General features: G+C 46.1%; 1 protein-coding gene across 1 annotated transcript; it reads left to right on the forward strand.

Annotated features, from left to right (window-relative positions):
• Positions 1–60,472: 60,472 nt before the first annotated feature.
• LOC147663180 (uncharacterized) lies at positions 60,473–119,246 on the forward strand. The gene is made up of 4 exons (XM_086950613.1): positions 60,473–60,586; positions 79,453–79,569; positions 109,229–109,415; positions 118,579–119,246. Exons 2-4 carry the CDS (start codon positions 79,458–79,460, stop codon positions 118,727–118,729), a joined length of 450 nt encoding a protein of 149 aa, XP_086806739.1. The 5' UTR covers positions 60,473–60,586; positions 79,453–79,457; the 3' UTR covers positions 118,730–119,246.
• Positions 119,247–144,179: the final 24,933 nt, after the last annotated feature.

Consider the following 144,179-nt stretch of genomic DNA (forward strand, 5'->3'; position numbering starts at 1 on the left):
AGCAAAACTGAGATAATGCAATGCAAAGTGGGAAGAATAGCCAGAAACCTGCCTGTTGGCTTTTGGCCTCTAGACTCATGTGAGCCACTGGCACCAGTAAAAACAGTGCGGAATCTGGGGGTTAGTCTCAATGACAACCTGAGTCTGGAGACCAACGTCAACAGACAGGTGAGCAGCTGCTTCGCCCTAATGCGGGGCCTTCGAAAGCTGCTGCCTTTACTTCCAGCACACACCAGAGCAACCGTGGTCAGAAGTACCATCCTCAGCCGCCTGGATTACTGCAACGCTCTGTTACTGGAATCTCCTGCCTATCTGATTTCCAGACTCCAGAGCATCCAGGCGGCAGCTGCAAAGATGGTGCTTTCTCGAGGACGTCGGTCCTCCACCTCCCTTGCTCTAGCTGAGTTGCACTGGCTGCCCGTTCATCAGAGGATCCGGTTCAAATCCCTGTGCACCGTTTTCAAGGCAGCGCATGGTTTGGGTCCTAAGCCCCTTCAGGCCAAATTCAAGTGGTATGAACCCACACGGACCCTCCGCTCCTCATCCACTAACCTCCTCAGTGTACCTAGGATTAGGAAAGCTACTCATGGTGGCAGAGCTTTTAGCATAGCTGCAGCTCATCTCTGGAATAGCCTTCCCTTGGCAATGAGGAAAACCAACGAACTGTTGCTTTTTCGCAAAAGGATAAAGGCTTGGCTTTTCCCCAAAATTACACTTCCCTAGAGCTGCCCAACTCACTTGTCCCTTTGCTGTTCAGTTTCTTTAGTTGCACTTTTTTCAGCGCCAGGATGCCCGTAGGGTTGCAGCGCGCTTTAGAAATGACATAAATAAATAAATAAATAATAAATGTTGGTGACCAGAAGACACCCTGTCCAATGCCTGCCTGGCGGATGCTGAATTGCGGCTTGCTAATGTGAAGCCTGACTTCATCCTTTTTTTCCCATTGCATAGGCTGAAACCCGGTCTGTAATTATTGATGGAAAAACAGGAAGTGATATTAGAACATTACTGACAAATAAATAAAAGGTATGTACGCTGTGTAGTGCAAAAAGTCACACTTTGAGTTTCCTAATAGACAGTACAATATTTTTGAAAGTGCGTACTCTGCCTGAGTCTCCTTTTGAAGGATAAATAAGTATGGGCGAATTAATTTAGCAGATCTTTCCCCTCAAGCTAGGTGTACTGTAAACTGTGTTTTAGAACAAAATTAGACCTTCCCAGCAGTGCTCCCAGACCCTTACTAAACCCAGTCGCAAAAATGTAGAAGACCCCCATCAGATCTCCAAAAAAGAGGCCTAGTAGAAAATGGTGACAAAACGTACTTTGAAAGTAAAGTAGGCCCAAATCCCCCCTTACCCACCATGGATTGTAATCAAACCACTTGCAAGCAAGCAAAGGTATCCATACCCAGCATTGCTCCAAGACTCGCAAACCCCCCCACAAACACCAGGAACCCCCACAAACAGCCCCCCGAAAACGGAAGAGTGAGCGAAATCTCAGAAAATGCAAAAACTTTTTCCCCATGGATTGTCTCCAAAACACTTTCTTTCGGGTATTAGACCTTCCCAGCAATTGCCCCAGAACTGTCAACCCGGGCGAAAACAAGTTTAACCCCCCCCCAACAAGCCAAAAGGCAAAAACCCGGGAAAATCCACACTTAGAAAACTTTGGGCCTACCTGGAATTCAGTCCAAATGCGCTCTGCAGCTAGGCCCCAACTCCCCTTTTCCATCATGGATTTCCTGAAAAACAAATGCAATCAACATTAAACTGTGCCAGCAGTGCTCCCAGACCCCAAACCCCACCCACAAAAAACCCCCAAACAGCACCCCAAAGACAGGCAAGTGAGCAAAAATGCAAAAACTTTTCCACCATGGATTTGGTCCAAAACACTTGATTCCAATATTACACCTTCCGAGCTATGCCCCCAGACCCCTGCAGCCACCCGATAAAAGCAGAACACCCCCAAACAGGCAAAAAGCAACAATGGGCCTACCTTCAATTCAGTCCAAATACGCTGTGCAGCTAGGCCCTAACTCCCCTTTTCCACCATGGATTTCCTGAAAAACAAATGCAATCAACATTAGACTGTGCCAGCAGTGCTCCCAGACCCCAAAACCCACCCCCAACAACCTAAAGGCCCGCCAAACAGCACCCCAAAGACAGGCAAGTGATCAAAAGCGCAAAATCTTTTTCTGCTCCGATTTTCTTCAAACAACTTTTATCCGGTATTAGACCTTCACAGCAATGCCCCAGACCTGTCAACTCACCCGCAAAGAAGTAGAACACGCCCACAAGTGCAGAGTATTTCTTCAATTGGGTGTGATCCAGCCATCTACTTTGAGGGAAATAGGAGTCTGGAGGAGGAGGATAGAGGAGCATGTTCTTGTAAACTTGTGAACCTGAGGAATGCAGACCGTGGCACCTTCAAATCAATAAGCAAATAAGTGAAGACAGTTCTGCTGATGGGCTTGTTTTTGTGATTAGGTGATTAAAGTTTTTTATATAGATTTTGCAAAACAAAGAAAGACACACACAGGTATAAAAGTGAATAAGGACGAAAATGAAAGTTAGTGATTCATTGACTCATTTTCAGGGCTCGGTGTCAGGGAAGAAGACCTCGTCCTCAAACTCTGCGAATTCAGACGGGATTAGGTCAGTTAACAGAGAAGAACGTCCCTCATCTAAGTTGGTATCCTCCTCGTCTTCTTCCTGCGTGCATTCTCGTATTTTGTAATCTGGTGGTATGAGGTGCTGATTCATCTTGATCATTGTTAACCTCTCCACATTTTTGGGCGAGAGGCGGGTCCTTTTGGAAGTTACAATGCCACCAGCAGCACTGAAAACACATTCAGAAGACACACTTGCGAGTTGGCAAGACAAGTAATTTATAGCCAGGTTGGTGATCTCTGGCCACACATCTCTTTTCCCATGCCAATACGCCAATGGGTCATCATTAACATAGACCTCTGTTGAGTCATTCAGATAGTCCTGCACCATCGACTCAAGGTTCTCCAGGGCTCCTCCACTTTGCTTACTTTTTTCTGGGACCTTTTGAGAAGCAAACCCAAGCTGAGTTAGCCAATCCTCTTCTTCACACAATGTTACTGTTGTGTCTGGTGCAGATGATAATGTTGCTGGTGTCTTTAACGGCTGATAGGGAAAATCACTCACTTCTGCCACAGCCACAGATGCAGAAGTGGATTTTTTTGACTCCGGATGAGTTGCTGATGCTGATGTACTGCCTTTTCCTTCAATTTCCTGCCGTTCTCTTTCAAACCGACTGGCTGACACAGCTAGCCAATGTTTGTACTTTGTAACATCTGTGTCATCAAAAGGAAAGAATACTCTGCCTACCACTGCCTTTTTGTACCATGGATCCAGAACGGTAGCGCAAATGTAATGCTGTTCTCTGTGGATCTTTTGAAGACGTTCATCGCAAAGTAGGCGCTGTAATAACTTTTCCGCCAACTCAAAAGCTTCTTGCTTTCCATCTTTTTGAAACGTAGATGACACCGCCTTCAGTTGGTGCTCTAGCATGCGCAACAATGGGATAGCTTTCCCAAATTACAGTCCTCCCTGCTGACTGCACGCGTGAAGACCTCAAAAGGACGAAGCATTTCTGTCACGCTTTTAACTAGCTGCCATTTCTCCACCTGTATCCTCAGGCCAATCATAGGTGTACCCAGTGAAAAGAAATACTGATCGACTACCGCATACTGCTCATACAGACGCTCAAGCATGTAGAAGGTTGAGTTCCAACGTGTTACCACCTCCTGGATGAGTGCTTTCACTGGCAGTTTACGTTCATGTTACAGGCACCTCAGCTGCTTCCGGGCCTTAAAAGAATGGTTGAAATGTGCGCACATTCTTCGGCAGGTGGTCAGTAACTCGCACACTGGACTTTCTTCACTCAATAATTTTTTAACAACCAGGTTTATACAGTGCGCCAAACACAGCACTCTAAAATAGTTACCCTTATCCATGGCCTTAACTACATTGGCGCCATTATCCGTGGAAACATAACCAATCATGCGTTTTCTTGGGGACAGCCATTGAAAGACCTTTGTGTTAAACTCATGCAAAATGTTTTCTCCTGTATGATTTTTCTCTATGGCAAACAAGGCTAGTGTTGCATGTTTCCGAGCAGCTTTAAAAACTTTGTCCGGGTCAACACCTGCGTTTAGCTTTGCTTTAACCCCTAAAAAAGAGACCCAGTGTGCAGTGATGCACATGTAATCAACAGCTTGGCAACTGGTCCACATGTCTGTTGTCAGATGTATAGTGTGAACAGCACTCTTCTGCAAAGCTGCCCCAATCACCTCCAGCACATCTTTATGTGGTGCTGGAACCGCAACTCTGGCAAAATAGTACCGGCTAGGAACCTTCCATTTAGGGCAGAGCGTTGCCACTAATTCAAGAAAACCCACCCCTTCCACAAAAGAAAAAGGGAGAAGGTCCAGCGCTAGCATTTTAGCCAGCTTAGTGTTATACAGACGCGCCGTTGGGTGGTTGCGTTCAAATGGCGCATCTGAAAACAACATGCTTCTAATGGTGGGCTGGACCATTTTACGGGATGATGATGACTTCTTCGACCCAGTTACGCTTGGTGATGATGAACTTTTTCGCATTGGTGTCTCACTCTCTCCCACACTCTTAGTGTGGCTCATATATCTTGCAGGGGGTGTGCAGCTGACAGGGGTACTGAGTGTAAGTGAAGAAATGTTTGACGCTTCTTCCTCCTCGTCATCATCAGATGAAACATCAACGGATACAATTTGTTGACTTGCAGTTCGGGCTGCCTTGACCTCCTTTAGGTGTGCATGCCATTTGACAGTGTGCTGTCTCTCAAGATGACCTCTCTGGCCTCCGGTACCATAGTTGGTACCAAGCTTACCACGACTAACTCGAAGCTTACAAGTGGTACAAATGGCTATGTTTTCCCTTGTTGGGCTAACACTAAAGAAGTCCCAAACTCCGGACTGCAAATGTCTGTGGGGGGCGGAGGAGGCGATACTGGGAATGCTAATGCCAGATGAAGTGGAGGATGTGTGTTGCTGAAATTTACTACGTTGTGCACTTGCAGCACCACTAATTGAGGAAATGGAGGTCGAGGTGGATGGAGGTCCCTTCTGGCGAGAAAATATGGAAGCGGTAGGTGGTGGTGTACTAGTTAACTGCATTGGTGGTGGTCCCATTGCCACGTCGCCAACATCACGCTCAGCAGCATTTCGGGATAGGGTAAAAATGTCTGTTTGCTGCATGCCCGCTGAGGCTGGAGTGACGTGTATGATGACTGCGTCGTCGTCGTGAGAGTCTTCATCAGCAGGAGTATACGCCACTTCTTGTTCAGTGTCATCATCACACTCCATAACTATGAGACTTTCGGGGACCTTCCTTTTACGCTTAGCTACCTTTTTCAGATCATGGTGTACCTCACTCTCAGACGGCCGTGGTGGTTCCCAATTTTCATCCATATCATCAGAAGGAAGGGGGCTTGAAGAAGATGTAGACACCATCCTTGATCTTTTCCTTGCTAGGGATCTGGAAGACAATGAATGATCAGGAGAAGTGGCTTCCTCAAATGGTACCTCGGCTTGAATGTTGATTTCCTGATGTGCCCCTACTTCGGGAGGAACAACTATTGTGGGCACTTGTGCCGCTCCATGCACCTCTGCTTGCGCATCTCCTTGCGCCGCCTCTCCTTCCACATGTACTTGGACTTGTACTTGCACATGTGGTTGTTGTTGCGGCTGTGGTTGTTAAACACTCGTCAGATGAGTTACAACAACCTGTGTTGATTGAGGGATGCTGCTACTTTCTTGCGATGAGCCAACATCACTGGCCGATGGTGATTGAACAACTATACTGGCTGCCTCTGCAGCACTCAAGGGCTTGGACTTAAGTTGGCATGGTGGTGGTGGCACTGAGCCCAATGGAGCGGAGGTGCTGGAGGTGCTGCTCCCAGCTTGGTCCCCAGCAGACCCCGCTGCTGCTGCAGGCGTACTTTTTTTTCCCAAGAAATGCGGCGGTCGGCACACCAGTCTTCTTGGTAAGTGGCGCCACTTGCTTCTTCTGCTCCTTACTGGCAACTTTCTTGCTAGAGGAGCTACGGGCAACTTTTTTTGGGGCCATCTTCTTCAGATGTCAGAACAGCAGGCCGCAGTTGCACAAGTTGCAGAGTTGTCTGTGGCCACACGTGACGTTGTGCTGCACACACCGCAGCAGGACTTGTTCCTGGCACTGATGAGGAACAATGAGGCTGATGATTCGTCTTTCTGCACCTAAAAGCAAACAAAGCCATAGGAACATCAGTTAAATAAATGTTGCATATGTAGCGCTTCAATTAATAGTTTGCAAGTAAGCATTTTTATTATACCCACCCCCCAAAATGGAAAGACCATACTCCTCGGCTAATTTCTGAATTCGAGCAATTACTGTGTCTGGTTCTGTTGTTATTATTGCCAGATCATCAGCATATGCCAATATGTTTGTCTCATGACCGTTACGCTGTACTGGGATGATAGTCTGATCTTGAAGAATTTGCTCTATGAAGATATCAATATATATATAGCAAAGAGCATTGGCGAGCAGGGACACCCCTGTTTCGTCCCCCTCTCAATCGTTATGGAAGCAGATTCTTTCCCCATAATATTCAATTTAGCATATGGCCGAAAATACATGGCTTGTATAGCTGTTAAAATACCAGGACCAAAACCCCTTTGTACCATAGTTGTCCATAGGAACTGCCATGCAACACGGTCAAAAGCTTTCTCCACGTCTAGGAGGATCATAGCCATCTTCTCCCCAGTTGCCTCTGTGACGTCTAATAAGGCTATCGCACGCCTAATCTGATCTGTGGTGCCTCTTTTCGGTATAAAACCGTGTTGCCAAGGAGAAACAAGATGAGCTATGATCCTTCCTAAGCGGGTAGCTAGAATGTTTTAATATAATTTCTTATCTGTGTTCATGAGAGCTATAGGCCTATATGAGGCAGGGTTATTGGCAGATTTCCCCTTTTTTTAAAATGCAACTATATCCGCCCTTTGCCAAGATTCCGGAGGGACCCCATTATATTGTACCCCCAAGAACAGATCTAATATCATAGGAGTTACTTCTTTTTTAATCACTTTATATAGCTCAAGGGGAATCCTGTCGGGACCTGCCGCCTTTTCTGTGGCCATAGCTTGTAAAGCACCGAGTACCTCTGCTTCAGTTAAAGTCTTTGTCCAGCTCTTTTTGCATTTCTTCATTGAGCCTACGTTGACTACCTAAGGTACGCTCAGTATCGCTATCTAGCATAGCATCTGTATTCCCTTGATTATATAGGTCTTGATAGAATTTCTCGAACATTTTGATAATATGCTTTTTTACTGTATAAGAAACCCCATCATTGCCCTTAATTTCTGTTATATTATTTTTTGTGGCTTTTTTTTAAATTTTTTTTTAAAGTTTTTGAAAACCTTTATTGAGACCAGAACACACAGCTATTCAGCCTGACATCCCGGAGGCAAGGCAGCACGTGTAAAGGAGACCAGTAGTGTCAAACAATCGAGACAGAATCATCAAAGGTTAATTTTATGATATAAAAACAACAACAGGCGCCCGCGGGCGCGAAAGTGGCATTGTAGAAAGTGTGATGCTAGGTGTCAGGGATGGGTAGGGAATAAGGCAGAAAACACTAAAGGAAATCAGATTGCAGGATAAGAAGGAGGGGGGCGGGGGAGGTATCAGGAGGTAGTAATAACATCAATGCTCAGTTGGCGTTACAGGTCAGGGAAAGCGATATCATGTTGATCAATTGGCTCGGGCGGTTGACACACATTTCCCCTATATTCATTCCATGCTCCCCAAATTTTCGTCCAAGTCCGGGGTTTCCCTCTGGCCACATAGACTGTCTTTTCCCCAAACATACACCAGTCCATGTTGGCCTTCCACTGCACCAATAAAGGGGCCTCAGTCGCACCCCATCTCTGGGCTATGTCCCTCTTCGCCACCATGTTCCCAAGGGTGACCCACCTAGTCTGTGCAACGTTGTGGTCGGACGGCTCCCACACATTCAAGAGGCATCGACGGGCCTCCGCCTGGGATGCCACGCCAGTAACCTCCGACATCACCCGGGGAACCCTTCTCCAGTAGGAGGCTATCACCGCGCATTCCCAGAGGATATGTAGGAAAGTGGCAGGAGCCCCACAGCCCCTGCGGCAGAGACCGTCAGGTGAGAAACCCATACGCATCAATCGGGGCCCTGTCACATACACCCGATGCAGGACCTTAAACTGTACGAGGCGAAGACGGGAAGAAATGGCAACCTCCTTGGGAGAGGAAACCGCACTCTGCCAATCCTCGTCGTCCAATTCAAGGCCATCCGCCCCCCACTGATCTCTCAAGCCAAGGAGGAGGTCTGTGCGTGTATTGATCAACTTCTTGTACGAGAGGGAAATTGCACTGTCAGGCATATGCCCATCAAGGATTCTATCTTCCAGCGGGGAACTTTCGGGAATGACGCCGTCCGGCGGAGAGGCCGAAAGCAGCGCATGTCTCAGCTGCGCATAACGAAAGAACTCCGTCGCGCCCAGCTGGTATTCAGCTTGCAGCTGGGGGAAGGTCTTAATCAAACCCCTAGAGAGCATGTCCTCAACCCTGCTAATGCCAATGAGGTCCCACTTATCAAAACCCTTGGTGTGCCACAGCCTACCCAGGATGTCGGAGTCAAAGAGGGGAGTGAACCTCGTGAGCCTGTTCTGCCATCCCTGCGCCTTGGTAACCGCCTTCCAGGTGCGGACTGCCGTCCGGGTGGGACCCGTTAACTTGCGGTCGAGGGATTTGGAATAAAGGGCACGGTAGTAATTACCGCCGCCCATCAACCACCTATCCATGGCGTATCCGGGGTTCACCACTGGGCCGTAAAACCCATGGTTCAGGGCAGTTAGTTGCGACGACCAATAATAACGGCGCACATCGGGGAGGGCAATGCCCCCATCATACCAAGGGAGCGTGAGCTTGTGGAGGGCGACGCGGGGGCGACCCTCCCAGAGGAGAGTACGAAGGAGGCCTTCAATCTCACGGAAGTAGCGGGCCGGGACAGGGTCCTGCGTGTTTTGTAGTGCGTACAGGAATCTGGGCAGGGCCATCATCTTGAAGAGGGCGGCACGTCCAAGGAGGGAGAGTGGTAAATGGCGCCAACTGTCGACATCACGTCGCAATCGCTGAAGGGGAGGGAGCAGGTTGTGGTCATACCGGAGCTTGGCATTACCGGATATGTATATACCCAAGTATTTGAAACCGCGCGAGGCAATCTGAATACCGCAGCCCCTAGGGAGGCGCGGGGTATCCCCTTTGAGGACATACAGAGAGGACTTGGCCCAGTTGATAACCAGGCCAGAGTACCGCCCAAAGAGTTTGATGGCGTCACAGGCCACAATGAGGGACCTGCAAGGCGAAGACATGTATAGCAAAATGTCGTCAGCATACAAGGAGACCCTGTCCTCAAAGCCAGGGGCCCATTCGATACCCTTCAAGTCGGGATGTGAGCGCAACAGAGCCGCAAGGGGTTCGAGGGCTAAGGCAAACAATAGGGGGGACAGGGGGCAGCCCTGTCTGGTACCACGTCGTAGGGGGAACGGCGCCGATAGGCGGCCGTTGACTGTAACATTGGCCATCGGGTCAGCATACAGGAGCTTCACCCAGCTAACAAATACCGGTCCAAACCCGAGTCTGGCCAGAACCGCCCACAAGTAAGGCCATTCAATCGAGTCAAAGGCCATAGTGGCATCCAGGGACGCCAACACAGCCGGCTCTTCAAGAGTGTGGGCCCGGGCCATAACCCCATGAAGGCGGCGCAAGTTCAGGGCAGTGTTACGGTGGGGGATGAACCCAGACTGATCGGGGTGAACAAGATCACCAATGACCCCAATCAAACGATTAGCCAAGAGTTTGGCAAGGACCTTGGGCTCCGCATTAAGGAGGGAAATAGGACGGTAAGAACGACAAATGTCCCGTGGTTTGCCCTCCTTGTGGATGACCACGATGGTGGCCAGTCGTTGGTCCAGGGGGAGAGAGCCCCTCTCAAAGGATTCCAGAAACATCTTACGGAGATGCGGGGAGACGGCGTCCGAGCGAATTTTATATAATTCCACTGGTATGCCGTTAGGCCCGGAGGCCTTGCCGGAATTAAGTGAGCGGATCGCCAGATCAATCTCGTCCGCGGTGATGTCCCTATCCAGGTCCTCCCTTTCTTCCGCAGAAAGACTGGGCAGATCGATATCAGAAAGGAAGGCCATCGAGTCCGCCTCCGAGCAGTCCGAGGCAGACTCATAGACCCCCCGAAAGTAGTCTGCGAAAGAATCCACGATGGCGCTGGGATCCGTGAGGATCGCACCATCGTCACCAAGAAGCTCCGGCACCACCCGACTGGCCATATCTCTTCTGTCGAGCCAAGCCAACAGCTTCCCGGCCTTGTCGCCCACATCGTAGATGCGACCCTGCTGTTCCTTGGCCAGGACAAGAGCGGCATTAGTGGCCAGGGCGTGGTACTCCGCTTGTTTCAGTGAGAGATTGTGGAGGACCAAGGGGTCCGGTACGGATCCCAGTTGGGCCTCGAGGCGTAGCACTTCCTGCTCAATAACCAGCATAGCTGAGTCTCTGTCACGACGGGTAGCAGCAATTAGTGCCTGGGCCTCACCACGGAGCACCGTCTTAAAAGCTTCCCACAGTGTAACGGCCGACTCCACCGAGCCCACATTCTCAGAGAAGTACAAGTCAATAGATTTGGCCAGAAGGGAGCGGGTCTTAAAATCACGGAAATACCATGGATTAACTGCGGCCGGGCGCTCCGGCAGAGTCACTCCAAAGTCAAAGGAGACCCATAGCGGGGAGTGGTCTGAGACGCCCCGAGCAAGAAAGCGGGCCTCGGACACGGCAAGCGCGTCCGAAGCCAGCGTAAGGACATAATCAATACGCGAGAGGCTCCCGTGCGCGCCCGACAGGAATGAAAACTGACGGAGCGTGGGGTGCAAAAGCCGCCACACGTCCACCAGTCCAGTAGACTCAAGGAAGGACGGCAGCCACATCCGGGGCCCACGTAGATCGCGAGGTGGCTGACGATCAAGGAGACCAGAGCAAACTGAGTTAAAATCACCCCCCACAATCAAACGACCAGCCGGCATAGACAAGATGGCACCACCAAGGTCCTGAAAAGTACTAGACTGGAGCCCCGGGGGGACGTACACAGACAACAACGTGAGGGAACGCCCTTCCCATCTCCCAGCCACAGCGGCGTACCTCCCCCTATCATCAATCACGGTGGTGTCTATCTCTAGGGGAAGGGATGCACGCACAAGAATGCCCGCCCCCCTGGAGCCGGAAGAGAACCCCGAATGCGCCACCATTTTGTATCCCTTGCGATTCAGGGCTTTACAGGCATTGCCCACCAAGTGCGTCTCCTGAAGAAGTACAACGTCCGGCATATGCCGTTTCACCAGTTGTATAACCACCCCTCTCTTGATGCGATCACCCAACCCGTTAACATTCCAACTAAGAATCTTCAACGCTCTACCCCTCATCCCTCCACTGCCCGCCCCACCCATCCCCCAAAGACACGTGCATCAATAAAAGTCCAGGATCGCCATTGTCCATTTGCCACAAAAGAGAAAGAGAGAGAAACACAAAACAAAACAAAACTGTACCCAACCAACCCCCCACCCTGCACCCCTGCATTAGACTAAAAAGCCCCCCCAACCAGCAGTGTGCCTGTCGCCCCATAAACTACTCTACCGAAGACCCAGAGGAGTAAGGACTCTCCGTGAAATCGTCCCGCCACCCACCATGAAACATAGGAGAGATTAAGTACACCAAAAACACCATATCAGCGGTCCTGCGAGGCAGGGGTAGCTCCGGCTCCCAGTTCAATCTTGCCGCTCCGCCCCGCCCGAGGCGCTTCCGACATCTTCCTCATGCTCAGTCCGCTCCGGTGTCACAGTGTCCAGCCACTCGCTCACATTCTCCGGAAAGTCAAAAAAGTAGGCACGGCCCTTGAATTCCACACGGAGCTTCGCCGGGAATTGCATCGAGTACTTGAGACCCATGTCCCTGAGGCGTCTCTTGACTCCCGCGTAGCTCAACCGTTGGCGTTGTACCAGCCTGGTGAAATCCGGGTAGAAATGCACCTCCGCATTCTGATATTGTAGTGGCCCGTGCGACCTGGATGCCTGGAGGATCGCATCATGATCTCTGAAATTGAGAAGGCGCGCCACAATAGGCCGCGGCGTCGCCCCAGTTTTAGGTGGACCCCCTGGCACACGGTGGGCACGTTCCACTGAAAAGAAGTTACTCAGTCCAGAGGGCGCCAGATGTGTTTTGACCAATTCTTCCACAAACAGGTCCGCTGCGCCATTCTCGGACCCTTCCGGAACTCCCACTATACGAACGTTCTGCCGCCTGGCTCGCCCCTCAAAATCCTCCAGCCGCTTTGAGAAAAGATCGGCAGTCGATCGCAAGTTACGGACCTCAGTTTGCAATTCAGAGACATCCGAGGTCAGACTAGTGGTCTTGATGTCAAGCGCTCTTACACGGTCATTCGTCTTGCCCAAGTCAGTCCTGATCAAGGAAATATCAATGGCCATGGAGTCCACTTTATGGGACAGAGTCTCATGCTGCTGCTGCATGTCGGCACGGAGGCTGGTGATGGCACCCATGATGTCCACGAGGGTAGGATCCGAGTCGTCCGGCGGGCCAGACACTGGGGCCCCTTTAGAGACGGCTCCCGATGTAGGTGGCGACTTAAGATTCACATACCGCTCCATGCGGTTGGTCTGTGTCTGTGGTTTGCCCCGACCACCTTTATTTGATGTCCTGTCCGGGTCTCCTCTGCCCGCCATGATGGGTTCCCAAGGACAAAGGACAGGCGGCAGCAGGTTAGGGTCCGCAGCCGAGAGGCGGTCGGATCAAAAAGTCACAATCAGGTCGACGAGGGCAAGACAAGCGCGCAGTGTCTGCACCAAGGAGATGGCAGGAAGGGTCCGTGTAGTCAGGTCGAGCGAAGTGGCGGAGTGACGGAATCCGGATGAACAATGGCACCGTCACGGAGCGGAGTTCAGCTCGACGTAACTTTGCTCAGGAGTCACCGATTTGGAAGCCGATTGCATTCCCCGCCTCAGTAGGCCGTCAGCATTACAGTGCCACCAACGTGGACCAGGATTTCAGGCAGGATAGGTGCGGTGGATCGGACGGTCCACGGAGCTCCGAGCTTACGCGGCCATCTTGGTCGCCCGCGAAGCTCCTCCCTTTTTGTGGCTTTTTGTTTGGTTCGAAGAGCAAGGACTTTACCAAAAGATTCCCCGTACTCATATCCTTCTAACTTATGTGTTTGATAGATAGCTGCTCCCTTCATATAATGGTTGTTTATTTCATAATTAATAATTGCTATATTATGATGTATTGTACTTTCTTCACTCTCTTGTTTTCGTCTAACTGCCCCTGTATATTCTTTTTCCAGCTCTCCCAATTTAAATATCAGCGTATTCATTTCATGCTTTTATTGTTTCCTGGTTTTCCCCTACAAAACTAATTGTCTCCCCCCGGAGCCCAGCTTTGAAGCTATTCCAGACTATGTTACGTGAGGAGCTATATTGATTCATCTCATAATAATCAATAGCCCATTTTTAATATGTGTTATGTAACTTTCATTGTGCAATAGTGATCTATCAAATGTCCATTTCATATTCGGATGTTGTAAATTTGGGAGTATCAGACCCATAATTAAGGGGTTATGGTTTGAGAGTACTTTCGGGAGTTTCTTTACTTCAGCACACGAAATAAGAGAGGACGATACAAAGAAAAATCAAGCCTATAAAATTTTTTGTGGGGGTTTCAGTAATATGTGTACCCAGAATCTGATGGGTGTTTTGCTCCCCAGACATCGCTCAGATCGTAACTAATTTGTAGAGCAGAGAGAGCATGATGAACTCGGGGTTTTCTCTCTTGATATCTTTGGGTGCTGTTGAACCACTTTTCATAATGAATGTTAAAATCCCCACAGAATATAAACTGGCCAGGCCATGATACTGCCTTAATTTCCAAATTGTTAAACATTTGGGGATTGTCCTCATTTGACCCGTATACTGTACATATGGTGATTCCCATAGGGAGCTGAGCCATTGCCCATCTTCCTGATTTGTCCCCCTATGTCCATATGGCCGACCCAAACTGACTCTTCATATGAATCGCTTTTCCTCTAATAGTTGAGGTCTGGGTAGAGCATATCACAAGATTATATTCTCTTATAGCCAATATGTCCGGGCTCCCCATGGGATGTGCGTTTCCTGCTAGCATATAATGTCTGCATTAAGGTTTCTTAACATCTCTGCAACACTGCTGCGTTTATGTCTATTATTGGGATTCCCTACGTTCAATGAGCAAATAGTAATTTTAGCCATTTGGTCTACTCGACTCTCTCTGCTTTAATCGCCTTTGTTTTCTAATACATGTTTTATATACATTTTTGCACATATCCTCTCCATTTTCCCCCTTTTCTCCCTGCCCCCCACCCCCACTCCCAATTCCACCACCCCCCATTCCCCACCCTAAATCCGTGCCCCTTGCCTGACCCTTAGCACACCCTCGATTCCCACCCCCCCACCCTTCCCTTACAAAAAGGCATTAAGACTACAAGTAGTCTGCTGCGATGGTCACTCCCCTCCGACCGAAAAAAAAAGAACTAAGCCAAAAGTCAGCAAAGAAGTAGATAAGATTCAGAAACTAATGCTATGCAGATCTGAGAAGGAAAAGAAACACATTGGAAAGATATACCCATAAACCCTAAGTTAATCTTGACCTTCATCCTAGACGTTCACTCAGTTCATAAGTTTGAGTCCATTTCTCTTGATATTCTTGTACTTTAATTTCTGAAGTGAAAAAACTGACATGTTCTCCCTTAATTACCTTCAGTTGGGCAGGATGCAGGAGGAATACCTGCCCCCCACGATCCTGTACTGGTTTAATCATTTGTCGAAGGCGCCAGCGTCTTTCAACAGTGAAGTGACAATAATCGGCTGCACAAAAAAGGTATAGTCCCCCCCACTGCGCTTTGTTGTATGTTTTGCTTTGTCATAAACTGCCTGGCGAAGTATGTAAGATCCGCTCGGGGTTTAGAATCGGGCTTAGGAGGCGACTTGAGATTAAAAGGAACACGATGCGTCCTTTGAATTACCTGTTCCCAATTCCATTCCTCAAGCTCTGAGAATGCTTTAGACAGGACATCAACCATGTATCTCCGAGTGTCCCCTCCTTCCTTTCCCTCCGGGACCCCTAGAACACGTAGATTATTGTGACGCAATCTATTTTCAAAATCCTCGATTTTCCATTGTATACTGACGAGCTGCCCCTCATGTGCCACCATAGCTGTACGTGTGGTAGTAACATCAGTCTTCAATGTTTCAGTCCGGGCCTCAAGAGCTGCAAGTCGTTCGTTGATTACCACACATGATTTTGCAACTTTTCTAACTGCCCCTTGGATTTTGAGCATTGTTGTCTGTGCTCGTTTGCTATCTTGTCGTGTCTCTTCTCGATGAGAGAGAATACATTGGATAACAGTGTCCGAAGTTGGGGGTGTAGATTCACCATTGACGGTGCATTTGTGTTACTTGTGCTGAATAGCTCTGCTCCCAGATAATCCCACCTTAGGTCTTTTTTCTACGGGCTAGGTTGAGTTGTTCTTTTTGTTGTTTTGCGGATTGTGGCAGGCATGTCTTTCTTCCCAGTTTCCGAGTTCTCATCACTAGAGTCTTCCTGAGACTCAGAGGGGGAGCCAGATACTGACCAGCTACCGTCTGAAAATGAGTAAAAATCTTGTTCGCAGTGGTTACAAGATGCGACGTAATTTTCCGTCACTGCCATTGAACCCCCTAAGGTATTGATTAGATTGATAGACCTTTGTTTAGCAGAAGTTTCTGCAGGCCTTGTAATAGCTTTTGTGTCTCCATTGCTAAGAGTTTGTATCCCTGTCTGCAGGCAGGGGGTGTTTTTGCAAGAACAGGAGATTTAGTATTTTGTATTGGCTGATAAGATACGGTGGTTGCACTATCAGTGGCTATGCTGTTGTTTGCGGTCAGGGTTATATCTATAGCTGGCAAGTTTAATACATCCTTTCCCCCAGCCTCCTTTCCTTTGTCCATACTCCCCCCATACTACTGATTACCTGATCCTTCCAGTACACCTTATACTACACCTTCGTTCTGTGTCTTGAGCTGTGGGGTTGCTCGCAGCATCTTCAGGACAGTTGGCTCAGCACTCTGTGGCATTCCATGCCGGTTTTTCCTTTCCTCCAGTTCAGCTTGGGGATTTGATGCCTGCTTCTTGGGTCCCGGTTTGTTTTGGGAGTCCACGGCTGTATTTGCGGCTGCATTCGCTACGATATTAACTTTGGGAGACAGCCCGACGCCCAAACCTGAACACGTCTTTGTTTTTACCCCCACAGCAATGGGAATTTTCGGGGCCATAATCACCAAATGCTCCCGACGAGGCAGAGAGCGCTGCAGGCAGTGATCCCTTTCTGCTTTATGCGGTTAAACAGAGACCCCCTGAATAGAATACATTTCCTGGGTCAGGGCAAAGCAGTTTATGGCAAAGGTAAATACCCAGGCAAAAACAAAATAAGTATCTGGCAAGAAAGAGTGATATATCATACAATAAAATCAAATATACATAAGAAAAGATTAGAGCAACCACATACTATGATAACATAGAAAATTTCATTATGATAATGAAAATTGATATGGACATGTTCAATCATACAAAGAATGATGTTTAAAATGTGATAAAAACAAAGCAATTATTGGATCATGATAATATATGCAAAAAGGTTTTATCAGAAATATTTGATGATTCCCAGAAATAATTGAGGGAGCTGTTGTCTGTCGACGCGTTTCGACACAAACACTGTGTCTTCCTCAGGACAAATTCAGCATAATTCTAAAAAAAATTACAAATATATTCTATAAGGTTACTCATTCTTGTTACATGATGATATTCACATTATAGACATAGACATTTGTAGTAGTTTGTAATCAATCTATCTACATAGCTTCATGCCAGATAAATGATATAACAATATGATATACCGCAAAATAAGGACATTTTAAAAAAGGTAAGCAAACCACGACAATGCTGACAGTCATTTATGCAAACAATAACACATTCGATACAATAGAGAATCAGGAATAATATAGGTCATAACAGAGATATGAGATACAGAGGCTCATACCTAGAAGGAGGTTGTCAAGAGTAGGGTTGAAAGACAAGTACGTTTTGGTGCCAATACTCTGATATATTTCGGATGAAAAAACGGTAGGGGGGGGAAATTCCATTTTTTTAGGAAGGAGAGACATGGGAAATATATGTGTCTCTACATCCATCAATGGAAATTTCACATGAGGATTTCTTACTTTGCATATTTTATTGAGGTTGACGGTGACCATAACTTTTTCATAGAAAGTTCTATTTATATGACTAATTTATTCATGGGAGGTACCTATTTATGTCAAGAGGTCGCACTTAAATTGTATCTATTGCACTCAACAGATATTTAATTCAGATATCTACGATTATATTGTACATTAGGAGAGTCTTCGTGATGGTCTTAAATTTGAAAGCTTCTCTTTCCTATAGATTTTCTTTCCCATAGATTTTCTTAAATAAAACAAAAGGCATTGACAGTATCTTTCACTTAGGTATATATCAATTCTCACCTTTAGAGTGCTTCATGTAGCATTCGTTTTTCAGACTGACAAAAGGTTAAATGTGAAGGTCTTTACTAAGAATGGTTTTCCTGTTTTAAAACCTGTTGAAAGGATAGTAATTTTGTTTGGCTTACCAATTCATTATTTCATTATTTTATTATGTTTCGTTATATTCCTACCACAAGTTGACAGATTTAAAAAATACCTTTGATTTATTGTTGCTGTGTTTTTAAATTTCAGGTAAACGAAGCTTCATGAATAGCGACAATCCATTTTGTTAAAAACAATCTGGGAAAAGATATATATAAAAAGATATTGTGTGTAGATGTCCATACAGAAAGACAAAGATTCAAACCTAAACACCTTTGAACTTGGTGATCTTACCTTTTAAAAAGAAAATAAGTTCATCAAAGGACGCAAGGACCCAGTTTCAGTTGGGACGGATTCAATTAAACCAAAAACGTGGTCGTAGAGCATGTAGGAGTATTCAATGATAAGCGATTCCGCTGGCAATGGCAAAAAAGGTTATTCAGTAACGTGACATTGTGTTAAGATGTTCTGATTTCTAATATCTATTTCAGAAGTCTTTTACCTGTTTAACAGGGCAGCGATGTTTGGATGCAGTATCAGATTGTGTGTAACTATTTGAACAGATCGAACTGGTCAAAGCAGCACAAACATTACTCTCAGAGTCGCAGCTTTGTATTCCCAAGTGAGCGGGAGCTGCCGACAAAATATAGTGCACAGGTATTACTAATTGTGTCCTAGTTGATATGCTTAATTAAACCATTCGGCTTCTAGATGCTCACCGTAATATTATAAGCCATTACTAAGTACTAAATAGTTCTGTTTAGCCGATGAAGGAAAGAGGGCACGTTAAAATGTAACGATTTTACGTTTTGGCGGCTTTACACTATAGCGGCATAATCTAACTGAATAAAGCTGTCATACGGACATCACAGATTGTTATGTCTGCATTTGTTTACTTTTACTTTTAAAGAAAGGGGGGATTTCTCGAATATCGGCATAGTTCGCCTACCTTCCTTTCGTAGCTTCAACTTGGAGCTGTAAATTGCGTCTGGAACGGCGTCTGAATGGCGTCCGAAATGTAGAGGTTAAAGGCGGTAAACCCAACCTCTTTATATAGGTAGTTTTCCAATTGGTGAGCCAAAAAACGGACCACCCTCTCTTAAGGGGGCAGATCATATATTTTACAATAATTAGTCAGGCTTGTGAATTATCGTGGTTTTCTAAGAGAGACAATCTCAGTATTTATTATTTAACCACGCATTATTTATCAATCATCTGTTTGTTGTATTATATGTTCAAGACCCGATGTTAGTAAAACTGGCAAAACCCGATATATGTTTTAAAGGTACAGGCATCACCTAAAAATGGAGATCGCGTTGTGCCTCCTATAGAGATCTCTTATTTAAGTTTGCTCCTATTTTTTGCGGGCGAAGCCTATGTTTTTATTTTCTCCCCCCTCGGAGGGGTTTGCAGTATAATAGGTTTACCTGATCCTAAATATTAACGTAAAGGGTGGGGCTTATGTTTGTCGTCAATACCATGATGGGTCTACCTAAACTTAAGCTACACTATGACACTGATGAGAAAGAACCAAACAGGAGAGGAAGGGAAGAGCGGAGGGGAAGAGCGGGAGATCGGGAGGGGGGGTTTGTGGGGGGGGGGTTGGGTTTGGGGAGGGGGGGGAAAGGGGGGGTAGAAGAGGGAAGGGAAATCCTGCATGATTCTTTCAAGGTTACAACATGCATGAAAAAATCCTGTACTTTATAGTACATATATTTGCATTCTCCCATGGGAGGTCATTGTTCAGCCCTCGGGTAAACGTGCCAAGAGTGAATATCCAATAGACTTCTCTTTTCTTTCTAATTTTTTCACCTCTATCATTGGGTATATGAATTCTTTCCAAAACACACCACTTGGCTTCCAGTGGAGAATGTTTATATTCAGCAAAGTGGCTGACCAGCGGTGCCGAGTATTTCTTTGTTTTAATCGCTGATCTATGCTCAGTCATGCGAGTTTTTATTGCACGTGCGGTTTCCCCCACGTAGCCTAAGTTGCAAGGGCAGACAACTAAATAGACTACATTCCGCGTGTTACATGTACAGAGTTCCTTTGCATGAATAGTGACATCATTCAATGTTATGGTATTGCCAGTGATAATCAAATCACATGATTGGCATGAGCCACATCGAGATGTTCCTTTAATTCCATTGGTGCCATCAATGGATTTCTGGATGAAGGGGGCGTCGTTTGTGGGTTTGGTAAAACGAGATGGAACTATAAGATCTTTCAAGTTTTTATTCCGCCGGTGGGCAAAGATGGGCTTAGTAAGTTTGTTTTCATTTTGATTTACATTAAGCAGATGCCAATTTGAGTTAATCACCTGCCTCACAGTCGCATCTAGAGTGGAATGTCGGGTGATGCAGACTAGTTTTTGGTCTTGTTTTTGCTTCTGACTGTTGAATAAGGAGTCACGGTCGTAAAACCGGGCTCTTTTGTATGCCTCCCTCACCAGCCGGTGGGGATAGCCTCGCTATAGGAATTTCTGCTTCATGGCAATTGATTGGGTGTCGTAATCTTTTAAATTGGTACAATTGCGTCTCACCCTTAGAAATTGGGAGAAGGGGATACTATCTTTTTGGCATCGGGGATGGTAACTCTTAAAATGTAATAAGGTATTTCTCGCAGTTGGCTTTGTGTACAGATCAACTTCTAGATACCCATCATCGTTACTCCTGATGTAGATGTCCAGAAATTCAACTCTCCATTTATCTATATGGGCGGAAAACCGTAAATTTGCATCAGTGAGGTTTAGCCAAGTTAAAAATTCTTTCAGAGTCTGTTCCCCATCGGTCCATACAAAAAAGATGTCATCGATGTAACGGTACCAAGGGGAAACAGACTCGAAGAAAGGCGCAACCTCATTGTAAATGAACTTGGACTCGAATAGCGACATATATATATTCACTATCGAGGGTGCCATGGATGCCCCCATGCTTACACCTTTTACCTGTAAATACATGTTGTCTCCAAATTCAAAAAAGTTTTCCTTCAAAGTTAGTGAGAGGCAATCTTTAATGAATGACTTTGAGCAAGGTATATTATATTCCTCAATGAACCACATTGTTGCCTCAATTGCTTCAGTGTGGGGGATGTTACTATATAAGGATTCGATGTCTAAGGTGACTAAAACATCTGTGTGCTTGTTGAAAGGCAAATTCTGTATTTTAGCAATTATATCACCTGTGTCCTTGATATAGGATGGAGTTAGAGGGATATAAGGACGTAAGATTTTGTCTAGATATTTAGAGACCGCTTCAAGGGGAGTTCCTATTGTGAAGACAATGGGTCGAAATGGGGGATCAAGCTCATTCTTATGGATCTTTGGCAGTCCATATGTTATGTTATGTTATGTTATGTTATGTTATGTTATGTTATGTTATGTTATGTTATGTTATGGGTTTTATAGAGCGCACAGCTGCTCCAGCAAAGGGACGTCCCGGCGCTGATCCTAAACAAAACACAACAGAAACAGAAAACCAGAATGATGCTTTTCCTGAAATGGTAGACTGGGATTGGTCACGAGAGGTGCAACGCGCGCATAGGTTCCCTTTCACTGTGCGGAACCCACGACAAGGCCAAGAAAATTATCCTAGGGCTATCCTGGTCTCATTCAATAACTTTCTTGCTCGTGAAGCTATTTTTATGTCTGCGAGACCAGACAAGAAAGCGGACGGTTTGGGCTGTCAGTTCTTTGTACGACCGGATTATTGCCAAGCCACAGTGGCCCAACGGTGGCGGTTGAGACAACTGATTCCGGACTTCCAAAAGAAAGAGGTTGCCGTTTTTCTTCAAGGCCCAGCAAAACTAAAGACGGTATTCAAAGGCACAGTAAAATACTTCATTTCAGAGGTCAAAGCCAAAGAATATTTGGACTCTATTTGACTCTATTTGAACAATAATTAGAAGCTAAGATTTTCTAGAATATAAGGCTATTATATAATAGGGCGATAAGGGCTACTAGTCTAAAGTACTCTTGTTGAAGCTTTAATCTCTCTTTTTTCCCTTTCTTTTTATTCTTTTCTTCCCTTTTCTTTTAAGTAGGATTGTTAAACTTCTCCCCTTTTTTCTTTTTTTTCTCCTCTTTTTTCCTCTTATTCTTCTCTGTTTCCTATTGTTTCTTTCTTCTCCCTTTCTTTTTTTTTCTCCTGTCAGGACGCTCTGGCCCAGGGACACGGCACCCATTCGTTTTAGGAACTGGTAGTTCCTATGCCTCCTATAATGGGGAGGGTGGGGGGAGGGGTTCTGGGGCAATGGGTGGGGGGTGGAAGGGGTAAGGGTTGGTGGTGGGGGTGTAAGGCAGAGGTATTCATTGCAAGGATGTTTAATTGGTATTCAAACTGTAGTAGTGAGGATTATATATTGCTGATGTCTGTTAATTTCTTTCAATCACTATATCAATATGGAGAAAAAGGTTAAAATATGCACAATTAATATTAACGGTCTTAATGACTTTAAAAAGATTGGAATGTTTCGCTCAATGCTTCAGACTTTATCCATTGATTTATTATGCATACAGGAAACTCACATTGCATGGGATAAGCGTTCACTATTGGATAAACTAGGATTGGATGTGCTACTTGTTTCTAAGCAGATGGGTATAAAAAGAGGCATTGCTATCTGTATGCGGAAGGGAGTTGGGAAATGTCTGAAAACTCTAGCCGACAAATGGGGTAGATGGGGACTTGCTGAGCTAATTATTGGTGGGTATAAATTTACTATATGTTGTTTATATGGGCCAAATTTAGATGATGCTGAAGTTTTTAATACGATTAATGCGGAACTAGCTATGTGGACGCAACCAATCATAATATGTGGGGATTTGAATATCCATTTGCCAGCTGACTGGAACATCAAATCAGGAAGGAGATATACGGGCTATAAACCTAGAACTTATAGAGCCCTTAGGGAGTTGGTTTTGAATAATGGGCTAGTGGATGTGTGGCATAAAATGTACTTTAAAGATCCTGGATTTACTTTTTATTCCAGCCCACATCGGAAATTTGCCCGATTAGATTATTTTCTTACTTCTGCGCAGTTTTTGGAGACAATTAGTATGGAAATTCTACCCCAAGTCATATCAGACCATAAATCCATAATTGCTGAGATTCAGGTTTCTTTAGAACGCCAGAACTTAAATAGATCCTGGTCATTCCAGAGAAACTTGTTACTAGATGAAGAATATTTGCAATTCATGGCAACTATTATTAATGACTACTTTCTAACAAATAACGATACGGCCTCCACACCAGTGGTTTGGGATGCTTTTAAATCAATCGTACGTGGAGAAACAATTAGTTTTGCAAACTTTAAGAGGAAAAAAATTCAAATAGAATTTAAGGAGAGGCTAAACAAGATCAGGCTAGCTGAGATGGATCTTGCGACCGCATGTAAGAATAACATAGGTATAGAAGATGCGCAATTACGTCTAGTAATTGAACGCTCTGGTCTTCGGACCCATATTGCTGATAAAGTAGCGACAGATTTTAAGCAATACAAAACTGAACGATATGAGTATAGTGAGCGCACCGGCACAATCTTAGCACAACGTCTCCGTCAGAAATCTTCTATTAATGAAATTCAGGGTGTCAACGACATGAATGGTCATTATCACGAACGCAGGGACGGAATTCTAGAATCGTTTCTGGAGTTCTATAAAACATTGTATAATGACTTCAATAATGAAGTAGATAAGACTATAAATCCTGTAAATTATCTTCATAGTACCAACCAACTACTATTGGGGTCTGGAGACATTGACTTATTCAGTCGCCCAATAAGCGGGGATGAGATTGAACATGCTATTTTGAGTCTCGCGGCAGGCAAAGCCATGGGATTTGATCAGATACCTCTCGAATTTTACCGGACATTCAGACATATGCTGAAACCTGAATTTGAAAAGATTTTTAATTTAGCATTTCAAGGGAAACCACCTGACTCCTGGTCCACCGCTATCATAGTGGTGTTTCTAAAGAAGAATAAGGACTCAAAAGATCTAGGTTCATATCGACCCATATCTCTTATTACGGCAGACAGTAAGATTTATTCTAAAATACTTGCAAATAGACTAAATCAGGTAATGTCCAGTCTGGTCTCTCATACTCAACACGGTTGTATCAGAGGTAGAGACACTACTGATCACGTTAAGCGTGTCATCACACTTCTAGATTGGGCACAGGCAAAGGAGTCCCCAGTCGGGGTTATCTTACTCGATGCTGAAAAAGCGTTTGATAGAGTGGACTGGGGATTCCTTTGGACTGTGTTAGAAGCGAAAGGGTTTCCCCCACAATTTATTTTAGCGGTGCGCTCACTTTACTTTGGACCCAAGGGTATAATTAGATTAGGTATTGACCATTCGAGACCTTTCCCTATCACTAGAGGGACCAGACAAGGTTGTCCTTGTTCCCCGCTTCTATTTGCGTTATATTTAGAACCCTACTTGAGTAGACTTATTCAGGAACCTAATATTCCATCTGTTCGTCTCTTCGAAGTTGACCACAAAGTTTTAGCGTATGCAGATGATGTGGCTATTGTCACTTCTGATGTCTCCTCTGCATTACCCACAATAATTGATCTTGCCAGTGAGTTTGGGAAAGTTTCTGGCTATAAGCTAAACATTACAAAAACTCAGATTTTACATTCGGAAAAGGGTAAACCCACTGATATCCCATTAAATGCTACTGGCTCATATCTTGGTGTTACTCTATCTCCTAAGGTTGAGGATATTGTTGCATTAAATTTAGACCCCTTACTTATATCTGTTAACAGAACGTTAGAAAGATTTAATAATTTACATTTGTCATTATTCGGACGAACTAACGTTATTAAGATGATGATTTTTCCAAAATTTTTGTATTTTTTTCGCACCATTCCTTTGCTTTTTCCCATGTCTCTTTTTAATAGAATAGACAGAATGGTGTCTAGGTTCCTGTGGGGGTACCACCGCGCTAGAAGATCTTTAAAATGGTGTACTCTTCCATTAGATTGTGGTGGTCTTGGGCTCCCGAACTTCAGAATGTATCATTGGGCTATTGCTTTGAAAACCTTTCGGGTATTGCTTTTTCATGATTATGTATCAGAACCAGCCACTGCACCCTCTATTTTTGAAATGCTTCTAGGTACCCATGCGCGGCAATGCCTGCTGAAAGTCATTGAACCCAGTTACTATAAAAAAACAAAGTTTAAGGTGGTCCTTGCTGCATTTCTAACTTGGAGGCAAATGAACAAAACCCTACGTATAATCCCAAAATTGAATTATTATACACCTTTGTCTGATAATAAGTTATTATCCGTAATCTTCCAAGATGTGGTAATTTATCGATGGCATGCGAAACAGATTTATCTACTGGGTCAATTGTATCAAAATGGGTCCCTTTTGTCCTTTTCTAAATTACAAGAGACATTTGGGTTATCTAAGAATGATTTTTTTAAATACCTACAGATTCGTAGCTTCCTGGAAAAAAAAATGTGTTACTTACCGACACTATGGGAACTATCGATATCTTAGAAAGTTCTAGGAAGAATAGCCGTATTGGTATTATTTACCAGCTAATGAACAATAGGGTGGAGAACGATCTTGATCATCATACCTTAAAATGGCAGAGAAAGCTTTGTATCGAAGGAATTGATTTGGTAAAAGTGTTCGAGATGAGTAATAAGACACTAATTAATAGTTCTCTTAAGAGCCAACATTTTATGTCCACCTTAGATCTGTACTACACACCTGCAAAACTGGCAAAATGGAAAGCTCTAAAAGGTACTAATTGTAGCCGTTGTGGAACCTTAGCAGCCGACTCAATTCACATGTTCTATAGCTGCTCTAAACTGGCCGATTATATAGAAAAGATTGAAAAGTTTTTGACTAATGTGTTACATGTGCGGATTATGCTTCATCCTACTATTATTATTTTTGGTGTTTATTTTCCCTCTTGGAATCTAACTATAGATCAAGAATATTTTATGTTTATGGGAATGTCTATTTATCGAGCCTGCATTACTTCGAGATGGTTGGATGTGGATCCACCAACTTTTGAGTTATGGTTGGGAAAGTTGTTAAATGTTTATAGATTGGATAAAGCAGTTTACAAACTGAAAGGACTCAAAAAGAAGACCTTTGGGCGGAAGCTATGGGCACCAATTGATAATTGAATTTAAATTGTACAATGGTTGTTTTTTTTTTTTCTCTTTCTTTTTTGTAAAGAATCATGTTGAATTCCTCACTTCGTTATACCCTTGTATGTACTACCTCTGCCAGAAAATCAATAAAAAAATATTTTAAAAAAAGAAACAGAAAACCAGAATTTTTTTAAGGAAACAAAAAAGTTTTGATGGCCTTCCTAAATTGGTACAGATCATTAATTTCTCGCAAGTTGGAAGAGAGGGCATTCCAGAGCTTGGCTGCTAGATAACGGAAAGAGCGTCCCCCAGCTCTAGCACGATTGAAACGGGGGATTTCAACCAGATTCTGGTTGGCTGAGCGGAGGGCTCGCGTAGGCACATACATCTTTAGGAGGGGTTTTAACATTTTAGGATTAGGATGTTTTAAGATTTTAAAGGAGATGCATAGCGCTTTAAATTGTATTCGTTGGGCTACTGGGAGCCAGTGTAGCTTACGAATAGTAATTGAGGTAGAACTAAAGCGGGGCAGGCCTACTACAACTCTTGCAGCTGCGTTCTGGATGCGCTGGAAGCGGGACGTTTCTGCTTTATTAGTCCCAAGGAGCAGAGAGGACGCATAGTCCAATCTAGATAATATCATTGACAGGACGATAAGTTGTCTGGTGTCAGAGTCAAAAAATTTCAGAATGGTTCTTAAGCTCCGTAAAATACCGAAACATACGGCGGCCACCTTTTTAGTTTGAGTAATAAAGCTAAGGGAAGGGTCTATCCAGACTCCCAGGTTTTTAACTTCTAGTTTCGGTTTAGGAGTCACTCCCAGGTTGGAGGGCCACCAATGATCTCCCCATCGTTCTGGATTTTTTCCCACCAGTAGTACCTCCGTCTGAGAGGCATTGAGCTGTAGACAGTTGGCCGTGAGCCATTCTGCTACAGCCGCCAGGCCTGAACTAAATTTGAGAGGGTCCCCTTTGTTTCCATCCGATAAGGCAACGGCTAGCTGCGTATCGTCAGCGTAGGACACGATGTTAAGGTCCCACGCTTTGGCGACAGCAGCCAGCGGCTGAACATAAAGATTGAACAGGGTGGGGCTCAGGGCAGAGCCCTGTGGAACCCCCTGTCCAATTGAGTGCGCCTTTGAAAGGAAAGGTGGAGTGGACACCCGAAAGGACCTGTCGGTTAAAAAAGAACGAAACCAGGCAAGGGCCATATCGGTAACCCCAGCTTCTTCTTCTTCTTCAAGCCGGCGAAGCAGGATCTGATGGGATCTGATGGGACACAGTGTCAAACGCGGCACTCAGGTCTAATAGGATGAGTGCCGCTGTTTGGCCACGGTCAAGGGAGTCCCGAAGGTGCTCCGTCATAGCCAGGAGCGCGGTCTCTGTGCTATGGCCAGCACGGAATCCGTGCTGAGTGTCATTCAGAATGTTGTTGATGTTTAGGACACTGGTAAGAGTGGTGTTAACATGAGCCTCCGCGATCTTCGTGGCCCAGGGGAGCAGTGATATGGGCCTATAATTTTCGGGCTTCTGGGGATCTAAGGTGGACTTTTTTAGTATGGGGGAAACCCATGCCTGTTTCCATTTGTCGGGCACAATTCCGGTGGAAAAGGAGGCGTTGATGATATCACGTAATGGATCAAAACAGTGCAAGGAGGAGTCACGGAATTGAGCCGGCTTCAGAGGGTCCATCGGGGAGCCTGATTTAATAAGTTTAGTAAGTTGGTCAAATCTTTCAGTGGATATTTCAGGAATAATAGATAGACTTGACACAGAGCGGGGAATAACCTCTACGCCATTGCTGAGCTGGATTTCAACATTAAAGGCTGAATAAATGATTTTTTCCACAAAGAAGGAGGCAATTTCCTCACATTGGACTGCTGAGGTGGCTATGTTGCCAGAGGATTTCTTTGTACTAAGTTCTTTAAAAATTTTAAAAATAAATTTAGCAGGATTGGGGCTAGTTTTTATCTCAGTGGCATAGTATGCTGCTTGTGTTCTGCAGATAGCTTTGTGATAAATTTTAAGCTGTATGAGATAGTCAGCTTTTTTTTCAAGGCAGTATTCTTTCCTCCATTTACGTTCATAACGTTTACAGGTCTTTTTAAGGCCTGCCAGATTAGCGTCATACCAGGGATTGGCGTCCTGAGTACGTTTTGTACACAAAGTTTCAGGAATGAGCTTGTCAAGGGCCTGGGTAAGCCAGGAACAAAACAAGTCATATCCTGAATTAGCATCTGAAAAGGCGTTAAAAGGATCACTTTCTAAAAGGGAGTGAAAATCTGAGAGGCGAAGTTTGCGCCATGGTCTCTTGCGAATGACTGTCTGGGGTTTATGGTTATTGGAGGTAGATATGGAAAAAGATAGTGTAACCATTAGGTGGTCCGACCAGGCAATAGGTATTGGAGCAGGGCAATTGGGCGAGTCAATATTAGTAAAAATAGGATCCAGCGTATGGCCACCAACGTGCGTGGGGCCTATCACTAGTTGAGTAAGCTGGAAGGCAGCCAGGTCCGCCAGCAAGGTGCGGATCATTGGTTCATTTTCCAACTCAAAATGGAGGTTGAGGTCACCCACGATGTTAAAATTGGCAGATCTCATAGCGCAGGCTTCCACAATCTCCAAAAGGGACGTATTAAAGCCACCCATGGGGCCAGGGGGCCTATAAATAGGTAACCCTGAGAAAGTAAAGTGTGCATTAATAAAAATGTTAAAATAGCCACATTCCGCCCATTTAAGGTTAAGTTTCTCGAAAGAGCAGGAATACATAGTTTTGGTAATAACAGCAATACCGCCTCCTCTTGAGGCTCTATTAATCAGCGCGATCGAGAAACCGGGTGGAAGAGCTAGGTTATGCAGGATACTTTCTTTTCAGATTTATTATGGAAAGCATATTCCTTTTCATCAATTATGTTCATTTCCAGAGCTTTCATGGTTATTCTCTGTATTATTTTGATTATTCTTTCTGTAGGGTTTAATTTAATTTTTTTATAGAACGAGTTGTCATTCAGCATATTCATCATATTGGTTTCATACCTGGTAGAATCTAAAAGTACAATACCTCCTCCTTTATCGCAGCTCTTGACAACGATAGATTTGTTATTTTTAAATTAATTGATGGAGGTATATTCTTCCTTAGTGATATTGTACTTTGGTTTCGGAATGAAACGAAATGCTTGTTCTAAACGATTCATCCCAACTTTTTCAAATATTGCAATTTCTGGGCCTACTTGATCTAAGGTTGGATTGAATGTTAAGGAAAGGGACACCATGCTTGTTATTCTGTTGTCAACCTCAAGTTGATCGTTGCCTGATAAGAACTTTTTTAATCTAATCTTTTGAAAGAAAGAGTGAATATCCTGGTATAGTTTGAAAAGATTTGCATTGGCATGGGGGACAAAGGAGAGGCCCTTGGTAAGTAAGGATATGTCATCATTTGTTAGGGTATGTGTAGACAAATTAAAAATGGCTATGACATCCCTTGCCTCCAATACTGTTTGCTCCGAGTTTCCAGGTATTGGTGAGGTTCCTGGGGATATTGGCGAGTTTGGTAATAGGTAACAACAAAGAGAGAGGTAGGGAGATTCAAAAGACACTCTCTTAGTCCCCGGTTATATGTCAAACAACAAAATAAGAGAGAGGTCTGAACTGGTCAAGCCGACGGCTACCAGAAACGTAGAGCAAAGAGATAAGCGAAATATTATTGATCACAGTCACTCTAGTTGAGTGGGATCACAGTCACTCTATTTGAGTAGGAAAGCCCTCACACACCGACCTAGTCAGTGTCATGCTTCATCATCGGGCCCCACCGAAGAGACCGAGTGTCTCTTCGGTGTGCTGCGACGCCAGAAAGACTGCGGAGCAGGTTGTGTGGGGAGGAAGTGTTGTGAAGGTTCTCAAATTAAAAAGTGACTAACAGGGTATCAAAAAAACTTTAATAAGTGATCCCTAAGACACGTGTAAGTGGTATATGTGTCTGAATTTAATAGCCAAGGTTATTAGGATCTAGTTTAAATTCAGCTAAATACCACAAATTAATTAAAATCAGTCAACATGTTTCTGCCTTTAATGTGGTATATATTCACCATGGCATTCTTCAGGACTAAAACCCCGGCGGTATGGACACTCTAATAGTCCACCCTGACCTGGGGGCGTGAAAGTGAAAAGGAAAAGTGAAAAAAGTGCTTTAAAAATGGGAGAGCAATTTGCTCAATCCAAAAAGCCCCAAAATTAGGGGTGTATCAGCACTTTAAAAATGGGCGCTACTTGCACCATGGGTCTCGGGAGGGGGGTTGGAGCGCGATTGGCACATCGCCCTCAGCGCTCACAGCCCGCTTTTAAACCTGCTCCAACCCCCCTCCCGAGACCCATGGTGCAAGTAGCGCCCATTTTTAAAGTGCTGATACACCCCTAATTTTGGGGCTTTTTGGATTGAGCAAATTGCTCTCCCATTTTTAAAGCACTTTTTTCACTTTTCCTTTTCACTTTCACGCCCCCAGGTCAGGGTGGACTATTAGAGTGTCCATACCGCCGGGGTTTTAGTCCTGAAGAATGCCATGGTGAATATATACCACATTAAAGGCAGAAACATGTTGACTGATTTTAATTAATTTGTGGTATTTAGCTGAATTTAAACTAGATCCTAATAACCTTGGCTATTAAATTCAGACACATATACCACTTACACGTGTCTTAGGGATCACTTATTAAAGTTTTTTTGATACCCTGTTAGTCACTTTTTAATTTGAGAACCTTCACAACACTTCCTCCCCACACAACCTGCTCCGCAGTCTTTCTGGCGTCGCAGCACACCGAAGAGACACTCGGTCTCTTCGGTGGGGCCCGATGATGAAGCATGACACTGACTAGGTCGGTGTGTGAGGGCTTTCCTACTCAAATAGAGTGACTGTGATCCCACTCAACTAGAGTGACTGTGATCAATAATATTTCGCTTATCTCTTTGCTCTACGTTTCTGGTAGCCGTCGGCTTGACCAGTTCAGACCTCTCTCTTATTTTGTTGTTTGAGTTTGGTAATAGCCCCTTGATTGATTCTGGAATCTCACTCTTTGACGTCCCCGTCGTGCACCGCGCTGGCCTAAAAAAGGCTGGGGGATATTCCTTCGACTATTTTGGGGAATATATGGCCCTTCGTCTTGATAACCTACATCACCATCTCCATCTGAATCAGGATCAGAGGAATCTGAGGTGTTAATTTTTTGTCGGGGATTATAATTGGGTTCATCCTGTTGAAAATCAGATTTATAATAGTTTTCTCCAATGTAGGGGTAAGTGCGTTCCAAGGTGTAAAATCTTTTATCTTTTATGAATTCATCATTCTTCCTTTTTTTCAGATGTTCTATGAAAGATGATACATCTTTCTTCACTATTTCTAGCTGTTTCTCTGCTTCTTCTAGGGTTGTTGCTTTTATAAGTTTATCTTCTACGTTTTCTATCTCTTTTTTTATTTCTAGAGCTAACTCTTTTGATGTTGATATTATAAGGATCATTAGACCTCTCGAGCATCGACTAGCTATCATGCTCCACTTGGTGAGAAAGGCTTTGATGTCTACAAATAAGCCTGGAATGTTACGGACTCTGCCGGTTTTTCCTTTCCTCCAGTTCAGCTTGGGGATTTGCTGCCTGCTTCTTGGGTCCCGGTTTGTTTTGGGAGTCCACGGCTGTATTCGCTGCTGCATTTGCTACGATATTAACTTTGGGAGACAGCCCGACGCCCAAACCTGAACGCGTCTTTGTTTTTACCCCCACAGCAATGGGAATTTTCGGGGCCATAATCACCAAATGCTCCCGACGAGGCAGAGAGCGCTGCTGGCAGTGATCCCTTTCTGCACCAGAGGACGCCGAAACCGCCAGGTAAGCCCAGAGAGCTCTCGCCAACTCCGCGCTGCAAAACAGCATTCCGTGCAGGGAGGGTCCGGGGGAGGTCTTCAAGCTTAGATGCACTGATTCGCCTGAGTCCATCCCCTGATCGCTGGCTACTTTGTGTCAGCCAGCGCAACACAGTATTTCCTGGATTTTCTTTCTTCGCCTCTCAGAGCGGTTACTTTCTTGCGTGCTGTGCTATATTTCGGCTACTTTGCTGTTGCATTCGGCCTTCGTGTGTATCAGCGGTCAGAGAGGAGTGAACGGCCGCTCTAGTCAGCCGCCATCTTGCCTTTTCGTTGTAGCATCCACCAACGCAAATAGTGAAGCTATACCATTCAAATACAGTGGTGCTTCTTGCGGCAAAGTATGCTGCCTTCATATATCTGTTTGTCAGAGTCATTCCGGTAGTGGCAACTTGGGAAACGGGGGTTTAGCCCCATTCATTCATATTCTCTGACTGATTTTTCAGCTGCATGTTTGCTTTCTTGTTGATCTGTGACATGCTGCACAACTCTCCATATCGTATGCGCTAGATAGAGGAGGCACCATGCTGGTTCGCCAACTTCGCCACCAACTTTGAGGGACTATTCTCGACAGACATATGGCAATGCTCCTGAAACTCTGTGAAAGGAGCTTTTCCTAACTTTGCAAGGACCAGCTGAAACTGAAAACAGTCCTCGAAGTCCAAAAATAAGTTACATAGATTTTTTTTTAAAGGCTGCATCTAGCATAAGGCATTGCTGGGATGACTGGTGTTGCACGTCAAGTACAGTCACATTTGAAACAATGTTGTTGCTGGTTGTCTGAGACAGTGGCGTGAACTATGCTGCTGTAACTATTAGACTTCAACTATTTATAGGGCAAAATTCCAAACACCTCCTACTTTGAAAGAACATTGTCTTCTGGTGCTTGGTACTGACACTGGAACAGTATGTTAAGAGATCGATGAACTTTGCAAGCAGCTGCTGAAACTAACAAGCATTGCTAAAGCAATGCCTGATGCTCGACCTAAAAACAGCACAGGAGGAACTACAAAGTGAAACTGACAGAAAATACTACATTTACCATAACGTACTGCTGGGATGACTGGTGTCGTACGTCTAGCACAGCCACAAATGACAAAGCAATTAATGAGTGTGTGTTGCAAGGATTGGGGGAGTGTCTGGAGAGAACGTTTGTCAACCTAAAAAAAGTACGACAAGCTGTTTATTTAACCCAGCTAAAACCATGAAAGAGCTTTTATTGCTCATGAAAGAACCACACACTTTGGTTACTAATAAAAGGACCCTCTATAGAGAAGGACTTAAATTAGCAACTTCCTTTTTTTGGTTCTGATATACCAAATACTGATAATAATAAACTTTTCAGAATCCATCCTCTCAAAAATTATGTTAAAAACATATCACTCTCTACCTTAAGTTTAAGGTTTACATGTTATTTTCTTCTAGAAAAGACTTATTAAACACACTTGCAGTGGAGGAACTGTGTATGACACTGCTCAAGGCCTATGCCTGAGGAGGGAAGGAGGTACAAATCTAGCCAAAGAGATGGCGATGAGTGCCAGAGAAACTATACAAAGCTGCACATTATCCGCTCTGGAGCACTACTCAGCATTGACTCTTCAGGACACAATTATGTGCGTTTCTGTACTATTTAACTGTTCTAGGCCTCTCCAGCCCAGATGAAGGCTCATTGTTTTGACATCAGTGTTAAAACAGCATTATTGGTATTTCTTAAAAATGCCACAGCTCACACTTAATAGCAGTTTCTTTCATAAGACTACAGTACATTTTTTTCCAAATAGAATGAAGCCTCTTCGAAATATAGTGACCCCAGCGTAACCCTCCAGGTGACCTCCCAGATTGCCACAGACTCTCACTTCCCAGTATTCAAAGTCTAACACCCATTGAATGTAGTCTTACTCTCCGACACATCACAAATGTACGAACACCCTTGGTCTGCAGCCAAAAACCCATACTCTCTCAATCAGTGATCTCATAGTTTCATCTCTACTAATGCTATTGGTTAACTCTCTTGTAGTAATTCGATCTATCCAGTCCTCAGTTAATAACTTTCAATCAATTTCCCAAGGGTTCACAGTCTCACCTACTGGTAACAAAGTATCACACCCACTGATCTGATCAAGGACTCATTCACTTCCACTCCAGTAACAAGTGACCGTGGTCTACCTCCATCAGTGGGAGTCCCATCCACCAAACTGACTACAGATTGTTGTTCTTACACCTGCATGGCCAAAGTCCAACCCACTCCATGAACCTAGGATTTTGAGTTTTCGTCAGTGGCTGTAGTCTCACTTCACAAAACCCTCGAAAATATCTCCTGGATAAACCCAAAATTGTACTCCAGTTGATCACAGCCTCACTCCCTAAACAGTTGTAGACTAACCACTCTGTGACCATAAAGTCTTACAACCATCCCTGGCAAATGATGCATAAAGTGTTCCCACCCCTGCGACCAGACTCTCACTTGCCCACCCACTTACTGCTGCCTTCAGAGCCTCAATCTTCCAGCATCACTTGCTGTTCACCCGACAGTGTAAACCCGAAGTGATCCCATTCTCCTCCTTACAGCCCCACCCACACACCCACCCACACTTTGCTGCCCCAGCCCATAGTCGCTCCTGGCTCCTCTGGAGGTGCGCTTCCTCGATAATGAGGTGTGTGGGTGCTCCAAAGATAACAGACCTCCCGCTTCAGGTCGGGGTCGGCTGCTCTTGGAGATGAAGATAGGGGCCACACCGTTCCCCAAAATCTTCAGACGAAATCACAGAGACAGGAAGTGATTCCAGGGAAGAGTCACAGAGCCAGCAGGAACAGGGCCACCCCACAGCCCAAAGCCACGCCCATAACTGATGACCAGCCATGCCCAATTGTCAAAACACAGCCCCAGTAGCACTGGGCCCCATCCACCAACTAGACATCTCAGCAGGGCACTCTCATTTCATATTGACCCGCCCACATAGAGAAGGTAACGTCAAACTCCGCCAATGCGAGCTAGACCGCAAGCCCACTTAGTCCCAAAACCATAACAAGCTTTTGCAACGCAATAGGAGTTGCATTTACGCAAGACCTATTGCATTGGAAACGGGAGTGCGGGCAGGCGGGAAAGCACGATCGGGAGCGGAGGAGGTGAGGAGGGGGCCAAGAAGGCCCGGACTGCGGGAGGGGTGGGGAGACAGTGAAGAAAATAGTGCTCAGAGTGAAGGGGCCAATAGCCATGGAAGAATACACATGATGACATGGCCTTCATGAGAAAGGACTAACAAGCCAAAAACCAATTGGAAGGCAGCATTTAGGACCTAAGACAATGAAAAAGATGGGCGGAGAGTGGGTGGAGCTTCCATGAAGCTTCCACGCTATATTGAATACTGCATGCCTCGCAAGCTTAACAACCTAAAAAGGGCACTTTGCTACAATGGGGCACCAGCCTATCTGTCTAAAAGCTGCACAGGTGATGTCAAATCACAGAAGTCTTTATTTTTTAACCTATACACAGTCACAAAACATATTTCATTGATTCGCCCTAATTCAATGACTGGTACTGCCCAAACAAGCATCTCTTTCTCTTACTTAAGCCTGCTACAAAGGACAGAGAAAAATACAAGAAGGGTGGCCAACCTTCCTGGTTTTTCAGCAATGTTCCTCATTTAAGGTCTCTGTCCCACAATAAGCATGTGTGGAATGCCTAATGGCCTGTTTTTGTGAATCCTTGAAGATGCATAATGAGGAACTTCCTGAACTTAGATTGGCTCACCAATCATGGATCGTGAGACAAACACAGGGCCCTGGATGTCCCAGCCTGTGCAGAGTGCCTATAAATAGGCAGCAGATGTTTAAATGGTAAGCGCTTGGGAGAGGGCGCAGCACACAAGGTATCTGTAGTGGATGTATAAGTATGTGCTTATATTGTAGAGATTTGACATGTTATATACCACAATATCTTTAATTTTATATTGCATTGTTCTGTTTACTCTATTATACTGTATAGGCCTTAATTTAGAGTGGATCGATTACGTTTTCTAGAGCTACAATTTATAATATGGAACCCATCTTGGGGTTAGAGTCCAGGAGTAGAGAAGCAGCAGATATTATGAGCGTTTGAGTCGAGTAGTTGTCCTATGCTCTCTTGGCTGCAAGCTGTGTGGAAGAATAAAGGATTACACTTGAAAGTTTGTGTAGGAGTAATCAGTACAGATTTGGCGTAAAGCTGTACCAAAAAGCTGGGAAGCAACACCTACAACCAGAAAAAAAATGTTTTATGGTACTACGCATTTTAATCAAGAAAGTTATCTATAGCATTTGCCTAGGGCATGTATAGTTTGTGTGATTTTGTTTTCTTTTGAGTACTGGCTAGCAGTGCGTTATTTCTCACCAATAGACTTCAACGGTCTCTCACCTGCCTCGCTCAACCGTGTGTCTTCTGTGTTTTTCATGTGCTTTTTGAAGCATGCATCCTAAGCATTCCTCTCTTGATCTTCTTGTCTGCGTTAATGAAAGGTCATTATGTGTCATCGTGCACACAAACTCAGCATGGCTGCCTAGTTACCCGGGCCTGAGTGAGCACACAGAAGTCAAATTTTCAATAAACAGCCCAACAGTGAAATAAACAATCTAATTCAACAAAGAGGTCTTAAGGAAGGGTTATTCAGCAGTGCAGATCACTTGGTTCGGAAAAGTATTTATGAAATTGAACATTTCTTTCTGCATTTTCCTCACCACAACATTTGAACAATAAAAGTGTGTCTGTGGGAAATAAATTTCCAAATGTTTTGAGTGGATCAATTTTTTGCACAGGTATGTTATCAACTCCTCACGTTAATTTAAATATACCAAAAGAATTTCTCTCTGCACCTGGTCAACCCAGCTTGCCTTGGAATAAACTGAGATTCTATTTTTTAAATTACCATAGTTCCATAAAAGATAAACAAATTACATTACCACCTGGAAGGAAAAATGTATTTTGCAATACAGTTTAGGACCAGAATGCCTTGCAATTTGTACCCAAATGCAAAAGAAACAGAGAGGTGCTGATGATACTAGAACTTTTGTTAAAGCCATCAATAATTTGGATGCACACTTTGTTCCATCGATCTGAATTGTATTTACACATTATAATTTCTTTCAATGTAAGCAACGCAAAGATGCTCCAATATAACATTATGTATTGGTTAAAAATCTTGCGACTAACTATAACTTTGGCACACCTGTCAATAATCTTATCCTTGACCAAATCATTATGCATAAAAAAAGTCAAAGAATACAAGATAAACTTTAGGCGAAGGGATATTCCCCCTTGAAGGACATCATTGCATTGGTACAAAAAGCTGAAATATTGAAAAGATGTGCAATAGCTTCCTTACATCAAGGGAGTTGGTGCATTGGGGACACTGGATAAGATTTATGATGGCAAGGGTGACAAAGATTTTTTTAAAATACTTAAAAGTCACAATTTTAAATAAGGAAGTCAACCATTACTTGTTATTGGTATGGCAGTAGGCAACATTCACCAAAGTTTTTTAAGTGGTAAACTCTGAATGTTGAAAGTTCGGGTTGTGGTACAATAGGACACTTTGCAAGGGTGTGCAAAAACAAATTCAGGAAACAAATCATCAAGTGTATCACTGAAAATGACGATAGACCTAAATCTAGTGATGAAGGAAACAAAGTCAAGGAGAAGTTAAAATCCAATAGAAACGAAATGGTGTTGAACTTTATGGTAAACTATTGCAATAAGCCTTTGTGCTGGGTAGCATAGCATTTGGTAATGCTCGCTTGCAAGAAGCAGCAGTCTCTGGCTCCCCCAACACTAATACTGTGAAAAAAAATTGGGAAGAAGAGTAGGTTAAGAAAATTAGTGAGCATTTGCTACCTCCTGATATCAAACCCTGCAAAATAATACAGGAAACACTATAGGTATTTTGGATTTAGGCCTTTGGTTCTAAGTTTAAAGATAGAAAAGCTTTGTGTAACCTGAAAATTGCCATTGATGGGACATCTGTTTTGGAAGTAAGGATCAAAGATCTTCAAACATAACACTGAATCCCAACAGCATTGAGCAAGTTTTAGCTGCTCGTGACAGTGAAGGAACCAAGATTTGGGTGATGTAGGAGTTCCTTAACGTTTTTTAAAATAAAATTAGATATTTGCAGGGTTTTACGCACAAGTATATTTTAAAAACGGATGTGAGACCAAAAGTTTATAAAGTTAGAAATACACCCCTGATTATTAGATACGAAGTGAAGAGAGAATTAAAAAAATTGCAAGAGGCTAAGGTCATGGAACCTATTGAATCAGAGGAGAGGATTTCTCCATTGGCAGTGGCACTCTACTACACAGAAAAATTAGAGGTGTGCGTTGACCTTAGACGTCTGAACAGTAACATTGTGGTAGACCAACTCCCCTTACTGAGAACGGGTGAGATGCTTTCTCTCACTAGAAATTCTCAATGGTTTTCTATGATAGGCATATCCTCTGTGCATACCCAACTTGCTGTACATTCATATCAGATCTTTGATCACTTTCATAATGCCATTTGAGTGTTAAAAATTCCATCGATACCTTTTGGTCTAGCCTCGGTGGTGGCTGTTTTCTGAAGATCAAATGCCGAATTATTTGGGGATATGCTTCGGGTGACTTGCTTTCAAGATGGCATCTTGGTGTTTGGAAGAAGCATAAGAGAACTTGATACACGTCAAACTGATGTAACTGGTATCTTTTAAAAAAGGGTATTACTGCAGAAATTAGTAACTGAAAGCTTGCAGAGCAATCAAATCATGTAGCTTGGGCATAAAATACGCAAATTGGGTATAAAACCAAAAGAAAAACTAGTGAAAGCAATAAAAAATGTCCCGCTCCTAAATCAAAAGATATCCGATCATTCCACGAAATGGCTGAGTTTTATTTGAAATTCGGAAAACCTTTATTGAGAAAACTTTGCACATGCGTGCTGATTAAAAAACAAATCTAGGTTTATTTGGTCTTCAGATTGTCAATCCTCTTTTGACAAAGTGAAGGAGGCCATTAGCAAGGCCCCTAACTTGCAAGACTACGTTCCTAGTGCATCATTTTTGTTACTACAGACGCTAGTAGTAAAGATCGAGAAACAGTTCCATCACAACTGGCCTGTTTAGGAAAGGAAGTTGTAATTCCTAATGCATCAAGATCCCTTTTGCCATCTTAAGAACAAAACTCAGTAATTGAGAAGGGAAACTCTTAAATGCGTGAGTGAGTGCTAGAATATTACTGCAAATGCATTTGGGGTAAGAAATTTACTGTTGAGTGTGAACAGAAACCCTTAACAAAATTACTTACTACAAAAAGTTTGACTAGAACTTCTGCCACAAATGTCTATAAGCATTCTGGACTTAATATATATTGTGTAATATGTTCCTGGGGAAAAAAATGTAATGGCAGATTTTCTAAGTATCATTTCAATTCCTATGGTTGAACCCCAAGAAGAAAGCTGGAATAAATATAGCATTGCATGTGTGTCAGTCATCCAAGATTTCAAACAGGAAATTACTGAAGATGAATAGTGTGTAGCATACGAGCCTGATGACATTTTAAAGGATGTCAAGGTGTGTGTGAGCAATGGGTGGAGTAAGTTATGCAAATTAGATTCCAAACTAATAGGATTTTAGGAAGTCAGAAGTGAATTGGGGGAGGAGGTTCAATTCCTGTTGAAGGTACACAAGGTAATTGCCCTGCTTAAATTAAGGCAAAGAATCAATTTGTTGTATCAAAAAGGCCATATGGGTATTGTGAGAGCTAAAAGAAGAATTAAAGAATTATATTGGTGCCTGGTGTTGATGTGAATATTGAGAGAATGGTAAGAAGTTTCTGGGATTGTGAAAAAGCAGATAAAACATCAAAAACGTTGAGGCCTCCCTTAATTCCAATTTGTTTGTCATACATTACCATTAAAAGGCATAACTGTGGATTTAATGGGGGCCTATATTCTGAGAAGGTACATATAAATACATTGTTGTGTTGCTAGTTCATTTTCTAAATGGATTGAAAAGAAGATTGTTGACAAGATAGACACCAAATGTGTGGTTACATTTTTAAATGCAATTTTGTGTAAGGTTGGTTTTCCACTATATACCTTAACAGATAAAGGGGTGCCGTTTAAGTCACAGGCGATGGTGGACTTTTTTTTAAATGATCTGGTATAAAACACAAATACACCTTGTTATTGCATCCCGGTGGGAACAGTGCTGTGGAACGGGTGAATCACACCATTAAAGGCACCGACCACCTTAAGGGAGGTGGTAAGAGTTGGGAATCAAAACTAGAAAAGATGTTGTGGGCTGTAGGATCATCCCACAAGAGGCTGTTGGAGAGAGTTATTTTACTATCTTGTGTGTATTCCATATTCTAAGAAAAATTCTGGTTGAATGAAAATAAGTAGGGCTGTCCAATGGAATACTGAGTGTCAGAACAGAGGTTGAGATACCAGTCTAAATACAAAACCGACTGTGATGTTTGTCATCATGTCAATGAAGTAATACTTAAAGTTGGATAATGCGTGCTTGTAAAACAAAGCAGGAAAGTTCTGAAAGGACAAAGTGTTTTCAGTTAACCCAAGATAATCATAAAAATAAGGAAGAATGTTGTCAAACTTTATGATGGCAGTGTCTGGCACATTAGTAAAATCTCCATTGCAAAAAGTAGTGAATGGGCAAAGGAGGGAATGGATGTCATGGCTGGAGAGAAATCTTTTTGGTGACTTCTGGGTGAAGATCTGGGAATAGTAGGATGTAATGGAAGCAACCATTGTAAATCACAGCCTATGGAGCCATGTGCAATCTTCTGATTCTCCAGTAAGGCTAATGGATGATGAAAGTCCTTAGATGACACAACAGACTAATGTTTCTCAAACTAAGTTCCAGGAGAATTCAATGTCAGTTGGTCCTATACTATCAGGTCCTATCAGGTTTAATTAATCTGGTACAGAAGTAAAACTATCATTGAGGTTTAAGGAGTATGTTTTCATAATTCTTTTTATATTAATCAATATTTAGAATTTGCTCCTTTATGTCTGCGTTTGATTTGTTAGGTAGCTATATATTAACAAGCATTTGCATCTGCAATCGATCTCGCCTTTAGGATCTTATATCTATTTAGTAATGCAGCACATTTGCCAGGCCCTCCAGCATTTCGCGATTCACGAAAAAAATCGCATAATCATCTGACTAGCGCGATGGCCGTGATATTTACATTTATCACCACAATATTTGCCAAAAAGTGTCTGCAAAACAAAAAATGCCCGTTAATTGGCTGTACGTGCCGTTCAATACCTGCTTCCTCCTGGTCAAGATCCACTCCTTGACTTCCTTCTCACGGAGTCAGGGCCGCAGATGAGAAATTAAGTACTGGGAATGCAAGACACATGGTCCCTCCGAATGAATGAAGTTTTTGTAGGATTAGGTTTCCAGCCGTGGCTCCGGGCACCAAATCAGAAATCTCTCACTTTTAAAAGCAATAACGTGGGAGCACTAAAACATGTACTTGGACGTTTTATCTGCTATATTAAGAGTTAGCGCGCGGCAGTGTCTCTCCTCCACTGTGAAGATATGTTATGTTTTTAACACTTAAAACAAACTTCCTAGCTCATCATGTCACTGAGTTCACTTTCATGGACTATGAAACCACAGTCGGCTCAGAGGTAGGCGAGAGAAGCCGAAACGTCTTCATCTTCTTTGTCCTGGATTAAAATACAATATCTTTAAAACATTTCAAGAATATACTTGTTTCCCCGTCAACCTAGGACGATACACCACTGACTATAGTTCTCAGTTATACTACATAAATATAATACCTTCAGTTGTATGTTTTTCCGAATTTACCAGTGCTGGGTCAGTTATAAATTTTTCTTTCCAGAGGACCCGGATAGGTAAACATCACGTTTTGCCAAATCCTCTGTCAGTGTTCCACTGGCACCACACTCATTGAGCCAATCACAGCATCCCACATCAGGAGGCAATTCTTTTTTTGGGTGCTGTTGGGATTACCAACCGCACAGACCCACTGCATGTAAAGTGTGCACCTTACCTGAATCTTTTAAAACAAATGCAATTTTAATTTTGATACTAGCAACCACACAACATATCTGCTAACAACACAGCCATGCTTTGTTGTAACTAACTTCTCTAGACTGGTCAAAAGACTACAAGCTCAGTGATATATAATACAAATATTTTAATTAACTATTAAATGATAAAAGGCATACAGACACCACCCTCCCGGTTAACAGCTCAAATCAAAAGGCAAATGGTAAAAGTGAAATTGCTTTGAGGCATCATATACCCGGCCGGGGCAGTCTTCAGTTGGAGGTTGGGGGGTGCTAGAACCATACAGAGAAACACTAAATGATCCATTTGTAAATTAACTATTGAGTGTGCAGGAGCAACTGTTACTTGTCGAAGATCACGCACTCTTAGTGGGATCGCAGAGACTCAAGCTTTTTTGGAGCAGTTTCCTGAGAAGGATAGTTACTCAGACACGAGTGCAAATCTTTGGGGTAAAAAATGGAGGATCCGACAGTAATGAAAAATAAGGGGACAGGGTGAGGATGGATTACGGAGCCTGAGGGGGAACTTAAAAATGTAGGTGCACCATCAATAAAGGAAAAATCTGGAGCTGGCCTCGGTGGGTCTTTTATGGTCTGTAGTAATTGTGATCAAATGTAGAACGCATATTCGCAAAACCATAGTTTATGAGGATAACTGTGAGTTTAGAGTTCGCTTTGTTTGCTTGTGGAACTTATGCAGCACAGTGCTGAACTTCTTTAGTGCCCAGGAGTTTTCATGCAACAATAAAAATGTCAAGTTAACTGCTGAATATTGCTCCTGCTGTTGCGAGATTAGCGTTTTTTCATGATAAAATAGGGCAGAGGATTATTATGCCTGCTGCAAAGTACGAGAATCAGGTTACAAAGGCACTAGGCTAGTGTCCTTCCATTTCTGGTACTTTGCTATAGTTTCAAGATATTCTTAGAGTTTCTAATTGCTCAAATTGAGGTAATTTCTAATATTTATCTGTTTCCCTAGACTTCATTGCTTGAGTTTGTTCAGGAGAAAGAGTATCTCATAGTCATTGAATGTCACTCACATGTACAGTGAATTTATGAAAATGTCACACATAAGCAATATGAAACCTGGGCAGCTATGTACCCTGCAGCAGCGCTTCAGAACTGCAAGGGATATTTTAAGGCCCCTTCTAGACCATTGGGTTTCAGAAAAGAGGATTTTTTTTTAATGAATTTCCTTGTCTTTGTCCACTCACAAAGCGTCACTTAAATTGCCACACTTAATTCGCTGCATTACTTTCTAGTAAAGCATTCGAGCAGCAAAGCAGGACTTCCTCTATGGGTCATATTTGTATTATCAATATATTTTCAATGTTAAAAAGGTTGATACAAATTACTATTTTTAAAAATGGACGGGTCCAGGAGGCAGCGGTGCCCCAGCAGGGGTGCATACATGGGTGCTAGAACACTCCAGGGAGAATTAGGGCCTCCTCTCACGAGGTGCATATTGGAGCTGTGCTTCCGTAGCGCCGCAGACACTTCACACATGCCCTTTTCAGAGTGGAATACCCTGCTAAATCAGTTTACATTGATTTAAGGCTGATAAGGAATGATTACGAATAAAATAAGGTGCCGCAATAATGCCGCAAAATTTCACTTTTGTGCCGCTAAATTTACATTTTTGTGCCGCTAAATTTGCAAATCTATGCCGCAATATCCTAGGGGGTCTATATAGCCTCGGTGCTGAAACATCTACTGTTCTTTAACATGGAGGCAAAGTAAGCACCAAACTGCATGACACCCCTGGTATGGGAACACATGGAGAGAAATATTGCCTTTCAACTGGAAATGGTATAGTCCAAAGCTCTGTTTTTAATATAAAATCAGGGCCTTCGGTGGTAATATCACTGAAAATATAAGATTTGAAAAAAATATTATTGTCTAGAGTGCTCGTGATAGACAATTTCTATGGAGTGGAAACTAGAGCATGCTAAAGTGATTCTGGTATTTTACTGACCTCTGCTGGTCGTTTTCTATCAAGAAAGTTAAGTAGAGGCAGTTGCCAGAAAAATTACAAAAAGAAAGTCCCTCAACAGAAAGCAATTCTGGTATAATACTGACCTCTGTTGGTCATTTTCTACCAAGACAGTTAAATAGATGCATTTGAACAGAAAACAAAGTCCCTGGGCTGAAGCAGACAAGTCCTAGGGCTGATCTCCACAGTACACAAAGTGCATATAAGTATATACTAACGTATATACAAGAGGTCTCGAATGCTGGACCTAAAAATGAAGAGAAAGTGTATAGTGGATGCATAAGTATGAGTTTATATTATACATTTGATTTGTCATATGCCAAATTATCTTGTATTTTGTATTGCATTGTTGTGTTTACTCTATTTTACTACATAGGCCTTAATTTAGAGTGGTTGTATTAAATTGTCTAGCCCTAGCATCTATTAAGTAGAACCATCTGGGGAAAAGCGAGTGGGGGTGCAGAGGGGGGCTGGGGTGAGAAGAGAAGTGAGCAGTGTATTGGTTTTGGATATGCTAAAAGAGGGGAATGGGGCAAATACAATGATGAGGTCATGAACCAACACAAAAGGGCTGTAAATCTAAAGCACTTTAAATTGCTCAGATTGCAATAAAGGCCAGCTAGGCTCATGAGACTAAATTCATTTGTTCAGTTTTTTAGGTCTCGCCAAGCGTTGCAGCGCGTGCGTTGCTCGCTGGTGAGAGATATTGTGAGAGAGGAATTTCAGAAGTGGGCCTGAAGCCCCGCCCCACATTTCCATTGGCTGGCGTCACTGTTTATGCTAAATGGTGGGCTGTGATTGGAAATGAGATGTTTGTGTTGCATCCCTTTCCCCTTTTGGTCCAGCTCATCCGGACTGGATCGCCGGCTTCATGGCTGTCTTGAAGCAATTTCATATCTCAAGAAGGCGTGTTATATAAACAAGCAATGAGATCCAGTCCGGATGGGCCGCCCCAAAGGGAGTAAGGGAGCTGCATGTTTATTTTTGCATCGCGCGATGTAAAGATAAACAAGCGGCTGCGAACGCTTGCTAAAGGAAGCTCTTTTCCTAAAATGTGTGCTTCTTTCGGTTACCAGACAGTTCTTGATGCCCATTTCCAGGATTCCAAGCTACTCTGGAAACCCACTCACAGGGGTGCCAGCGCTAGGCAGACAGTGCAGAGCCATTCATGCCAGGCGCTGACACTGTTCCCTTGAGGCCCTGCGCGTGCCCGACTCCACACGCGCGCGCCTGCCAGCTCGTCCTGAAAGGGTTTGATGCATCACATTTGACAGGTTCCTGAAAGTTTTCATCACGAAAGGGAAAGAGTGAGTAAAAGTGAGCCAAGCCTCTCTGCTACGGGGCTATTAATAACCTACCCTCTGTAATTTTGGGAGAAGTTCGAAGCCTGCCAGCAGAGAGTGCCTATCCTCCCAGCTCCAGAGTTTTCCCTTCAGAGCACAATGAACTGACTCCTCAGCTACATGCTTGTGGTGCGTGCTGTGCTTTCATTCTTAAGACAGCTGGATAGCTTCCCGGCCCCGCTGCTGAGTGACACTCTTTGCTCGTGTCTGTGCATTAGTAATATGACTGAAGTAAACTGAGGTAAACTCTTCCTCACTGCCCGGGTTGCGGCTCATTGAAAGGGAAGTTCCCTCTTACTGCTTCAGGTGTGTTGTTTGCATTTTCAGGTCAGTGTTTTTAATTCTCTTTTTGCGTGAGTTCTTTATTAATTATTATCTTATATCAATGTTATTCAAAGTACCACGGCTATAAATGATCACCGCATTTATGTGATGCACTGTACGAACCAGGTTTTCATTTACCCATCTCAGTGGTACTAATTGTATCAACTTCAGAAGGATGAGAGACTACTGCCCTTGAAGGATTCAACCAAGCGACTTTTATCTTAGATACCGATTTCTGCAATTGATGCCCAGGATCAGTGACCTCTGAGGTAACTTTAGGGCAGGAGCTTGTATTCTTATGATGCCATAAGCAATTATATATTTTGCCACACCGCTGCTTGCAATTAGCACACGTTTCTTAGGGTCAGTACGGGTCATCTAGTCCGGGACGTCCTTTATGGCTGCATACAGGAGCCTTCTCACCACATCAAATGCATTTGACCTATTCAGCTAAACGCTTTGTGTTGAAATCTGTATGCAGCATGAGGTCACTAGATGCCTGGCTCAGCCGTTCATCCTTCTGATATTCATAATGTGTGGACCGGGGAGATGGATTAAAATAATATCTGTTCCGTATAGTGCTACATAATGGCTAACATTGCGATAGCAAGTGCTAAACAATAATCTCCTATTATTATTATTATGACATTAAAAAAGATGGGAGTCCTGGGATAGGTGAAAAGAGAACAGAGCATGTACGACTTGACACAACAGTGCACATGTGGGTGGGTGTAGCTCTTGCACATCCTCTGAGCAGCCATTTTCACACGGCTGGAAATAAGTACACTCAGCAGCAAGGGCAGAGTGTTCCTTTCTCCATGGACACTATGAACCAATGTCAATGTCTTCGTCCTCATAAGGCCCAGCACTTGAAGATGGCGTTTATATTCTTTTTTTGTGTTCAAATCATTTTTATTAAGCAAAAACAAAATCTAGAGCAGCAATAAAGCATCATTAATCATACAAACATATTGGAATAGTGCCGAGATCAGTCATGGGTAAAGACATATAAACAGTACATGAATAAATAAAGATTAAACAAGAAGGTATAGCATCATACCAATTAAGACAATAATCACTGTGTCCTTTTTAAGAAAGAAAAGAAGAAGTGAAAACAATTTAGAGAACAATAAACAAACCGCATCACATTATTACCAATGCATACAAGTCCGTAGAAGGCATCCATCTATTTCCAGGCATGAAATGCCATTCAGGCCCTCATCATCCCTGCATATTGCGACTCTGGTTATCACGCTCAATCTGTGTAGGAGCTACCTCGTGGAATAACTCACAGTATCCTATGGAGGGTCGAAGATGAAAGAGGAGGAAGCCTGGTCCAAAGAGGACCACAACTTGTTGTTGCTGACCTGCCATGGTGATGTGTGTAGTGCAGGGTTGTCAGTGCCCCTAATGCAGGACAGCCATTCCCTCCAAGCATTGAAAGAGACTTCTTTCGCTGATTTCCAATTGCATAGGACCACCTTACATGCTAGTGTTAGTAAGAGGTCTAGAAGCTGGCGGTCATGGTCTCCCTTCAGTCTCGGGTCTATGGCTCCCAAAATAACATAAGAGAATTCCCTTGTGGGATGTATCTCAAGTATGTGTCCAATATAATCAAAGATCTTGGTCCAATATGTGTGGAGTATGGGGCAGTTAAATAACATGTGTGGGAGATCACCAACATCCAAAGAGCAGTTCCAGCATGTTGGTGTATCTCGTAGGCCAGTCTTATGAAGCCTCTGTGGTGTCCAGAATGTCCTGTTAAGTATCATGTACTCGGTTTGCGACAATATCGGTGAAACCTTGTGTGTGAGTGCCGATGCATGTATCCTGGCCCAGTCTATGACTATACCAGTGTTGTTTGCTTCTGCTTCCCATTTGAGCTCATTACGCCTCATTGTTAGGTGAGGGTGCAAGTAGTTTGTATAATTTGGAGACAAAATGTCCAGAGGATTGGAAGTGCGGGAGAATAGACGTTAGCCATGGTATCGCTGGCTTGAAAGTACGTGTGGACAGAGCCGCTTTTAACTTTAGGAAGGCGTAGAAGTCAATCGGTGATAGTGAGTGTTTAGATTGTAGGGTTGAGAAGGGCAATGGCATGTCATTCTCATAGGGATCTGAGATTACGTTAATGCCGTTATCAGACCAGTGGTCCCATATGGGAGGCGAGCCGTTTATCTTAATCAATGGGTTGCGCCACAAGGATGCAGAGGTTGATTTGTGGAATTGTAGACCAGTCTTGTGGAGCTGATCCAATCGCAACAGTGCTCTCTTGGTATTGAGCATGATGTATTTAGAGTGTGTAAGGTGAGAGAGGTCCATTGTAAGTACTGCAGAGAGCGGGGCTTTGCCTATGATGGATTTCTCAATATCAATCCATAGAGGCGTATATTTGGGGTCTTCAGCAAACCAGGAAGCACCCTGCTTGCAGAGAAAGGCGGCTTGGTAGTTTCTGAAGTTGGGTAAACCTATACCGCCATTCAGTTTTGAAAGTTGTAGTTTTTTCATGGCAATTCTTGGTTTCTTCCCTTTCCACAGGAAGTCCGTGAGTGTCTTCTCTACTTTGTGCAGGAAATCCTCAGTGAAGGTCATGGGAAGCATACATGCCATGTAGTTAACCAGGGGGCTAATCATCATCTTTAGCGTCTCTGCTCTACCCCACCATGAGAGGAATTTCGGCGACCAACCATCTAACAGTTTCTGTATTTTCTTATAAAGTATATCTTCATTGATTTTCAAGGTGGTGATCAAATCTCTCTCAAATTCCAAACCTAAATACTTAAAACTCTTCCGTTGCCAGGTAAGTCCAGAGTTTCCCAATATACTTTTGTCACCCAGGTTGTTTAGTAATTTCACTTCTGTTTTATCCTTGTTTAGGGAGTATCCGGACACACTCGAGAATTCTTCAATTGTAGTGAGCAAGGCGGGCACAGCTTTATCAGCCTTCTCACTTAGGACCAGTACATCATCGGCGTAGGCCGTGAGTTTGATTGTGCAGTCTGTGAATGGAATCCCAGCAATGTCAGGGTTTCCCCGTATATAGTACAGGAAGGGTTTGATTGCCAGGAGGAACAAGGACGGGGACAAGGGGCAGCCTTGCCTAGTTCCTTGCTCCAGGTTGAAAGGTGAGGAAAACGCGCCGCCAGCTCTCACTCTAGCGGATGGACAGGCATAGAGGGACATGACTAATTTAGTAAACAGGGGGCCCAGGTCGAATTTATGTAGTACCGCATTCAGGTATGTCCAGTCCACTTTGTCGAACGCTTTCTCAGCGTCTAGCGTAATCGCCACAGTGGGTGTGGATAAAATTCTCACCTTTTCAATAACGTAAGCTAAAATTCTAGTATTATCGCTCGACAACCTGTTTTTCAGGAATCCCGCTTGCGACGGATGTATTAAGGACGGCAGGACCTTCTGGATTCGTCTAGCTAGAATCGATGCCAGGAGCTTGCAATCTAAGTTTATCAGCGAAATGGGCCTGTAATTTTTAGGGAGTTTAGAGTCCTTGCCCTCTCTGGGTATTACTGCAATTACCGCTTCGGCCATGGTGCCTTTAACCTCTCCCGTATTACTAATTTCTTGGAAGACCTCTAGTAATGGAGTGGCAAGAACATGAGCGAAGGTCTTATAAAATGATGCCGTATAGCCATCTGGGCCAGGGGCTTTCCCCTTTTTGAGGGATTTGATCGCGGTAATAACCTCAGATTCAGATAGGGGTGCGTTTAAGGATTCCTTTTCTATAGGCGTAAGAGTTGGCAGTGTACAATTTGAGAGATACATCTCCATTTTATCTATGTCAACGTGTATGTTTTTGGCATAAAGTTTCTCATAGAAGCCTTTGAAGATGTTCGCGATGTTATTGGGATCGGAGCTAGGAGTGCCATTCTCATCTATCAGAGAAGTAATTGCATTTTTTTGGATTCTAAATTTGAGATATGCCGCAAGCCCTTTCCCTGCTTTGTTAGAATCACAAATTTTAAAATGTTTCCTCTTATCTAGCCAGACGCCTGCCTTCTCGCTTATAAGTTTGTTATAGGTGTATTTTCGGTTGGACAGTTCAGTTAGAGTCTTAGAGTTCCTATCATTCAGGTATCTGTGTTGAAGTTCTGAGATGTCTTTTTCTAATTGTAGCAAGGTCACAGTGCGATTCTTGTTAATTGCAGAAGCAATTTTTATAATTAATCCCCGTATGGTGGATTTTAGCGCCTCCTCACCGTATGGTGTCCGAAGTGTCCCCTTTTTTGTTTGTCAACAAGAAATCTGTAATGGCGTTGTCAATGGTTTCTTTGTGTTTTGTGTCGTTGAGAATTGTGTCATTAAGTCTCCACATGGACTGACGAGTAGTTGGCTTGACATTAGATAGTGTGAGAGAGATGCAGGAATGATCAGACTAATCTGGGAGCAATGTCCGAGTCCTCAACTCTGGCCACCGCGTTTTTAGATATGAGTATGTAGTCAATTCTCGAGAACGAGTCATGAGGTGGGGAATAAAAGGAGTAGTCTCTATCATCAGGATGTAATAAGCGCCATGTGTCGATCATATGAAACCTACTGCACAGTGTCATGAACGCCTTGTGAGCCTTACCTGGGCGGAAGACACATTTGGAATCTCTATCTATTATCGGATCAAATGGAAGATTAAAGTTGCCTGCCAGGACATGAATTGCCGTGTCTGGAATGGAGTTAATTTGTTTCGTGAGGCCCAGCCAAAAGGACGGGTCATGTGTATTAGGGTCATAAATTGTCGTGATGAAGAATTCGGTGTCATCTTTGAGTAGTTTCGCCGATACCCACCTGCCCTTCGTGTCCGTTGTAGAGGAGATCACCTCCACGTTTGCAGATTTTGCTAATCTATGAACGTTCAATATCAATTGCCGATTGTTAGATTTAAGAAAAGTGAGTGCTTCTCAAGGCTTAACCGAATGCAAGTGTTATTTAGTGCACTGCATGTGTTGCCTGTTTTTACAATTGCATACTGTGAGAAGTTGGCCCGATATGCAACGTTCGCTATTCTAGCGACCGCTATGTATCGTTCCAACGACCCTTATGGTGTTTGGTTGTAAGTCAACCTATAGACCAGCTATCCTAGTAGCGTGGATACGAGCAGTCTAAGGCTAAAGACTCGAGAGGGCGCGTTAAGCCAGCTGTTTACCACACATATACCCCTTGAACACCCAGTGAAAGGACACCACACAAGTGTTATGAAAATAAACAGTATATTTATTAAGAATCACAACAGCCCTGTACTCTTTATGAGGACAGGGTACTAAGCACAAACCAAATCTCTTAGGAAAATACTTCAAGTGCACAATTAAAACAAGTGTCCGAGGACACGGAAAGTTTAAGGTCTCGGGCGGACCCGATAAGGCAAGTCGGAAGCGAGGGACTCGGGACCCTAGAGTAAAGAGGCTATGATGGCACCGAAATGCCGAGTTACCTAGCCACGAGGGCTGCGGCTGCACGAGTTTTACAGGCGTCGGGGTCTTCGCTGACGAGCCAGGAGCCGGAAGAAAAAGGAGTTGCTGGCCGGCGACCAGTGCTGAATAGTTCGTAGAGATCCAAGCCTGGATCGGAGATTGATGATACCTGAAAGCAGAGGGGACCAAGTTCGTACTACTAGCCAGTAGTCAGAGGGTACCAGGAAGGCACCGGTTGGCCGTCACCTCGACCAGGTGAGTGGGCGACGCTAGGCTCGGCAGTCTCACGGACCAGGAGGCGTTGTCGGCGACCACGGTGGAGGTGCGAGCTGTCCCACGAAGGATGATGCTGTCGGCGTCGCTGGGCCCAGGATGGGGCAACAAGCCTTGGCAAATCTCAGGGCCACGTGGTGGGCCTAAGATGGCGTCTTGAGTGGACCAGGAGGGTCCGGGGTGCTTCTCGAAAAGATGGAAGCAAGGGCCGGTCTGGAGCAACCAGACCCGCAGTGTTGATTTCCGGATGTCGTCACAGGAGGGCACAAGCCAGCGGCTAGTGACCAGACAACGTGCTGAGCAGCGAGCAGAAGGGCCCCACGCAGATCGTGGAGATGCTGGGAGACTGCACTTCGGTGCTGGGGCGGCTCAGGGTCGGGGCTTCTCGGACCCCAGAGCACTCACCAGAGAGTTACCTCGATGGTCGTGCTGGTTTTAAGAGCGTGCAGGTTCTGATGATGGCCGGTCCCTCGAGGTCTCGTCGCACCCACAGATCACAGCTGAGCTGGTGACGTGGGTAGAGGTCAGAGGTGCCAGGGAAGCCGGTTCTCGTCGAGCTGGGCCGTCGGATTCCTTGAGGAAGGACTTACAGCAAACCGCAGAGTTCTTAGATGGTGCCTGCTGATGCAGGGTGACTACTCCTTAGTCACAAGGGAGAAATCTTGAGAAGAGTCTTGAATGTCCTTTCGTAGAAAGTAGTTCTTGAATCAAAGATGATCTAATTTGGAAGGGTCCCCGCTCCGGTCTTTATTCTAAAGAAAGGGGTGGGTACATGACTAGGTCCTGCCCTAAGGGTGGGACCAGGAAGGGGGGTAGTTACACCCCTCTCCCCTGCCGGACTTTCCCCAGGCCAGGGCTGTCGCCCCTGGAACTGGTTCTAACCGGCAGATGCGTAGTGAGCACCGGGGTGCCACTCCGCAGTCACCTTCTCGCAAAAGCCCTACCTACCCAGAATACACAAACCCTGTCTGGGACGGTGCGAACACCGCCCTTGACAGGAAACCCTTTGTCCGAGCGCTCCTCGCTGGAAGGACTCCCAGCAGCAGGAGGTCAGACTCGTGTCTGTGGTGGCAGCATCCATTTTGTGGAGCTGAGGCTTCAGTTAACTTTAACCGGGGTTCACAGTTACGTACATGTCGTGTCCCTCTAGAAGGGTGGAATGCTAACCTCATCGCCAGAATTGGTGAGAGGGCAGCACCCCGATTCGTATGACACCTTACTCGACATGCCTTGATAACGCGACACCGGAGTTACCGATATGGTACGCGTTATCATGGAACAGCCATTGGGTCTTGATTCCGCAAGCTGCAACCGGGCTCGGCTCGGGCCTGAACCTAGCTCACACGAGCCCACGCACTCTGCCTTCAGGATTGTTAAGGCCTGCCATAGGAGTGACTGATAGGAACTCGGGTGTCCATTGTGTGGTTAGATATAGAGCTACTATACCTAAAGCGAAAGGTGATTACACGTCTTCGCCCCAGCTGTCGTGCAGCCAGTTGTGTCAAATTTAGGAGGCCAGCCAGGGGTGGCATAATACATGCTGCAGCCCCTGGCGGCCCTGGGTACACCTATGCCCTGCGTTACAGGGTCTGATAAGGTGGCCCAGTACCAATTGGAAATGCACCTAGGGTACATGGAATCCATTTTAAAGAGAGAGCAGTAGGCCTGGGGTCCTGATTGGCAGGGTCCCAGGTCGACTATGTCCAAAACCAGCTAAAACACAGGGCAAAAAGTTGGGGGCAACCATAGTCAGGATGTACCTTCCTACACAACCCCCCCCTCAAACGAAAGGAGATAAGGCTATCCTTGTCCAGGTAAGCCTCTATTACCTAAGTGGCCATATAAGGAAGGACCAGCTCTGGCTTGGTTTCCCCCTGTGTCATGGTCCACTAGGCAACCCCTCACCCTAAGGGTATCTGAGGGTCTCCACCATAGGGAATCTCTGTCTCTGGTGTGTCTTGGGAAAGAAGAAGGCTGATGCTGGGATGGAGTACTGAAGTGAGGCTCCTCTACCTTTGGGCTCAACTTCCTCCAATCACCATTCATCATGTGTGCCTTCCTTTCTTTAGCTGAGATGCACTGAGCTCTCAGGGTCAGCCTCTGGCTACCTAAAGCGGGAGGCTGAGTCCCTCTGTTTGGCTTACTGGAGGGACAGGTCAGGTCTGGGGTTTTTAGGCCCCATGTTTGGCTGTGCCCAACAGTGTCCAGCTGTGGGAGTTCCCTAACTACTTTTAAGGGGGATCCCTCAGGAGTCCGTTCTATTTTCACTTGGCTAGGTTTACCAGCTTCAGTGATCCTAATCTGCTGATTAAGGGGTTCTTTTGGACAGGGGGCCCTTTGGGGTCCACCACTGGCCTCCCTAATCTCTTCAGCCCTGGGCTGACTGAGACAGGGTAGAGAGGTGCAGGTTACCTGCTCCAGACTGGGTCCCACCTGGGAAGGGTCCACTGTCATCAGGGGCTCTGCCAGGCTAGGCCTGACTACCTCTGGGGCAGTTCCTTCAACAGGGGTAGAGTCAGTTCCCTGAGGAGGCTGGCTCTCACCTAGTGTCTGGGAGGGGGAAGACTCTTCTTCCTCCTCAATGCTCTCTGTTTGAGTGGAGTGATCCATTGTTTCAGGCTTCACAACCTCACTATCTGTTTGAGTAGAGGCTGAGACCATTTCAACCTTGCCAACCTTTTCAGGAGGGCACTCAGTCTGTGTTTGGGCTGTGACTGTCACAGCCCTCCTATCCTGTTCTGGAAAGTCTGTCTGAGCCTGGGCAGTGGCTACCACTGCCCTTCCAACCTTTTCAGGGAGGAATGGTGCTTGTACTGGGGCTGTAGCTATTACTGCCCCACTAACCTGTCTGGATAGGCCTATCATTCTGGAGTGAGTTTCTTGCTCCACCTCAGCCCATGCTGAGAGTTCCAGGTCATTCCCCAGTAAGCAATCTACAGGTAGGTTATCTGTCACTGCCACTCTCATGGGCCCTGTGACATTACCCCAGCTGAGCTTGACTACTGCCATGGGATGCCTTCTCTTCATTCCATGAATGTCTGTCACCTGATAAGTAAAACCAGGGGTCAGTTGAGCAGAGGGGACCAGATGGTCACTCACCATGGTGAGGCTGGCCCCTGTGTCTCTGAATGCCTCAACTTTCTGACCATTCAATAAGACTTCTTGTCTATACTTTCCCAAAATGTGGGGTCCAGTAGTGAAGTTGGCAAACCCCATGCCAGTCTCACAGACAAGAGTGTGGTCAGGGAACCTGGCTAAGCCATAGTCCTCCTGATTGCCCAAAGTAATGCCCACCACATTCTTGGGGGCACTCCCACCACCTGGGGGATTACCACTAGTGGTAACAGGAGGTCTGGGAGTGTTACTTGGGGGTATGTTTTCCTTATTGCTATTTTTAGGGCACTTGGCATCACTTTTGTAATGGCCCACCTGTTTACAGGTATGGCAATAAGGTTTCTTCTGCTCTGAAGGAGTGTTCTGGGACCCACCACCCTTGTTGGAGTTTTGGGGCCCTTGGGAAGTCTTCTCTGTGGATTTATCCCCACCCTTCTCTTGAGGCTTGGTTGATTCCTTTTTCTGGTCACCACCCTGGTTTTTAGGCCTAACCCTAGTTCTGACCCATTTGTCTGCCCTCTTACCCAATTCCTGTGGAGAGGTCAGATCAGAGTCTACCAGGTGCTGATGTAATAGCTGGTTCTGACAATTATTTAAGATTTGCTCCCTCATAATTAGATTATACAATCCTTTAAAATCAGTAACCTTACTACCCAGTAGCCAGCCTTCAAAAGCCTTAGTGGCACAATCAACAAAGTCAGTCCAATCTTGAGACTGAGTTTTCTGGGTGTCTCTGAACAGCATCCTGTATTGTTCAGTGATTAAACCGAACCCATCAACCAGTACATTTTTCAAGACTTGGTAATTGTTAGCGTCCTCCACCCTTGTGGTGAGGAGCTTGTCTCTTCCTTTTCCTTCAAAGGAGAGCCACAAGATAGCTGCCCACTGACTCTGGGGAACGCCTTGCACCGTGCAGGCCTTCTCCAAAGCAGTAATCCATTTGTGGATGTCGTCCCCTTGTTTAAAGGGGGGCACTATCTTACCAAGGTGTTTCGTATCGAAACTCTTTTCCCTATTGCTAGGTACATTGCTGCCACCAGTGGGGACTGCCCCACTTAACTGTTGCTCTCTCGCAAAGGCAAGCCTTTCTTTGGCCAGGGCAAGTTCTTCCCTTTCGATCCTCAGATTAGCTGCCCTTTCCTTAGCTTCGTACACTCTCCTCTGAGGGGACGTCATCCCTCTCTGAGAAGAGTTGTGAGAGCCATTGGTTCGAAGAGATCCGCCAGAGTCTCTCGACAGAGATCGGGCTCGTCCATTCCCAATGTTAAGCGGACCTGACAGTAGCGCCGGGGGCCCCCCAGTACCACTATCATGTTTGCTTAAGTTGGACCTGCTTAGTCTGACGACTTCTACCTGTCCCTTATCTGCCTCATCCCCAGAGAGATCCTCATCCTCATCATCCTCCACATCTTCGTTCTCAGTTGCGAGGTGGATGAGGTCAGGATCGTCTCTGGTTCCCTCGAGGGGAGGCATGTCTCCTTCTGGATTAGAAGAGCTAAGAAGTTTCTCGGCCCTTCTGGCATCATAAGTCTCCAAGAGACCAATCAGAAAGGACGTTGTGGGGTTAGACCCCTGCTTGATCTTCCTGGAGTGACATAGCTGTCTTAACTCCTTGAAGCTCAGCACAGTATATCCTGAAGGGATGACCTGTGGAGGGTCAACTGACACAAGGGGAGACCCAGAGTTTCCTCCTTTGTCCGACATACTGTTTCTAGTGTGATGTAAGTGATGCACCTACCTACACTACGTGTTTACCTACTGTTCCCTTGCTAAGAGTTGTAGCCAAGGTGTGCTAAGCCTTGAGGAGCTACAACAGCTGGTTCAGTAGAACTCAGAGTATTCTAAGCTTTAGTTATATGTACTAACAGTACTTGTGCGATCTTTCAACAAGATATTCTTAGGATACGTGTGGTAAAACAACAGCAAGCTCAAATCCCAACCGCTGCTCACCAATGTGAGAAGTTGGCCCGATATGCAACGTTCGCTATTCTAGCGACCGCTATGTATCGTTCCAACGACCCTTATGGTGTTTGGTTGTAAGTCAACCTATAGACCAGCTATCCTAGTAGCGTGGATACGAGCAGTCTAAGGCTAAAGACTCGAGAGGGCGCGTTAAGCCAGCTGTTTACCACACATATACCCCTTGAACACCCAGTGAAAGGACACCACACAAGTGTTATGAAAATAAACAGTATATTTATTAAGAATCACAACAGCCCTGTACTCTTTATGAGGACAGGGTACTAAGCACAAACCAAATCTCTTAGGAAAATACTTCAAGTGCACAATTAAAACAAGTGTCCGAGGACACGGAAAGTTTAAGGTCTCGGGCGGACCCGATAAGGCAAGTCGGAAGCGAGGGACTCGGGACCCTAGAGTAAAGAGGCTATGCAGGCACCGAAATGCCGAGTTACCTAGCCACGAGGGCTGCGGCTGCACGAGTTTTACAGGCGTCGGGGTCTTCGCTGACGAGCCAGGAGCCGGAAGAAAAAGGAGTTGCTGGCCGGCGACCAGTGCTGAATAGTTCGTAGAGATCCAAGCCTGGATCGGAGATTGATGATACCTGAAAGCAGAGGGGACCAAGTTCGTACTACTAGCCAGTAGTCAGAGGGTACCAGGAAGGCACCGGTTGGCCGTCACCTCGACCAGGTGAGTGGGCGACGCTAGGCTCGGCAGTCTCACGGACCAGGAGGCGTTGTCGGCGACCACGGTGGAGGTGCGAGCTGTCCCACGAAGGATGATGCTGTCGGCGTCGCTGGGCCCAGGATGGGGCAACAAGCCTTGGCAAATCTCAGGGCCACGTGGTGGGCCTAAGATGGCGTCTTGAGTGGACCAGGAGGGTCCGGGGTGCTTCTCGAAAAGATGGAAGCAAGGGCCGGTCTGGAGCAACCAGACCCGCAGTGTTGATTTCCGGATGTCGTCACAGGAGGGCACAAGCCAGCGGCTAGTGACCAGACAACGTGCTGAGCAGCGAGCAGAAGGGCCCCACGCAGATCGTGGAGATGCTGGGAGACTGCACTTCGGTGCTGGGGCGGCTCAGCGTCGGGGCTTCTCGGACCCCAGAGCACTCACCAAATAGTTACCTCGATGGTCGTGCTGGTTTTAAGAGCGTGCAGGTTCTGATGATGGCCGGTCCCTCGAGGTCTCGTCGCACCCACAGATCACAGCTGAGCTGGTGACGTGGGTAGAGGTCAGAGGTGCCAGGGAAGCCGGTTCTCGTCGAGCTGGGCCGTCGGATTCCTTGAGGAAGGACTTACAGCAAACCGCAGAGTTCTTAGATGGTGCCTGCTGATGCAGGGTGACTACTCCTTAGTCGCAAGGGAGAAATCTTGAGAAGAGTCTTGAATGTCCTTTCGTAGAAAGTAGTTCTTGAATCAAAGATGATCTAATTTGGAAGGGTCCCCGCTCCGGTCTTTATTCTAAAGAAAGGGGTGGGTACATGACTAGGTCCTGCCCTAAGGGTGGGACCAGGAAGGGGGGTAGTTACACCCCTCTCCCCTGCCGGACTTTCCCCAGGCCAGGGCTGTCGCCCCTGGAACTGGTTCTAACCGGCAGATGCGTAGTGAGCACCGGGGTGCCACTCCGCAGTCACCTTCTCGCAAAAGCCCTACCTACCCAGAATACACAAACCCTGTCTGGGACGGTGCGAACACCGCCCTTGACAGGAAACCCTTTGTCCGAGCGCTCCTCGCTGGAAGGACTCCCAGCAGCAGGAGGTCAGACTCGTGTCTGTGGTGGCAGCATCCATTTTGTGGAGCTGAGGCTTCAGTTAACTTTAACCGGGGTTCACAGTTACGTACATGTCGTGTCCCTCTAGAAGGGTGGAATGCTAACCTCATCGCCAGAATTGGTGAGAGGGCAGCACCCCGATTCGTATGACACCTTACTCGACATGCCTTGATAACGCGACACCGGAGTTACCGATATGGTACGCGTTATCATGGAACAGCCATTGGGTCTTGATTCCCCAAGCTGCAACCGGGCTCGGCTCGGGCCTGAACCTAGCTCACACGAGCCCACGCACTCTGCCTTCAGGATTGTTAAGGCCTGCCATAGGAGTGACTGATAGGAACTCGGGTGTCCATTGTGTGGTTAGATATAGAGCTACTATACCTAAAGCGAAAGGTGATTACACGTCTTCGCCCCAGCTGTCGTGCAGCCAGTTGTGTCAAATTTAGGAGGCCAGCCAGGGGTGGCATAATACATGCTGCAGCCCCTGGCGGCCCTGGGTACACCTATGCCCTGCGTTACGGGGTCTGATAAGGTGGCCCAGTACCAATTGGAAATGCACCTAGGGTACATGGAATCCATTTTAAAGAGAGAGCAGTAGGCCTGGGGTCCTGATTGGCAGGGTCCCAGGTCGACTATGTCCAAAACCAGCTAAAACACAGGGCAAAAAGTTGGGGGCAACCATAGTCAGGATGTACCTTCCTACACATACTACATTGGCCGGTGAGCGTCTGGTGACGTCTAAAGTTGCCCTGAAAACTGACATTATAGCAGAACCCTAGGCCAGCTTTGAAGGACAGGCAGTTAACAGAATCTTAGGGGTTGCGGCTCATAGACAACCTACAGTTCTTTGCAGTGAGGGTTAGTATCAATTGACCAGGCACAGATTTTCAAATAACACGTATGTTAAAGATTCATAATCGTTGGCATTGCTTGAAAAAAAGAATGAGACAACTATGAGCCTGGGTTTGAGTTTGGCAGAGGGGTACTCAAGGACATCTTAAGTATTTGGGGGGCCCGAGGCTAAACGCATTTCTGGGGCTGCTGTTCAGAACAACTTTGAATTTTTGATCCAATTGCAGCTTTTTCATGCCCACTTTTGCCAGGTAACTGGCATTGCACAGGCATACTTGTCCAAATTCTAAATGTGTTTGCATCTAATATTTAAGGATAGGGATGTGTGTTTTCAGTATTGTAACACAGCTGCAGCTCACTAATATTACTGCAAACAATCTTTGTGAGGCCCTGTTTTAATCTAAATGATTAAACAAACGTAACATTTATCTGAAAACGGTCTGTTATAGATTCACACAGATGACCCACATTAACAAGCATTAAAATGCAATAGGTCTCACCTTTTATGTTAAAGCCATTTGCTTGGCTATACAATACCATTAGCAAAGCGTAAACACGTAAGTATGATGAAATTATACTCATGTTAAAGTAAAACTGAGTAAGGTAGTTGCCCTGGGAAAAACTTGTCACGTCAAATCTATATATTTTAAAGAAACTATGGACCTAATTTAATAGGAGAAGCGATGTCAGAAGAAAACCCGAAAAACGCGCTCATCTACTCCACAAGCACACAAAATGAACAACTAATGTGACTTCTTAAGCTAAGTAAAAACACGTTGGTCACTGTAGCAGAAAAGTGTCTATTTCTGTTACTTCTGAGAGCCAACTATGGAACTGTGTGGTTCTCATTTAGCACTTTAGCTGGAAGTAAATGGAGCTAACTTGGTATTCAGACACTTTATCAGAACTACGTGACGCAGCTAACCAGATACTGGGAGACAACTGCCGGGGTCCTACGATGCCGTATATCACTGCAACTCTAGTTCTGAGTCAGTATTTTGTTATTTGCAGCTTTAAATAGCTTTAAATAGCACGAACTCGACCGGAAGGTATTGGAGGTATATAAACATTGTCACTAATTATGTTTAACCAAAGACGCATTCTTTTAAGCCATGTGATTTGCCCATAATCACACGTTGTTGAGCCGACGCCAAGAATCGAATCTGGTTCCTCCGTTCCAATGTTGGCAGTTCTGGACACATCTCCTCCCCTAGTAGAGAAATCTATCTGTATCATCTCCAGACATAGCAGCGTGCACTTAAATAGACAACAGCACATAGCTTAAAATAAGACTTCAAGCGCTGCAACCAGCTACTATATTTGGGGCTTAAGGTAACCTCTTCTTCCGGAGCGATAGGAGCCTAGCACTTCCGGGGCAGCGGGAGCAACTACTTCCTAGATGGACGTAGGCTATTTCCGGGGTGGGTTATTTTCTGTATTAACCAATCGCAGATCTTGCGGAGTAGTACATCGACCCAAGCCGTCCCGTAAGTGTTTCTTCGCCTGTCAGTCTGTGTAAACTTCCTTTCCGATTGGCTCTCCCCGCCCCCAGTTTTGTATTAGTTTAGAGTGAAGAGGATAGCACTGGCAATCTGATTTTTAAAGATTTACTATCGGGCGATAAGAGGTAAGTTGTACGTTTGGAAAATTCCAGCCGGTCTTTGAAGGGTTCAAGAATTTAGGAATTTATACAACGAGGAAGATGAGCGAGCACCCCACAAGACATCGGGTTGCGGAACGATTTGGATAGGAAAACGGGACAAGCATCAGGAAAGAAACAATGTTAAGTAGAAGACCGTAGCAAAAATAAAGTGGAACGGGGATTTCTCGAGTACCAATGCGGGAGGAAGAATAGACATGGGAGATGAGGGCTATGTTAGAAGGCGAGAAATGGGGATTTTTTTTTTTTAGAGGGGAAGGATTGGGTGAATAGGATCTTAGATGAAGGCTATTGCTTTGCCGATACTCGGCATTTATCCCCTGTATCGAGTGCCTTTTCTTTAAAACTCCGGGTCCTGTTGTTAATAGTCCATATTTAATCTCTTGATCAGAATAACAAAAGGCAGTTCTAATAAATTACGCCAGATTTGATTATCTCCAGCAACACAAGACCTATTGAAATACCCTAAAGAATTAGTAGTACATCAGTTTAAATCCTGTTATGCCACTCCGTCTTATTAGTAGAATGATGCACATCTCTTGTCTCAAATTTCACAGATTTAACTCCCACGTATTTCTCATTTTTAGTCGGTTTCAACAACACAGTGAACTTGTTCTTCGAGTTGTTAGCCAGGCCTGGTCTAGGTTTTTTTATCCAGGAAATCATTTAGTTCAGCAGAGAGCTGAACAGGCACTTGCACCCCTATGAATCCAAGTCCCGCACCTCTTACTTTTTGTCCACCACTGGCCCCTTATTGACCAAGATCTCTTTGCGACAACCAAACCTAGCCGAAGAATCCGCTGTCCGGTATGAGCTGTCCAAATCAATTAAAATGTAGCTATGGTCATTATGGTATTAGTGGGCCTACATTTCCTCGTTTAAAAATATGCACTGGCTTGCTCTTCATTATGAGTGACCTGGAAAACAGCCTTGATTTTCTCACCCTCAGTTACCCATGCCACAGTTATCAGTAACTGGGGGGAAGGGGGTCGAATGTCCGGGAATAGCAAATTGGATCCTGATAATCCCCTTAGAAATGAGGAATTACTTGGGGACTCTAAATCTATGTCTTTCTGCAGATAAAATCGGTGTGTAAAATTAAATAGATTTGTCGAAATATCAGTGTCGCTGGGGCCTAATCACTGTTGCCAGACCTATTGCAATTGAGGCCACTCCTAGCGAGGCCCAAAGTGATTTAAATGCTTTTTTTGTGGAGGGCCTTTATTTATTAAACCTCGATAAAACCAGTAGAGATGATTTGTATATTGTCAAAGGTTTTGAGGAGATTTACATAAAGATCTGTTGTGTTTAAAGCTGTGGGTTTGATACGAGGATCCTAATTATTTGTGGGTAGGCTCAGTAACGAGGGTAAGGTTTGAACTCCATGTCACCTGCATGAATATTTATAGAGCACACTGGTAGAATATGAGAGTATTCATACACCCGCGAATACATTGTCTTTTTGATCCCGACTGCCGGCCATCCTAACTACCACCAAATGTAGAAATGTCCTACTTTATGTTCTTTTTCTCCGTGAACCCTGGTGTGACTATTACCCTGCGACAACTAAAGTCTAGAGTGCTTGCACAGGAAAAATGTTTAAATAAGGATAGTTGCACTCTCTGTTAAAATGATTGTGCCTGCAGGCTTCTTTACCTCCACACTTAACTCTCCGTTTTTTAGACACTTTATACTGACTGCTCAGATACTGCCCATTTTAGAACATAATGAGCATGTCAGCTTTTTCACGGTAGAAACTTGATTTTAGTCTCCATCTTGCTTTCCCTAAGTGAGCTGCAACTGTCAGTCCTTTATCCCGCATTAAACTTGTGTCCTCTAATAGTGCTCATTCATGAGAGGGTTGTTGTCCTATACCAGGCACATGCGCCTTAACATTGTTAGCGAACGGGAACATAGTTGGTTCCATCTGCCTTGCCATCCTCTGGTCCAGTATATTAACTGATGGCACATGAATAGCTGGGATTGTGCCATGATGTGGAGACATGTATCAGCAGTAACCATTTGGTGCTCTCACCACTGGCTTTACAAATTTGATTCATTTCTGTTCTCTTTGTGTGGTGCATTAGCACCACGCAATGAGGTTGTGTATAGGTTGGACCCAGCATGGGGCTCATGATCATGAGGTAGATGGGGAAAGCTAGCATTCACATAGAACAGGGATGAGTACTAACACAAGCCAATGATGGGTGGATTCAGTGTTTTATTGTCTAAGTAACATAATAGGACAATATAGTTACCCGTGTGTACACGAAAGTTCCTGAAAACCATACACCTGGAGTCTCTGCTATTTCTAGAAAAAAGGAGATAAAGAGGGTCTAAAGGGGTTAGTTTACCGACCCCCGACATCTCAACACTCCAACTCAAATATAATAACCAAGAAATGAGATGTCTGGTCAAATCAGTCTGTGTGCTGTACTAGAAACTAAAGACAAGGTGGGACTGTATAGCAACGAACCTGAGGGTCGCGTAACTTGGTTGCTATACAGTCCCACCTTGTCTTTAGTTTCTAGTACAGCACACAGACTGATTTGACCAGACATCTCCTTTCTTTGTTATTATGTCTCTGCTATTTCCCAGGCCTCCCAGAGCCTGATTGTTTGGACCGTCAATTTTTGTGGGCATGCACTCATTGGAAGTAGCGTTAGCCAAACTGTCTGGCTTTGCTGGACATTTTCTAAACTTGTACGTGCAACCAGAGCATGGAGATTGACTTCCCATGCCACTTTTCCCCTGTCATCTTCCTAGGACTAAGCCTTTGGTGCTGCTGCTACTGCCTGGGCTGTTTATGATTTTGCAATGATTGGAAGTGGCGTGCTATCCCAAGGAGTCTTGCACCACCCTTTTCCAGAGCCTTCTGCACTCTTCACCGTGAGACCGGTGGACTGCTGGAGATTCAAATTTGAACTTTGCACATATTTACCTACACTTTACTACCATCCCCCTGCCAGAGGTAGACTTGGGCTAGGATGATCTCTTCACTCCAGGTCTTTGGACACAGTCTCCAGACTTGAATTTTCCATCTACAAATCCTTGTTTTCAGATGTTAGTCTCATTACTCATGTTAGGTGAAGCAGCAAAACTGCAACACTCATAATGCACGCAACTGTCACACAATGTCCTACACTGGAATCATTGTCCATAGTGACATTGAGGGAAGTGGTCACCCTACGATGGACTGACCATAAAATTGACTGCTGCAGTTACAGGTGAGACAGTGGTGACTGTTTCTGGTGAGCACAACCTTCTTTAACACTTTTAAAAATGATGTTTATATATTTCATTTGGCTCTTTTTTTCTGTCTATTTTGACTGGTCCAGGATTCTGCAGGTAGTCCTGTCAACTGACTTTAGTGCTAATTTGTGAGCCTTCTTAACTCCTAGGCTTGCTTGAGTCCTTTGTTCTTCCCCACCAGAGTGTCTTTCACTCTATGAAAAATCTCTCACCTTGTCCCTCTTATTTGCAGATACTGATCACAATGTAGTATGAATTTGCCATTGTGGGTTCTTTGTGCTGTAGTTCTTTAAATGTTCGCTAAATTCTAGGTTTGCAGACCTAAATAAGTTTAACAATTGATGAAAAGTAACTCGTCTCTTGGTGATTATATTGAGATACTCCATTGTGTTTATATGTTCGGTTTAGTTCTCCCAAATGTTAGCAGTTGAACATTATATAAATTGTACAGAAACTTCTGTTCTGCATTTTGTTGGTTATGTGCTCTTATACATTCGAGCTTTTTGTAAACTGTGTTTTTGAGCATTGTATAGCTAGGACCAGACCTCTTGAGCCAATACTGTATAAAATGTTGCCATATAAATAAATACTGTCAGATGCCCACATGAGATTACAATTTTGATTGTAAGGCTGTTGGTTCTGTACAGTCGTGTTGTACCTTGCATTCTCTACAATTAGGCCACCCGTTTGTACTGCAAATATATTGTGTACAGGAGGTTTTAAGCAACACAATCCCTTTGCTGGAAGACATTTGTGCATTGTTTATACTGTTGTCCTGTACCTAAACACATACTTTTTTCATATAAGCTTTAGAATGCTCGCCCACGTTTCCATACGGAGCTAGGCCCGCTTGGTTGAGACTCACTATATGTTGTGCACTTGGTCTTTTTCATACTGCTGATCAGAAGCACTTCATTTTTGGAGAGAAGTGTCTCGTGTAAGAAATGTCACAGTGTGTGTGTATACATATATGTGTGTGTCACTGGAAAAAAGGTTAAAGTAACGTTATAGTTAGGAGTGATTTTAAAAAAGTGTTCTTGCATTTCTTTTTTTAATTAAAAAAAACAACTTACAAATCCACTGTAAAAAAACAAAGGTTAAAGTAACGTTCTAGTTAGGTGAATTTGCCTGTGACAAAATTAACGTTTTGACCAAAAAAAAAAATCCCTCAAATTCACCAGTTATGGTTAGCAGAGCTAACTATAACTTGAGCCCCCACCATGAACTGCATATGACTTCTGTTACAAAAAAACTCTATAACAATACATGTAAAGCATTAGAACATATGTATCACTAATAGAATGACAACTGAATTCCATGTGACATACGTCTTCCCATATTACATCACTGATGATATCATCCAATAGGGGTGTTAGTTTGTTTTACAGTTTACATAATGACTGGTAGATACCATATTTCTTTTCTACCCAATTTTCTGCAGCCGGTGTCCAGCTGATCGGTGTACTGGTTTACAAAACATGTGCTTCTAATCCATCATAGGTGTGTCGACATATTAAACAATATCGGTTTTGCATTGGAGAATAACCCTGTGTGCAGGTGATATCTTTGATAATATCACTATAACATTTGCGGAGTGAAATTAATGATGAGAAACCTGTGCAAGGCAGGGGAGTGTTATAATGACCTTAGGGCATGAGTTAAAGTTCCTTGAGATAGCTATGGTTTTGTGTGTAAAATCTGAACCTAACTATAATGTCCCTGTGATCTTCAATTTTGTCTTAGACAGCGGCAGAGTCCCCACCTCTTGGAATGGCTCAGTGATCTCGCCAATATTTAAAGGCAGCGTCGACTCAACAGAAGCCCAAGAACTACCACCTTGTGGCACTTAAAGACAATGAAGCAATGTATTTTGGGGAACCATTCTGGTGGAGCTACTGACTGGGGCTAAGGAAAATCACATTATTCAGTGGGAACCAGGTTGGTTTCACCGAACAAACCTGGTCAATAAAAAACATCATGGCCCTTTCACTACTTTAATTATTACTGAGTAACTTCGCAACGTCCTATGAACAGCCTGACCTCTGTTTTGTAGATTATTATTAATCCACATTTGACAGGGTAAACCGCAGCAAAGTATGGTCAAAACTCTCGGCTCGGAATGTGCCAGGTGGTTTTTAAGGGCACTACAAATGCTGCATACAGGATTAACTGGTGGGTGGCTCCAGACTGTCCAGGATTATACCAACAATTGAAACAGGGCTCTGTTTTGGTGCCGACTCTTCTTTAAGTTTGTTCCTTTCCGATTTTCCTCCCTTATTAAAGAAAGTCAACAGTCCTGCTCCACAATTGGGAGGAATTTCACTATCAAATCTGCTGTATGCAGAATACCTGGTTCTGATTTATGGAACAAAAGTGGGGCTGCAATATCTCCTGGATGCAACCTCTGAATACTCCAATAGAAATGGTTTGGGTGTAGACTTAAGAGACTCTAACCCTAAAATTCCAAGGAAACTAATTGAACAACCAAAATTGGCAACTGGGAAGTGACCAGGTGGAATCAGCCAATGCGTACAAATGCCTTGGAGTACTATTTCATCCCAATGAAATGTTTGCAGCCCAAATTGAAGAAATCAAAAGGAAAGGCAAAGCACATGCAGTTGTTCTAGGTTCTCTGCACAGGAAAATGAAGGGCTCTTCGCTTTGTTCAGTTTTGCAGGTGTCACAAGCCAAAGTCCCCCCCCCCCCCAAACTGGTTAATGGGAGTAAGGCTTGGAGGGGCTGAGACAGCACTGTGCTGGAAAACAGTTTTGAAAAATTTCAAGTCCATTTTCCACCTGCTGGCCCATAAATAGTAGTAATATAGTTTATTGTATTAATCAATTATTACAATAAAAATATGAATCCTCACATATAGAATAAAAGATATTCCACAGGATAAAAAAAATTGCAATTAAAAGCTTTCAAATCTAGCTTTAAACGATAAAATTTAATGCATACATCTCCAAGTATAAGCTTCTGTTTGTGTTCCAACTTCAACTGTAGTTTACATAGAACTAATCCATATACTTTTCTTAGTCTTCTAACAATTATAAGGATACATAAATAAACATTCCCGCTTTAGCAGCATTGGTCATGTTGTTGAAATCATTGTCCACCTCAATTACAACCTTCCTTCAATCCTGTGTAGCCTTCTTTACCAATATAATAAGGTGCTGATATACCAAGATGTGCAAGACGCCTAATAGGTCATAACATTTGTGCAACGAAGAATCTATCCAAAAGGGAAATCCAGTACCCAATTAAAATGGTGTCTTCCCTTTAAATGCACAACTAAGTGTGCTATCTTTTCTAATTCTAAAACAATTTCCGGTACGTTCCTCAGCTGGTCTTATATCAATGTTTTTAAACAAGGAGCATACATTATTTTTCCTTATAGACAACAGTTTGGCAAACACATATTATATGAAATTCTACTATTGAAACTTGCAAATCTAGCTAGCAGCATTCAGATTAATTACATGAATCTTCCAAGCATAAATTCTATTTCTATTCTGGCTCATACGTCCGATGCACAAATTAGGTTGGAGTTCAGCCTAGTAAAACACAAATTGTGCAGGCAGGCAGCATTTTTGAAGTGCTGCCTAAGCCTCAAACTCACAAAGGAGGGCTCTCTGGACTACTACCTCTGGCTGGAAATACAGGGGAGGGATAGTTCAACTATGAGTGCTTTCCTACAATGATCAATCACCAGCCTCCCATCCGCTTGGGTCCTAAACCTGAGATGTAGTGAGCTGAAACAAATAAACTAAACACCAACGCACTGTCTCTTTTGGAAGATAAGCAGTTGCTGGCAAGCAGGAGCCATGGGTGGCTTACACTCCAATTATACAAAGGTATCCCCTCAAGGCTTACAGTAATTACACAGATGAAGAGTTGAGAACAGACTGGGCATACTGCCTGTATCAAAATATTATCCGCCTTGGAGAAGAAAGGAAGGTGTGAAACTTTTCAGGCTTTGCTGACAATCACCAGAGGACATTATGCACTTGCTGTGTCTTTGCAAAGCTGCCTTGGATGTACGCTGGAAACTCCTACGCAAAGACTTCATCAAGAGAGAGATATCATATAGAGAGTCATTTGTTGTGTCTTTCAACCCTGCTGAATTGAGACTGAACTGCACGCTGGTAAAATTTCTCAGGACTGTGGAGAAAAGAGTATTGGCCATAGAAGTCAAAGAAGCAGATGAGGCCTAGTGAGTAGGGTGCATTTCAGCTACAGGCCCTTCTGGCTTAATTTAAGGGGAGACATGTATGGGTACTACAATGCTTGGGCACATTATCAGTTTTATTTTACAATCTCTAAATGGCACATTAGAAAACTGTTTGAGCATATTGCACAGAAACTAAAACTCCCTTCTGTGAATGCACTTTAAATTAACAACTCCGCTCAGCCTGGCTCTGTCAAGGGAAAAGAGTGTTGGCAATGTTTCCCATCATTTAAAATATCAAATTTTGCATAATCCTACTTGCCACTTACCCCTTTTTAGGTCTCGCCTGTGAATGCAGCGCATGTGCTGCTTCGCCTCTGCGAGATCTATTGTCGTTGCTTCTGTGGAAGCTGGGTTTGTGTCCACCCTGTCGGATATGGGCCCTTCTCACCCAGACTGGAGATTTCACTCACGCACGCTCGTACCCAGCGTCTCCTCCAGACAAGCGTATTTATATATGCATCGCGCTTTCACTTGAGGTGAAAGCGCGACACATATATGAACAAGCGGCAGACACGCGAGATAACAGCAGCAGCCATTGTAGCAAGTTCACTCATGGGCGCTTCCCCCTACACTGAGTCTAGGCGTCCATTAGGAAACACCCCCACATAGTTAGATAATGCGCTTCCTCGCCTGCAACGGAGTGCTTTCTAAAAACAGGTGCAATGGAATGCCTAGAATCTGGCTGTGAAGGGCCTGGGAGAGCGCAGGGCGTCATTGGAAACATCCCAAAGTAGATGCCTTCTGGTGACCTCCGAGTGCATGTCCTGTGACGCACGAGTCTCTCGGTTGTATTGTTACTGTGCTTTCTGTTTCTGCATTGATAGAGGCTCAGAGGATCTCCTGAGGGGCGTCAGTGCTATAGAACACCTTCAGTGTCCGATGGCTGTGAGACACACAGACTTTCTTGGTGCACGGTTTGCTCATTACATAGGAAAATCAAAACAATCCAAACATGAGAAGGAACAAGGATGGCGGAAGCCTGGAATTCCCGTCTCAACATGCCTGAGCTGGGAGCGGGTGTTTTCGGGCCTGCGGACTGCAGGTGGGGATGATCCCAGAACTGGGAGCAGATCCAGACCTACGCCCGACAGGTGGGTCATGCTAAGGGGCGGAGTCTGCACTGTGGGGTTGGATTCAAGGCTCCTTCGAGGAGGTGGAGTATGTGCGGGGGTGCCTCTGAGCTGTGCCTGTGGTGGCTTGCGGTCTGCAACTAGCGGGTGCATTAATCTGGAGATGGCATCTGTTTTCTCGGGTTCAAGGCATAGATGGCCTGGGAGTGGATACCATGTTTTTAGGGTGGGTTCAGGCGTGCGCATACGGATTGAATTCACGCATGTGACCCAAGGTGGATTCTCTGCTCTGGAGAGGATTCGGCGTCCTGAGAGTGGGTCTCTACTGTGACAATGGATTAGGGCACTGTGCCCAGGGCATGGATTCAAGACGGTGACCGAGGGTTACTCAGTATTCTGGGGTACAATCAGACTTGCTCACAAGAGTAGATTATATGCTTCCGGGTAGATAAGACATGACGGCGAGAGGGTAGATTTAGGCAGTATACTCAAAGGGTGGATAACATTCAGTATTTTGCTATTGATTCGTGGTGCGCCCATCTCCTACAGAATACAGATTAGCCAACCCTTTCAGTGGCAGCCCCCATGTTGCATCTGGAAAAGAGGGCTGAGTAAGACAAGGCCCAGGTTGTGCTAAGAACCTCACCAACCTATCAATGAATGTGCAGTCTCCCTCCCCACAACATCTGGTTACCTGCACCTTCCGGTCCATATTGGTGATGTGCACATTGCACCCACCGCCGACTGATGTAAACAATCCATGGATTTGTTTATACATGAGGTACCTACGTGAACCCCACACGGTGGCTGATGGCCATTTTAAGTTCTTGCACGCAGGATAGACGGGACAGCACCCCTCATCCCTAGCCTCTGATGACCCCACCGGTAACTTGCTTACATCGAGGTACAGGGGTACGTACGCCCCTCTTTTGTACATAAAACCAACGCCCTTCGTAAACTGGCTGCACCCGCCAGAGGGTTTGAGTGTCCCGCCCCACAGAGTATAGACGGGTACTTTTTAACAAAACATAACCAGGAAAACAAGCATCTGTTTTGAAAACCTGCAAGATGTGCATTAACACACACTTTGTACTCGTAGTCCTTGCTTACGAGAAGCAAGGCTGTCAGTAAAAGACTGCCAGCTTTGCTTCTCATAAGCAAGGACTATAAGTACAAAGTGCTTGTTTACGCACAGCCTGCAGGTTTTTAAACGCATAAATAAAAGGCATTGTCATTTACAATGCCATTAGCTCAAAATCTCGCAAATGCGAGACCTGTTGCATTGCAAATGCTTGTTGTCTCTGCATCTAGGATTTTAGGAGAGTTGCTAGAAAGCCATGTTATAATAATTGACCGTTTCACTTGGCTTTTACTTCGAGATGTCGATTTGGGCAAAGCATCTTGTTTTACTATAATTGTATTCAATATCCCTAGATTTGGCCACAGTTTTAATAATGAATGTTGAAAAACTCGGTAATGGGTAAATGACAGATTGCAGACGTTTTAACGTTGTATTCTATATATTTTACTGTAACTTTTGTGTTTTTTTTTAAGTGAACTTCTAAGGGTTTTTTCTTTTTAAGTTCTATATCCTAACTCCAAAGTCCCTGTGACTTGTTTTTTCAGTGAAGATAATATAAACAATTATTTATATATTTTAGTTAATACCTTTATTTCGTCTGCTCTTAAGGGAGAGCATATTGAGCCACATCCGCACTTGCTTCTCTGACTTCTCACCCACTGACTATTAGAATGTTGTTCGCTCTTGCTTGCGCACTCTCTCTCTTGCGCGCGCTCTCGCGCGTGCTCTTGCGTGCTCTTTTTTGCACGCTCTCTTTTGCGCGTGCGCTCTCTTGCGCGTTCTCTCTCTCTTGCGCGTTCTCTCTCTCTTGCGCGTTCTCTCTCTCTTGCGCGTTCTCTCTCATGCACGTTCTCTTTCGCTCTCTTGCGCGTGCTCTCTTGCGCGTTCTCTCTCCCTCTCGTGCGAGTCCTCTCGTGCGCGTTCTCTCTCTCCCTCTCGTGCGAGTCCTCTCTCCCTCTCGTGCGAGTCCTCTCTCCCTCTCGTGCGAGTCCTCTCTCCCTCTCGTGCGAGTCCTCTCTCCCTCTCGTGCGAGTCCTCTCTCCCTCTCGTGCGAGTCCTCTCTCCCTCTCGTGCGAGTCCTCTCCCCCTCTCGTGCGAGTCCTCTCTCGTGCGTGTCCTCTCTCCCCCTCTCGTGCGAGTCCTCTCTCCCCCTCTCGTGCGAGTCCTCTCTCCCCCTCTCGTGCGAGTCCTCTCTCCCCCTCTCGTGCGAGTCCTCTCTCCCCCTCTCGTGCGAGTCCTCTCTCCCCCTCTCGTGCGAGTCCTCTCTCCCCCTCTCGTGCGAGTCCTCTCTCCCCCTCTCGTGCGAGTCCTCTCTCCCCCTCTCGTGCGAGTCCTCTCTCCCCCTCTCGTGCGAGTCCTCTCTCCCCCTCTCGTGCGAGTCCTCTCTCCCCCTCTCGTGCGAGTCCTCTCTCCCCCTCTCGTGCGAGTCCTCTCTCCCCCTCTCGTGCGAGTCCTCTCTCCCCCTCTCGTGCGAGTCCTCTCTCCCCCTCTCGTGCGAGTCCTCTCTCCCTCTCGTGCGAGTCCTCTCTCCCTCTCGTGCGAGTCCTCTCTCCCTCTCGTGCGAGTCCTCTCTCCCTCTCGTGCGAGTCCTCTCTCCCTCTCGTGCGAGTCCTCTCTCCCTCTCGTGCGAGTCCTCTCTCCCTCTCGTGCGAGTCCTCTCCCCCTCTCGTGCAAGTCCTCTCTCGTGCGAGTCCTCTCTCCCTCTCGTGCGAGTCCTCTCTCCCTCTCTCCCTCTCTTGCGAGTCCTCTCTCCCTCTCTTGCGAGTCCTCTCTCCCTCTCTTGCGAGTCCTCTCTCCCTCTCTTGCGAGTCCTCTCTCCCTCTCTTGCGAGTCCTCTCTCCCTCTCTTGCGAGTCCTCTCTCCCTCTCTTGCGAGTCCTCTCTCCCTCTCTTGCGAGTCCTCTCTCCCTCTCTTGCGAGTCCTCTCTCCCTCTTGCGCGCGCTCGCGCGTGCTCTCTCGCTCTCTTGAGCTCGCTCTCTCTTGAGCTCGCTCTCTCTCTTGAGCTCGCTCTCTCTCTTGAGCTCGCTCTCTCTCTCTTGCGCTCTCTTTGTTGCTGCGCGCATGATTGCGATGCTTCGCAGTACGATCTGTTTTTAATCACTTTGCCTGGATATTTAAACTGCGCTGCTTTCAGCGCGCTCTGATAACGCTTACCTGTTTGTTCTCCCGCCAGCGCCCCGGTCCCTGGCGAACAGCTGCAGTCTCCATCCCCATTGGCCTGAGGGGGTCACGTGGGCAGTGACACTGAAGCCCAGCCCTATTTAGTACTGAAGTTGCGCCAAAGTCCAGTCCGTCTGCGCCGGGGGCCTGGCAGAACTGAGCCCACCGGCCTCTCCCCAGGAGGAGAGCCCATCTCCGACGACGAGACTTCGCATCCCGAGCCCGCATAGATCCCTGAGTTGGATGATCTGCCCGAGTTGGCGCAGTGGCGTCACGAGGGGGGCCCCTCTCGAGAGGAGTTCTGCCTGGAGCAAGCCACTTGCCCTTCCCTGGACGAACCCCGGCGACAGGCCGCGTGTTCTGGGAGAATGGCCTCCTGTACAGTGAACAGAAGTCTGCGGAGCTAGGGTCGGCCCGAGTGCTGGTAGTACCCCTACGCTTCCGAGACTTCCTCCTGGGCCTGGCCCACGATGTACCCCTGGCGGGACACTTGGGCCAGGACAAGACCTATGACCGCCTAGTTACGCATTTCTATTGGCCCAAGATGGACGCAAATGTAGATGCCCACTGCAAGTCCTGTCCCACGTGCCAGGCTAGTTGGAAAAGTGGAGGCACACGCAAGGCTCCCCTCCAACCCTTCCCAGTCGTCAGTACCCCCTTTGAGCGGGTCGGGATCGACATAATAGGGCCCCCTGGACCCTAGAACCTCCCAAGGTCACCGATTCATCTTAGTCCTGGTGGATCACGCCACCCGGTACCCTGAGGCCATTCCCCTCCGCACCGTCACTGCCCCCGTGGTGGGCCGGGCGCTGATGGGGATTTTCTCCCGAGTAGGTTTTCCCTGCGAGGTTGTGAGTGACCGCGGCACAAACTTCATCTCGAAATACATGATGCCCCTGTGGCAACAATGTGGAGTGTCCTACAAATTCACTACCCCGTATCATCCCCAAGGAAATGGCCTAGTGGAACGGTTTAACTGGACACTGAAGGGGATGATCATGGGCCTAGAAGAGCCACTCCGGCGCAAATGGGACGTCCTCCTTCCCTGCCTCTTGTTCGCATACCGGGAGGTCCCCCAGAAGTCCCTGGGGTTCAGTCCATTTGAGCTGCTGTACGGGCACCCAGTCCGGGGGCCCCTCAGCCTGGTCAAGGAGGGATGGGAAACGGCCCCGCGGGAACCTCCTCCCGATGTGTTCCGCTACATCCTCACCCTCCGAAATCAGACACGGAAATTCCGAACGCTGGCTGAAGCCAATCTCGAAGCCAGTCAGGAGGAAATGAAGCGCTGGTACGACCAGAATGCCACTCTGGTCGAGTTTCAACCGGGCCAGCAGGTCTGGGTGATGTCCCCAGTGAAACCCTGCGCCCTCCAAGACAAATGGACCGGGCCCTTTAGGGTCGTGGAGAGAAAAAACCAAGTGACCTACTTGGTGGACGTCCAGTCCCCTCGGAACCCCCTTCGGGTCCTCCACGTGAACCGCCTCAAGCCTCACTGTGTGCGGACGGAGTTGAGCTTGCTCTTGGCCACCAACACGGGGGCGGAAGAGGAAACTGAGCCTCTTCCTGATCTCCTGTGTGCCAAAGAGAAAGATGGCTCCGTAGACGGAGTGAGACTTTCTCCCTCCCTCACTCCTCAGCAGCGTGAGGACTGCTGCCAGCTCTTGGGGCAGTTCTCAGATTTGTTCTCCTTAGTCCCCAGAATCACCGACTGGTGTGTCCACAACTTGGACACCGGAGACAGCTCGCTGGTGCGACACCGAGCCTACAGAGTGCCTGACCGAGTCCGGACCTGCATCCAGGCCGAAGTCTCGAATGCTCACCCTAGGAGTGGTCGAGCCCTCCGACAGCCCCTGGGCCAACCCAGTGGTGCTGGTCTCGAAAGCCACGGCCCCTGGAGCTGTCCCCGAACTTCGGTTCTGCGTGGACTACCGGCGGCTCAACTGAGTCACCCGAGTGGCCCCCCCCCCCCCATTCCACACGCAGACGAGCTCATCGACCGCCTGGAGTCTGCTCGCTACCGGAGTACATTCGACCTGACCTGCGGCTACTGGCAAATTGCGCTCACAGAGGGAGCCAAGGAGCGGTCCGCCTTCTCCATCCCGGATGGGCACTATCTCTTCCGAGTGATGCCGTTCGGGATGAAAAACGCACCGGCCACTTTTCAGAGACTGGTGAACCGAGTACTGGCCGGGTTGGAAGAGTTCAGCGCCATATATCTGGACGATATTGCGGTGTTCAGTTCGCAGTCGAGTGATTACCTCCGGAGGGTATTGCTAGCCCTGCGCCAGGCAGGCTTGACGGTGAAAGCCAGCAAGTGCCAGATTGGGCAGAGGTCAGTGACCTACCTAGGCCACCAGGTCGGAAGCGGGCAGGTCGCCCCTCTCCAGCCCAAGATCGATGCCATCCTGGCCTGGGAACCACCCACCACCCAAACCGAGGTCCGAGCCTTCCTGGGCCTCACCGGCTACTACCGGAGGTTCATGAAGAATTACGGCAGCATAGTGGGTCCCCTCAGAGTTGACATCCAAAAGGCAGCCCAAGCGCGTGCACTGGACCCCCTCCTGCCAAGAGGCGTTCGACGCCTTAAAGATGGCCATGTCTACTGCCCCCGTGCTCCAAGCCCCGGACCACTCCAAGGAGTTGTGGTCCAGACCGACGCCTCCGAGCATGGCATCGGGGCGGTACTGTCCCAGCTCAATGAGGAAGGTATAGATCAAAGTTCGCGGGTCCCTCTACTGGGAGGGGAACAATCCAGTGCACAACAAATGGACCGTAGTCTTATTCCATAAACATCATAAGTCTATATATATGATTTCATAGTTTTTAATCTTCACGTTGTGAATATTCTCATATATTCATATTCAAAGTTGCAACAGAAACCAAAAACGTGTCACTGCACAGTTTTAAATCAACCATTGTAATCCTCAAAAAGATCCCGATGCATTTCGGGCCAGAGCCCTTTGTCAAGGGATTACTTGAAAGAGGTTTACGAGGTGCCTCGCGGCGTGCCTACGGAACAGTGATACAGCTGCTGTATCACTGTTCCGTAGGCACGCCGCGAGGCACCTCGTAAACCTCTTTCAAGTAATCCCTTGACAAAGGGCTCTGGCCCGAAATGCATCGGGATCTTTTTGAGGATTACAATGGTTGATTTAAAACTGTGCAGTGACACGTTTTTGGTTTCTGTTGCAACTTTGAATATGAATATATGAGAATATTCACAACGTGAAGATTAAAAACTATGAAATCATATATATAGACTTATGATGTTTATGGAATAAGAATTCGGTCCATTTGTTGTGCACTGGATTGTTCCCCTCCCAGTAGGGGGACCCTCGAACTTTGTTGCTTATGCTCACACTGCCTGGCCAGACAGTGTCTCAATCCGGTTGCACACTACAATCCATTACTATACGCAACTTCAAGTAACTTAACGCTGTGCGAGCTCCCACTCATTTTGAAGGTATAGATCAGCCAGTGGCCTTCATCAGCAGAATGTTACTGCCCCGAGAACAGAGATGGAGCACCATTGAACGAGAAGCGTTCGCAGTAGTCTGGGCCCTCAAACTCCGACCCTACCTATTTGGAACCAACTTCCGAGTGCAGACAGATCATCGACCCTTACGGTGGCTCATGCAGATGAGAGCGGAGAACCCCAAACTGCTGCGATGGTCAATCTCCCTCCAGGGGATGGACTTCACAGTAGAGCATCGCCCTGGTACCGACCACGCCAACGCTGACGGCCTCTCCAGGTTCTTCCGCCTCAGCGAGGAGAATCCCCAAGAGGATGGATAGTTCTCCCTGACTTTCAGCTGGGGGGGACGCGTGTTGGACCCAGCCTCGTGGCGTGGTCCTCCCTGATCCATACAGCTCCCCATGACCCTGATCAACCCAATCCTTCCCGCCATGACCCACATCCCCGACACTGGCCTCCCCGTCCTCGCCCCCATTTTCCTGGTAACCAATGCCAAGGCCCATGTCCCAGCACGTAAGATGGCCGCCCCAGCCCAACCTCGGCGCCATACCCAGCCAGGGGGTAGAGCGCTCCCTGTGAGTGAGAGAGAGAGTAGTTAATCACACCTTCCACCTCCCCTCGAGAGATGAGATCGATCACTCATCCGGCCTCCCTGAGGGCTGGCTCCAGGCCTGCTGAGTGTCTGGGATCCCTCCAGACCTAACTTGAAAGGATGAAAGGAGCCGCCGAGGCGGAACCCCCAACAACCAGCCGCCAGGTGCTAAGACCTCCGCCTGCAAGGACTCCGGACATCAAAGGAAGGGAGTCCTATATCAAGGGTGGCTCTGGGACGATCAAGTGAGTTGTATCCTGGACTACACGAGCCCTGCTGACGCTGTCGCGGCTCCTTTGCAATCGAAGAGACTATCGAGCCCTGCTGAGCTCGTTCTTCGGATTGCAGGAGAGCCGCGACGATCTGAGCCCTGCTGACGCTGTCGCGGCTACCCTGCAACCTTGAGAAACCATGAGCCCTGTTGATCTGATCGCGGCTCCCCAAGACCGTAAAAACTGCAATATCCTAACTTGAGCCCTGATGATTCGATCGCGGCTCAGACTATTCTGGTCCGGCTGGACCCAAGATCGCCCCGCATCCCCCAGTTCGAGGATTGAGAACTGTGCGCCGGATACTTTGAACCTTGAGACTATCCCGCTACCCTACCCCTATCGAGACTCTTTGAGCCCTTGCTCACTTGTGTATAAGATACTGCGGATCATAAAGATCCATCTTTACGTGAAGCTATAAAGAATATGTTCTCTTAAATCCTACGGTGTGGTGTCCCTTTGTGAAGTGGTGCTAGCGCAGCGTGTACGTTTTAGATTCGGGATCCTCCCCCTGAGGGTCTCCCGCCAGGGCTCGGCTGTGTTCCTTAGGAGAGGTGGGTCACAGGGTGGTCAGGTGCCAAGTCTGTCCTCCCCTGGGATCGCCCTTCTCTCGCCCCCCCCTCTCTCGCCCCCCCCCCTCTCTCGCCCCCCCCTCTCTCGCCCCCCCCTCTCTCGCCCCCCCTCTCTCGCCCCCCCTCTCTCGCCCCCCCCTCTCTCCCCCCCCTCTCTCGCCCCCCCCTCTCTCGCCCTCCCCTCTCTCGCCCTCCCCTCTCTCGCCCTCCCCTCTCTCGCCCTCCCCTCTCTCGCCCTCCCCCTCTCTCGCCCTCCCCTCTCTCGCCCCCCCTCTCTCGCCCCCCCTCTCTCGCCCCCCCTCTCTCGCCCCCCCTCTCTCGCCCCCTCTCTCGCCCCCCCCTCTCTCGCCCCCCTCTCTCGCCCCCCTCTCTCGCCCCCCTCTCTCGCCCCCCCTCTCTCGCCCCCCTCTCTCGCCCCCCTCTCTCGCCCCCCTCTCTCGCCCCCCTCTCTCGCCCCCCTCTCTCGCCCCCCTCTCTCGCCCCCCTCTCTCGCCCCCCCTCTCTCGCCCCCCCTCTCTCTCGCCCCCCTCTCTCGCCCCCCTCTCTCGCCCCCTCTCTCTCTCTCGCCCCCTCTCTCTCGCCCCCTCTCTCTCGCCCCCTCTCTCTCGCCCCCTCTCTCTCGCCCCCTCTCTCTCGCCCCCTCTCTCTCGCCCCCTCTCTCTCGCCCCCTCTCTCTCGCCCCCTCTCTCTCGCCCCCTCTCTCTCGCCCCCTCTCTCTCGCCCCCTCTCTCGCCCCCTCTCTCGCCCCCCTCTCTCGCCCCCCTCTCTCGCCCCCCTCTCTCGCCCCCCTCTCTCGCCCCCCTCTCTCGCCCCCCTCTCTCGCCCCCCTCTCTCGCCCCCCTCTCTCGCCCCCTCTCTCGCGCCCCCTCTCTCTCGCCCCCTCTCTCTCGCCCCCCTCTCTCTCGCCCCCTCTCTCTCGCCCCCCTCTCTCTCGCCCCCTCTCTCTCGCCCCCCTCTCTCGCCCCCTCTCTCTCGCCCCCTCTCTCTCGCCCCCCTCTCTCTCGCCCCTCTCTCTCGCCCCCTCTCTCTCGCCCCCTCTCTCTCGCCCCCTCTCTCTCGCCCCCCTCTCTCGCCCCCCTCTCTCGCCCCCCTCTCTCGCCCCCTCTCTCGCCCCCTCTCTCGCCCCCCTCTCTCGCCCCCCTCTCTCGCCCCCCTCTCTCGCCCCCCCTCTCTCGCCCCCCCTCTCTCGCCCCCCCCTCTCTCGCCCCCCCTCTCTCTCGCCCCCCCTCTCTCTCGCCCCCCCTCTCCTCGCCCCCCCTCTCTCTCGCCCCCCTCTCTCTCTCGCCCCCCTCTCTCTCTCGCCCCCTCTCTCTCTCTCGCCCCCTCTCTCTCTCGCCCCCCCTCTCTCTCTCGCCCCCCTCTCTCTCTCGCCCACCTCTCTCTCTCGCCCCCCTCTCTCTCTCGCCCCCCTCTCTCTCTCGCCCCCCTCTCTCTCTCGCCCCCCCTCTCTCTCTCGCCCCCCCCTCTCTCTCGCCCCCCCCTCTCTCTCGCCCCCCCCCCTCTCTCTCGCCCCCCCCCCTCTCTCTCGCCCCCCCCCCTCTCTCTCCCCCCCCCTCCCTCTCTCGCCCCCCCCCCTCTCTCTCGCCCCCCACTTTCTGCCCCGCCCCCTACTCCCTTTGGGCGTTATTTGTTTTTAAACTGCAAATGGAGCTTACCTGGGGTTGGGGTGGAGGGGGGGGGGCAGATGGGGGTGGTTTCTGTTTTGTTTTTCTCATTAAAAAAGTTTCCCATTTAGTTGCTTGTGAGACTACACGGAACCCTCAGGTAGCCTCCCAGCTTTATATTATAAACCCGCCCACCCTCCCTGACTTCTGGATGGGCAAATATATCTCCCAGCAAGCTGTTCACACCTTTTCCTGCTGTGTTGCTTCTCCTGTCTGTAGTATTCCCTGAGCCAACTTTCCAGCTCCAACTTGCCGAGGTTCTCCTCTGATACTTTGCTGCCTTTGTATATTGTACTTTTTGCAATTGCTTGTTGCTTTGACAATCTTTAACATCCGTTTTAATGGATGAGGGTGCTCTGTCACTTGACTGCTCAGAGTTCATATTGAAGTTTCAAAAGATGCTTTATCACAGGACTGATGGTAATCTGCAAACCTGTGTAAATAATGCTTATTTCTTTTTGTGACAGAAGGAATGTCCAAAGAGAAGTACGATCCCCCCGATCCACGAAGAATATACACCATCATGTCCTCTGAAGATGCAGCAAATGGGAAGAAATCACACTGGGCAGAGTTAGAAATAAGTGGTAAGTTCAAACTAAGGGAAGACGTTAAAAAAACAAAACAAAAAAAATAAATTTGTGTATATATGTGTATATGTATATATATCATTTTTTTTATTTTTTTTTTATGTAATTGGACATATGAATGAGCAGCATATGAAAGTGAATTATTTCATGGGAACTGTGACCATGAAGTCTCGACAGACAGGCAGTTCTGTTCATTGGTTAGAAAAATGGTGATTTTAAAAAAAAACATTTTTTTTTTAATTGTGAGAAGATCTAGCACCCTAAAAAGGCCTAGCTTTTCTGGATTTTCCCCAGACATTTCCTTTTCTTCAGGTGTTTCACTGTTGTGACTGGCACACACCACTAGTTTTTGTGTTGTATGCCAGAAAATAGGGGTGGAGGGTGATATTGCCTAATATCTTCATTGTCCTGGTCGCTGTACAAAGATGCATACAAATGGACACAGGATAAATGCACAGTAGTCAGGCAGGAAGGACTTATATATTCACAAGTTCTTTTGCTGTAAACTGCATTTGTAATCTCTCCTTGGTAGCAAGATTTAATCAAGTTCTCCATGAAGAGTTTAGGACATCCTGAAACTTCATAAGCAGTGGGAGACCCATGACATTTTAGAAACCACTAAGTAGCCATCAAACCAGTCAACAGCAGTGTGGCTTTGACAGTTTATTTCCATTACATTTGATATTGATGAAGAATAAGTTCCTAATCAGGAGCCTAGGACATCTTGGTATTGAAAGCGCAGAAGTGAATGAATGATGATGCATCCGGATAATGTGTGGTCCTCCACTGTCTATAATTGCATTACTAATGATCACCAAGCAGCTAAGATATCTGTTACAGAGATACAATTGGATGTGCACTTTATGCATTCATCACATTTTGGGCATTTACCACATCTCCCTACAATGGCCAAATAGGGTAAGGATAAGAGGTTGGTTTATGAATCCTGAGTGAATGCGGTGCACTTAATAGAAATATTTATTCCTTCATAAATTGAGCAAGCCATTGGAAAATGTTTGAAGTAGTGAGCCACTACGACAGGCTAGAATGCCTTATAGTTGATTAGAATGTCAACTAGAATTTGTAAAAACTTTATAATCCATAGTCTTCAGCACCACTGCATCAAAGCTCGAATGAAATGAAGCCTGACCACCAACTTGAAGAACTTAAAATTATCTATTTATTTAGGAGTTTTATACAGCGCAAGCTAGACCCTAAGGTATACAGCATAGGTGGTAAAGAAATCGCAGAAGAAAACAGTAGTATACATATTGACTCTAGGTGAGTCTAAAGTCTCGGCTCAGCGTATGCATTGTACAGCAAATCATCATTATCACACAAGAGAGACAAAACCAAAAAGAAACCGTAGAATACTTGTTGAATTTTGTAGAGTCAAACGCATCATATCAGCTATAGAATACAATATGAAACATAGACAGAGCACAGCACAAATATGTATGTGACTGACTATTCACAGTCAGCAGAAATATTTAATACACAAAAGAGCACATAAACACTTTATCCAGCAAGCGATCTTCACCACAGTGGTTAGGTTGTTTATAACATTGGTACAACCAAAGCAGACACGTGTTTCGTCTCCATTCGCGACTTTTTCAAGGCTGTTAAACAAGATCATATAGTGTAATTTCAATTCTAGTGGAAAGATCCGCAAAACACAATATTGTACCTTTTTTTTCTCCATTGTGCTCCTTAAAAGGTGTCCCTAACCTAACTTTCCTAAAGGCTCTCACTGTGTGCTCACCTCGAATAGTTGCTCTCCAGTCCACAAAGTATGAGAGTTTAAAGGAGTGTTCTGTGATAGTCTGCGTTATAATGTCGCGTCCTCCCGGCGTTATGTTCACGTGTGTAGCCCAATGAGTGTAAGAATACACTTCCGGGTTGCCGTCTCCATTTTAGAAGTTTGTGGGTGATTTTTTTTGTATATTGTAGCGTAAAAATACCGAGCATCCACAATATAAAGAATCTTGGGTCTTGATAAAAACGCAGGCCATTTAAGCCTACAGTAAGTGAATGTCTATTTCAAAGTATAAAGTTTAAGAGTATAAGGATATTAACGTGTTCCAAACGGTTAGTAGCCCAAGTAGGTTAGTATAAGGGACGGAGAGAGTGTGAGGCAGCAGAAAAAGTTGAATGGTGATTATGTGAACATTGCATCAAAAATTTAAGATCCGTTGTGTGGTTCCACAATACTGTTTCTCGAAAGATATATACCATATTATACGGACATAATCAACAGTCCCATGTATTAAATAGCCATGAAGGAAAACACAACATGTACGTTTTTTACAATTAGTAGCAGTTCTTATATCCAGTGAAGGGATGTGAAAAGCGTCATTTTTCAATGCTTATTAGAGCGATCCTTTTATCCAGTGAAAAGAAATGTACAACATAATTATTAAGTGTCTATTAGAATAAGCAACATTTGAACCTTCCTAGTTCTCTTAATAATGTGCACTTTTATATTTTTCTCTTGCATTTCTCCAGTTCTGTAAGTATTTTGTTCTCTCTTCATTCTTAACAATTATAGAAAGTAAGAAACACTGTAATCGCGTTATTCCAGTATCGTTATCTCATGTCATACCTAATGTGAATTCAGACATAAAAAATGGTTTCTATGGATGGCCCCCCATGTCATATCTTACATATCATAGGAATAGGCCTTCTTTTTGCAAAAAAGGCATACAGTGGTGCAGGTTGTGGTATCAATCCTTTAGAAAAACAATCATCTCTTTGTCAAAATTGAGCCAATTTTCGACTGCTCGTAGTTTGCATAACTATAGGGCTTCCAATTTACAGACTATGTACTTTATCACCCCCTCTGGGGTTGTTTAATACAGATTCTATTCCAAGAAACTTCAGATGTAATAGTTCCGCTGCGCCATGTTTCTCATTGAAATGTACAGCTAGGGGATAGCTGGCATTACCATTTCTAATGGCCCGTATATGCTCCTGTATACGTTCTTTAACTGTTCTAATCGTGCTTCCTACGTAAAACTTTTGACAGACACATATTATACAATGGACAAAAAATGTAGTATTGCAATTCATGAAAGACTTAATTTTGTATTGAATCAATGAATTGTACCTAAATGTCTTGATTTTTCCACACTGAGTGTGGACAAACAGAACAGTGGCCACATTTATAAAAGCCATCTAGTGGCCCACCTAGCCATGTTAGACCTCTCAGGTTTTTTAGGATTATAGAAACTAGGACTTAACCTATTGCGTAGAGTTGGACCACGTCTGTATACAATAGTAGGTTTTGCCCCTATTACTTCCTGAATGTCTGTAGACTCTTAATATGTGCCAATGTTGTTTGAATATGTTGTATAGTTTGTGACTGTATGTGTTATGTTGTTACCATCACTACTTTGGTCTTATGGGCACTTCCTCTTTTGTGCTTCTTCTTGGGTATATGTGCAAGTAGTTCTCCACGATCTAAATGTTGTGCCTTTTTTTTTTCCGCTTTATTGAGGATCGTATTTTCTCACCCCATGGATTCAAACCTCCTTAGTGTGTTATTCATTTCCTGTTTGAAAATACTATCTTCACTAGTGTCGTCCCACCCTAGTTAGCTCTCCGAAGGGGATAGAATTGACTTGTGATATGGGATATGCTGTCCCAGCATGTAGCACTGCGTTACAAGAGGTCTCCTTTCTATGTAGGGCCGACATTATTTAATTCTCTTTGATGTAAAATCTTACATCTAAAAAATTGCTTCAAGTTTGTCATGTACATGTGTAAAGCGAATGTTATATGTATTTGAATTTAAAAAGGAGCAGAATTGTTCCAATTGCATAGCATCTCCTGTCCAAATTAACAAAACGTTGTCTATATACCGACCCCAGTATATAGCATGATTGATTAGGTGTTCAGGACATCGGGACCATACCTAAAATTTCTCCAGGCATCTTACAAAAAGGTTCGCATATGCTGGAGAAAATTTAGAACCCATGGCCACTCCTTGGTGTTTAAACCAGGATCCATTGTGCGAAAACACATTATTCTCTAGAACTAGAGTGACCATCTCCAGAAGCATAGGTGTGTGCTCCCATAGAGAGGCATCCCTTTTAGAAAGATAGTATTTTACAGCCTCAAGGCCCTCCAGAGTTGGAATGGACGTGTATAAGGAGCTGATGGACTGAGGACTGTAGTTCCGTTACTCTTGACAAGTAAAGCCATGTAGTTGATTTAATAGGTCTTTTGTATCCAATATGAATGAGGGTAGGTTTTTTACATAAGGCTGGAGGAACTGGTCCATGTATTCTTAAATGTGTTTGGTGGGGGACCTGAATAGTCTGAGATCCCAGAGTCTAGTGGTGATCTACACAAAGTCTCGAGGAGAGACCGATTCGGGGAGGGGGGCAAGGAAAGAGTCAGAAGGAGGGTGAGGTAAAAGTCTTAATATTAAGGTGGCTGAGGGTGTCAGTGGACAGGATTCTGCATTCTATCTATTTGGACGGGAACCGTTGAGGAAGAGGTCTTTAAGCTGCCTTTTGAATTGCACAAAGGAGGGGTTGGTCCTGACATGGACTAGGGTGGAGTTCCAAATTTTCCGCCCATTTCCAGAGAAGGGCCGAAGTTTTTTTGTATGTGGGTTTTTGGGGGGTTGAGGAGCAGTGGTGGTTCTCCTGGGGCTCTGTGTTAGGCCGGCTTTCTTGAGTTTCGCGGCTGAGTAGACCGGTTTCTCAGTGTACATAGCTCTGTGCGTGAGGAAAGCAGTTCTGAAATTGGCACACAATTTGAGTGGGAGCCATTTTAGCTCCCTGAGTGCTGGTGAAATGTGCTCAAATTTCTTCACTCCGGTGACCATTCTGGCTGCTTCATTTAGAGTTGATCTAAGGGGAACTAGGCGAGAGTTATCTGTTATTGTGATTGTTGCAATCCCGTAGTCCAACCGGGACAGCACCCGGGATTGAGTGGCTTGCTTGAGATCAGTTTGATTTTTGGTAAGCAGTTTAAGCTTGAGGAAGGCACTCTTAGCAGAGTTCTTGACGTGTAAGGCCTTGTCTAGTTTTGGGTCAAGAGTGAACCCTAGTGATTTTACGGAGTTGGTCAGGGTGAGATTGCAGTTCAGCGCATCAATAGCTTTTAGCCATTCTGAGACTTGGGGGTGTTGCTCCTTATTTGAGATGAGTAGGATTTCCGTCTTGTCTTGGTTGAGTTTCAGGTGGTTGAGGGTTAGCCAGAGTTGACCTTCACTTAAAGTGTTGTTTAGTCTTTGAATGTCTTCCTTGGAGGAGGATTCGAGATAGATTTGGGTGTCGTCTGCAAAAAGGTGTTAGGGGATGTTGGTTTTTTAAGGAATAGAGGTGAGTGGTTCCATGTAGATGTTGAAAAGTTGTGGAGAGAGCAATCATTCTTGTGATGCCCATCTGCTGACTGGGTGTACATCTGACAAGAAGTTATCGACTTTTATTCTTTGTGTGCGGTTCCGTAGAAAGGAGGTGAACCACTGTAGTACCACCTAGTCTATGACATTCAGGATCACTGTCTCTGTGCTGCAACCTTTTCTGAAGCCGGATTTGTGTGTGGGTTGTTGGAGTTCATGCGTTGGGTGAGTTGGAGGAGAACACACCTTTCCAAGATTTTAGCTAGGAGAGGAAGATTGGAGACTGGTCTGAAGTTAAGATCGTTTGTGTTAAAACCATTGCACAAGTCAGATAAACACATGCAGAAAAGACTACCCTTTGGAGAGTAACTCAGCACAAAGGATGCATGGGGAGTCTGACACACACTAGAAATTAAGGAAGAACTGGAGAGTTTCTTACACCGTATCAAAGGCTAAATGTCAATAATATGAACAATTCTCATGTAAACAATATGTCAATAATAGCAATGTTTCGGATATTGGTTAACACATTTACAAAGTGGCTAAAAACTTGACCAACTTTGCCTATAATTGCATTTTCTTTGGTAGAATTCGATTACGAGAGACCTAGCAGAAAAGAAACACTGCCAAGCAAGAGGGAGCAGTAAACTGCTCTAAATAATACTGCCTTAGGCGACTAACTACAGTGGTAACCGACGTAGTGCTAGAAACCTGTACAAGCATAAATTAAAGGTATCCTTCAGGAACCTGCGCAAACTGTAATAGATGGAGCATGTAGTTTATTTTCATACTACCAGGGGGAAAAAAATTGTTTAATTTCCCCTCTTTAAAGTTTGCTCCATCGCACCGACGCTAAACAAAATGTTACAAGGCAGTAAAAATTCCCATAAATTACTTTACAGATAGCATTGTTTTGTCTGTTTACCCGAATCCTTAAAGGTGAACCCTTGTGTATTATGTGGTAATATGAAAAAGATATGGTGATTGATCTAATACATTTTGAAAAGCAATTAGAAGGCAGTGCAGAAAAGGAAGGGGTTGTAAGATTTTTCTTTGAATGTTACGGCAATTTGAGTACTGAATAGCAGGAAGTCTCAGTATTTATACTTGTCTGAATAAGCATTAATTTTCCTTTGAAGATATGTCACCAAATGCAAGGCACTTAGCCCAGACCGGAGATATGCTTATCCAAAATGTACACTAGTGTGCTTTCAGTGGTCTGATGCGTAGAACTCTTTCTTGTGCAGGAATATGAAACTGTGAGGCAAGATTTAGATTTGTGAAATTCTGACCTACTTTGTTTTTTTTTTTTTTTTTTTTTTTACCTGAAGACGTGTCCTATTTTGATTTGGACAAATAAGTGCAGCCTACCACAACCAATCCCAGTGAAGCACACTCCTAATCCCCGATCCCCTTTGTTGAATGGCTATTGTGCAACAATGTTGAATGCTTCTCTCACCAGGGCCATGGAAAACTGAATCCACCACTTCTACCATGTTACATATAAAAAGGGTGCAGAGTGCTGTCACAATGATAACGTGTCCTACATGATTATCAAGTGTTGATAAAGAACTAAATGAAGCAGGAGTAGACTGCCTTTCATAAATCTGTGCAGAGTAGAGGAGAAAAACAATATGTTGCAAGTCAGGGAAGGAAAACATTAATTAATGGGTACTGCTACCAGTGCATCACCAGAGTCTGGAAGTGTGGGAAGAAATGCATGATGCTATGTGTAGGCATCATGTTTGGGCCAGGCCACAGGAAGCAGCTTTGAGAAGGGGTGGCTATTTACAGCTGTGTGCGTGTCCTCTGGATAGTGTAGGTAGGACACAAATATTGCCCAGTGTATTTGTATGCTTCTTTTGGAGTGACCTCAGCAATGCAGTGCCAGCACACCCTTTTCAGGCTGTACTAACTGATCCACGATGTGTAATGCAACCACCCTCCCCACCACCACATGCTACTGTGTCTGTTCCTATTTTTAGGTCTCGCCTATGCAGCGCGCAAGCCCTGCTTAGAGGGACCTCTTGGCATTGCTCAGGACTTTTGTCAAACTGGTGCATGTTTTGCACGGTTATCTATTGCCACTCGTGCACGTTTGGCATTTCCCTTGCGAGCAGCAGCGCCATCTGTTAGCAATTATCGCGCCTGCCGCTGCTTGCTCCTGTAAGGTAAACGTGCACGAGTGGCAATAGACCACTGTTGGTGCATGGCTGCGTGTCGCTTAAACTATTGCGACCGCGGGCCATTCTTGTATTTGTTTATTTGTTTTTCGGGTGCAAGCAGCAGCACGTATGCTGCTTGCGCTCCTTTATCTTTGTTTTAATGGTTACACGGCGCTGCTTGTTTTGTTCAAAATTGCAAGGCGCATTCTTCTTTGGCAGGTTTACAGTCCAGCAATTTTTACAGCATGTGCTATATTCCTCTGCAATCAGAATCCACAATACTGCAGTAGAAATTGTTTTTGGGAAAGTTTTCCTATGCAAAGTTATTGGCGCATGATGAAGTGGTGCTTTTAAGAAATTATCATAAGCGGGTGCTTCAGACATTTCGCGCACATTAACACGAAGCACACTCTGCTGCCTGCAGGAATCAGGCGTGTTTACGTCTCGTCTGTTCAGAATAACATGCTTTGGGGTCAACTAAGGCGGCTGCGCCTTTGTTTTCTTATGCCCTGCTTGCCAGTAAGGTAAACTACTACAGGAGTGTGACTTATAAACCACGCTGGGATCTGGGTAGGAGGGTAGAATAAGCAAACAATATCCCAACAGGTGTTAATATAGAGACAATTAAGCATGTATGCTACAAGCATTACTAGTACAGAAATAAGGAGACTTAAATCATTTTAGTTTATGTTCATTTGCGTTATATAATTTAACAAAGAAAGGGAATACAGTTATAGCACCACTGTCCAAAAAGGACCCGAATTGCACTTGGTCCTCGGTATGTGCAAGTGACTTAGGTGGCGACGCAAGTGACAATTGTGGACAGCGTGAACGGCGCAAAGAGTGAGAGTGCGTAGACTATTTACAGTGAGTTTAGATGGACAATGTGGCTCATGGGTGATTCAAATTACAAGAGTCAATGATTTTAGGATAGCTCTTCAAATGAGCCGCTGTGGTAGCTGCGCAATGTATTGCGCTGTGTAGTCGACGACGTTTCGATCCTCTTCAATCGGGATTGTATAGTTTGGTTAGTGCTGGTGATTTGGCGGGTTCGGGGTAAAATGAATGTTATCCCGAATGAAGACCCCTTGTCCTCTGAGGGAAGTAAAACCTCATCAAAATCCTCTTCAAAAAGTCCTCAGAAAAGGCCCAGAGATGCTTCTCCAGGTCTTTCAATGCAGCAACCTTAAAAGAAGACGCAAAAATAGTCTTCAGAGGCTCCAAAGCTTAAAGATTTGCCTGCCAGGGAACCTTCTCCCCTTCAGGCGTCAAAAAAACCAGCTCCAGACCCTCTAACTCCATCGCCAAGGGTGAAACACTTTCAAGAAGCCTTCCTCCGCTCCGTTGATGACCACCTTGTCGGCGACTACCTTGGCAATGACTAAATCTCCTCAGAATGCCATTGGAGTGACTTTGTTGACGACAGTTTCGACTCCGTCTCGTTGGCGTTTCTATTGTCGACTATGTCATTATCGACAGCATGTACCCCTTTGTCGTCGACGATCCAGATCAAGAAATCCTCGACGACCACTGCGTCGACTACTTTCTCAACGATGACCTCTATGACTAGTCGTCGTCGTCTATGACGCACACGTCGACGAAGAGTGTACCATAGACAACCATCCTGTCGACGACCGCTTCGACAAAGAGAAGTCCCTCATGGACAGTAGTGTCTATTACAACCATCGACGATATCTCCTCGTCGAATACGTCTATACCGTCGACTGCCTCATCGACACCTACTACAGGAATGAAAATTACATATTTTCATCATAAAATTACAAAACGAATGCCGTTGCGCTTTCTTACGTCACCCAGTGGGTTTCAACCATTGCCCCCTTGTACCTTTTGGACGAGGATGAGGATTCGGATGAGGATAGTATGTTTAGGGCTGCAAGAAGTCCTTCTGAACTTAATGGTAAGTATCAGTAAGACTCTGATTATGACGATCAAGACATGGATCAAGAGTATTATCATGATGTATCATCAGTAACAGAAAATGGGTTGTCTTCCTTCAGCCTTGGTCTCTGACCTGCAATTTATGATCTCTGATTACAGGGAGAGGTTTCCTACCTCTGCACAGTCTCCTGCTCCAGTTTTGTCGCCGCCACAGAGCACAAGTCTCACCTTCACCACCTATTACCATTGAGGTTCTGATGCTACCTCTTCCATCTTCGGATGATGACGAACAGGAAGAGGGTGAGATTCAAGAAACGCAGTCACACCATGACGAATGAGACGACTGTTATTCCTCTTCCAGCATCGCCTTTGCCTCTTTATGCGGACTCTCCTCTAGAAGATGTAGGAGGTTTCCATAATATCCTGGAGAGAGCAGCACAGTGGTTCAAATTGCCAATGCCCTCTCACCAGCAAGACTGTTTCCTTTATGATTTCAAGGAACCTTACAAGAAATCTGTTAGTTCTACGCCTATCGTAGACTATATTTGGGATCAGGTCATCAAAATAATGCAAAATCCTTCGACAGTGCCTCCAGTCCTACCACGATTGGACAAGAAATACAGGGATGCAGACGACGCTCCAGCCTGCCTCATTAGGCATCCAAAGCCTGATTCAGTGATTACTCAGTCAGCTCAGCGCAAATCAAAACCCCCCTCTGCCCCACTTTCAGTACCCCCGGATAAAGAGGGCAGACGTTTGGACAACATTGGGAAACTATTTTCCTCTGTCAGCGCTTACAGTGCGAGCGTCCAACTCATTAGCGCTGTTACAACAGGCAAATGTGGTCAGATATTGCACCATACTTGGAGTCCTTGCCATAAGATTCTAAAGACTAAGCAAGAAAGGTGCTTCTAGAGGGTGAAAGATCAGCATCTGAAATTATAGACTGTGCTATGGACATCGCATCCACTGGTTTCCGCCAACTGGCTGAGGCGGCAGTTTTGAGGCGCTAAGGATTGCTTAAGGCTACGACATTATGGCCTGAAATTTAAACAAAAATCCTTTATGCCTTATAACGGGCAACTCCTTTTTGGTACCCATATTGATGAGGCCCTCGAAGGTATTAAAGATACGCAAGTAATTCTTTGTTTGGTTAGTTAAAACCCTTACAATATAGAATATTCCACAATATTTAAAACCAGCTTTTAGTGCTACAATAAAAAGCAAAAAAGAAAGTATAAAGTCTGTGTGGCCGAGAATCTGTCGTAAATTTGTTCGGAGCACAAGATTGTCTTTAATAACAGTTCTTAAGTCAAAATGGAGGTCGGGCCTATGACAATAGGCCTCGTTTTTTCACAAAACTGTCCAGGAATTTAACTGATCTGCAAATCAGTTGTGGATCCGCTGTACATAGGATTTGGACTATCGCAGTCCGGCAGGTGCGTACTCCTTGCTCATTGAGCTTATCCTTTAGCCAATGCCGCCGACCTTGATACATGGCTGGACAGATGCAAACTATATGAATAATGTTTTGTTTGCCTGCACCACAAAGGTCGCATTCTGTTGTTTCTTGTGGTCTCCATTTTGGCTGGTTTAATCTCGTGGGAAGATTGCCCAGCCTTAAATGGAGAAATTTACGTTTGATGAACAACGAGAATGCAATGTCTAGGTAAGCTGCTGGTGTGGGCTTTATGTACGATTTGATAGTCATCCAAGCGTGGGTTCGGGTGCTGAAAGTTATTTTGTCGTTGAGGAACGAAGATTTCTTAGCGATCCTCTTAACCACCTGATTAAATGAAGAAACCAGCAATTTTGTTTCCCACAATGTTCCCAGTTCAGTTGTATCTTGTGAGAATTTTAGGTACTTTGCATACTCTGAGTTCGGTCTTGTGTGGATTGCTTCCCACAATGCCCCATTTATTTTGTTCTCCTTATTCCTCCAAACGTTGTACCAGAATTTGATGGCCTCATACTTTTTCAGTATTACTTGGGATTGTAATCCGAATTCAAGTCTTACTTGCGCTGGTGAAGAACTGTTCGGTGTGAAAAAAAAACGTTTATAGACTTTGGTTTGTATTTTGTCTACGAGAGTTGCGCTTTTCCCATGGTGTAGTACACTCCTGTATGCTATTGTGGGTAATTTTGCTTTCATTGCGGTTAGCAAGGGGGAGACAAGAGGACCTTTTTAGCTCAGTCGCCAAGCTAGTGAAGGCATGCAGTAAGGTGAACCCCTTTTTTTCCATGTCCTTAAAGTGCACTTGGAAGTTAAGGCGCTTGTCTAGATGTACCCCCAAGTATTTATAGCTATTTACTGCTTCCAGCTGGTCATTGTTTATTCGGAAGGTTGGTGGAGTTTTGTGTTGCCGCGTTATGAGCGTTATCTTTGTTTTCCGGATGTTTATTGTTAGCCGATTCTTTTTTGTGTAATCGGACATGTCATGCAACAGGCGTTGAAGGCCAATTCTTGTCTGGCTCAGCAATACCACGTCATCCGCATACGATAAATGCGTTACACGGAGATGACCTAACTGGGGAGGATGTGCATTGACCTTGTCTAAGCTTTCTGCCAGATCACCCATAAATAGATTAAATAAGTGCGGGCCAAGACACAGCCTTACTTTAGGCCATCAACAGTATTGATCTTCCGGGTCAAACAATGCCCATTGTCGATTTTTACCTGCATCCAAGTGTCAGTGTACAGGCAATGATGAGCAAGAGAATTGAGTCCGGTAGGCCCTGATGTTTTAGTTTTGCCCATAGCATTTGCCTGTTGACGCGGTCAAAGGCCGCCTTAAAGTCCACAAACCAGGTGTAAAGCTCTTGGCAGTTCTGTAGGCTTTTCTCTGCGATCAGGCATAGGGCCATAGCATTCGCCATTGTTCCCATGCCACGGCGAAACCCAGTCTGTTTCAGTGGTATTTTGTTATTCATTTCTGACCATTGAGCCAGGTCTGCTAATATCATTGACGCATAGTATTTAGCTGCGGCGTCAATGAGGGCGATTAGACGGTAGTTATTTGGGTCTTTACGGTCTTCGCCTTTGTAGATTGGGGTTATGATCGTCCCCCTCCAGCTCTCTGGGATACCACCCGTGTTGCTTACTGTTCGGAACAATGAGTTGAATTTGCTAGCCCAATACTGTGGGTCCTCCTTATAAATAGCTTGCCGAATGCCGTTTGGACCTGGGGCGCTGTCTTGCCTACTTTTCTTAATTATTTTTAATATGCTTTGTTCATCAACTTGCCTGGAGCATGGTACCATGCTATCTTGGACTTTTGTCCTATTACCTTGATGGACTTGGGCGATGTCTTCCTGCTCTGATTTGTCTGTTACTTTGCTTGCCAAAGTTGTTGTTGTGTTCAAATTGTTTGTTGAAAATATGTCTGTTATGTGTTGGGTCCATTCCGATTCAGTTATGCAGTTCATACTTATTGGTTGAGCTGTCCGATTTACGGTGTTAACTTGTAACCAGAAGGCCCTTGAGTCCGCTCTCTTTATATTGTGCAGTAGTTTAGACTAGAACTCATTTACAAGGCTTTGTTTTTCAGTCCATATTAATTTCTTATATTGTTTCCTGGCCTTACGTACTGCTTCCCAGACGCTGGAATTTTGGGTTTGACCATGTACTCGATGCGTTAGTTTTTTCAAGTGCCTCCTTAATGTCAGTGCTGATTTATTGAATCTGATGTTGAATTTGAGAGTTTTTGTTTTGTTATTTGAATTAGTCTTCCGGAGTTGCTTCAAATAATTACTTCAAATTTCTGGGCACAGAACGTTCTCTGGAAGGAGCGCTTGTAGTACGTTCCTAGCATCATTAGCTATTTGAGGGAGGGATTCGCTCGTCCACTTAACCGCTTCAGGTTAATGGTTGTGATAGTGCCTGTTAACATGGGCGCTAGGGCCTGTTAACATGGGCGCTGGTGCGTGTTTAGTTATGTCTATCCTAATCTCAAAGTGTTGCATTGAGTGGTCGCTGTCCCAGGAACAGATTATATGGAAGTCTTGAACTTGCCCTAGCAGGGGTAATGTGACTAATGTGTAGTCCAGGATGGAGCTTGCGTTATGGCCTGTGTAGGTCATGGAGGGAGGGTTATCTTGGTTAGATCTTCCATTTAATACCCCTAGGCCAAGATTATCTAGATCCCATATGAATTGTTTGCCCTCCTTATCGCTCTTCCTAACCTGAGGAAGCGCCTGCGGCAAGACATTCCAAATTTCGTTTGCTGCATTAATGTTAACTTCGTCTTCTGGTTCTTGTAGAACATTAGAGTTAAAATCGCCAGTGAGCATTATCTCCCAGTTGGGATGTTCCAAACGCATATTTGAGACCACTGTGATAATGCGTTGGAAGAGTGCTTTTTTGAGGTTTTTTTTTTGGATTGGCATATGTATTTATTAAAATGAAAGTTCTGGTTATGTCCTTTATTGTGCTTTCCAATTTGCATGTCCGCCGTCGTTGCAGCCAGTTGTGATACTTTGATCTTTAAGGCTGTTGAAATCTAGACGGAGAGGCCCCCACTTGCTCGCCGAAAGCGTTGTAGGCGGGTCTCACTACATGAAAACATAAACGGCCTGGTATGTCAATTGGTTTGGTTAACCACGTTTCCTGTAGGGCTATTATTGCGTATGGGTCCCAGGTGGCAGCTTTGCCGTTTTTATTTACGATGTCTTTTGCGCCCGCAATGTTCCAAGAGAGCACTTTTATGACATGTCTTTCGGGAGGTTCAATTTGGGGATGACGATTGCGGCTGTAAGTGCTCATACTCAGCTGCTTCGGCTCCCCTAGCACCTTGAAGACCGAGCGCGTTGGTCTTTTCATCCGGACTTGATTTGCACTCTTGTTGTGCCTTCTTAGGAGTGGGGACGGGTATGCTGCCTTTGCCACTTCCTTCAAGAGGATTCCCCATTCCTTAAATTTGACCGTCTCAGAGGATGTGGGCCACTATTCCTGCCTCCCTCCATGTTGTGACTGTGCATTCTTTTTCTGCCTCATCGTTTGTTGTTATAAACTCAACCGACAGAAGATCTGCTGAAGTGAGATGGCCAAGGCTTCGGATTGCTGATGTTAAACAAAGTATGTTCCCTCGGTTTAGGTGATCTTGCGAGCCTCGTAGCTCCTATTCGGGGATAAAGAGAAGCTTCCCTGTGTTGGCAGTTTCCTCCTTTGCCATGTGTGAATTATCACCAATTTTGACTATTTGGCGTTGATTCATTTGCCTACGACTTCCAGTATCTTTTACATTAACGGTGTGATAGTTTTCGAGTGGTTAATGTGCATCGTTCTGGAGTCGCTTTTGTGGCATGTTTAATGTTTTTGCTTCTTGTTCTATGCTTATTGCATGCCTCATTGCTGCTAAGCACTCATTTGCCTCAACCAGGTTCTCAGAGCGGCATCTTCCCCCAACTTCACTTATTGTTTCAGCATTAACTACCTTTTATATCAGTTGGAAAGGTTACTTTGATGAGTTCAAGATTTTTTCTGTTAACATTTGTTACCAGTTGTCTATCAGTTTCTATGTCCGCACTTGAGGTAGTGATTAAAATTGGGGATGCTATGTCGTTGTTGGTTGTTTTTTTGATGACATGCCTATAAGGCCTGTCTTTTCCAGACTTGCCGTTGTTTGGTTCTTTCTCAATTATTATGAGCTGCTTATTCGTGCTCTGCAGGCTAAGACTTTGTTTGGAGGGATGTTCAGGTTTTCCCGGTACGGGTTGGTAAATCGTTAGTGGCTTACTTGACTGACCATCAAAACTGTCTCCTTGATCAATGGTAAAGTTTGACCCTGTAAAATCAATGCTCCAGAAAGGTGCAATAGAGCAGGAACGTGTCCATCAAAGAGGAGAAGGTTTTTACTTTGGTTTTTTCTTGGTGCGAAAAAAGGAAAAGAAATGGAGACCGATCCTAGATTGAAGAAGTCTAAACAAATACTTGAAATAACAATCATTTCGCATGGTCACTATCCAGGAAGTCCTACAGCGTCTCAATGCAAACAACTACATGGTAACCTTGGACCTCCAATAGGCCTACTTTCATATTCCTATCCACAGAAGGCACAAGAAGTTTCTGAGGTTCGCTGTAGCGTGCAGACATTACCAATTCCGGGTCATGCCTTTTGGGCTCAAATCAGCCCCATGCATCTTCACAAAATTCCCTTCTCCTGTGGCTGCATACCTCCGACAACATTACCAAATCTTTCCCTATCTAGACGACTGGCTCGCCAAAGCACCTTCTCTCGACAGCCCGAGAAGGTCTTCCAAAGCCTGTCTGGGGCTTTTCAGGAGATTAGGCCTTACCCTTAACCCGTACAAGTCAGTTCTACAGCGTACTCAGCAGATAACATTTCTGGGAGATGTCCTAGACACGGTCCTGATAAAAGCTTGCCCATCGCAGGAGCGACAACAAAAACTCCTATGTTTGGCAGAACGCGTGAGCACAAGAAAGTCTTTCAGTGCGCCTATTCAAATCCCTCCTCCTTCATCCTTGTAGTTCCATACTGTCGTCTCCGCATGCATCCTCTTCAAGAGGCTATTTCCGCACAATAGATTCAAATCAGTGGATCCTTCGACAACATACAGGTGACTCCTCAGATGGTCGGCGCTCTCAACTAGTGGATTCGGCCACAAAACCTGTCTTGAGGCCTATCCTTCCTAACTCAAGCCTCCCCTCAGGTTATAACCACAGATGTGTCTCGAAGGTTGGGGAGCCTTCCTTTAAGACAGAGGTCTTCAAACTTTTGTAGGTTGAGCCCCACCATTTCAATTTTTTTAGATGTTGGGGCCCCCCCACAACCTGACAGAAATTTCTGGAATCGACCGCCACGTGCATATCACGGGTCATATCCGACAAATAATGTTGCTAAATCTGTTTGCAGCTCTGCGGCTTGCACGTTAGTCCTGCTACAATGTAATTGTAGTATTCAAGTTAGACACTCTTCCAGGCCGGGCTGACACACGTAGCCAGTGACCCCCCCCCATGCACGCATTTACCCTGCACACACTTTCCTTGTGGTGACTTCCTAGCTGGTATTAATCATGCACGCACTCACCCTGCACACACTCTCCCTGCAGTGGCTTGTGGCTAGGGTACCTAGTTGGTGACCTCGTCTGCACACACTGTTCTTGCAGTGACTTCCTAATCGACTGTGGTGACTTCCTAGCTGGTGACCCCCATACACTCACTCCCCCTGCACACACTTTGTTGCAGTGACTTTCTGCAAGAAGCCTTTCTATGCACAATCTCGCTGACACACTCCCTCTGATACAACGTCTGCACAATGGTTCCCGGTGCACATATTTCTCTGAAGACACGCGCCTTGCACGCACTTTCCATGAGGGGGTGTCACAGCGCTATATGTACCGCTAGCGCGTTTTCAGGGCCCCCGGTGACGTACCACGCACTGCTGGCAGACAGTTGTTCTCAGACACTACCTGCACTCACTGCCCACTCACAATCACGCTGCGCACACCTTCACCGAGCAGCCCCTCCTCGCTGCACACAGTCCGCCAGCAGACAGTCATTACAACACTGGTTCACCCTCTCTTTGCTTCCCCACCACCTGCACGGATGCAACCTTCTTCACACGGTGATTCCATACACTCACTATCACCCATGCACACATCCACTCACCCCACAGTGACTTGTTGCAGTGTGCGCCCTATTCACACCTCAGACGCGCGCGCACACAGTCCCGGTAGACAGGGACTTCCCCCCATACAAACTCACTCCTTTCAAGATCTCACTGTGATGGCTCACTACCAGATGCGCACCTCTGATCACTCCCCAAGTTACATCTTCATACAGTTGCACGCTGCCCGGCCTCCCTCCGTGGGGCATCCAATCTCACACTCAAAGTGCCCCCGTTTACACACTTATCGCACTCCTTTTGTTGTTATCCACTGCCAAATTGGACAGAGGAAATAGTACAGTTTGCTTCCATGTGTTTTTTTTCTTTTTTCAGGAGAAGACATTTGTTTGGGAATGGAGAACTCTTCTAAGACTACCTCATGACTTTTGGAGTTCCATAATGCTCCGTTCTTTCTCTGATGTTCTTTAATCTGTTTATGGAGTCCCTGAGAATTGTTATGTAGAAGTCTGCTGTAGTCAACCATTAATAAGCAGATGATGATCTCCACCCTACCAGATCTTGGTATCATGAAGACTTGTCTCTAGAAGAGTCGTGGTAGGCCATGGGAGATTAGAATCAAATGACCAACAAGAGAGCCTGTTTACTATGTCCTGATATTTCCCTTGATCTGTAAAGAAGGGGTCTCCAATTTAGTTATAGAAGAACACTCATCCAGTAGCCTCCATTAGTGGCATGCTTCATCATAGAGTTCCCATCCAAGACAGCTAGTGCATCTGGGTGTGCTGCGACGTCTGATTTACAGTGGATCTCTTTTGTCTTTTTCAGGGATCCGAAATCTTAATTGCTTTAAGGTGTCCATGCCACAAAGGGTAATTTTTATTGATGGGAGCCTTAGTAATGGTTAAAAGAATCGCAAGGTTAGATGTCAAGTAAGACCATTATAATCTCTTTAACCTTGTTCTCTGGACCAATAGCTAGATCCCTTCAGAAGAGCAGTGGTAGGCCATGGAAAGATTACGATCCAGTCACATACTCAGTGATTTAACTGGGTTGATAAGGAAGGAGAGACTTCTTTAGATTGGGGTTTAGAGAGCCATGCTTCATTTGTTTTTGTGTTTTTTGGTATAATATTGGCATTTCATTTAGAGGTATTCATTTTTTTTCCCCCCTGGATTTAGTTTAAGCAAATAGCAATATATTATCCTTTCGGTAGAAGTCTTAAATGCCCCCTCCCCACGTGGAGGGGGTGAGAGTTAGTCTCTGGGTTTGTATTGTACTAAACCCTGTGCTCCATCATGCTTTCTTCTATTAAAAATGTATTTGCCAATAGGTCTCTTTTTTTTTTTTTTCTTCTTTTTTTTTTTTTTACAATTGAAAGCAGACATATATTGTATTGCAGGTGGTGAGGAGGGGCACAAAGAAAAGATGTAAAGTGGCAAGTGCAGGAGTAGTGTAGGCCGCAGACTGGGTCTGTGGTGAGTGGTGATACTAGTGCCCATAACCATGGCGGACACACTGGGCTGCCCAGATGAGACCGCTTGGCACACAAACTGGCTATAGGAAAGCTGAGGGGCACGCTGGGCCAACAGGGACAGTTGAGAAACAGTTACAGCAGTGGGAACAGGTCTTTAGATAGGGCCGCGTGAGAGCAAGGAAGGACAAGAGGGGAAGCAGGAGACTTTGACAATATGGAGGGGCACACAGAGGGGCATGGCAGGGCACAGGGGAATACAGAGGCCACAGGGAGCACATTGGTATAACCGCACATAGAGGTATAATCTGACAAAGGCAGAGGGGGTACATCCAGAGGCTGTAAGAGCAACACTGAGTGGCATACACAGGGGGTTGGCATTGGAGCAATTACGTACACTGAGGGGTAGGAGGACAAATGAGGCACAAAGTGTTGGGAAGGATGGTAGACCAGACACTTGATACAGGTGGGGGGAGGGGGCGCGGGGGTCATCCTATGCCGGCACACACACACACACACACACTCCCACACCATTGTTCGTATACACCAACTCCAACATATGTTTTGGAAAAAATTTCAACATTCCCGCTATCCTACTCCGATGATCCTACACCAACCAAGCAACCATCATCAGTTAAGGTGCTGTGTTCACCTTGTGTTCCAGCACCATCTTGTAGGTCAGCCTGAACACCCACACAGCATACAATATTCTATACATCCCTCGGATTCCAAAACCAATAAAGAACACACTACTTATAAAACATCATTTAGTGCATCACATCGCAACCCCGCCATCATATATTCCTTCACACAATTAGCCTACACTATGACCACACCTTCGTCACAAAACCGGACATCTGCATTCATATGCCTTATATATCCATATAACAAATATGCAAGGACCATAAAGCCCCCAAACCATACACACTTCTTTATATGCCAGCATACACCCAAACGCACACAATAATACCCATTCACAGCTACTGTAATGCTGCATCAAATAGTCTTATTTGCCAACACGGCAACTGTCATACACCAACACAGCCACAATTTACCATGGCAACTACAAGAACCTAGTTCTAGAAATCATACATTAGTTTACGCACTTACAAATAAAATAAAGAATTGTCTCGACGCATCTCATTGGAGCTTATTCAGGTAATACATTGACACAGCCACCCTCATATTTCCAAACAGCGACAATGACTAACACAACTAGCATCATATGTCCAAACCTGCACCCTTATACATGGATAAATGTACCAACCAAAATAAACCAACACTATTATATACCAATGCACCAGCCATCATGCACCCACACCACCACCATTTTATAATGCTCAACAATTGCATTAATAAAAAAGAAGTAATGACTGCATCATAGATCCTGTCATTCACCTCTACAGACAAGCTTTATGAAGTAATAAGTCATAGGAGTTGATTACAGTTTGGGACACAAGGGAAATATATAGCACATTAACTTAGGAATTACTTAACTTTTTCATGGCAATATCATTTGTAACTATATATCCATCAAACTTCTCTCTTTTTTTTTTTTTTTACATTTAAAATTTTTTTTTTTTTACTATAATTATAATCAAGGCACAAGTTAATCAGACAGTACGTACAATCATTATATCCTGACGTCAGCATTTTTACGACGATTTGCATACTGATATTGCATACATCACAACAGATAACAATATACTAACCATTAAATTTGCACCTCCCTGTCATCTTCACTATCAGATTCTCTCTCCGCCCGTACCGTAGGCGGCTCAGATGGAATCCCTGAATTTATTCCATGCCCCCAAACTCTGCCCCACTTTTGAGAACATACTCAATTGACAAACACTGCCTTCTCTGCCACCATAACTGCATCCATATCTTTACACCATGCTGCAAGTGTTGGTGACTCTTCCGTACCCCATTTTTGTGCGATGTTACGCTTTGCTACCACTATCCCCCTGTGTGACCCAAACTTGTGCTGGGCGAGTAAGATCGTTCGGTTCCCACACCTTTAGCAAGCATCTCTTGGGTTCTGGCACTAGTGACACTTCTGCCGCTTGCAATATGGTTCTCATCACCTTTACGCAGTACTCCATGATCTTTGGACACTGCCACACAGTATGGTAGAATATACCCCCCTCCCGCATCGCCTAAGCCAGTATGGGTGCGACATTGTCCTCTATTTTAGGAAGGGTGAGCCTTGTATTTTAGGTTCTATGTAGAATTTTGAGCTGCACTAGTTTGAGTCTTGAGGGTATTCCCACTGCCTGCGGGGAAGCCAGCGCCTCCTGCTATTCGGAGTCCTCGAATTTGCCCACGTCCTGGGACCACTTTTCTCTGAGTGCCACGTGTGGGTCTAATTTTCGGTAGGTGAGGAAAGTAGCCCGCTTATGCATGCAGTCCGTCAGCAGTCTGCCCTCTAGGGAGGCGGCCTCTGGGACCTCCGTGCCAGATGGTAAGGCTGCTTGCAGCGCATGTTTTATCTGCATATAACTAAATATTTCCCAGGGCGCTAGTTCCTACTGTGTTTGAAGACGTTCAAATGTAATTTACCTCCCCTTTGTGCCACATGTCACCCACCGTGCATATACCAATTGCGTTCCACTGAGCAAATCCCTTATAATTCCTAAGGCCACCCAATCGTAGTGTATCCTATAGAGTAGTAAGTTGGGTTATCGCTCCCCACCATCCTAATTTAGTATGGGCCTCGTGCCATATGTTGACCGTCTGCTTTGTGGGTCCGAGAACAGCTGGGGTTCGCTTCCTATTATAAAGCGCAGACATCATGCCCCGCACCCCTAATTCGTGCCTGTCTGCCCTGAAAGCAGGGTCCGCCTGTCGGGCGTGTATCCATTGATTGACGACATTCAGCTGGGCCGCCCAATAGTATAATTGTATGTCGGGGAGTGCTATGCGCCGTCATACCACCCTTTAACCAATTTGCGCTGTTCTATGCGTGCTGGTTTGTTCCCCCACAACAGCCCGGAAACCTGAGCTGCTATCTTCTTGAAATAGCCCGGTGGCACTGGGAATGGGGTGTTTTCCAGTGCGTACAGAAATCGAGGGAGCGCCATCATTTTAAAAAGCGCTGCCTTTCCCAGCAGCGTCAGTGGCAAAACTTCTCTCACTTTTTTTTATAAATCTTTTTATTAACACATACAAAAAAAAGCATCAGGAGACAGACAAGGCTAACACAGTAGTAGTTATACGTCTTTTATATATCAAAATATATATTAGGATATTGCTCAGGCATCATTGAAATTCCGACCCTACATTATCTCCAATTGCAGTAGGAGGAACACATATATCCCCTCTGTAGCTATTCCGGGCTCCCCAAATTTCCTCCCACTTCCTGGGTCTACCCCTGGCAACATACACTGATCTCTATGACATGCACCAGTCTAAATCTTCCATCCATTTCCCTATCAGGGGCCCTTGACTGGCTCCCCACAGCTGAGCGATTGTTACATTTGGCTATTGCACATGCCAGAGTCACCCATCGCTTCCCATGTAAGTTGAGATCAGTCGGTTCCCAAACATTCAAGATACAGCGTCGAGCCTCCAACACCAGTTCTACTCCCATGACCTCTCGGATCTTATCGTAGATCTTGACCCAGTAGCTCTGTACTTCAGTACAATTCCATAATACATGCATCCAGTCTCCCCACAACCTCTACGGCACTCGCCATTCACAGCCAGACCCATCCGCAGAAGCCGAGGTCCTGTAACGTAGGACCGGTGAAGGATCTTCACTTGTACCAACCTACTTCTCATCTAGATGGCCACTATTTCCGGGGAAGAAACCGCCTCCCTCCAATCTTCGTCATCCAATACCAGGCCATTGGCGCCCCACTGTTCCCTAATGGTTACGAGCGGATCCTCAGTGTGAATAATACGTTTTTTTGTAGATCAGTGAAATAGTTTTGGTTGGAAGAAGACCATCTAGAATTCGGTCCTCTAATGGGGAAGCTTCTGGAAGTGTAGTGCCTCGCGGAATATCAGCAAGCAGAGCATTCCTAACCTGAAGGTACTGGTATCGCTCGCTCTCTTGCAGCTGGTGTCTTTTTATGTAGGGCCTCAAAAGTAAGGATCCCATCCCTCCCCCACCCATCTTTGACCTGCGAGATCCCGATGAGATCTCATTTGTCAAAACCCTTAGTCTTCCACAGGCTCCCCAAGCCTTCAGAGTTCCATAGCGGAGTAGCCAAGGTAATTCTACCGTCCCATTTCAGATCTCGATTAGCCTCATGCCACACCAGGACCGCGTGTGCCGCAGGTCCAATTAGGGGAAACCTGCCTTTTCTAGCATAGAGGGCTCTCGTATATTCCCTGCCTGGCATTTGGACACGGTCCACCGCATATCCGGGGTCTAGGGGCGATCCATAGATCGCATGATTGATCGCCGCCAACTGGGAGGCCCAGTAGTATTTCCGGAGGTCCGGCAAACCGATCCCTCCGTCATACCAGGGTAATGTAAGTTTGGAAAAGGCAATGCGTGGTCTGCCCTCCCAGAGAAGCTGTCTTTGAAGGGACTATTTCTTTAAGATATGCTGGGGGTACAGGGTCTACTGCACTTTGAAGCGCGTATAGGAAACTGGGAAGGGCCATCATTTTAAGCAGTACAGCGCGACCGAACAGGGAGAGCGGCAATGACTTCCATCTCGCCACATCCCTCCGGAACCTGGCCAACGGCGGCCCCAGATTATTATCATATCGTAACTTTGGATCCATTGTCACGTATATGCCCAGATACCGAAACCCCACACTCCATTTTCAATGGACAAGTCTTGGGGATGACTGGGGGGGGGGGGGGTCACCGCTGATAACAAAAAGCACCGACTTTGCCCAATTGACGGCGAAGCCAGAGTACCTCCCGAATATGCCCAGTGCGTCAAGAAACTTAATCGGAGATTTCCTGGGGGTGGTGAGATAGAGGAGAATGTCATCAGCGTAGAGCGAGATTTTATCTTCCCACTCAGCCGTCCACCGCAGCCCTCTAATCGACCTGTCCCAACGGACACACGCCGCAAATGGCTCAATCGCCAGCGCAAACAGAGGGGAGAGAGGACATCCCTGTCCAGTACCCCTTCCCAGAGGAAAATCAGCAGACTTATGATTATTCACCACCACTAGTGCCAGCGGACCCGCATACAAAAGACGGACCCATCCGATAAATTCCTGTCCATACCCATCTTTCCCAAAACTGCGAATGGATAGGGCCACTCAGCTCTATCCAAGGCCATGGTAGCATCCAATGATAACAGGACCGTTGGTTCGTGTATTTTTGATGCGCCATCTAGAATCCCATGCAGCCTACGTTTGTTAACCCCTTCGATGCTGATGACGAGCTCAGCTAGTAATCAGCTACGGCGCTCGAATGCTGATTACGAGCTGAGCTAGTCATGTAACGCGGTATTTTCAAAAACGCCGCACAGAGCGGGAAAAGCCGCCGCAGCGATGCTGTATTGCAGCGGGGCATAAAGCCGGATTGATCCGGGTGGACCAGGGTTGTAATAACCTTTAACAGCCTAGTCGCCAGCAATTTGGCCAGCACCTTCGGCTCGGCGTTTAAAAGTGAGATTGGCGATAAGAGGAGCAGGCTGTCTTTGGCTTGCTGTCCTTATGAATGACGATATTGGCTACCCGCTGATCCTATGGGAGTTGACCCTCTTCCTTGCTCTAAACAAACATATCACGGAGGAATGGTGCCAGTTTATTCGCATTCAATTTATAAAGCTCTATGGGGATCCCGTTCGGGCCAGTGGCTTTCCCAGAGTGTACTCCCCTAATTGCTTGCGCAACCTCATCCTCCGTGAAGGGGGAGTCCAGATAATCCCTGTCTTCCACCGAGAGTTCGGGCATCGGGATATCGCGTATCATATTCACGTTGTCAGCCTCTGTATATGTTTCTGCCGCTGTATACACTGAGCTATAATAGGTCGAGATCTCCTCTACTATTTGTTGCGGATCTGTTATTTTCCCGAAGCGCTCTGTATAACTCTGGCACCAATCTCGATGCCCATTCCCCTCTCCCTAGCCACGCAATAATTTCCCTGCTTTATCGCCGTGCTCGTAAACTCTACTTTGAGTATTGGCATGCTGCAACTTGGCCCTATCTCTAGCCAGGCTTCTATATTCATCACAGGGCAGTCTCAAGCGGTGCATCTCCTCTGGAGCGGCATCTCCCACCACCTCCCTCTCCAAAGCCATTAACTCTGCCTCCACTTTGTCAACCTCTGCCCGGCTCTTCCTTTTCTTCCCCGCGACGATCGACAACACTTCCCCTCTAATGACTGTTTTGTATGCCTCCCACAAGGAACACTTCAACTCCACCGATCCCGCATTATTCAGGAAATACCGATCCGTAACAAGTACAGTCTCCTTCTTGGTGTCAGGGTCTCTCAACTGCCACACATTTATTGGGGCAATCCTTCCTATATCTCTCCGTCGCACCTCAAGATCTAGCCAGACCGGCGAGTGGTCCGATATCCCCTTACCCAAATGATGCACCTCTCGGATCCACGCCACCTGTGCCGCCGGCACTAATACATAATCTATCCTTGAGAGAGCTGTGAGCGGCAGAGGAGTGTGTGTAGTGTATTTCTCCTGGAATTTTCAGCCGCCACCCATCAGCAAGTCTTGTGGTCTCTGCAAAATCCGATAACCACCACCGGGACAGCGGCAGTATACGGGAAGGGTGTCTATCCACTTCACCATTCATCACAGCATTAAAGTCTCCCCCCCACAATCAACATCCCAATAGGCAAAGTTAAAAAAATTCTGCACAGGTCGCGGAAGCCGTCGGCCTATAGGGCAGGCGGAACATACACGAACAAAAAAGTAACAATTCTCCCCTCCCACAACCCAGAGATACCAATGTATCTACCTAGATTGTCAGCCCATGTGGCCTGAATGGTCAGTAGGAAGGAATTTCTCACTAGGATCCCCACCCCCCTGGACCCGGTGGTAAATCCTGCATGTACGACTAATTTGTACCCCCCTTTTATGCAACGCCATACAACGATTCCCAATCAGATGTGTCTCTTGTAGCAATACCACGTCCGGGGAATGTCTCCGAATCAATTGGTTAGCCATCCCTCTTTTAATCTTTTCCCCCAGCCCGTTAACATTCAGGCTGAGTGTGGCAATCCCCAACCCCTGTCTACCAGAAGACATAGTAATGATACACCATATCCAGGTTACCTGATGCAAGGAAAAAACAACAAAAACACATTGCCAATAATGATGCACATGATAAATTCTCAATTGTGAAAAAAACAAACATATTTGCTCCTCTCCCCCCACTCTGCACCCCTGCATAAAACAAACGCTCATACTCCACTAGCAGTGTGCCTGTCGCCCTTACTCTAATCTAAACTAACTAAAAGTAGAGAATAGAGGAGGGCCTGAACGAACCCGACCGTCCCAGTCTACCATCCCCACCCCTATTGTACTCTGAACACAACATTTTATTTACTAACTAGCAGAACGGGGGAATCAACTTGTCCCCATCTCACCCCCCACCATCACTTTCTCCTATTAAAGCCCGTCTGTCATTGCATTACGCCGGTTCTTGCTCACCTTCCCCATCACGGTCCTGACGCTCCGCTTCCGTCGCACGTAGACTGTCCAGCCAATCTGCCGCCACCTCCGGGTTGTCAAAGAACCAGGCCTTACCATTAAGTTCTACCCGCAGGCGGGCCGGAAACATCATGGCATACTTTAGTCCCTTTTCTCTTAGTTTTTTCTTCACCAATAAAAATCCCTGATGCTGTTTTTGAACCATTTGGGTGAAATCTGGAAAGAAGGACAATGTCTTATTTTCAAATTTCAACGGGGGTCCGACTCGGGCCGCCTGCAGGATCGCGTCTCTGTCTCGAAATTTCAGGACCCTTGCAATCGTAGGGCGGGGGACTCCCCAGGTTGCGGCTTACGCCCCGGAATTCTATGTGCACGTTCCACCGTGAAATAGTTGCTTAGGCCTTTAGGCTTGAGGTGGTTGAGGACAATATTTTCGACGAATAAGTCCGGAGTTAGGTCTTCCGATTTCTCAGGTACTCCAAGAATTCGAACATTGTTACACCTGGCCCTACCTTCGTAATCGTCCAGTTTACGGTCCGTGAGGACCTTTGAGGCCTTAAGGTCCCGCACCTCCTGTTGTAGCAAGTTCACATCGTCAACCAAACTGGCCGTCTTGACCTCCAAAGACTTCACCTTTTCACTCGCTTTTGTGAGGTCTGCTCGGATCAGCCCCATCTCCACCGTAACTGTGTCAAGTTTGTTGTCCAGGGCCTCCATCTGCTGGCCCAAAGATGCCTGCACACCATGTATGGCCGCCATCAATTCCTTAATTTTGGCTCCGAGGGGGCGGGAGAGGCATCCAGCCCCCCACCCCCTCAAAGATTTTTTTGGACTCCACTGGGGTCCCCTTTGGGAATGTATATCTATCCAGCCTGTTTGTATGTTCCGTGAACCCCTGGGACCCTGAGGAATGGTCTTATCTGAGTCTGCCTTCGCGGCCATCTTTTCTCCTCTTTCCTAGCCCAATACTCTGCAGAAAGTCGACCAGAGGACCTATGAATTTGCTTCAGTGCCTGGCTTCTGCCTTCAATCGCGGTGACCTCCACTTCCCAGGCTGTGGGTCTGTAATCAACGTGCATTACTGTCCTTATTCACTAGGCCCACTGCTACTGCACCCCTCTAAGGTCTCTCCGTTTCGTGGGTGGTCTTGCTGTTGGTCTTATTTGTCGCCCGTTCTCATGCTCGCCCCACACTCAGCGTGTTACTGAATTCTCCCTCTTCCAGGGATTCAGCGTAAATGGGCACTTCTCATGCACCCCCTGTGTCCTCTAGTAGTGGCTGTCTTCGAGGCAGTCGAGCAGAGTCCCACCCAAGCAACCACAATGCCACTTCCCTCCAGGCGACCCCAAGTATATATCCACTCCAACACTGGCCAGCCTATTTTAGGGTATAAGTTGCTGCTTCCAGGTCTGTACCGTCTCCGTAGTCAATGGGGCCGGCAAACCCAAAGTCCCCTTAAATGTGTCCTCTACTATCCATCACGTTCACCAAAATAGTTTGAGGACCCCGAGGTTCCGCCCTGCCGCGTTGAAATTGGGCAGTGCCTAACAGTCCGAGGCTCCCGGGGCGTCCTCACCTTTCAGTGTCCGGCACTCATGGAAGCTCCTCGGGCCGGGCGACGTTTCTCGGGCGTCTGCAACCTCTCCAGGCAATTCAGGTGCTCAGGTGCTCCAACTGGTAGCGCGGCCCTCCCACAGCTATCTCAGAGGAGCTTTTCTCCGCACCTCGGGCCTACCGAGGTTGGGTGATCCGTGGCTCCTGTTTTGACACTCCAGGCGGCACCAAAGTTCACACAAGTCCCCGGCTTTCCCGGCGGACTAGGCCCCACTCTGCTGGTCGATATATCTCCGCCCCTAGATGTCGGCGGCAACTCTGAATTTCGCCAGCGGGCGCCGCTTAAGTTCCGGCGTATTGGGGTGAGACTCGGGACCAGGATAGTTTGCAGGGTATCTAGGGCAGGGACGGAGATCGGCGGAGCAGAGTACCTACACGGCCATCTTGGTCGCCGGCTAGGCTCCTCAACTTCTCTCAGTTTTAACATGATTATTTTTTATTTTTTTTGATGGTGTGAGGATAGATTTGTGAACGTGAGTTGCTTTCACTTAAAGATGCATATATACAAGGGAAAACAGAGGTTCTCACACCTTCTAAATTAAAAAAACAAATGCTCCATCGGGTCCCAAATGTGGCCCTCATTATAAGAGTAATTTGCCCACTTACCAGGAAGTTCCCTCCCATCACATCCTCTATGCTCCAGAATGTTTCAGCATTTGGTCAGACTACTGGATTGGAATAGGCCTAAAAAATGGTAGTTACTATAGGAAGCCCGTGTGGTATTCAAGATTCACAGATTCTCCATTTTATTGGAGGGAGGTGGGGGGGTGGTTGCATGGAATGCCACAGCGTTCTTTGCCCTAAAATTGTACTAAAATGTAGTCATTTGTGAGAGCAGAATGCATTGTGTTTTAGATGCAGTTAACGACTGGCTGCTTAGTGGCCCTAGGGTAGTTTTGCTTCAGGGGTTGGATTATTCAAATATATTTTTGCTAAGGGATCCAAACTGCTAGCTGGCCAATGACCTGATGCAGCAGCAAGATAAAGCTCTGGAAATGGTATTATGTACCAGAAAGAGAGGTTATGTTGTGTGATCTGGTTAGAGTAAGTAGTGGGAGTAGTAGCAAGATAGGTGTTGTGGAAACTTTTGAGACACTTCATGCTAAAGTTCCTAGATTCTCATGCTGTTCTTGTTCTCCATTCACTGTTGTGGCTTCCTTTATACTTCCAGTGAGTGATTTGTGGGATGGCATCGAATGTCATGTGTAGATCCAAGCGGATAGCAAATGTGGGCAAGTATTACCATACCATCCCCAGTCTGTGGCCTAGGCGGTGGTTCATGCATAGACCAGAATCCAACTGGTCACCGGAAATCTCCAATCTAGAACCCCTCTTTTGGGCGTGAGCAAAGGATTTTATGGCAAGACCGGAGGCTGCTGCTTGAGTAATTAAACGACTGATTGTTGATGACGAGGTTGCCCTCGACCTGGAACAAGATTCTGCGGAGTGATCTTGCATTGGGGGGGCTTTCTGATAGTGCAGAGATTTTTTTTCAAGGCTACACCACAGTATTCACCCACATGTTTGTTTCCAGCAGCCATGTTTCCAGGTTAAAAAGTGTCTTTCACACCTTGTTTTATCTATCACTGTCATGTAAGAAGTGGCTTTAGGGGCATATTCGAAGCCTACTGCTAAGAGAAATCGGTTTGACTTGCAGCATAATTTGATAATTAAACATAGTTTACCCTTGGTATGAAAAGTCTAGTCTGTAAATTGTGTTTTTCTCCAGAATGTTTTAATAAAGGTACAATCACCACTGCACTTTAATATTTGTACAATCACCACTGCACTTTAATAGTTGACACATTCTACTGGTACTTCCTTAGAAAACTGCTTCTGTATAGCTTAGGAACGTTAGTTATCTTTTCTAACCTAATCTCTGCAGTCTTCAGATGCCTCACTTAGTGTTCTCAAATATTAGCTTGGGAAATAAAAGTTAAAACTGACATGAACTAAAGTTTCCACTTTTGCATTGCAGGAAGAGTCAGAAGCTTAAGTTCGTCTTTATGGTCCCTGCACCATTTGACCGCATTACATCTCAGCGACAACTCCTTATCACATATTCCTCCAGACATTGCTAAGCTTCACAACCTTGTATATCTGGATCTATCTTCTAATAAAATACGAAACTTACCAGCCGAGCTTGGAAACGTTGTCTCTCTCAGGTACGCATTATTTAAATTAAAGAAGATAGTTATCTGAAATTATCATTAAAATACTACCAATTACTGTCTGATTAGAAAGATGTCAAGGTCTATAATCCTTGTAATAGATACATGTGTACTGGGTTGTGTTTGGGTGAGTAGTAAATCTAAAAAGATTTCATGGGTAGATTTGGAAGTGTGGTAATGCAATTTGAACCACTTCAGTCTGTTTGCTTAAGGTTTTATAGTGCTGTTAAATTGCAGTATGCCATGTGAATCTTAATATTTTACAAAGTTAACATTTCTGTCCCAATTTATAATGAAATGCTTGTATAGTCACACAAATTGATTCACCTGTAGATGTATTTTTGTGAAAGTGGGCAGGGAGCTGGTATAACTTTAAACCTTTTGGGAAGTACCAAGGATTTTTCCTTTACTGATCCAAACTTTGATTCCTTCTTTTGCAGATCTCTTTCCATACACCGCATGCAAAGTATATTCTAGGAGTGGGACCTGGAAATTGAATGTTGACATTTATTCTCACTCAGACTTAGTTTTTAATTTGTTTTGCCTTTGCTCTTTATAAATATGCTCATTGAGCTATAAGTCGAGGCTGGAAAAAAGGCTTGGCACCACTGTTACAAATGGTATTAATGGGGTGAGTGATGACCCACTTTGAGGAATAATCTCAACCCTTGTTGGGGTGAACCCTCAAAGTCACTAAATTAACCTGAGCTCAATCCCCTGGTACTTATGGCAGAGAGCAGATAGGCTTAACTTAAGGGAACGTATTTATTTATACCGCACAAGAACAGTAATAAGTCAAAATGCTACATTTTTTTTTTTATTCCAAACCCAATTTAAAAAATGGGGTAAAATGTAATAAACTAAATCACTACAAAATGACAAAAATCCCACAGATAAACCAGATAAATGATTTTTCAAGGTTTGAAGTAAAAATAGTGGCAAGAAGCACAAGGCTCCACTGATCATCAGTAGTCTCAGTAGACCGGGACTTAGGTGCATATTGAGGCTGGCTGGGATCGAGCGGGGCTCTGGCACACGAACCAGGTGTTTTTGTCAAATTTTTTACCTGCTTAGTCCTTTAAGCCCCAGTCCGCCGCAACAGTACATCTCTAAAGTCTATAAATAACAAAGAGGGGAGGTAGAGTAAAAAGATAGGATTCCTACTCCACGGGCACTGATAAATAAACAAGAAGAATCCTACTTCCAGTGTGCACCACAAGGATGGGGGACACTCAGTGTTGTGTAAAATACCCCTCACACACCAACAGGCCCCTTGGTGTCATGCTTCATCATCGGGGTCTTCGCATCCCGCTAAGGGGATGCGGCACGCTACGACCTGAGACTACGCGGGAGCGTTGACAAGATTGACTATGTGTGGTGTGTGTTGAGTGCAGGTGAAGGGATTGATGTGAGTGAAGGTTGTGGTGAAAGGTTAAAAAGTACCTGGCTAGTGGGTGATGTGAAAAAACTTTATTCCGTACCCCTAGCTGGTGCTGTTAAAAAGGTGTGCAAAAAAACGAGGTTGATTGTCTTAATTAGGGACAAAACCTCTGGTGTGCGTCGACATGTTTCGGTACTGGTGTACCTTCTTCAGGACGGGGCACAACTTCCCAACCCTACTCACGTTTTTCTATAAAAAGTGTTATCTTTATCTAAAAAGTGATAACAATCTTAGGAAGGCTACAATGTGCCTACAGCGGTTCTTTTGGATCATGCAATTGCATGCCCTGAAAAAAAGAAAAATCCATTAGGTTTGGTTACCATATAGGATTGGCTCAAACAGGAGCAGTCACCTGGAGCCCCAAACAGTTAAATAAACCTGTAAAAAAGAAAGACACACAACATGTAAGACACACTTAAGGCTTTTGTTTATATTCATTCTTTTTGGACATACTCATGGTCATTGCAGTGTATTGCATCATGAGCAATTCTTGGGCATCAAGGTAGGTAGGTGGATCCACAATCTATGAGGGTAAAGAAGTGGTTTCAGTGTTGTTGTTCCTTTTACTCACTGTTTGACTCCACGCTACATCTGGATAATTTGGAGTTGTGTTTGCTGCATTATACTCACAAAATCCGCCTAAATTGGCCTCCTTCTACCACCCTGTGCTGCTCCGCTGTGAATGTATGAGCAAGCGGCTTGGCGGTATATAGTGAGGATTTTAGGTGTTGTCTCATTCGTTAATTAGCGGAAGTAGAACATGACCTTATAAGGCACATCCGTGTTGCCGCCTATCGTATACATGTGTGCTGATCACATGTAACATGTATACATTTTTCATACGTTAATTACCGGGTTTCAGGTTGTCCAAATAAGGGCTATCCGCTCCCCAGCCATTCACGAGCTCTGGACCGATTTTTGTTGTCACTGGACTTGTCTGCGCTTGCTCGGATCGTGTGCCTTTCTGAAAAAGGGAAGAGCATGCGCACAAGCGTGTTCACTGTGCTTGTCTGCGCTTGCTCGGATCGTGTGCCTTTCTGAAAAAGGGAAGCGCATGCGCACAAGCGTGTTCACTGTGCTTGTCTGCGCATGCTCGGATCGTGTGCCTTTCTGCAAAAGGGGAGCGCATGCGCACAAGCGTGTTTACTGCGCTTCAGTTAACTAGTATTTGGCGCATGCGCGGTCATATCTATCTACTGCACTGATCGCTTTTGCTGTCTAGTACCTTGAGTATTTGGAGGATTTGCCCTACAAAAGTGATTTATTGTTCAGTCATTACTAAGAGTATGCCAAGGGGTGAATTCATAATCCGTTCTCATTATGAACAGAGGCCAGAATGGAAATGTTTACTTTCATCAGTTTTATGGCCTATTTCTTTGCTGCAACATACAAACAGGGGGATTTTGATGACGTTTCAGTATCCCAATTGCGGTCAGGTGATTTGGCTCCATGGGATATCGTCATTGAGGCCTGTGACATGGGTTCCCAAACGGAACACCCATCGTTGTTCTTTCTGGAACAGGCCTGTTTCAGAGGGTAGACGTTTGATGACTGTCCAGCGTAAATTATTAATGCAATGCTGGCGTTCCAAAAAATGTGATGCCATCTTGGTCGTCGTTTTTTTGCAGCGTATGTTGCTTTTGTGTTCCCCTATCCTCACTTTGACGGGTCGGGTGGTCATACCTATGTATTCCAGACCACATGGGCATGTTATCATATAGACCACGTTTTTTGTGTTACAATTAGAAAATTGGCGTTGTTCCCATGTTGTGCAATTTCTAAAGGTTAGGGTTTTGCTTTTCTGAGTTTGGTGGCAGCAGCTGCAGTCCCCGCAGGGGAAGTGTCCTTGGACCCCCGTCACATTCTGTCTTCCAGTGAGGTTTTCTCGTGGTCTAGTGTGTACCACAATGTCCTTATGGTTTTTGCCCCTCCGATGTGCATGCATTGGTTTCTCAAAATCTAAGTTTCCACAGTTCAATATTCCCCAGTGTTTGTTAATGACCTTCGATACCTGGTTTGATATGGAAATATATGTTGTCACACAGATTGGTCTTTTGTTTGCTCCTTTGTCTTGTGAGTTGTTCTCTAGAAGTGACTCCCTGTGATTGTTTTTAGCGCGTTTCATCGCTTTATCAATGGTTTTGACGGGGTATTGTCTTTGTATAAGTTTAGATTTTAAGTCCCTTGCCTGTTTGTTGAATTCGTTCAATTCTGTGCAGTTCCTTCGTAGTCTTAAGAATTGTCCATACGGCAGATTCTCCCTTAGATGTCTGGGATGAAAACTATCGTATCGCAACAAACAGTTCCTGGAGGTGGGCTTGAAGTGGGTAGTGCTTTTCAGCCTTCCATCCTCAGTGTATATGTTCAGATCCAAAAAAAACATTGAAGTGTTGGAGATAGTGCTGGTAAATTTGAGGTACTCATTCTGGTTGTTTAGCCAGGCTACGAAATTCGTGGCACTGTTTACGTCCCCATTCCATATGATGAAAATATCATCTATGTACCGTTTCCAGGTGTTGATCTGGGAACGGTATGGGTTATTTTCGTGTAGGATCTTATGCTCTTCCAAATGGTGGACGTATAGTCCCGCTAGACTTGGGGCAAAAGTACTACCCATGCTCGTTCCATGGGTCTGTAGGTATAGTGTCTCTTGATACTTGAAGAAGTTGTCTTTCAAGGCCATGGTGATGCATTCAAGGACCAGGTTACTCGGTGTCTGGTACTTCCATGTATTACTGAAGAGCACTTCCTCTATGATCTGTAGTGTCTCTTCATGAGGTAGGCTCGTATATAAGCTCTCCACGTCGAGGCTTACAAGGAGCTGTGCAGATGGATCAAATTCCTTCTCTTCCAAAAGTTGTAGGACCGCTTTGGTATCTTTCAAGTATGTGCTTGTTGCTTGTACCATTGGTCTGAGGAAAGCATCCGAGAATTTCGACCCAATCCCGGAAACAATTGGTCTTCCCGGTGGATTTTCGATGTCCTTATGTATCTTTGGGATACAATAGAAGTATGGTATTTTCGGAGTAGGTTGTTGTAGGAAATCCGCTTCCTTTTTACTGAGCCAGTCATGGGCAAGGCCTTCCTCTACCATGCAGCCGATCCGGGTTCGGAGTCCTTCCGTTGGGTCTCTCTCCAACATTTTATAGTTCCGTTCATCCGACAATAAACGTTGGCACTCTTTATCATATGCCCCGAGGGTTTGCAACACTAATGCCCCCCCTTTGTCTGCTGGTTTTATAACGAGCTCACTGTTGGCTGTCAGTTCTCGTAGGGCTTGCTGTTCATCACCACTTGTGTTGTAGAAGATGTTCTTCCGTTGTGTATTCAGTTTGTTGACCTCTGTGATCACTGCCTTTTCAAAGGTTAGGATTTCTACAGGAATTGTAGAATCAGGTGGAGTAAAGGTTGATTTCAACCTCAGACCTGTGTCTGTTTTATCTTCTGGTATAGGCTTGTCTTTGAAAAAGGCCTGTAGTTTTAGTTTTCTGAAGAAATCTTGTAACTCCATGTTGAGCTTGAAGATATCTGGTTTCTGAGTTGGTACAAATCCCAGGCCTTTGTTTAGAACAGTCTTCTGTGTCGCTGTTAATATAATGGGTGTGAGATTCACCACTAGGTCCCTCTCTTGCTGGTTGATGGCTGGTTGGGAAGGGACCCCGTCATGCTCCGGGTTGTTCGGGCGTTGGGCTGCTCCTGGTCTTCCCAAGCGACAGTATTGCCTTTCCGGTTCTTCCCTCGTGCGTTCTGGCGTGCCCCTAAAAAAGGTTGTTGTGGCCCTCCATAAGGTTGTTGCTGTCCATAATAGCCATCGTTGTATTCCTGGTTCCACATTGGTCCAAATTGGAAAGGGTTGAATTGTGGTGGGCCCATGAATTGTTGGAAATGATTTTGTGGTTGATACCCACGCCATCCCCTCTGTCTAGGGAATTGTTGCCTCCTCTGTCTCCAACCTCCTCTGCGTTGTCTGTTTCCTCTGTTACTGCTTGAATTGGAACCTGAGGAGCCATTATCAGAAGTGTCGCTGTTCGCGTCGCTGTAAGTGTTTTTGGAGACATAGTCCACCTTCGTGTATGGATATGCATTCTCGGGGGTGAATTTGGCCACATCCTTAGTTAATTTGTTGGTTTTGCTCTGGTTCAGATTGAACTCTAAGTCGGTCATTTGTTGATTCAATTCTTCGAGTCTAGTTTTTAGCTCTTCCGGTGAAATGTATGTTTTCAATTGGACCTCTATTTTATTTATTTCAATTTTGAGTTCCTGTGTGATCCTGGCAGCTGTCTTAATTATGAGTACTAACCAGTCTCTTGAGCAGTGCCATGAGATTAACGACCACTCTTTCTTGAAGATTAAGTCGTTTTGAAAAATTAGTGGTTCATTTTTCACAATTAGACCAGGTGGTGCCATTTTGTTGCGAAGATACTGAGTCATAAACAGCCCGTGTAGTGCTGCCTTTATTTGGTTACGTCTAAGGTTCAACAATTCATTCCAATCATTTGTTTGTGGGCCTGTATCCTGGTTACATGGGCCTTCGAAGAGGTTGCTGTCTGCTAGGATCTTGTCGATTTCGTCCTCTGCGAAAGTGAGGCCGTGTTCATCTTCCATTTTGAGAGAGCCGCTGGCTTCTTTTGTTATACCTAAGTGTGTGTGTCTATGTGTGTGGCAAAATGTGTCTGAGAGAACTCCCGCAGCTGCGCGCTGCCTAAAGACTATAAATAACAAAGAGGGGAGGTAGAGTAAAAAGATAGGATTCCTACTCCACGGGCACTGATAAATAAAACGCCAATTTAGGCGGATTTTGTGAGTATAATGCAGCAAACACAACTCCAAATTATCCAGATGTAGCGTGGAGTCAAACAGTGAGTAAAAGGAACAACAACACTGAAACCACTTCTTTACCCTCATAGATTGTGGATCCACCTACCTACCTTGATGCCCAAGAATTGCTCATGATGCAATACACTACAATGACCATGAGTATGTCCAAAAAGAATGAATATAAACAAAAGCCTTAAGTGTGTCTTACATGTTGTGTGTCTTGTGTGTCTTTCTTTTTTACAGGTTTATTTAACTGTTTGGGGCTCCAGGTGACTGCACCTGTTTGAGCCAATCCTATATGGTAACCAAACCTAATGGATTTTTCTTTTTTTCAGGGCATGCAATTGCATGATCCAAAAGAACCGCTGTAGGCACATTGTAGCCTTCCTAAGATTGTTATCACTTTTTAGATAAAGATAACACTTTTTATAGAAAAACGTGAGTAGGGTTGGGAAGTTGTGCCCCGTCCTGAAGAAGGTACACCAGTACCGAAACATGTCGACGCACACCAGAGGTTTTGTCCTTAATTAAGACAATCAACCTCGTTTTTTTGCACACCTTTTTAACAGCACCAGCTAGGGGTACGGAATAAAGTTTTTTCACATCACCCACTAGCCAGGTACTTTTTAACCTTTCACCACAACCTTCACTCACATCAATCCCTTCACCTGCACTCAACACACACCACACATAGTCAACCTTGTCAACGCTCCCGCTTAGTCGCAGGTCGTAGCGTGCCGCATCCCCTTAGCGGGATGCGAAGACCCCGATGATGAAGCATGACACCAAGGGGCCTGTTGGTGTGTGAGGGGTATTTTACACAACACTGAGTGTCCCCCATCCTTGTGGTGCACACTGGAAGTAGGATTCTTCTTGTTTATACATCTCTAAAGTCCCCAGGATCTCTGGGGAGGCACTTGGAGATTCCTAGGGTGTCAGGCAGAGGTAAACAGTAGGGTCCAGGTAGAGTTGGCACTGATCAGCTGGGCAGTTGAAGGAAAAAGTGTATTGTAAATTGTGTCCATATAGCTTTAACAGAAGGTCAGCCTATGAAACTCTGAGTCCATGTCTTTGTCCTCAGTTAAAAAATAAATAGTTCCTGTCCCTCAGGGCTTGGTTGTAGTTAGACAACAGGCCCAGTCCTATTCTTCCTGGGTCTTTTTAGATTTGTGAAGTTGGTGCCTGAAGATGGCCACATTTATGCCTGGCATGAGCTAGTGGGTGTGAATGAGTCCTGAGCATGCCCTAAGCAATGGGGGGTAAAAGCACCCAGTGCCAACTCTACCCTATTTGGGAATGTTTAAGCTGACAGAAGTCTTCAACCACATTTAACTTGGGCTCTAATGTATGGTCATGTGTGTCCTCCCACATCCAAGACTAAAATCCAGTTTGAAGCATTTTGTAACCCCTGGTGTAACAAAAGTAGGGTTCTCTAGTAACCAGAAGGTGGCATTATTTTGGCATGTTTTCCCTTCCTTTCAAGTGCACCCCCAATGTTCCATGTAAAACCCAGCAGACCTGTGAAGTAGGATTGTAATGTTAAAAAAAAAAAAATGATGCTTGCATTCCCCACCCTGCATTGTCTGTGAGGTTAAGAAGAGTCCTCTCAGTCCCTTCAGGTTAGCCTATTTGTTCCTGGGAAGCATTTTGAACCTTTCACACCTGCTCAAAGGCTAGTTCCTGGTCGGGAAGAGTTTGAGGCCAAATTCAGATTGACCTCCAGGCAGGGAACACGTAACTTCCTGAAAGTTAATTTTCCCTAATACATATTAAGAATATGACCTCCCCATTGAATTGAATTGGATTTTAATAACCACTTAAAAGTAGTTGTTTATTTTTCTAGCTAGTCCTATTCCTGTTAGTCAGTGTTAGGATTTTAATCTTTACTCTTGTTTTCTACATAGGACAGCCACTCTTGGCACAGCCTAAAAGAGCTTTTACGTGCTAGCCACTGCGAGATCATGTCAGCATTACATTTCTGCATGTCCTACTTTCCAATACAATGCACCCTGCCTTAATGGCTAAAATACCTGCTTAGATGTAATCTCTAAATATTTAAAAGAAAGGTTTTGACTTGTCAAAATCAATTATTTGATAGTTCGAATTGCAGTGTTTAAACTACGGCAGTCAGCCTATAATGGAAGACCTTGTGCCACAATTTACTCTGCCACTGTGGTGGATGGCACAATAGGTGCTGCAGTCTACTAGTGACATTTAATTAGCAGGCCTTGGGCACATTTGTATCCATATACTGGGCACATGTATGTAGGTTAAATATACCAATTGGCAATATGCCAATTGGACCATGTTTAAAGGGAGAGCACAAGTACTTTAACACTGGTTAACATGGTTAAAGTGCATAGTTCAACACCAGAACAATAAAGGGTCTAGCAAAATGCAGAAAATACTGGTGACTATGTAGAAAAGGCAGATATCCTAAGACCACAGAACTGCACACAGCTGAAGAATCTTAAGTACCAGTCACGAGGTGAAAAAAAAAACGAGAAATTAATACACCCGGAATGTGACTCAGTCAATGTGACATGGTAAAGCTCTTATAGTTGCCACAATGTAGAATATATTTGGCGGTAGATTGCAAAAGATAGCAACTCTTTCTTTGCTCCCTCTAAGACCTATTTTAACGTCTGTTTTTTGATGGAAAAATAATTGATGGAAAAATCATTGGATGTGTATCAATGGGCATGGAAAGTATGTAAATTGGGATTTATAATCCTCAACCATGATTTAAAATATATATAATCTATTTTAATATTCTTCAGTTTTTAGATTGATGACCTGTGATGAATGCGTTATTTTAGAATTTGTATACTTCTTTTAATAAACGCTTTAATATATACAATCTGTTTTACTTTTTTACTGTTTTTTTTCCTTCAATAGGGAATTGCTTTTAAATAACAACTTGCTACGAGCTCTACCTTTTGAATTGGGAAAACTATTTCAGTTACAGACTTTAGGTCTAAAAGGTATGGTTCATTACTCCTCTTTTCTTCTGGTCTTAATTGTATTGCCCTGGATGCTTCCCATTTGAAGCCATACATATTTTTTAAACATTGATCAATAAGCCATCATTGTTCACGTATACACAAAAGTAGTAGAAACAAATATGCAATAATTGTTCAACTGAACAGAACCACAGCTTGATTTTCCACGGCTTGACAAAGTATTCTTACATGCGCTCCCTCTAAAACCAAATGAATAATTTTTTTTTTTTTATGACGATGACTTGATTGTAAAGGATTGTATTATATAAAAAAAGGGTTTAGAGGAGGATGTAAGATCCATTGATCCAAAACCATCTCAAAGACCATTAAGCGTTCTTACCATTCCCACTGCAGGGCTGCACGCGCTAACTATGTCTCCTTGTCTATTACGCAGGCGAATAATTGTGCTAAAACCCTATTCAACCTTGTCAAGGATTTATCGGGCGCTACTCCCTGCCCACCACCTCCTATTCTCAATACCACACAATGCGAAGAGCTTGCTCAATTCTTTCTTAAAAAAGTAGACCCTAAATATTCGGCTCTGGCTAGCACTGCAACCCCCCCTGTCCCTTCCTTTGCTGAGTCCACTATCTGCTCTTCCTTAGCGCCTGATAATTGCTCTGTTTCAACAGACAACGATTAATCTTGACTCCTGGCCACTTATGGACATAATCTCTCATTCAACATCTCACCAAAATTAAATCTGGTTCTCCTTGTGATCTATTTCCTATTACAGTTTTGCGACAAATTGTATCTCCTTCTCTTGATCATATTCTTCAGTTGCTCAACTCAACTGTTCCTCCCGACTGGAAACATGCTATGGTTGTCCCATTATTAAACAAGCATTTGCAATGCAATAGGTCTCGCATTAGGAAAGTGTGAGCTATTGGTATTGTAAATGACAATTTTTATAAATGTGTTGGCTTTGAAAATATATAAATTAACCATTGTTATTCACAAAGCCAATAGCTTACACTTTCCTAATGCGAGTCCTATTGGCTATGGCAATGCTTTTTGGTAGCAAGCAAGGACAGTGCTGTTGTGGTGTTGAGTGATGATGTCGTTGGGCTGAATGATGTGGTGGTGTCCCAGAGTGATGTGGTGGTGTCCCAGAGTGATGTGGGGGGTGAGGGTGAGAGGGGTGTGAGGTTGTGCGAGTGGGTGAAGGTGAAGGGATATGAGCGTGAGGGTGACTGAGGTGAGGGTGATGGAGGTTAACGCTCTCTACTGACATCATCAGTGGTACATAGGTCCGCGTTTTAACCCAAAGCAAACCCTAGACACCATTTTTCAGAGGTCAGTAAATTCAGCACCAATAAATTTGGCGATAGGTTAATTGTAGTGCTTGAAAGCTGCTGCGGTGATATAAAAGAGCTATATAAAACTATTGTGTTATTTCTTGCGGGTGAACAACCAATGCAGTCGTCTGACTCCAGCTTGAAAGCTACACACATCTTCGGAGCGGGCGCTTTAGCCTGGAATGCTGCCCACAGGTCTTCCCTACCACAGGCTTGTGATTCTCGGCTCCTCGCTTTCAGGCTGTTAAGCTATGGAGCGCTCTCGCGCCAGTCTAGGGACCGACAACAACCTCGCTGGAGCTTTCATTAGAAACTCGCGTAGAAAAGACGGCGAAATGAAACAAGACCACCCATGTACTCTAAAAAAGGAGGTCTTGGCCCAGGGGCACAAATGTATGATGAGAGGAATGAGCCAGACTAAAAAGACGCCTTCAGGAAAACAGGCCTGTGGACACAGAGTGCCAATATGCTCATTACAAGTCAGAACGGGAAAAATTAGCGTTACATAAACTCATGCTGGATTTAACTCGCGATGATCTGAGCCCGTAATAACGTCATTTTAATAATGCGACATGTTCCGTAATTTTTCTCTCGCCCGCTAAAACAAGGGACCCTCGTGCTAATACCACCATGTTAGCCTCACTCATACTGAACAAACACGCCGAAGCCCAAACCCGGGCTACTCCGCGGCGGAAGACTGAACTGTCCCTTACCAGCGTCTCTAGATCACGGTACCACTCAGCTCCCAAACCCAGCCACCCGTCAGCAACCAACCGTACTACAAGCCCCTGGCCGCCTTTGCAGGCAGATTCTCTGTGGAAACTCTACAAAGCAACTCCAATAGAAGCCGTACCTGCCTTAGGTTGTGAAAGCGAAGTGACACATTTGAGATTCACAGGGTGCAGGAGAGGGGGTTGTGCACTGTAAACATGTTTCGCCTGTGGACAATAACATAAGTATCCGAATGTGCATAACAGCGTCATTTTGCACCAGGTGGATCAGCTACATAAGTAACCCTCGAGTTTGCGCACTCCTGGAAACTGGAGTGTGTGGTTGCCGAGAGATGCTGTGGAAATCCGTGCAAGCCAATAAACATTGGAAATCTCCAATAGGAGTGGTCGTGCGGGACGGAACCTGTGGCCAGTCTGATGAACTGAGGCGACATAGCGGAAGTCAGGCAGCCTTCGTTGGGACGTGGGCGGGGCCTGCAAACTAAACCGGAAGGAACCGCCGGGAGATGGTCCGGAACCCCCACGCTGAATGCTGAAGTTCCTGGCCCCACCGGTCTGGCTATTCTACAGAGTCCAGTCTCCTTGGAGTGACAGAAATGCTGCGTAATAAGATTGACTCAGGCGAAACCATGGCCTTGATACTACTTGACCTTAGTGCGGCCTTTGATACGGTTTCTCATACCGTACTCATTAAGGCCCTCCAATCATCTGGTATCACCGGGGCAGCCTTAAACTGTTTTCTCACTGGTCGCACCTTCCAGATCTTTTCCACCACATCAAAATCGAAGCCCCATCCCTCTCCTCACGGAGTCCCCCAGGGTTCGATTGTCAGCCCTCTACTATTTAACATTTATGTTAAACCACTGGCGGCTATGGTAGAGGAGTCCGGTCTGTCACTTTTTTTTTTCTTACGCAGACGATACCCAGATTCTCTTCTCTCTTTCAGCAGGTAACACAAACCAGCCCTCTGCTCTTAGATCCAGCCTCTAAAGTTGTGATCTGGATGAATGCCAATTTTTTAAAGTTCAATGGCGGTAAGACAGGTCCTGCTCCTGGGTAAAGATAGAGACCTCTGGGGCCCCCAACATTGGCCACCTGAGATGGGTCCACTCACTCAGCCGCCCACCCACGTACGTAACATGGGCTTCATTGTGAATGACTCTCTCCATGCGACAGCAAGCCACCAAGGTTGCTGCCACATGTTTTACCATCTTGAAATGGTTGAGTAAGATTGTGTGGATGCTCCCATCTCGCGCCCAGCGTACTGCAGTCCAAGCCCTTGTCACCTCTGGGCTGGACTATGGGAACATACTCTACCTGGGCATTAACAAAGAGGTAATACGAAAATTACAGCGAGTTCAAAACTCCGTGGCTAGACTACTCTGCTGCACTCCCAAATTTACTCCTACAGTCGGACTGCTGGCTGACCTCCACTGGCTGCCTGTGGAAAAGCGGGTCAAATTCAAAGCCCTAACCTACATGTTCCGCATTAAGCATTCAGTTGCCCCGCTATTTGCAACTTTTAGTCTGCCCTTATGTTCCCTCCCGTAGTCTTAGATCCTCTACCCAAGAAATCCCAAAAATCAAGCTTTCTCGCTTGGGGGAGGGGGGCGCTCTTTTGCCTACTTGGGCCCCACCCTATGGAACACCCTGCCATTGCCCCTCCGTTTGCAACCCAATCTTCTTTCATTTCGCAGATCCTTGAAAACATGGCTTTTCAGCCAATAGACTGCTCTACTTCACTGCTGTTCTTGTACAGCGCCGGGAAACCCTCTTGGGTAGCGGTGATCTGATCTACAAATTCAAAAATAATAATAATAATAAAGACCATAAACCAACAACAAGCATTGGAAATGCAATAGGTCTGGGATTTGAGTTGGAGCAAATGGCATTGTAAATGGCATTGTGTTATGGAGTGTATGCATGTGGTGTGTAGTGGAATTATGTGGGTTGGATTGGAACTGTAGCAGTGGTGGCATGCTGCGCTTTAGATGACTATGTTTAAAAAGTAAAGTGCGCAATACTGCGATTGCTACAATAGTTAATTGTAGAATTGATGTGTGAACTGATGGCTGGTGATGTGTGTACCTGTACAAATTGTGCACTGATGGCTGGTGGTGTATGTGCGCCTGGTGGAAGTCTACACTGCCGGCTGGTGGTGTGTGTGTGCCTAGTGAAAGCGTGCACTGACGGCTGGTGGTGTGCGCCTGGTGAAAGCGGCACCCTGCATAGTCGCACACTGCTCACCACATACTGATCACCCTGCGTACTCACACTGATCACCCTGCGTACTCACACTGATCACCCTGCGTACTCACACTGATCACCCTGCGTACTCACACTGATCACCCTGCGTACTCACACTGATCACCCTGCGTACTCACACTGATCACCCTGCGTACTCACACTGATCACCCTGCGTACTCACACTGATCACCCTGCGTACTCACACTGATCACCCTGCGTACTCACTGATCACCCTGCGTACTCACACTGATCACCCTGCGTACTCACACTGATCACCCTGCGTACTCACACTGATCACTCACCCTGCGTACTCACACTGATCACCCTGCGTACTCGCGTCCTGCTCACCCTGCGTACTCGCGTCCTGCTCACCCTGCGTACTCGCGTCCTGCTCACCCTGCGTCCTCGCGTCCTGCTCACCCTGCGTCCTCGCGTCCTGCTCACCCTGCGTCCTCGCATCCTGCTCACCCTGCGTCCTCGCGTACTGCTCACCCTGCGTCCTCGCGTACTGCTCACCCTGCGTCCTCGCGTACTGCTCACCCCTGCGTCCTCGCGTACTGCTCCCCCTGCGTCCTCGCGTACTGCTCCCCCTGCGTCCTCGCGTACTGCTCCCCCTGCGTCCTCGCGTACTGCTCCCCCTGCGTCCTCGCGTACTGCTCCCCCTGCGTCCTCGCGTACTGCTCACCCTGCGTCTTGCGTACTGCTCACCCTGCGTCCTCGCACTCTGCTCACCCTGCGTCCTCGCACTCTGCTCACCCTGCGTCCTCGCACTCTGCTCACCCTGCGTCCTCGCACTCTGCTCACCCTGCGTCCTCGCACTCTGCTCACCCTGCGTCCTCGCACTCTGCTCACCCTGCGTCCTCGCACTCTGCTCACCCTGCGTCCTCGCACTCTGCTCACCCTGCGTCCTCGCACTCTGCTCACCCTGCGCACTCGCACTCTGCTCACCCTGCGCACTCGCACTCTGCTCACCCTGCGCACTCGCACTCTGCTCACCCTGCGCACTCGCACTCTGCTCACCCTGCGCACTCGCACTCTGCTCACCCTGCGCACTCGCACTCTGCTCACCCTGCGCACTCGCACTCTGCTCACCCTGCGCACTCGCACTCTGCTCACCCTGCGCACTCGCACTCTGCTCACCCTGCACACTCGCACTCTGCTCACCCTGCACACTCGCACTCTGCTCACCCTGCACACTCTGCTCACCCTGCACACTCGCACTCTGCTCACCCTGCACACTCGCACACTCGCACTCTGCTCACCCTGCACACTCGCACACTCACCCTGCTCACCCTGCACACTCGCACACTCGCACTCTGCTCACTCTGCTCACCCTGCACACTCGCACTCTGCTCACCCTGCACACTCGCACACTCGCACTCTGCTCACCCTGCACACTCGCACTCTGCTCACCCTGCACACTCGCACTCTGCTCACCCTGCACACTCGCACTCTGCTCACCCTGCACACTCGCACACTCGCTCACTCTGCACACTCGCACACTCGCTCACCCTGCACACTCGCACACTCGCTCACCCTGCACACTCGCACACTTGCTCACCCTGCACACTCGCACACTCGCTCACCCTGCACACTCGCACACTCGCACACTCGCTCACCCTGCACACTCGCACACTCGCTCACCCTGCACACTCGCACACTCGCTCACCCTGCACACTCGCACACTCGCTCACCCTGCACACTCGCACACTCGCTCACCCTGCACACTCGCACACTCGCACACTCGCACACTCGCTCACCCTGCACACTCGCACACTCGCTCACCCTGCACACTCGCTCACCCTGCACACTCGCACACTCGCTCACCCTGCACACTCGCACACTCGCTCACCCTGCACACTCGCACACTCGCTCACCCTGCACACTCGCACACTCGCTCACCCTGCACACTCGCACACTCGCTCACCCTGCACACTCGCACACTCGCTCACCCTGCACACTCGCACACTCGCTCACCCTGCACACTCGCTCACCCTGCACACTCGCACACTCGCTCACCCTGCACACTCGCACACTCGCTCACCCTGCACACTCGCTCACCCTGCACACTCGCACACTCGCTCACCCTGCACACTCGCACACTCGCTCACCCTGCACACTCGCACACTCGCTCACCCTGCACACTCGCTCACCCTGCACACTCGCTCACCCTGCACACTCGCACACTCGCTCACCCTGCACACTCGCACACTCGCTCACCCTGCACACTCGCACACTCGCTCACCCTGCACACTCGCTCACCCTGCACACTCGCACACTCGCTCACCCTGCACACTCGCACACTCGCTCACCCTGCACACTCGCTCACCCTGCACACTCGCACACTCGCTCACCCTGCACACTCGCACACTCGCTCACCCTGCACACTCGCACACTCGCTCACCCTGCACACTCGCTCACCCTGCACACTCGCACACTCGCTCACCCTGCACACTCGCACACTCGCTCACCCTGCACACTCGCACACTCGCTCACCCTGCACACTCGCACACTCGCTCACCCTGCACACTCGCACACTCGCTCACCCTGCACACTCGCACACTCGCACACTCGCTCACCCTGCACACTCGCTCACCCTGCACACTCGCACACTCGCTCACCCTGCACACTCGCACACTCGCTCACCCTGCACACTCGCACACTCGCTCACCCTGCACACTCGCACACTCGCTCACCCTGCACACTCGCACACTCGCTCACCCTGCACACTCGCACACTCGCTCACCCTGCACACTCGCACACTCGCTCACCCTGCACACTCGCACACTCGCTCACCCTGCACACTCGCACACTCGCTCACCCTGCACACTCGCACACTCGCTCACCCTGCACACTCGCACACTCGCTCACCCTGCACACTCGCACACTCGCTCACCCTGCACACTCGCTCACCCTGCACACTCGCTCACCCTGCACACTCGCACACCCTGCACACTCGCTCACCCTGCACACTCGCACACCCTGCACACTCGCACACTCTCTCACCCTGCACACTTTGGGTGTCCCAAAGTTGCTGTCCGCAGGAGTCGCTGGGATTAGGCAGGAGCAGGTTACAGGATCGACAGGCCGGTAGGGCTGGGGCCAAGTCAGTTGTCGTCGTCCTGTTAGCAGCTGCACGGCAGGTTGTCGTCTTCTTGATCTTCTTTCTTTTCGGGATCTGAGGAAGGAAGGTTCAGGGAGCCCCTAAATACTGAATTTAGGGGCGTTACAGGTAGGGCAAGGAGTATACCCCCTAGTCTGCTCCTCTCCTGTGGGAGGGGGGCAGGAGCCTAGCTGGGATTGGGCAGGGCTCCCCATCTACAAGATGGCCAGAGCCAAGGGGTCGTGCTTCATCTAGTCTCCCCCACCTGAGGGGTGGGGTTGGCACAGGCTGGCACCCCCCCCCCCCCCTTCTTGACGTAGTTTTTCCCACCAGTCTTCCTGCCAGAGTGGGGGTTAGAACTGGTGGGGGCCAGTTGCTGGGTACAGCAAATGGTCTGGAGAAGCTCACAGAGGTGGCATTCCTTTGAAGCTCCCCCCTGCCCATCCTGGGGGAGGAGACCTAGCAGCTCTCCCAGGATGTGCATTGTTGCAAGCCCAGGAGAGCGGGGGGCTCTCCACCCAGGGGTCCAGCAACATGTCTGCTGTGTGGCAGCCTCTGCAGTCACTCGGCCCAGACGTGGATTGTAGGTTAGGGTTCAGAGGGCATCTCTAAGATGCCCTCTGGTGCATTATACATTAAATCTCACCCTGGCATCAGTGCAGGTTTAATGTGCTGAGAAGTTTGGTACCAAACTTGTCAGTCTTCAGTGTAGCCATTATGGTGCTGTGGAGTTTGTAATGACAACCTCCCAGCACCATATACTCTTAATGGCATCACTGCACTTACAGTGCCCAGGAATGGCCCTGGGTACTGTAGGGGCACAGGGCCCATGCACCTGTGCCCACACCTCTGGCATAGGGCACCCAGCTAGAGGGGTGACTGACCTATGCTAGGGCAGTGGGTTCTGTGGGCATGACACACCGGGATGTGTGTCATGTCGACTCTGGGTTTAGTTCTGTACTTAGGCACTCAGCCTGCAAATGCAGTGTGTGGGTGCCTAGGTACAGGGCCCTTGAGGATGGCACAATAAATGCTGCAGCCCTCAGCGGTCTTCTCTGGTCACCAGCCCTGGGTACCTAGGGTACCATTTAATAGGGGCTGACAGGTGGCCAGAGATGCCAATTGGGTTTTTAGTTTCAGCACAGTTTTAGGGAAGGGACACAGCCCTGGGTACCTGGTTGGCAGGAACCCAGGGCACACTCAGTCAAAGCACATCAGCAGTTCAGAAAAAAGTGGGGGCATACCAAGGCAATAAATATGTCACATTTTCACAGCTAACCTACCAGGACACAACATCCTCGGAGGCACAAGACTTAGAGGGGCATGACCTCGATGCCGAAATATCGTAAGAAGGAGTAGACACATACCCTTTGAGGCCTTCACCACCAGACGATACAGGGATCTATAATATGGTGGTCAAGAATGCTGCACAGACATATGGAGTAAAATTTGAGGAAGAAAAGCCCAAGGCTTGTTTTTCTCCTGGAGACTCTTACCTACACAAACTAGGAGCCAATTCCTGCCCATGCTCCCTAGTGTGCTGGCCAGGGCAGAGAGGCTTTCGGGGAGCCAGCAATTCAATGGCGCATCGCCAACTCCAATGCCCTAATCAACAGACCTGCATACCAGCACTGGGAGGAAGTAGGGCAACTCCTAAAGCACCTTCCGAATCAGCACCAGCAAAGGGCAACCCGCCTGGTAGAGGAAGGGAAAAACATGGCGAACACATGTTTAAAGTCGGCCTTGAACGCAGCAGAGACGTCCAGCAGGCAGATGATGATTGGGGTGACGGAGAGAAGGCATGCATGGCTTAGGATTTCAAGCTTCAAGACTGAGGTACAGAACAACCTCCTGAACACGCCCTTCAACGGAGAACAACTTTTTGGGACACCAGTTGACTCAACTCAAGAAAGGCAACATAACTTCGAGATCCGTAGGAGCACTGCAGTTCAGAGGGATGAACCTGGGTACGCCCTCAAGCAGGCCAAATGGTAGGGGAGGCATCCAACCAAGTACCTTGCATCAAACCTTCCAACACGGTTTTTGGGGAAACGGCCAGGGCCAGCAGCAGCAGGGACAGCAGCAGCTGAACTGGCAGTTCCAGCCACGAGGCCAGTCCTTTCGGGGTCGCTCAAACGTACGAGGACAGGCACGGAGAGGAGGGCAACTACCCATCTCCAACTGACTACGCCAAAAGGCAAACGCCCACCTCTAAGGGGGCAACCAAAGAGAAGAAATGTTCAAGAACAAATTTCACAAACCAAACAGTTCCCTGAACATATAACACCAGTAGGAGGCAGGATATGGAACTTCCTCCAAGAATTAAAGAAGATCACAACGGACAAATGGATACTAAACACGATACAATGCGGCTACTGTGTAGAACTACTAAAACAACCTCTAAACAAAAAGCCAAACAAGGTGCACTCGGCAAAATAACTTTCACTCTTGCTACTAGAGGTACAGGAACTGCTCAACAAGGAGGCAATAGAGATAGTACCATACAAGGAAAGAAACAAGGGTGTTTATTCCAACTACTTCCTCGTACCAAAAGTGGATGAAACACGAAGGCCTAGCTTGGATTTAAGGTTCTTAACCCCTTCGGTGCTCATGACGTACTCAGCTCGTCATGAGGCACAGTGCTAGTGTGCTCATGACGAGCTCAGCTCAGCTCAGTTCCATACCTCAACGTAGTGCTAACTCAATTAATGAAGGCACCATTTGAACCTATTCACAAGGCTACACTGCACGTGTTCAGGCTAAAGACAGCCTTCTTAGTAGCTATCACATCACTACAAAGAGTAAGTGAATTGCAAGCGCTAACACTGTCAGTCCTACCTGCAGATACACAATAATTGGATTGTAATGAGAACAGAGCCGCACTTCCTGCCAAAGGCGGTGTCACGGTTCCACATCAATCAAACAATTCAAATACCTTGTTTTTTCTAAAAAAACAGCCACAAGCACGGAAAGGACGCTACACACTGGGCGGCAGGAGGGCTTTAATGCACTATATATAAAGGACAAAGCAGTGCAGATAGACAAAGCAGTTCTAGGTTTCCTTTTGCCAACAGTTTTTTGGGACGACCAGTTACCAAAAATACCATTGGACGGTGGATTGCACAAACCATACAAATATGCCACAAACCAGCAGGACAACTGTTAAAAAGAGCAGTTCATGCTCACTGAACAAGTAAGAAAGGAGCAACAATTACGTTTCTAGCTAACACACCAATTAAAGGCATTTGCCAAGCTGTAACATGGTCTTCAGTTCGCACGTTCACTAAGCTCTACTGTGTAGATATCCAAATGAAAAAGGAAGCGCAAGTGGGACAGAAGGTCTTACAACACATATTCAGTAACCCCAGTCTGGGGCTCACGAATTTCCTTTTGCCCATAATATTGGCCGGTTTTCCGATCTCCCAGCTGACTTAAATACCTTCAAATTAAGCAAAAACATGTTTAATGACAGCAATAGTTAATAATCAGGGAACAAAACCAAGGGACCAGGCCCAGCCCAGGCTCATCCGGTCTAAGACGGGCAAGGAAGGGCCCGCCCGAGCCAGCGCGCGTCCCAGGAGTCCGTGCACCAATTTGAAGCCCTGAGGGCGGGGTAGCTGCCACACTCCGCTCGTAAAACCGCTCTGCCCTCTTGGCGAAGGGAGTCCTGGGCAGCGCGCGGTCTGCGAGATGGAGGAGGCGGGAAGCAAAGCAGGCAAAAATCCCTTCAGCAATCGACGAACACCCCCACAAGCATTACCAATCAAAGAGAGTGAGGGAGAAAGGGTACACTCTCAGTCCCCCATGAGATTAATTTTAACAACAAGAGTGTAAATTCATAGAAAGCAAGACAAAAACCAGAAAGCATGGAACAAAATATACAAATCAAATTGGTTTGTATAGAAGGCCCTCACTCACCAACATGGTTGGTGACATGCTTAATCACTGGGGGCCACCGGGTGAAGCCGAATGCCTCCCCGGTGTGCTTCAACACTAGATTTACTGCGGGGCTGTTTTTTTTGTGTGAAGGTGGTGATGAATGTGGTGAATATTTAAAAATTACCAGATTGTGTCTCAATTTTTTTTTATTCATTAGCCAATTTGTCGTCATAAAATTATGTGTTGGAAAATTTACCAAATGTAATCGTTTGGCTATTTCCACTTAGAGTGGGGTCGACATGTTTCTGCCCTTATCTTGCCATTTACTGGGCATTCTTCAGGACCATGGGAGAGTGTACCTCGGCGGTATAGGCATGCTAAGGCCCACCCTGACCTGAGGACGTGAAAGTTAAAAATAGTGAAAAATGTGTAAACAAACCAACAGGTTTGTGGGGTAGCCTCTAAATTGGAGGTGCCCGTTGGATCTGTGGAAACAAAATTGTGACCGACAACATATGAAACATACAACATAAAATAAGTGCGTTGGTTTGGTAGTCTATTCAGAGATGAGCCATGCTCTAAGGAAGTGATCTGGTTAAGAACCTCGGAGGCTCACAAGAAGGCTACTGTAATGGTATTTTTACAGTGGCGGCGTTTTAATTGCCAAACAGGTGGCGACTGAAAGCGGTGCATGCTGCCTAGAACGTGTTATGGTTCAAAATGCACCTGCACGCCTGCTCGGGCGTTTAGCGGTAAAGGTGATATAGAATGTATATTAATGGGCCAAAAAATGAGGCCAGTGAGTCATACGATTGTGGATACAAACTGACACAACCCGACACCTACATGCAACCGCTAAATGTACACAACACGTGAAAAATAAGAATAGAAATTCACTCAAAAGCTCACTTGTTTAGTGAGCGAGCCACGCCCCATGGGTCTCGGGAGGGGGGTGGGGGCGACAAATGGCGCACCCTACAATGTAATGGGAAGAAAAAAACACAACCAAAACAAGTAAGTATTGCAGGCATAAGTCCGCCATAGCGGATAACGGTTACTTAGCTGAAAGTAGCGGATGAAGGACTCACGCCCGCAACGCCAGGCACCCGCTTGGAACCTGTCTTCACCCTCAGACGGACCCCGTGGATAGCGTGGCGGGGTCCGTGATAGTAGAAGTAGGCTGCGGGGAAGCCAGTGGGGCGGGGCGCCTGGAAGTGAGGGCCGGGGGACCAATCGGATGGGGGAGGCAGAATTGGAAACTAGAGCGCTAACTCCGATCGAGAGCGGTTTTGAAGCGATTCTCCTCCAGCCCCGGCTGAATGGTCCTAAAGTTGACAGTAGAAGACTGTTATAGGCGGGAGCTACTACTACTAGGAGGCTACATGGGCGCTGAATGCGGTGTGGACCGGATAATTACTGTCCGTCCGCGAGCAATACAGTTGTATTGAGGGGCGTGGTTAGATGTACCACGCAATCGCCCAGGCAACCGGATACTGTTGTCAACAGGTGGTTGGAAACCAAGGGCTAGGAAAAGTGGGCGCTTAGTTACACACCCTGCCCTTATGTATTTGGAATTGTGAGAAGTGCAGCCCCGTGTTCTACCCCTAATCTCGAGGGTTACATAGAGGAGAAAAAAAAAAGGTCAAAAATCTGTAGATGGCAGATTCATGAGGTGCTCTTGTACAGTGAGCAGCTCGGAAATTAAGGGCAAGAGGGCGGGGGGGAGCACTTGTCGGTGAAAGGAACAAATTAAGTCAGTAACAGAGAACCAGGAAGTGCAGTCATTATGTCTATTTGCGAATACGGGAAAAGTATTGGAAGAACAAAGGTTTTAAATAATAGTAATTGGGGAGGGACTCAATTTAATTTTTCAGAACTGATGCCCAGGGTATCTCGTCGTTCAGGCCCTTGATATGGGTCCCCAGCCGGTAGACCCATCCCCATTTTCAGTTAAGCCACCATGTAGCTTGGGAATTAGTTTTCACCATTGTCCGACAACCCGTTCTAAAATGGCTTCTCTGTCTACTTAAACTGGCAATACTAGGACAGACCTCATGTGGACAGGTCTGCTCACACAGGTATGCCCTCGCATGTAATATTCAGTAACCCGCCTTAAGGCTGTCAGACCTGCTGTGTGGGGTGACTTACAAATACCATATGTAGTTTTAGGGAACATGGCACATTGGGATGTGACACCGTATTTCCATTTTGGTGTGCACCAAGAGACACAGCGTGCAATGGCAGCCTTGCATGTGCTTGATGATGGGTCATTTATGGAGGCACAATTTGTGCTGCTACTCTTGGTACCATTTACTAGGGACTTAGAGGGTTCTGAAGGATTTGCCTATTTGGGGCGGGGAGGAGGGGGGGGAACAAATGTACAGTTTTCGGAAAAAGCTTTGGCACTGGGGACCTAGTTAGCAGGAACCCAGTGCACTTCCAGTCGAAATCACATCAGTTACAAGGCAAAAAGTGGGGGTGACCATGTCAAAAAGGGCTACTTTCCTGCAGTTGTGTTTTTAAAACATTAACCCTACCTGTCCCAAAACCATCTGTTCGTATGGAGAGAAAAAAATAATTTGCAAACCTTTATATTGAAGAGTGTGATTTCCCTGTGGAGATATTGGCATTCATACTAGCGTTATCGCAGCTATTCAAATTTTGATCCAGCCTAACTCTTGCATATGAATCCAATCTCTCCACCAGGGATGTCAAGTTCTTGATCTCCGACTGAATTGTGGGACTACTAGTTAGTTCAGCCTTGCGCTTTAATTGGTCTTTGTACTGCCCTACTTAATTTTCTTACCCTCTGAGGTACGTTTCACTTGTTTTTTAGAAGTAGAATGGACCACAACTGGAGCAATATCTTTCAAGTTGTCTTTTGTGTCGCTAGATCTTGGATTTTTTTTGCTTTTTTGAGGCGGTTGTTGAGGGGAGTCACTGATAATAGATAGAAACTAATCAGAGCTCGGTTGGATACAACTATTGGATGGACTTTCCACTATTTTCCCTAAATCTGATTGAACAATTTCTTCATGATGGAGTGACTCCTGGCTTAGCCTAGAGGAGGTCCCTTCAATAGACTCCTCCACCAATAGGATCTGCTTATCTAGTGCTCCTACCGCACCAGTTAAATAGTTCAGAAGAGTTTCGCGTTAATTGGAGACACCCTTTTATCAATCAAGGTCAAACGCAGCCTGTACCCATTTATAATAGATTTAATGTTATCTCGGGGCTGGATGATAATGAATGACTGACTGAAAGCGGTAGATATTCCAACAGGGGGACCACCAATGGTGAGTCCTAGCTTGGTTTTCAGTCAATCTGAAATGCAAGCAGTAGGGAATTGTCCTAGCAGTTCAGAACCAGCAAATTTTGTAAACCCAACCCCGCAAAGTCTAGTATCAATAATGCTTGAGGGTGTGGGGTCCCATTCAACTGTGGGGGAGACTGAAATTGAGCTGACGGCCTCCATATTAAATGCAGATTCATTCGTCCAAGTTCCGACAGCACAGCTCGAACCAAGAGGTCTGAAACTCTATATTGTCTTTTGGAATGTAGCGGGCTTCATTCCAAAAGTACAAATGACACTTGTTCGGAATTGGCGCGGAACCATAACCTCGTCTGCTTACAAGAGTCTTGGTTGAGTACCCCAATTCATTTGGAGGGGTATAAGACTTATTTTTCTGAGGCTACGCCTTCTATTTCGAGAAGACTGAAGGGGGGTCTAATAACCTATATATCAAATGCCGTAGCTATTAGGGAAATAGTTCCACTGAGGTTGGAAAGTAACTATCAGATCCTTATGTTAACCGTAAAAAGGACGTCCATTTATTTTTTGGTTAATTTTTACAATAACCTTAACCAAATTGATTTAAATGATGATGTTTTAAAGATTTCACGTTTTTTTACAAGAATTGCGAACAAAGCATATTAACAAATCGTTTATGCTGATCTGGGGTGGAGATTTTAATTTCAGTGTGCAAAAAGAATAATACCAATAACTGCGGTATTCAGGATGAGGGCGGGAATAATTTAACGCACTTTTCTCATACGAATATTGGCAACCGCATGAATGAGATACTGTTTGTAATGGAGCTGGGGTTTGCCAATGAATTGGTTGTCCATTCAGTTACTTTTTCCCCCACATTCAATAGGAGGGGGCTCTCAAGTACAATTGATTTTATACTCTCTTCCTACAGTATTGCACCCGTTATGCGAAAGTTTGATACAATAAATAACGCAGTTAGTGATCACTTTCCCAACACCCTTTCACTACTTCTAGCAACTGTTTTGGTGGAGCCAGACTATTTGAGTCTTCTGGATCAACAAACTTTGAAATTAGATAGACTCAATGGCTTTTCTATAAAATGAGGAAAAATTGACCAAGTGATGAGAACAGCTAAAGTGGTTAAGCGAGCGTTGCCTTCACTCAAATTGTCTTCGAATAAATATTGTCCAGCTATAAAACCATTACTAGAATTGTACAAGAGAAATTACGTCAAAAACAATCAAAAGGGAATATTAAAAAGGGGTAGTTTAATGCAGAGTGCACAAAAGCGTACTCGTTATTAAAAACTGCACTCCATAAAAGTAATCGGGATAAAGAAGAAATTATTAGACTGAGAAAAGCCTACAATGTGGCCCGAAAATCCTGAAAAACTGAGATAAGAAATGGTCTATGGGACTAACTACACAAGAGTTGCTCCATGAATGATAGTGCCAATTTTTGGAGAGTAGTCAAATCCCCCTTTCTTTCAGATACAAATGATTCCCCAAAGATAGACGTTGCTGTAGACTACAAGACCTGGGTCAATCACTTTTCCCAAATATTTAGACTGGCATCGCATGTAAATCTGGAGCATCTTGAAGAGGGGAGGGAAGTATTCCCCAGCCAGTCAGTATATCCAATCCAATTAACTTTCACACACGGAGGTGATAAATGCCTTAATGGCCTCCAAATCTGGCAAAGCGCCTGGGCCAGACAGGGTCCCGGTACATCTTTTTAAATATAATTTGGATTTATGGTCCCGATTCTTACAAGAGTGCTTGAAGCTGCCAATACTGTAGGTTTAGTTGAATTTTGATCCACATCAATTTTAGTACCGATTTTTTTAAAAAGGGTGACCGACGCAGTCCAACATGCTATCGACCTATATCCCTTTTAGATTCCCATGGTAAGGTCGCTGGCCGCATCCTTTCAGAACGACTTCAGGATTGGGCCACCGACCACAAAATAATTTCTGACCTGCAGTACGGGTTTCCCGAGGGACTGGGTACTGTGGATCAGGCCTTGAACCTTTCACTTTTAATAGGGAAATATGCTTGAGCAAAAGGGGGGTATTTGCACATGGCCTACGTCGAACTGACTGCAGCCTTTGATTGCGTCAATCATACAAAATTGTGGTTGATCATTTTAGCAATGGGTGTGGACCCACCACTGGTAAACTTCCTCCTTGAGCTCTACTCTGGTGCATCAACAAGAGTCGGCTACGGACTCGGGGGGGGGGGGGGGGGGGTGGGGGGGGGCAGAACTTACTGAGGCATTCCAGGTAGAGAGGGGGGGTGAGACCAGGCTGTGTCCTGGCTCCCTTCTTATTCACCCTTTACACCATTGGGTTTGAAGCAATGATGTTGGAAGGGAGTCAGGACCTGCCCACCATTTGTCGTCAACCAATACCGTCCTTACTATATGCTGACGACGCAGTGATTATGGCAAGAACCCCTTGCAGCTTCAGTGGGTTTTAGATAGATATTGTAGCTTTATGGAAAGTCTGAACCTTATGGTGAATATAAAAAAAACTTATGTAATGCACGCAGGTCTTGGACCAAAAAAAGATAAGATACCTTTTATAAATAATATTAAGTTGGAGCGCACGTCTTCCTATCCTTATTTAGGGATTTGAATTGATAAGAAGTCCTTATGGACGCAGGCTACAAATGCGAGGAAACTGTTATTTCTTAGGGCTACTACTGCCCTTGTGGTATTTGCCCACAAGATAGGGAAGAGGTCCCCCCAGAAATGATGATCTATCAAGCCAAATGTATTAGTGTAGCAAGCTATGGTGCAGGGGTGTGGGGTCACGCTAAGGTGGATGCGCTACAGAAGATTGGGAATACTTTCTTGAGATACCTACCTGCAGTCCCTCGGAGCACCTCGACATACTGCTGCCATTCAGAGTTAGGGTTGGACTATATATCTGATATTGTGAGAATCCAACCAATTATGTTATGGCATTGTGTCTGGACATCAGAACAGTGTGAATTGTCACGACGCCTTATTCAGGATTGTCTTATGCTTGATAAGATGTATAACATTAGATGGATAATTTTCGTGAAAACATTTTTGATTTAGGCCTTGCGAGATACTTCAGCCATCCACTAACTATCTCTGAGATCTCGAAGAAAGAATTTAAAAAGTTATGTCTGTTGCATCTAGGGCAGCTGCGACTTTCTAATGAGATAGGAAAAAGCTCAGTGCAGCACATCTTAGCTATTCAGACCACCCTTACTGTGCAGCCCTATTTAACGTATAATTTGAATTCATATGAACATTTTTTTATTGACTCGTTTTAGATTTAACATTTTCCATCGCTTAATAACCTTCCCTCAAGAGAACGATTGGTCTATGAATCTATCATCGTGTCCGTGTGATGATATCTCTTTACAATCTCCAATTCACACAGTGTTTTGTAGGTTTTATGCAAATCCACGAAGTCGATGGATAGTTCTTATACTGAGATCAATGAGATTACGATGTTGTCGTCCAGCAATTTTAGCGCTCCAATTTTTGGAAAATGAACTGTATGCTAAATCTATAGCCTGTTTTGTGTCAACCATCGTCCTAATCTTGGTTAATCCCTGAAACACAGGCATTTTTACTTGAAGTACTTTCTTTTATTCATTCAATTTTTTATCAACTACTGAATTCGCAATGTATTGATGTATCGATTGCTTGTATTGACTGTATTTATTGCTTGATACTATTTTTATTTGTACTTTTATGGTTTTACTACAAATTATGGATACCGAATAAAGGAATTTTGAATTGAAAAGCATGTATGTATGTGGTCTTGTAAAGCGCACTGCTGCCCTGAGGCGTCGTGGCGCTGTAGACCGCTGGGGAACCCGTCCTGGCTATCCCTGTGATATAGTCCCTACTAGGTATCTCCAAGGTGAAACCAGGCATCCCCGGCGAATGTGGGGGGCCGTTCTAGAGATGAGGCAAGCTAATGCCCAGAGTTGCCAAGTGTGATCCTGGTTAGAGTAGGCACCGAGGCGAGAATTATCGAGTCCGCTGACCCTGGTCAACAACCATGCCGCGTTGGGAATTGAACCCTGGTCCCGGGCCGTTCTCTGCTTCCGGGTCTGCCGCCTCTAACCAGTGAGCCACACCACTCCACATAACCACACCACTCCACATGACAATTAGCTAACCAGGTAGGTGTGCCACCTCCAAGCTAGTACCACCCTTAAGGTGGACTACACTAAGGAGGACACAATTTTTCAGAAGTAGCCATATTTTTGATGGTATACTTAGGAATTCTGGGACAGTCTTATGCCCACTTCCCACAGGATGTGGTCATATTGGGGGCGTACTGACCTCAAGGGTCAGTAGAGGACATTGGCTACTACCCTACACTCTAACACCCCTAAATTTAGTATTTAGGCTAGTCCCTAACACCAGAGAAGAAGATTCTGATGGCCTTAGAAGATCGAGAGGACACAGAAGAGCTCCAAAATCTGAGAGGCTAGAAGAAGCGGCTGACCTGGTAACAGCCCCGCTGGTATGTCTGCATCCCTCGTCAAACTATGCCAAAGTCCGCTTGTCCTGCAGCTGTTGCCATAAACTTGGGAGGACTGTCCGCCCTCAATAAACCAATACCTCCTGTGGAACAGCAGACCTGTTCCCTGCATCATGTAGCAACTCCAAACAAAAGGACTCTGAGGCCTCCGGAACTGCCGAAACCTGAAGCCACCACTGCACCCTTCGTTCCAAGCCTGAGTCTAAGTGGGTCAACGGTGCCAACAAGGTCCCCCAACCCTCCTGAGCCAGAGTCCATCATGGCTTGGAGCCTCGTGGACCCTCCGTCACCTGCAGCCTTTGCATGCAGGCTTCCTCTATAGCGACTGCTCTGGTAAGGAAAAACCAGGGCCGGATTGGCCGTAGCAGACATTGGGCATTTTCCCTGGAGGCTGGAAGGCTGGGGGCCTGCTTTGCACTAGTGGGGGCCTGTTTTGCAGTGGTGCTGCAATATTAGCCCCCCAGTGACAAAAGCAGCAGTGCTCCACACTTGCGCCCCATTTCTCCGGGGACTGGCCGACAAAACTGCCAGGGCTGCTTTGAGTTCCCAGTCTGACCCTTGGAAAAACCCAACACCTAAGTTCACTCCTGCACCTGTCGCCCCTGGCCTGTGGAGAAAATGGGTCAAAGGTGTTGTTCCCCCACCCTCCTCCCCGTACCAGAGTCCCCACCACACAGTGGCTCAGCCTGCCTGGCTTCCTAGCCAGAGCCTGCACCCTTTTTTTGCAGAGAATTTTCTCAGTAGAAGAACATTGGGCTCCCGACTGTTTTGCACTCTGCACCTGGCCACCTTCGTGCCACTGGTAGTGTACTGTTGGTGCTCTTTGACTTTCCCCACGACTCACGCACCTTAACTCCTGGAGATATTTCCCTTAAGTTACTGCCCTTTACCTGTTTGCAGACCATGTTCTTCCATCCATAGGGTAACCTTGCATTGTCCTTTTTAAACTGAAAAGAATTTATATTTAAGATCTTACTTACTGGAGCGATTTCTCTCTGATGCCTAAACATATATAAATATACTGCTATTTTAATATACTGGTGTGGATCCTCTTGAGTTGTGTGTGTAATTTATTGATCATTGTGTGTATTTGCAGATGTCTTGCACTCCTCTTGGTTAAGGCGAAGGCTGCTCAACCACACTACCCTCTTGCAGAGCACTCTTTGGGATTGCATAGCAAGCCTTGCCCACTCATAGGGGAACCCCTGGACTCTTTACCCAGTATATCAGATTATTGATATATCCCATAAAGAGCCAGCTTCTTACAATAACCATCTCTCTATTCTATTTTTTGGTGTGTGTATATGTGTGTGTGTGTGTGTGATATATATAAATGTGTATATTCCACATTTGTTTGCGGCTCCTCCACGCAGCCCTCTTGTTGAGGGGGCGCTGAATTAAACTGTAGAGCTGTTAACTTTAAATGAAAAGCAAGCATTGTATTTGAAATTGTTGCAAGAGGTTACCAAAATTGAAATCAAAGTGGCAGACCAAAATGCAAACCTCTTTCTATTAGAAAAACATTACACCATGGAAGCAGAGCTACAATTAGCGGATAAGGTTATCAAAAATTGAAATGCAATCCAACTAACATCGCCCTCCTGACAAGCATTGAACACAATACAGTAATACAAGCATGCAATTTCTTTGCCTGGCATGGAATATACAATTTAATGAAAATCAAATGCTAATTGAATTGATTTAACTATGCCTACAAAACAACGTATTTGTGTTCAATAAACAAATCTATACAAACAGTGAGAGATTGCTATGGGTTTTCATTTCTCACCCAGTTATGCAAATTTGACCATATGCTGGTGAGAATAGAAAGTGGCATGGTCATGTGAAAATTAAGTTTGCCGATCATAATGCGATTGTGATTTATGATTAGTCTTGGTAATTTGGGATGGCTCGTAGGAGGTTACTTTGAATTCTCAAATAAAAATGCATTTTATTTAAGATTTCCATACAATTTCTGCACATGTCCAGTAAAATTTCTGAACACAGAAGCACACATCAAAGATGTTACATACAACATTCCATAGAAAATTAATATCCACTCCATATGGTGAATTCCTGTGCATGAAAATAAATTGTTCGAGTGTCAAAAACACATCTTTGAAATGAACAAAAGTGAACAGGAAATATCTGAGGAAATTAATTCAAGACCGTTATAAAAGAGCCATGGGAAAGTATAGGCAACAGTTACTCCAAACTAAAATTAATCCAAAAGGTGATTCTAACATCGCACTCAATTGAAGACAATCAGATTACTAAAACCATGCTGAAAAATTGAATATCTTAGTGGCAGACTCCTCAATTGCAACAAATTTAGGAAATCATTCTAAAATAACATACAGAAAAGCCAGAAGTCAGCAAGTGCTGTCACTTTGGCGGCCCAATAGACTCGAATGAAAGGGTTCGCCGTAAAGGTATCTGTGAATTCACAAGTTGCAAAGTGTCCAGTGGAAATCTATTAAAAAACAATTCATTCAGTACTAGCACAGGACAAACTAGAGCGGTACAACATCCTATCACATGCAAAAGTAAGTTTGTGTTCTGCATGTTAAAAAGCCCCTTTTTAACACTAGGGGAGTACCACCGGTCAACTGGCAAAAACACATGGAATCTGAACATAACCGCAATCAGAAAGAGATGGAATTCTGCGCAATAAACCACATTTGGAACCTACGAAGAAGATGAAATTGGGAACAAAAACCCAGACAATTGTAGTCCAAGTATGAAACGTGGGGGGCGTAGCTTAGCTGTCTAACATGGAGGACGTGCTTTAGCACAGCCTGCCACTAATCTGCTACTTATCCTGCCTCGAAGTGCCCAATCTCATCTCTCGGAGCCCGTATATGGTTGATGGGTGCATACTGTAGCTGCGATGCTGCATTCGAGTCCGCTCTGCCAGGATTGCTGTGTGGTGGCGGCCTAGTGTGTGTGGGCTGCCCTGCCGATGACTATCCATTGGCCCGTGTGCCCTCCCGATCGGAAGCCTATGACCATTTTGAGCTGCCGTGACAAGACTTCCCTGGCTGGCGATCCGGGGCAGGGGATTGGTGCCGTGGTGATCTTGCAATGGTGGACTACGCTCCTGCCTCGCGGATTCCTGTTGCTGTATTGTGCGTGAGCCTGGGGCGGCGGTGTCTCGGTCGCTGACCTGGGTGGCTGAGGTCTAGTGACTGACTGTGGACGCCGCAGAAACGAGGCCGGGACTTCGGGCCTCCTCCGGTTTGGGTCCAGATAGTTGCTGCTGCCGGCCTCCCTGCCTGGGGACCTACCCATTGAGGTCGTGTGGAGGCAGCTGGTGCCTGCTGAGTGGAGCCGAGGGCATTGTGTTGGGAGTCAACCCCCTGGTGGACAGATTGAACCTGTGGGGTCCGGTCACGCTCTAACATCACGGCTGACCTGGTAGATGACGGCCCAGGCAGCGGTGCCTGCACAGCCGGTTGTAGAGGGACTGGGCCGCAGGCACTCTAACACCTCCCTGCCTTGTGGCTTGCTGTGGTGCGGGCTGGATCCGTGTAGACACATCCTGTTGTCTAGGTTAGACTCTGCTCCAGAGTTGGAAGTGTGGACCCAGAGGGCCTATATTAGTGTACGCCCCAAAGCGAATACTACTCACCTCAGCTTCTGAGTCATTGGGGCCATTTGCTCGAGTCTGGACGTGTCTGGAGCTCTTGGGCTGCCGCCCATTGAACGGGCTGCTATTGCTGCCCGCCCTGATGCCTTCTTGAAGAATTACCTTGCTGGTGGTGTCGGCCATAGACTACTCCCTGGTGCCCCTCCTCACTGACCTCTGTACTGCGTTGCTGCTCTGCCTTTCTCCTGGGCACGATAACTGTCTCCAGCAACTGGGGGACATTGCATACGGTTTACACACTTGTTGCAGCTTGGACTAGGAGTTGTGCCTAGACACCCATTAGAGGAGGCTGGGGCGCCCTGCTTGTGGAATCGGCCAAGCGCAGGTTTGGTGTGGCTTGTGGGTATGGTTGCCCTTCCCCCCTCCCTCCCCCCCCCCCTCCCCCTTTCCTCCCCCCCCCCCCCACCCCACCCCCCCCTCCTCCCTCCTGGTCTGGCCCTCCTGTTGTGGTTCATACACTTGTCTCGCATCGCCCGTGACCCTTGGTGCACATTGAGAGAAATTGCAAATCCCGAACAGCTGGTCTGCCCTCTCTGGCCCTGTGAGGTGCTATAATGACCAAGGTTAAGCAGCATGGTGTATCCTCCAAGCAATGCACTATGGACAAGTTTTCTGGGGCTTCGGCCTTTGGATCGAAGAAGAGGTCCAAGACTCGCAGCAAGTCCAATAAGCGACTCCCTGACGATCAACCAGAACACGGTGTCCTGAACGATATAGCTCTGAGAACTGTAACTTTGTATGCTATGTCACTTACATTTTTATTGCAGGCTTCCATTGTTTCACGAGTCTCTGACCCTCTTTTGCTTTGTTTCTCTATAGGCAGGAAACTCGAACAGGGGATCCATTGGCTACTCCTAGCTGTTACCCCCAATTGGGTTTCTGGCCTGAACCCCGCCACAACAGATACTTCTATGTTTATGAGCTATTGGGGATGGGGGGGGGGTTTGGGGGCGGGGAGGGTTGGGGATTTCATGCGGGTTTGGTTGTTACTTTTTGCTAATGCCACTACACTCTCTGCCATGTGTGACTCTGGAGTTGCCATTGCCACTCAATTTGCTCTTCTGTGCTCTTGCGTCACTACCAGTCATGCTACCGGAGTTAGATAGGGGCGGGAATAGAGAGCTCAGAGTCCTTAGTTAGAAAACAAATGGCCTGCTTGATAAGATCAAGTGGGGAGCGGTGCTGTGCCAAGCTAAGCGCCATACAGCGGGCATTCTCTTTTTATGGGAGACCCATTTAGCGGGAACCAAGACACCTTGCTTGGGCAGGTTTGGATTTACACATCTATCACGCTGGATTCACTAGAGACTCCCAGGGGGTTGCGATTCTTATACACAGTTGTGTCCCCTTTGTTCACGGTAAGATACCCTGGTTGGACCCAGAGGGTAGGTTTGTTGTGATCTATGGGGAACCCATTGTTCTGGGCAGTGTCTATGCCCCCCCCCCCCCCCCCTCCCCTTCTTATAGGCCTTCGTTGAAAAGTTGACTGCACTCTAGACTGAAATTCCGTCAGGGTTAACTCTGGTTGGCGGAGATTGGAACAATGTTCTTTCTCCGTCGCAAGATAGGTGGCGTGCCGCGACTCGTGTGACAGGGACCCGGGATTTTAAACTTTTACCCCTGGTTCAGGGATTGGGATGGATTGACGAGTGGAGAACCCTACACCCCAACTACATGTGCATACACTTTTTTTCTCTGGCGCACACGAGTCCTTCGCACGGCTTGATTACCTTTTTCTCTTAGGGGTGCATGCCCATAGTTTGCTCGCATCCGACATTCTTCCTCCGGGTTTATCGGATTACTCGCCGGTTTTCCTTCTCTCATCTCTAGATCCCAGGCGCTCCCAGTTTCGGTGGCGATTGTCACCGTGGCTGTTACGCGAGGATGAGTATAGAGCACATATCCATAAATCTCTCACAGATTACCTCTACTTAAACACAGGCTCGGTAGCTTGTCCCATCATTTTATGGGAGGCATGGAAACCCACCCTCAAGGGGGTGGATATTGCCTTTTGTACGGCGACGTGCCGACACCGCCACAACAGATTAATACTACTTGAGGCCCAGCTGCTTGACTTGGAACGTGCGAGTAGGTGCTCGGAGGCAAGTGTTGCGCGTAGGCAATTGGTGAATATACAGAAGGCATACGCCAGAGAAATCCTGGATGAAGCCCGTTTGTACTGGCTCGCTACTTGCAGCCGGGTTTATCAGTGGGGGCACAAGTCTAGTGCCTTTTTGCATTGTCTGTGTCAACAGACGCTGCGCCCTTAGATGCTCACATGTAATATGAAGCCTCGATGAGACCACTCTTATTGACCCGTCCGCTATCGTTGATTGTTTGGCCTCCTAGTTCGCTGACCTATATGAATGTCATGAGGTCCTGCCTGCGGCACTCGTCCAGAAATTTATAGATGACTTTCCACCTAATGTCTTAATCAAATAGGTGCGGGTCACGTTAGATGATCCTTTGTTAATAGAATAACTACAGACTGTGCTGCTCAGTATGCACATTGGGAGAAATTGCAACACCAGACAGCTGGTCTGCCCTGTGAGGCGCTATAATGACAAAGGTTAAGCAGCATGGTATATCCTCCAAGCAATGCACTATGGACAAGTTTGTTGGGGTTGCGGCCTTAGGGTCATTGCTGGGAGGCCAGGAGATTCAAATGCCAGATAACACGACTCTGCTGGCGGCTATCGCAGTCGTGGGAAACATTGGAATCCAAGCTAGATGCGGTGGGCTCAGATGTCCTGTTGCTTCAGTAAGACATCTGCATTCGATGCAG

The sequence above is a fragment of the Lissotriton vulgaris genome, unplaced genomic scaffold (assembly GCF_964263255.1).
Source record: "Lissotriton vulgaris unplaced genomic scaffold, aLisVul1.2 SCAFFOLD_1333, whole genome shotgun sequence".
NCBI lineage: Eukaryota > Metazoa > Chordata > Amphibia > Caudata > Salamandridae > Lissotriton > Lissotriton vulgaris.

Excerpts from the sequence above, each read along its gene's own strand:
- LOC147663180 (XM_086950613.1), top strand. The coding sequence starts at position 79,458 with ATGTCCAAAGAGAAGTACGATCCCCCCGATCCACGAAGAATATACACC. Across the intron at positions 79,570-109,228 it reads GGCAGAGTTAGAAATAAGTG|GAAGAGTCAGAAGCTTAAGT; the intron begins GTAAGTTCAAAC and ends TTTGCATTGCAG. Across the intron at positions 109,416-118,578 it reads GGAAACGTTGTCTCTCTCAG|GGAATTGCTTTTAAATAACA; the intron begins GTACGCATTATT and ends TTCCTTCAATAG.